At 42.3% G+C, this 112269-nt stretch overlaps 1 protein-coding gene across 6 annotated transcripts; it reads right to left on the bottom strand.

The window, feature by feature from the left end:
• Window positions 1-22032: 22032 nt before the first annotated feature.
• tns1a (tensin 1a) lies at window positions 22033-100086 on the bottom strand. 6 transcript variants are annotated; one of them, XM_034098228.2, is made up of 35 exons: window positions 99248-100086; window positions 80390-80504; window positions 77847-77884; window positions 62985-63023; window positions 60392-60433; window positions 55868-55917; window positions 55113-55284; window positions 54890-54940; window positions 54343-54465; window positions 53430-53494; window positions 52876-52959; window positions 50171-50283; window positions 50016-50076; window positions 49841-49916; window positions 49614-49758; window positions 49252-49317; window positions 48917-49042; window positions 35406-37088; window positions 34527-34607; window positions 34066-34235; window positions 33460-33604; window positions 30006-30080; window positions 29205-29231; window positions 28966-29041; window positions 28036-28592; window positions 27870-27956; window positions 27614-27742; window positions 27091-27186; window positions 26935-27012; window positions 26774-26845; window positions 26053-26079; window positions 25657-25825; window positions 25172-25240; window positions 25009-25038; window positions 22033-24898 (listed from the first exon to the last, which is right to left on the bottom strand). In XM_034098228.2, exons 1-35 carry the CDS (start codon window positions 99341-99343, stop codon window positions 24769-24771), a joined length of 5163 nt encoding a protein of 1720 aa, XP_033954119.1. In that variant the 5' UTR covers window positions 99344-100086; the 3' UTR covers window positions 22033-24768. The 6 variants fall into 6 exon arrangements, with proteins under 6 accessions (XP_033954119.1, XP_033954126.1, XP_033954154.1 ...); XM_034098235.2 differs by lacking the exon at window positions 34527-34607; XM_034098263.2 differs by lacking the exons at window positions 34527-34607; window positions 35406-37088.
• Window positions 100087-112269: the final 12183 nt, after the last annotated feature.

The following is a 112269-nucleotide window of genomic DNA, read 5'->3' as shown; positions in this document are numbered from 1 at the left end:
ATTCTAATATATTTACACTTGGAAATGGAGGAACGGTGGTCCAAGTGCTTCTAAGGTTCGTAAACCCTGTCACAGCGTCCGTAAAGGTTGGGTTTCCTGTAGTTTGGGTTTTAGTCACTTGGTGTATATGGGCCATATAATGCACAGATGGTGGATATAGCAGCTCCGGATAGAGATGAATGCTTTGGGATTTTCCTCGAAATTAGGCCAGGACTAAATGTGCTGAGGTCTGTGAAAGGGTTTAATGCTTTGCCATCTCTGTCAGCGACGTCCATAGGCAAGGCAAGGCAAGGCAAGTTTATTTATATAGCACCTTTCAGCACCAGGGAATTCAAGGTGCTTTACAAAAATGAAAGACATTCAGACAAAGGCATTTAAAAACAGTAAAAGATAATAAAAGAAACATTAAAAGAAAAACAAAAAATGAAAGACATTAAGAAAATGGCATTTAAAATCAGTCATTAAAAAGAAAAGCTAATAAAATAAACATTAAAAGATAAAAGTTACAGGGCAGTCTAAGATATGAATAGTTCAATTATTTCGGTTCTTGATTTTTTATTTATTCTCAGAACCTCCCTTTGGAAATCCAAACATTTCCGTCCCGATTGTTAATTTAGACTGATTGTTTTCACCATGTTATGCTCGCATGACATCCACAATCGGACCCTCAGGAGGGTGTACTAGCCCCCTACTCTGCTTTGCGTTCCATGACAAAGTCTTTAAGGGTTACCTGAACACCCCGTGTTACCAACACACTATTTTTCACCCGTCGGTGATGTGATGCTTGTTCCTCAGTACAAATCACCCAAAAACTGATCGTAAACCCTGGCTACGACGGATATCCCAAATATCCTACTCTCGAGCAGTCCCTCTCATAAATGTCATGGAGTTTAATTACGTTTAAATTTAAAACATTAAAAGAAAAAATACATGGATAAAAGTTACAGTGCAGTTTAAGATATGAATAGTTCAATTAAAAGCAGCGACAAAGAGAAAAGTCTTTTTGCTGGATTTAAAAGTAGTCAGAGTTGCAGCGGACCTGCAGGTTTCTGGGAGTTTGTTCCAGATATTTGGAGCATAACAACTGAACGCTGCTTCTCCAGGTTTAGTTCTGACTCTGGGGACAGAAAGCTGACACGTCCCTGAAGACCTGAGAGATCTGGATGGTTCATCATTTAGCAGGAGGTCAGAAATGTAATTTAGGCCTAAACCATTCAGTGCTTTATAAACCAGCAGCAGTATTTTTGAAATCTATGACACACAGGAAGCCAGTGTAAAGACTTCAGAACAGGAGTGATGTGAGTTAGAGACATAGAGTTCCTTTAGCAGAGAAATCGCCTTTTAAGGCGGTAATACACAAAATCAACAATTTACGCACAGTTTGCATCGGTTCCACAACTCTTAGCGCAATTTTGCAGTAACTTACTAGAAAAACACCAAAAAGTATTTTCCAATTCTACTTTCTCCTTATTGCACTACTGTGTGAAGTGTCTTTCGTCGCCATTTATCTGCTTGGCTTTGGCTTGGCTTGACTTTATTTTTTATATATTTAACACTTGAGGAGTAAATGACCTCTTTGGGTCTATATGTTTGTATTATGGTGCGGTAGGTCATAGTTCTTACTAGGGATCGACCGATATGGCTTTTTCAAGGCCGATACCGATTATTAGTAATCAAGGAGACCGATAACCGATATTTGGAACCGATATACATTTGCAGTAAAATCAGAAAATCTTGCTGTCAAAATGTAGAATAACACAAACTCCAACACAACTCAACACAACTTCTTTGAAATGCATTTAAGCATATATTATGTTTAATTAACTTTTAAACATCTTACAACTGGTTTCCTCTCTGTGCCCTTTTCTTTAGTGCAGCCATCTGCTATGAGTTAGAGAGAGACAAGAAGTGGGGCTGCAGGCTGACATGCTTAACTAACAATAATGCTTAATTTATTATATCAAACCAATGCCTGTCTATCTAGCATAAAATCCCAATAAGCTGCTAGCAACTGCAAAACACTAGTGCTAGCTAATGTTTTGCAAACTATTAAAAGTGAGGCTATTACAGTATACCTAACGTTAGACTAGTAGCCTCACTTCTAATATTTTGCTAAACATTTGCTAAATACATTAGCTAATGAGCTTCACATATCAACCTGAAAAACTGCGAGGCTTCACTCGCAGCCCCCCCTCCGCACCACTCTGCTGCGAGACGCTGCACGCTGACTGACTTCCCGCGTCCCTGTGTAACTGGGAAGCTGATAGAATTGGATCAATAGATCGTGCTGTTTTTGCAACTTCAGCATAGGGGATTGGGATGTTTATTGAACTTCGGCTTTCAACTGATTTACCTTCAAAACACATGTATGGCTCTGCCGCTCAGCGCTGCTGCTTGTCTGCGTTCTTCACACCTGCCTGTAATCTGAGAAGGTCCCGCCTCTATGGCCGGCTCCCGCCCGGAAAATCTTCAGTGTTGATTGACACTTCAGTAATAGCCTATCAGATAGCGCTGTGGGCGGGACATTGCTCGTGTACAGAGAGTGGTGACTGCAGACAGAGAAACGGCCGCATCAGAGCCAAAGTGTTATCGGCAATTTTATAAAAAAAAAGGCCGATACCGATAATCGGTCAAATGATGAATATCGGCCCCGATAATCGGCCTGGCCGATAATCGGCCTGGCCGATAATCGGTCGACCCCTAGTTCTTACATGTTGTGTTCTTTGAGGGACCCAGCCTGTGATTTAGGACATAGCTACTGAAAGCACAGCAGCTCCATATTGCTGACCTTTGACCTCTCTGTGAAAGCAAGCCAATACAACAGCCCTTTCTCTTCCCTGGATTATTAAACCTTGCCTGTCTTTGCTTCTATTAGAGGTGTTGTTGGCCAGTCTTCAAACTGTGTACGAACCAGAATTCATATACAGAAGCTTTCAATTCATCTATCTTTTCCCCTTTTCCTCCACAACGTCCTTCTTTTCCTCTGCCATTGTTCTTCAGCTTTTCTTTCATATCCTGACCTACTTTGTATGTTCAAAGACACTGAAGCTGCTGCTGCACTTGTTCTGGAAGAGATAATGGGGATCGAGTCAAGTCGAGCAATGTCTTAACAGAAAATGATCAAAAGCGGAGAAAAAGAAGCAAATTCAGCACAAAATGGTTCGGAGTGGCGATAAAATCTATGGGATACAGCGCTCCAGTGTCGGATTTCTCTTTAGCCCCAGGACCTCTGGCTAATGTGCTGCACACAGGAAAGTTGGGAGAGAAGAAGTATGCCAGACAATGAAGTAATCCTTTCTGAAGTGCTAGCCTGAAAGCCTTTGCTGCAAGACGCTTCATATTTGTTGTTCTTTTACCTTCCAGCATATAGAGCAGGTGTAAAATCACCATTGTTCTCCCACTAACCCACAGTGCACTTTGACAGTGTGTTGGCAGGCAGTCGCTGCTAGTTATCACTCCAACTGGTGGACATCAGCAGGCTTTGTGTGACTGATGTTCGCCACATGCTACAGTCAGAGCTTACTGTAAGCGACAAAGCCAGGAAAACCGCTGGAAATGTGCTGAGGCAGCATGCATTTCCCTCCCCCATACACACTCACGCAGAGATAGAGTCGGTTCCCAGAATACGATGTGCTTTTCAGAAACAATTAGAGGAGTCCACGCTTGATGAACTTGGGCTGAAACCACAAGCAACGCAAGTGCAGTCGTGTGAAGTACAGGTGTTGACCTCTTTGTTATTCTCACTAGGCATTTTAGGAAGAAAATTACGTGAAATGTAGTTCTTAAGCGTCTCTTATGGCTCTTTCAGAATGAAAAACTAATATTTAATATGAATAATTGTCCAATTCTGCGCAGGAAGCAATGTGTTTCATGTTTCTGGCATTGTCGGTTGTGTTTTTTTAGTGAAAATGTGGAATTGGGTAAAGACCATGAGCAGCCGCCTACAGAGAGTTTAATCAAGGGAAAGTCCCAGGAACGTGTGCCGACTACAGTGCCAGGTTCTTATTTAAATGCAGTGCATCAATAACAGCAGCGATGACTGTATCTGAACCACAATGGGAACAACAACAAAATGTGTTTACTTCAGTACAGATAGTAATCTTTTGCCAATCAATATTCTTTCAGCCAAAAATGACTTTTTACTGTAATCCGCCTGGCTGTGGTTGCTCTGATTCACTAACTTGTTAAGATGACAGTGCACTTTTGCAGTCTCCGTCCCCACATTACACTTTGGGAAACGCATGTTTGGGAAATGAAAACCGCAAATTAGCATAGTGTTGTTGTGATCTGCATGCATAAGTACAGCGCAATGTAAGAGGAGGGGAAGGAGGGAGAAGCAGGGTCTGGTTAAGGAGGGATTATAGAGAGCAGTACGTGAGATGGCAGATTGGCAAAACCTTGTCAGCACATCTGTGTGGCCCTGGCAACTGTGCATTGGACAAAGACAGATCATTGGATCCAGATGTTGGAAAAGCTTTGGTGTGTCTCTGCCACGGCGATTCTATTCAGAGAGCTATGAATCCGTGGAACGTGAATATTCAAATCTGTCAGCAAATCATCCGTCTTTCGTAAAGCGAGCTGCTTTTAAATAGCTTGCCGTGAAGATGAATTGTGTCAGGTGATCTTTCTCTCAGGGGTGGTTCGGATTTGATCCATAAAAACCATTTACTCTCTTTGGGAATAGCTCTGTATCCAATATCCAACATTTTTATTTAGCACCTGCAAATCGGAGTCGGAAACCAGCAAAACATTTCCTGGAAAAAAGGGATTTGGCATCGCTCTGGTCGTCATCAGTCATAAAAAAAATGCTTTCTCAGAATTTGCGGTTTCCAGTCGCCTGCAGTGTGGCATGCAGAACATCTCCCAAATAACAAATGAATTCGGCAAGAGGACGCCCTCCGAGGAATCGTTTTGATTTACGGCGAGGCTTCAGCCCTTGTTGTGGGCCTGAACAGTTGAACTTGTGGTCGAGCTGTCCACCGCTTTGTTGCTTTCCCACTGGCGTCTGTGCACAACGCTATGACTGATGGTTAGGCTTTTTTTGTGAAGGGTCTTTCCCAGAATAAGTCCCACTGTGGTTTTTGGGGTCAATGTGATTTGGAGAGGCCAAGACCTCCTGGCCTCGCTTGTGCATCTTTTAAGACTGTGTGTCTATGAAGTGCCAGACAAGTGCTTCCTCTAGTTAACATACTAAGTTGATGGCACTGAAACAAACATATGCACACGCACACACATAGTCACTGACAGAGCAGGCAGGTGAATGGGTGACTACGGCATGTAACAGACTTTTAACCCTGATTTATGTGAATGTGGGAGGCAACCTCATGATGCAAGTGGCCAAGATACTTGGCTCATTCATTTAAAATTGGCAGATTTCTAAATGGATTTTTGGCTCTGTGAAATATCTGTGTTCCTGTTTCTTAAGATCCTCGGTGAGCAAACCTTCGCCAAAGCAGCTCGATTGATTTGTGACGATCTGATTTTCCAGATTCCAGGTGATCAGGAACCTTGCAAACTACTTAAAGATAAGAAGTATGTACTGAGAGAAAAAAATCTCACGGGAAAAAGGTTGGTTTTTTTACATTAAAGAAATCCAAAAAGGGGCTAAAAGCCAAAGGCTGACAAAGTCTGGTCAAATGAGATGTGGATGAAGGATCTGAGTGCCCGAGTGTGTGTTTCTCTTCCTCTCTTAAAGGGATAGTGGAAATTGAACCCCAAATAGTTTAACTTATATACAAGCATAATTACGTACCAAAACAATCACACCTGATTAAAAAAATATAATAATTTCGTTTTTAGAAACGAAATGATCGATTCAGCCAAACCGGAAGTGACGAAAACTCAGGAAGACGAAACGATAACAAACAATGGCGTCTATGCAGAATGAACGTGGCAGGGCAAATATACCAGACAAAGAAGAAGGATTGTACGAGGTATCTAGTGATGATAGCGAGTCAGAAACATCCTCTCGGCTTTCCTACGAAAATGTAGTTTTAGGAACTGAATCTGAATCCGGTTCAGTAAGCGACGATGGTGAGAATATTGAGCCAGACGATGGACCATTACGTCCTTATTTGTTCGAGCCCGAGGTGATGGAGTTAGTTCACGGCATGGGCAATGGCGAGGATGACCAGGACCAGGCGCCAGATGATGCACCCCTACGCACAAATAATCTTGACTGGTAGGTCCCTAAGCATAGCTCACGCTAGGCGCTATATTATATATTGCAAAAGTTGGCATGCATGTACTGTAGGCCTATGGCTATGCCCGAGGATGACTGCATGTAGGGTACATTTCATAACATACCAGGGTCAGGTTCACATAAATTATCTTGTTACATTTATTATTGTATATGTAACAGCCTTATGGGCATTAATTACATGAATAAATTGAAATGAATTGTATACTAGCATGATATACAGCTAGAGCCAATCGGTCTTTTGACGTAGTATGGTCCTAATCCTAGGCTAGCCAGGCTGCCTGTCAAGTGTAGGCTGTACTCACAGTACTGTTAGTCTATCATGTTTATATGATGACTGTAGTGTACACATTCGACACTCTGTACCGGATTATCGGATGACGAGGCCTCCGGGCGCCTAATCGACAGGCAATAAATGGCGTTGTACACAATGGTACAGGCTAATGATGCATTAAATCAGCCAGAAAACATAATAAAATACTCACTGCTTATGTATTCCACTTTCAATTTGAGCTAGAGACAGAGGAATCTCGAAACAATCGTCAGTAAAATGACGGGAGCACACGACTGCCGAAGTACTCGTCAGCTTCCGCTCCGTGAAGTTTGCCCGTGTTATCTGAACAAATTTCACCCACTGACGACGAATGGCTGGGTTTCTTGGAAACGCATGCGTCGAAACGCCATTCTCTGCATTTGCTGTCGCACTACAGCCATACAAAACACATCTATTCACCATAATAAAGTTCGGCTATTCACATGAAAATTCTATTGAATGTCCGCCATTGTTTGTGCCCGTCTTCCTTTGTTTTCGTCATCACCCGAAGATTCCCGACGATTCCCAAAGTATTTCGTTTCATTGAGAGGGCGTGGTCGGGAGCAGTAAAATTGAAAATAAAATGAAACTAGGCGCATTAAATTAAAAAAAATTGTTTATTATGCTTATTTTTAATAAAAATACATAAATTAAATCCAAAATTCGCAGATTTCCACTATCCCTTTAAGCCCTGAAGGAAGGGCCTCCTCACATCTGATTGGCTGAGAGGGGAAACCCAGCTGCTATCAGTGTTAATTAGGAGCAGGTGATCTTAATGATCTCCAATCACAGGAGAAACATGGCATTCAGCTAAAATGAATTGAAAATGGAAAATTAATGATTCCATCTTTAAAATGTTGCAACTTTAGTTTGACCTGTTTAACAATTGAAAGGGGACCTATCATGCAAAATGCACTTTTAGATGTCTTTTATACATAAATATGTGTCCCTGGTGAGCGTCAGAAAATAAAACCCTTTGTCTTTTCCTCCGTACCCAAATATTTTAAAAACAGGGGAACAACGAGCGGATACAGATTTGCTGCCGATATGATCAAATCGGCGGCGGACCCACAGAGTTGCTATCAGAAACAATGCCTGACGTATTTTGGACGTAATCTCGTCTTTGTTTACATTAGCAAGCCTCGCTAACACTCAGAGCTAACCTGTACTGAAGAGCACATGTGTTTAGAAAGCAGGAAATAAAAAAGGAACTCACCTTGTGATAAATCCGCAAGAGAAAAAGCATTTGAGCTCCATACTGTTTCAGAAATAATCCTTCATGTGGTTTAGAACAGGATGGCGTTTTATCACAGCAGAATTTAACATTATCTCCGGTAGAATTCTGATCAGGCATTAGCTCCGCCTCCTCTTTTTTTTTTTTTCAAGCTAAGGACCCAAAATCCGCATTTGTCTAACAGGGCTGCAAAAGAGGGGTATGAGTATGAAACTTCACAGACATGTTTTGTATAGGTATGGCCCTACACTATATGTTTCCAATATAGCATATAGGTCCACTTTTTAGCTGTTCCAATTGTGAACTTATTCTATATTATGCACTTTTATTATTAAATGCTTTGTTGATGGTGCAACAGTATAGAGTAGACAACTAATAGTCTTTGTTAAATCATTTAAATGTGTAATAAAAATACTTTGTGAAGGGTAATTCATTTATATATAATTTTTCTAATTATATAAACTTTAGTTAATTTTCTTTTAGGTATCTTTTATATGAGGATAACATTATCAGAGCATTGTTGTTGTTCTTGATCTGTTATATTTATGATCTCGATTAAAATGCAATAAAATGTACAAACGTTGGTTTCGTGGAATATGATAGGGTAGTGATCGCCAAGGCAGCATATAATGGGGATGCCAATGAACAATAACACCTCCTTCTGTGAACGCATTCCAACAGATAACCAGAGGCTGGGTTTTCTTCACAATGCAGGACTTTATGCCTTCCACTCAGCACAATAAAGCGACTGTGTAATCAGGTTAATCAGGTTGGCTCCTGTCTCCATTAAATCATCAGTGATTTGCTTCGAAATAGTTGAATCATTCATTGAAATTTGCTGATGAGGGAACGATCAATAGCACACCTCTCTGCAACCTTCAATCAAGCAGTAAACATGTCAAGTCTGAATGCTCATAAAGCAGCACCCCTAATTTAGTGTCGTTTGACTATAATATGGCATTATGCATATCTCTCGGCTTGACTCAAACAAAAGAATGTGCCTATGGGGCGGATACAAAATGAGGCCTTTTGTCCTGACATACCCTGGTCCAAACTTATATTTTCCTCCTTTACAAATATACAAATTCAGCTTCTCAAAAATGATTGTTCTTGCCCAAAGCCAAATCTGTAAAGTGTTGCACTTTACAGTTGACATATTTTCCATATTTTGGCCGTTTATTCTTCTGTGTTACCAGATCAAGATCTTAAAAGAAGTTGAAGTATTGTTAGCTAGTTTAACAGTTTTTAGAGAGAAGTGACTCGTTAGGATTGAAAGTTTTTTGCAGTGCTCAAAACTCATAAATGTTACGACACTCTGCTATGGGTGTGGGCTTGTATAAACAGCGGTAGGCATATACACTGTGGTTTTACACCGTCAGAAGTTAATTATCTTGAACAATTTCGCCTTGTGTATAATGATCAGTGTGACTATGTGGAGAATCTGCGGTGAGCTCAAACCGGGGGGTTGGCACAGCTTGCGTCATGAAAGTCATCTCAAGAATTCACGAAAGCCTTCCTCTGTGCGTGTCCTTGGCGATCGTGTGTATGTCAATGGAGATGTGAAAGGCCAAGGAGACCCGCATGACGAGGGGAGAGACAAAAAACACAGGTTTCCGTGAGTGTTGCAGATTCCTATCGGAGATGCTGAGCTTGTCAGTTCCACATTTTTGGATGCAGAGATACAGAGATTGATGGGAATCTTGGAAACGTGCGTAATGGACACTGTCTCCTGCAAGACAAAATACATTAAAAAAAACCTGTCTCTTCTTCTGAGTTATCATCTGCCTCGCCTCTCCAAATCTGTCAAGTATCAGAAACTCGCAGGGCTTCCAAGAGTCAGCTGGATTGAAGCCCTTGCTCCTATGTTTGGTGATCTGTGAGCCTCTGCCAGAGACGTGCCCCTTTGAAAGTCATGCGATACCTCAACAGGAGGGCATTGTCAGGCCGAGTCACAGGGTGTTGTGTTTGGTAGACGGAAACTTTCAAACAGCCAGTGAGTGCACGTATTCGGGAGACACACTGTCGTCTTGTGTTTCAAGAGCTGGGGAGATCTCGGGATCATTTCTAAGGGCTGATTGCATTAACACGTGAAATATATGCGCATTTGTAAGCTCAACTTTCTACACTTTGGTTTCTGTACGGATGAAACAAACTGGATATTCTGTCAGAGCAGGTTATTCTCTTTCTTGCAGAGTTAGATGAGAAGATCCATGTAGTACATATAATATAGATAGCTCAGTTTATAAAACAAATGGAAAGTGAGCTATCCTGGCCTGGCTTTGGTACACAATCGGATAACAAGCATGAGCTTGAGCTTAATCATTTATTTTGATCTACTGTACTTGGCTTAGTTTTCAGGCTAAGCTAACTGGCTTGTACACTAGTTTGCTGGGAGATTGTGAGCTTAGTTTAGCATGAAAAAAGTGAAAACTGGGTTAGCCTTGGAGAAAAAGGTCAACCTTCCAGTTGAAATCGTAATTTGGGACACACATGCTAAGCTAAGCTAACTGGCTATCTTCATATTTACCATACAGACATGAAAGTTGTATTGGTCTTCTTATCAACTCTCAGCAATAAAGTACATATTTCCCAACATTTTGAATTATTTTTGTCAAAACGGAGCCACACAAAGCAAATAGATGTTCTTCTCAATTGTGGGAGTTTTACTAAAACAATTCCAACCAAAACACCAAATAGGATCCACATCTTTTACTTTAAGTCTTATTCCGTCCGTTTTTCTTCCTCCGAGTGTCAAGAATTGAACTCGGCACACGTCTGAAAAGAAAAACAACGCTAAACAAACCTTTCACTACGCTGTCACTGACACGTCTTAATACCCACTACAGTCTTGATTTAATGACATGTCATAAGTGCGGCCTGACTCACTCTTCTTGGCGGAGACGGCTTTTTTACAATCACACTGGGGAGTTGATGGAAATCTGTCACAGGGATGCGCCTCTTTCCTCACCACACACACTGAGGTGCTCTTGTTATTGGCCGGATGTGAGTCGTATTGGGTTTATTCTTTACATAAGGTTTAAAGAGGTTAAAGTTTATATCTTGAACTAAATACATGCCGAGATAAATCAAAGCCATTCGTGACATCTTCCCGAGGATCCTCCGAACGTGCGTGCTATGTCTGCATCCAGAGGTCTAAACTAATATCTTAAGAGAGCTTTTTTTTTAAGTGTGTTTGCAAAGAGAGAGTCGTAAAGCCTTCCAGCATTACGGCTTTAGACAGTGGCATTTCTCGGGGATTATGCTGCGTGCACTGCTTGTACTTGTCTTGATGCCAATTCATGTAGAGCTCCAGCCAAGTTAATGAACCTGATGACATAAGATAAGGCAGGAGATGTGAACGCAAAATGACGAGGAACCTCGCACCTCTCAAGCTCTGCTAGGTCAAGACTTTTGAGTCTAGCAGCTAGTTGGTTTTCAAAAGATTCCCAAAGACGGAGGAGGAAGTTCTTCTTTCCTTTGCACTCGGGCACCTCAGCAGGACAGATACCGGCCGTCATGGGGGCCTGAACCGGAGTTTTCTCGGCTGAGGGGCGTTCTCCACGCTGCCTCCATCCAGCTGATCCAACTCAACCACCACAGGCAAGGAAGCAAAGTTTCCGTCTCTTGTGTTTGCAAACCAGCTTCCTTCCCCAGCCAAGAAGACAGAACAGGCGGCTATTAATTACAAAGAAATATTATCCTGTTGCGGGAGGTTCGCAGCAACACCAGTATCCAAAGCAAACAGATACGGTGTGCTTGGAAGCTTGGTGCCTTGTACAGCCGCCATGCCAAATCCAAGCCCCACAGATCCTCTTACAGCACATCAGAGAGTAAGCAAGGGGGGGGGGTTGTTATCATGCACTCTGCAGCTTCACGATTCCCATTTCATCTTCACTTCCTGACTCCAAAACTGATAGGAAAGCAGCATGCATTAGTGGTTTTGTTGTATTCCCTTCTGTGGTTTTTCCAATCTGCAGCAAGAGAAAGTAATGCGAGCAAAGTTCTGCAGATGATTGCATGATAGATAGTTTCCAACACGCGAGCAGATGGTTGTGTGGGAGTTTTTAAACATGCATAACACGGTGCTAAACAGCCCAGGAGGAAGAGGGACGATTGCATTCATTACATCCAAGGTGTTACATTTTCTCGTAGGGAGCGTTATGAAGGTCAAGAACCAGCGAGATGCGGCGATAAAACTCGACTTTTGCCAGCAGGTGGTTCCTCGCTAACGCTATTTGACTTTAACCACGATGCATTCATGGCACTTAAACAATATTTGGACAGTGCAAAGCTTCTCTGAAGGGAGACACCATCAAAAGAAGTCAAGCAAGTCGCCCCTTATTTAGATAAAAAGGGATTTAGTCACTCTTTCAAAGTGTTAATTTACAGCTTGAAGCTAGGGGCCCCCTGACAAGGCCCCGCAGTACTGTGCATAAACACATCGTAAATAGCCATTATACCTTTGACTTTACCTGCAAACTGCGAGGAGAGGACATCCTGTGCAGTCAAGGGAGAACACTGAGTGTCAGAGTGATGGATGAGGCTCGACGGTGTTGTTTTGATGGGAAGATGTGGAGGGCCGTACGCCTGGTGCGACACGGCTGCTGCTCTTACAGTGTGTGGCCCCTCGCTGGAGAAAAGGTGCTCAACATGTCGGCTAGGATTACAGTTTCACTTCGCTCCACGCGTGATGTACTTTAAGGCATTGGCTGCAGGAAGTTTACTTTGCTATTACGCAGGACATTTCAAACTGTTAACACCACATGCACACTTTACTTTACAGGCCTTCTTTTGTTCTAATGATTTCCTAATAAAGAACCTGGAGAGAGAGTTTCCTGGAAAGCACACTGTAATCTGGGAGTAATTATAGTTTAATTGTGTCCAATTAATAACTTCAAATTACACTCGACTGAACATGCAAAGATCCCAGCATGGGATTTAAAGTGTAACTCTGGAGCTTAAGCTATATTTCTGAGTGTAAAGTACTAAATTGGTCCAATATTGAGCTTGAATTCTGCACCCGTCTCGCTTTTGGGGCCATTTTTCACAGTCAATTAACATCCACTAAAAGTGCTTGTGTTGGCTCACCATGTTATTCCAAGAGTCTGACCACTATTGAAAGGACCCCACAGAGACATAAAACATTTTCCTTTCACTTGAGACATGTTTGTTATTGTGTCTAGCAAAGTCTGACATCTCGTATCCACATTGTCCGAATCAGATAAAGATTCAGCCAGGATATTAAAAAGCGTTTAGATAACACTTGTCTCACTCACTGCCTGGCCTTCCCTTCTTCCAACATAGCCAGAAGCCACATTGATTGACAACAAATATTTCATCACTCCGAGACTTACGTGGCTTTGTTACCGTCCTGGCTAAAAGAAGGGCCTCCCAAGGTTGTGTGTGTGTGTGTGTGTGTGTGTGTGTGTGTGTGTGTGTGTGTGTGTGTGTGTGTGTGTGTGTGTGTGTGTGTGTGTGTGTGTGTGTGTGTGTGTGTGTGGACAGCAACACTGTCATCAAAGACTCCATCATCAGTTTCTTTCTACACTAGGATCAGGGGAAGACAAAACAGCATGCTCCTATCGTCGGGGAGTTTTTGAGTCCTGGCCTGTGATTTTCTGAACCACCTCACACGATGCTACTGCTTATTCAATTTGAGTCTTTGCAGACCATTTACATGCACACAAAAAATTATATATACATCACACTACAGGAAAGGGGAAACATTGATTGTTGGCACCGGAAGCCAATTGCAATCTGCTTCCATTATATTGGACATCTCTAACACTGAGCACAAAACAATCGAGATGGATAAATACCGCAAGATGTCAAATTAAATATATCTATTTTTGGATGTAGGGCTTATCTGCTCCTTTGACCATTAACTTAAAGAACATCTTCCACATAAAGTCAAGCGGTGAACCTGCTCAACTTCACACATGGTCATGTTGCTGCTTTTATTCACACCAGAACTTCACCTCAGGGATTTCAAACAGCCGCTGATGGACACGTTGTCTGTTGTTAGGGTTGAACCTGTGACCTTTAGTTCACGGACGGAGAACAGAGATGCCGTCAGCCCTGATCTCCAGACAGGTGTGTGTGAGGTGAGGATCCTCTTGTTGCACCTCAGGAGACATTCCCCGGTGACTCACGTGTTTCCTTTTCTCACCTTCAGAGTCTTGCTGAGCAGGCGCACTCCTCTCTGAATCAAGACAAATGAATGGTTCATTGTTTATTCACATTTGATAAATAAAATGCCACCACGCCTCCCATCATCACACTTAGGGCTCGCTCAGTTCCACCGCTGCTGTTGACCGCCGAGTGCATTGCGAGGGATGAGGATATTGCTCAAGGGTACTACTAACAGTCAGTGTTGAGAGAAGGATGAATTATGCTTCTTCGCTTCCTCTACCTCAGGCGGACTAGCAGACACATGCCTCTGTGTGTTTCCAGGCGTAGGAGTCTGTGATGACGACCAACGTTAATGATTCATCGATTACTTTTCCAGCTGCCGAGATGAATGATTATGAAACTGATCTGTATGTTTATTTTTGTATAGCGTTCGGCTGTACGGTGAAACACGGCTTTCCATTCAGATCCCTGTATATGGAACCGTTTTGTAAGTTTGGGGCGCTACCAATTCTCCACATTTGGAAAGAAGAATGAGAACCATTTCCCAACCATATGAAAATGAAGAAATACTAACAATTTCACCAATTAAATGTACAGGGAGAAACACATGTCTTTACAATGGAAATACAGCGTCTGTAATATGACAACAAATTATAATAAAATGCCTCATAGTATACAATTGCCCAATTGATAATTAGGACATATGTATGAAGGGATTTTGATACAAATTAACTAATAAAACAACGGTTAAGTATAGTTGTCAAACATAAACTCTTAGTGAATATAATTTCAGATAGTTTCAGGATGCTCAAATGAAAAAAATAAGTCTCAAAAGGGTCCAAATACTTGAGTTTCTGGCTGTCGAAATGCAGTTTGCATTGTATTGAGGATGCATCAGAAGGATCTGGTTGTGCAACAGCACCATTAGGATCCACCAACCGCATGACCTCCAATCAACTCCGGGGGAGTGTGACACTCGAATCTGAAATCAATTCGTAAAAGGAAAAGACAACAAGTACCAAAGAATGAGGGACTGTTTAGTTTACAAAAGCAACTGAGTTAAAGGTGGGGTAGGTAAGTTTGAGAAACCGGCTCGAGATCGCTAGAATTTGAAAATACACAACCGGAGAAAATCTGCCACTTCCTTATAGAGCCCCTCCTCCAACACACACGAACGCGCACATGACCAATGAGGGCACGAGACAAGTTTGTGCCCCGATGGAAGGCTGACAGGCAGGTAGGCCATCCAATCCGATAGGTTGTACTTTTTACAGTAACACGGCTTCTACAGATGACATTTTTTTATGGATTTTTTGTCAAAGCACTTAAGATATTCATTGCTATCGGGATGTTAAGAGTATTCCATGGAATATAACAAAAAGTGTATCTCGAGCCGGTTTCTGAAACTTACCTACCCCACCTTTAAAACATAACGTAATAAACTACTACAGTCGAACATTGATGAATTTAAAGGGCTGTTTGGTGTCGCACAGATAAAAAAACGGAAGCAGACGGGCACAGATAATCTGACTGTGAGGCCATCCTGCATTTCACATAATAGAACTCAACAGCATCTTCATCATGACACCGTCAGGATTATTTTTCAGATTTAGGACAGCCCTCTCCGGAGTCACATCAAACATTATGTAACATTATCACACATAAGGTATCACAGGCTAAGTAGTGTTCCTCATTACAAGTAAACTGAATGGATTATGCCAGTCTTGATCCAATAATCTCTGCTTGTCATGCAAGATGAGTCATGGAAGTATCTTATATGATGATTCAATATAAGTTTACCTTTGAATGCAGAACATTATGAATTTAAAGCATTACTGTAGAAGGAAAGGAAAAGCACAGAGCAGATCACAGTGAAAAAGAAGGTATTATGAATGAGAGAAAGAGCACATACCGTACTGAAGATAGAGTATCGTATATATGATATCCTGTTAATATTAAACTCCTACTTTCCTGAAAGCATTCCTGCTATTTTGGATGTGCAGTTTACAGATGAAGGAATTTACAGCATATACAATATGCGGGGTGTTTGAATGTGCATACTTCTCTGTCTGTTTCTTCAAACAAAAGGATTTCAAATGGAGGGGAAAAAGCAGAATAGGAATCCAAGTTTTGGATCAAATATGATGTTTTAAGAGGAGATAAAAAGGCGGGTTACGATGGATACTTTTTTTGCAGTTTTCTGCCAGCTCCGTCTCTGAATGAATGTGTCGAGGGGTGTGGGTTCCATCGTGGAGGAGATCGTCTCGATTTGTATTGCCATTGGCAGAAATCATAGACTAAATAATGGTTGTGTAATGGAATCGGTGCTGCCTGAAACACGGGGAATAAATGTTGGTTCATTCATGCTGGTAATAATCACTGCCTATTCACGAAAGAAACTCTATTCAAAGCAAAGCAATTATGAACTTTGGACAGATACTGATGGTGTTGCATCGATCCAAGACTTAAAACCACTTGTGTCTGGTACACTCAAAGTTACGATACGAGGCAACTATTGAGGAGAAATCGCTCCAGCTCTGGGAGCATGTTCACCTCAAAAGGCACTCCGAAGCCAGATGAATCTTCAAGTCAAAGCATTCTTTTCCTTCTTTCTGCTTTGGAAAACATTCCAGGAATAAGATCTCAGATGTGGAGACAAAAAGGCGCCTTGTAGATACATGTCACATGAATAATATCACCTTTGAAATGTTTTAATAAAAGCATCTGAAAGAAATTATGCAGGTAACTCCACACATTGTGGCGCTTTAAAGCTGGCCCGAGGACAGAGCCCTGAGGCTCCTCAAGGGCCATGTCGTAAAAGAGAAACACTTACGCCCCGACATGACTCAAGTTTGGGAGTTTTCACATTTATGACAGTTGGTGTTTTCTCTCATGTCTGTATGCTAAATATGAAGCTCTAGCCAGGAGACAGTTAGCGTAGCTTAGCATAAGACTGGAAACAGGGAGGAGTAACTCAATTATGTCCGAAAAATCAAATCCAGCTACCGGCATCTCTAAAGTTCACTAGTTAACATATGTATCTTGTTAATTCTGTATAAAAGTGGGAAAGAAGTGTAGTTTTGAGGGCGCTTCACGTGGCTTTGTCTTTATGCTGACTATCTTCTGTCAAAATGTGAACTCTTCCCTCAAAATTCGAATCACTTGGCCACTTTACAAAATACAGTCACTTTTTTAAAAAACTCTACCGTCTCTGAAACCACAAAGTAAGTACAACGTCTGCATATATTCTTGTGGCAGAGACAAGAGGAAACATCCTTATCCTGACCCTCGCTGGATGAAATCTGTTCCTTCCAAATCTAAGTCAATGCTTGACTGAGATGCCTCATAGTCTCCACTCAGTCTCATAAAACTTGAAAGCTGAGTTGGATTTGAATACTCCCACGACTCGAACATGTACGTCGGTGCGGCAGATATGAGCGCTGATTGTCTGATGCAGGATCGTTGTTCCGGAGAGATTTCACACGAGCGTGAAGCTAAAAGGGAGTCAGTGAGCTGTTGCGGGGACACTGCGAGATTCTAACAGGGCCTGTTCTGCGGCTTTGGCGCGGGAACAGCTGGCTCGTCTCAGAGCTCTCTCCGGCCTCTTTCCGACCAACATGTGGATGTGAAGAGAAGCCCAGCGTAGCATTTCCACCCCTAATAAGCCTGCACTGTTATCTTAAGGAAATCCTCAGGAGCTGACAATCACTCAAACTGTTGATATGTCAGGGGTTACGAGTGTAGTCCGTAGCAAATGGGCTAAATCAAAACTTCTCTTGAGAAGATTACCACTGGCAGGAGCAGCACTTGAGCGAAAGAAAAACAATGATGAGCTTTTAATAATTTCCTCCAAGATGTTTCTTCATTATACGCCTGAAAATGTCATCATGTCATGGACGATTGGTAGGAAGCAAGAAGCCTGTAATAAGCCCTCTTTGGGAGGTGAAAAGATACATAGAGGAGGCGCAGTGCAAACCAAAACAAGCAGGTTGATTTTTCCATTTGATAAGGACAGAGTGGGAACTTTCCAGTGGCATCTGCGTGTGTAGGGGTCAAGTGTTTCCCAATCGGGCCTGTTTGTAGGAAGCTCATACCTAAGTGAGAGGCCTCTCACAGACGGTACACATTTCCACTGCGTACTTCGCTTCATGTTCTGTACATGTGCTGCACGGCACTTCAACACGGAATTCACTTCTGAGAGAAAGACAATCTGAAATTACTTTCGATCTCACTCAAAATCATCAAGCAGTTGATCTTTGGTGTCAGCACAGCCGGTAATGAAATGTATTTTCTCTTGAAGTGAAATATCTCCACAACTGTTGGAGGAATTTCCAGTACATTCAGGGGTACTGATTTGCTACATGGTTGTGGTATGTCATTGACCTTCATTGGTCAAGGTTAGTATCAGTCAAAGGCTAGGTTGAAAGGTTTGATGGTTCAGGTAAGGCATTGACCTTGAGTGGTCATTGTTAGCATTGGTCGGTTTCTCACAAGAGTTCACGCGAATCTACCCCCATCTAGATACTACAGTGAACAAAAATATAAATGCAACACTTTTGTTTTTGCTCCCATTTTTCATGAGATGACCTCAAAGATCTAAAACATTTTCTATTTACACAAAATAACCATTTCTCTCAAATATTGTTCACAAATCTGAAGAAATCTGTGATAGTGAGCACTTCTCCTTTGCCGAGATAATCCATCCCACCTCACAGGTGTGGCATATCAAGATGCTGATTAGACAGCATGATTATTGCACAGGTGCCTTAGGCTGGCCACAATAAAAGGCCACTCTGAAAGGTGCAGTGTTGCTTTATTGGGGGGGTCTGGGGGGGTCCGAATACCAGTCAGTATCTGGTGTGACCACCATTTGCCTCACGCAGTGCAACACATCTCCTTCGCATAGAGTTGATCAGGTTGTTGATTGTGGCCTGTGGAATGTCCACTCCTCTTCAATGGCTGTGCCAAGTTGCTGGATATTGGCAGGAACTGGAACACGCTGTCGTATACGCCGATCCAGAGCATCCCAAACATGCTCAATGGGTGACATGTCCGGTGAGTATGCTGGCCATGCAAGAACTGGGATGTTTTCAGCCTCCAGGAATTGTGTACAGATCCTTGCAACATGGGGCCGTGCATTATCATGCTGCAACATGAGGTGATGGTCGTGGATGAATGGCACAACAATGGGCCTCAGGATCTCGTCACGGTATCTCTGTGCATTCACAATGCCATCAATAAAATGCACCTGTGTTCGTCGTCCATAACATACGCCTGCCCATACCATAACCCACCACCTCCATGGGCCACTCGATTCACAACATTGACATCAGAAAACCGCTCACCCACACGACGCCACACACGCTGTCTGCCATCTGCCCTGAACAGTGAAAACCGGGATTCATCCGTGAAGAGAACACCTCTCCAACGTGCCAGACGCCATCGAATGTGAGCATTTGCCCACTCAAGTCGGTTACGACGACGAACCGGAGTCAGGTCGAGACCCGATGAGGACGACGAGCATGCAGATGCGCTTCCCTGAGACGGTTTCTGACAGTTTGTGCAGAAATTCTTTGGTTATGCAAACCGATTGTTGCAGCAGCTGTCCGAGTGGCTGGTCTCAGACCATCTTGGAGGTGAACATGCTGGATGTGGAGGTCCTGGGCTGGTGTGGTTACACGTGGTCTGCGGTTGTGAGGCCGGTTGGATGTACTGCCAAATTCTCTGAAACGCCTTTGGAGACGGCTTATGGTAGAGAAATGAACATTAAATTCACGGGCAACAGCTCTGGTGGACATGTTTGCTGTCAGCATGCCAATTGCATGCTTCCTCAAAACTTGCGACATCTGTGGCATTGTGCTGTGTGATAAAACTGAACAATTTAGAGTGGCCTTTTATTGTGGCCAGCCTAAGGCACACCTGTGCAATAATCATGCTGTCTAATCAGCATCTTGATATGCCACACCTATGAGGTGGGATGGATTATCTCGGCAAAGGAGAAGTGCTGACTATCACAGATTTTTTCAGATTTGTGAACAATATTTGAGAGAAATGGTTATTTTGTGTACATAGAAAATGTTTTAGATCTTTGAGTTCATCTCATGAAAAATGGGAGCAAAAACAAAAGTGTTGCATTTATATTTTTGTTCAGTGTAACTATGGAGAAGGATAGAACCCTTGTGAACTGGCTGAAGCTACATTAACTTCAAACGAACCTGGCCTTTGCTATAAACTGAAGCTTTTATCTTCCAGATCTGACGGAACTGAGGACTGGTGTTTTGTTTGACGAGTAGAAATGCTTGGTCAGGACTTTCTGAACCTTGGTTGATCGCAGGTCGTGAACCTTTAATACTTCTTTCTCTTGCTTCTTTGACGTAGAACACCTTTAGCGGACTGTAGACTGGACCATCACGGTGGCTTTCATCCAAGCGCTCCCCCTTCAAAGACGATTTCAAAGCAGAGAGGCATCTGTTCCTGATTTTTAATTCTACGAATTGTCCGTTGATTGAACCCCCGAGGCTCGAGCCACACGGTATCGGGGCGTCACGCCTCTGATCCGACGCTTGAACTCTCACTGTTGTTTTTACAGCCAAGACATATGCTCGGTGTTGAGTGTGCTTCTTACTTATGCTGCGCACAGGGGATCTCTTGTAAAAGAAAACTTTGCTATCAGTTGGATTACCTTGTTCAAATAAAGGTGTCAAATCAAATCACATCACATTTGCTGCAGACAGGACCAGGAACATGGCTTCCACCCACCGCATGGGACTATTACACGAGTCTGTGTGGTGTGGATGAATGAATCTAGGCCTATATGTAGTAGTGTCTATGAACTGAGCCAGGACCCATGATGCGTACCTCCCTTACAGCTCATAATGTGCCGCGGCGAGGCAAAAGGAGCGACAGTGCGTATGTAATATGTCAGGGGGGAAGTGTGTCATGCATATTTGGGAGTTTGAACACTGTCTGCAGCCGTGAGAACCTCACAGAGTTCTGATTATATTTCTTCATTGGCTGTCTCTCATGCGTCTGACTCTCGTCGGTCTCAGGCGTGGTGGGGTTCCAGCAGCCGTCAAATAAACAGGCGGGCTACTGCTTGGAGAGATGCCTGGTTCTCTCTGGATTTCCCCCGAGTGGCTCAGCGTCTCGGTCACAAACACACCTGTTATCAATCCGTTTGTGTTTGTGTGGTAGTGATGGAGGATTTCGTTTTCTGGCTTCGTTTAAAACTGATCTAGTCAGGAATAACAACTGAGAACCACATGAAAAACAGAACCAAATTGTAAAAGAATATCAAAATAAAAGAAATGGTAGAGATATCACTCTAAAACTAAAAATAACAAATATGTAATTTAGAGCACTGCTAAACTACATTTTAAATAACGTATCAACGACTATTTTATATTTACCAATTAAGATATGTGGCATAGTCTGATTTCATTCAGGTTTTAGGAACCTTTTTGGACAACAGCACACGGGTTGCTGTGGTATTGGGGATCTTGTCACAGTTGCACACCACCTCTTGCCAGATTTGTCTCTGCTAGCAAGGCTTGGAAAGAAATGCATGTTGAAGAGAAATCTGGACTCAAGGAGAAACACACCAACTTTGACACAGTATGAAAGACTTGGATATCAACACGTTTCTGGATGTGCACAAACATCGCAACGCCAAACTTTTCAAGAATGTGGTTGAAGGAATGAATACGCAATGCTGTGGTTACATGGTGTTATTTGTCCACCACTGATGGAATACTTTAAGAATGATCCCATTTGGACAGCTGCACGCAAACAGGACCTTTCGTGTACTATCGATATTCATTAGTCATGTAAACAGCTTTTCCAGGAATATTTGTTCTTGGAATAAGGGCCAAAGACGGATCATTTTATGGCTGTAGTCAATGATATCATCATTTGTTTCCATAGCTTCATACAAACATGCACGAAGAGCATTTGAGAAAAGGCGAGAAACATTTGCCGTTCAGTTTAAAATGAACAAAAAAGTAGAAAGGTGAGGAATTTCGTGAATCTCGGAACATGTGTTCCAGATGAACCCTGACGAGGTGAATTCAGCGGACAGTGCTGCTAGTGATTAAGGTTGAGGAAGGACCATGCCGTCTACTAACACACTCAAATCTAAAAGAACACCCAAATGTCTTGAATGTAACTGATTTGTATTGCTTTAATGTTTTTTTTTTCTCCTTAGGAACAGGTAAGCCATGACAATATAATGTAAATGATAAGCGCAAACAAAATCGGAGACCCTTTTGTACATTCATAGTAGCACATTCATTCGACAAGTCCTATCTGTACACCGGGTCACTGAAATCACTTCTTTTCCACTGAAACATGGCAACGCTCGACTCAAAGCCAACAGGTCAAATGCTTTTTTCAATTAGGAGATTATTGATTTTTTATTTATCCAAAAAATTGCTTTGTTAGTAGTCAATCATTTGCACTGAACCTCTTTGCTTTAAACAAAGCGCCGCCACACATTCCTCCATTCTTTAACACTGAACTGCGATAATGACAATGAAACCGATATTTTTTTAAAAACAAAGAATAAATAAGAATAAATAAATCAGTGACTTTTCGAGAGGGCCGGAGCAGACACCTTTTGGCAGTCTGACAGAGACACGTCCAACTTCATTTACCTCCAATTTGGATTCTTCTTTTGGCATTGTGAATGTAAGTGCTTCGTTTACACACTTCTAACCGGGACACAGCGGACCGGGCGATGGAGGTCTGCACAAAAAAAAGGTCTTCAAGGTGGATGTGTAAATGAAATGACTAAAAACACACATTTCTGCACGTACTGAGCTGAGCGAAACGTGTGCGGAACAGAAGAATTGAGTAAAAGCGACATGCACCATAGTGTTTGAATCTTTGGCAAAATCATAATTGTAACTGTCATGGGTGCTGTTTTCATATTGCATTAGAGGGTTTGCTCCTGAAATTTTAGCGTGCTTCCCTTTTTCAAAAAATCATCTACCATCTACGACGCGTTAGCTTCTGTGAGCTGTCGAAAAAGCGCGTCCATGCAATTCAGACGCTTCTATTTCACTCATGCCCTACCTCGTTCTGAGAGAACGCAAAAACTTAAAATGAAAAACATGACAAGCCGAAAAAAACAAAACATATACATGTACAAAGTAATGTACACCATATATTCAAACACATTTCAAAATCGTCAGACTTTGAAATCATTAGCCAAAATAAGTATATCTTTTTTTCTCAACCCCGTTAGGTAATCTTCTTTATCTAGACTGTACAATATATGTATATATGAGTAATCATGAGGGACCAAAGCAACAAAAATAAATACTTTTTCGCTATGTCACCTTTCAAAGTAGTATATCTATGTACATTTATATCAATATCAATTTTCCTTAGCTTATTGTGAGTGGTTGAGCGTGTGTTCAACAAGCAGGCATTGGCGCACAGTGTGGAAACTCCTTATGTTTTTTTATCTTTTTGCCCTAAAAGGTATCTAAATGTAAATTTTGACGACACTGTGGAAGGAAAAAACAAAGACGGGACTGTCCTCGATACAGTGAAAGGTAACCCTGGCTCAAATGGACCAAAAACAAAAGAAAAAGAAAGGAAAAAGAAAGCATCTCACCATCATGTGACTACTTCAACAATGGGTTGTTCTACTTCTTTTTCAGGACTCTTTTTTTTTTTCAGAGTACAAAAAGTTTTCATGCAGTCTTTGACAAGTCATACAACCTCAGTGTCTGGAGGTTTTAAAGTCATTTTTAGCACACAGCATAGAATGTTTTCAGTGATGTTGAATGTAGCTATGAGGGGGAGGGGGGGGGGGGGGAGGGGGGGGGTGCAATTTGGGACAACAACATGCATAAAGAACAGTGCATAGGTCCAGGTCATTGGGGCCAGTCCCTGGTGATCTCCAGTGTGTTTCAGTGTCTATCAACAGATCCACTACTGCAAGCAGTTGGTGAAGGGGGAAGGGGGAAGGGGGAAGGGGGGGAGGGGGGTCCAAGCCTGGATGAGTGGCGCCATCTTGTGGTCTCTCTCCGTCTGCCATGCGATCAGGAGTTGCTGATTTCCAGGACAGTAATCCCATAAAAGCGAGAGGGGGGGTGGTCAGGCTTGGACCGGAGGCCGAGGTGATGCATCTGTGCACTTTTTTTTCCTTCTTTTTTTTTTCAAAGTCTGGTTTGCAGTTCCCATTGGTCACTGCAGAGCCCTTTCTGACACACATCAGACCTGGAAGCGACCACTCTAAAGGATTTCAGGATGAGTTTGGTGGAAGGTAGAAGAACCAAGCTTAAAGATCAAGCTAACATGCATAAGGTCTTCAGACTCTGTTTTGCTAAAAGCCATCAAGGCCAACATTTTTTTCCTGAAGACGAGTTCAAGAAGAAATCTCTTTTTTTTTTTTTTCTTCATCTTTTGAAAAGAGGAAATAATAATGGCTTAATAGCTACATCATTCTTGCACTTGTATTGCAACTACCTTTGGTAAATCAATCAACAAAAAACGACAACAGAAAACCCCTGAAACATACGAGTCTTCACGCGTTCCTCGACTGAACTTAGCATTGTTCCTTTCGTCTTTAGCCAGCATTTTTCTTCTAGTACAGGTTTCTCCCCGTTAGTAGATTTCCTCCCTTCAATGGCCTTCGTGTTTGTCACGTTCTCAGCTCCACACCGCACTTCCTCTACAACCCGCTCTGGATCCACGCCAAAATCCTTCACCTCTTCCAAAAAAGTCAAGACAAACCAGCAAGGCAGAGAGAAAAAGAGAGAGAAGGGAAAAAGAAACAAACCGACAGGAAACAGAGAAGAAAAAGGACACCATCGAGTCCCGGCGACTCCAATGACGGAGGAAGATTTCAAAATGGCCGCTGCCATTCGGACGCCAAAGGTTTCACCGCTTCATCATCTTGGAGGCGAAGCTGACGATGGCGGAGGCGGGCTGATCTGGGTCCAGCTCCGCGAACAGGTGGCTCACATTGTCTGTTGTGCTTCCTTGTTTCCTCGCCACAAATCCAAAAAGCCTGTTGGCAATGAAGAGAACAGCATTTTTGATACTCGAGCAACATTATAGCCTAAACAATTATTTAAAAAATGCACAAATACAAATTTATCCTAAAGCATTTCAACTTACTTCACTGAGCCACCTCCTTCTTTGACCCACCTATTAGAAGAAAACAGGTTTTTAAATGGCCCCCTCCAACGTTCCATAATGATTTGTTTCAACTTACAACAGCCATAATGTGCGACTGGATTTATTTTTGTTTATGATATTTGTACGAAACAAGTTAGCTTACTTTCTGTCCTGGGGATCAATGTCACAGAAGGTCACCGTGTTGATGGGATAGTGTCGCCTGAAGAAAAGCCTGCAGCAAGAGAGAGGAAGATTATTCACAGCAGTAAACACACATACCTTCTACAAAGCATACATTTCTATATTTGTAAAGTTCCCATGTGATATTTAATAATAAATAATGCACTCTGCCACAGTTTCGTCTTCAGAATCAACACACGAGGGCGCCAAAGCACCACTGTTTCTCTGCTTATTTATTGCCTCTTGTTTATCTATTTATTTTAATTATTACAAGACATCGTTAAGAAAAATAAACACACATATTTTATTGTTATATTTTTCCAAATTATTTTATTTTTTCTTATTTATTTTTAGCTATTGTTTTTAAGATATGTCTGAGGCTTCTTGACCTCTCCTGTCACATTTCAAATTGTATTCACTGGTCGTGTGGGTGTGTGCGAATAAAATGAATTAAACGCGTTGACTCACTTCCTCTGACTGTCGGTGAGGGTGATGCCCTGCGTGGACACTTTGAAGTGCACGCTGGTGGCTGCGGGCAGAGGGTTGCTCTCCAGCATCTGACTGATGGCCTTGGCGATGGCCTGAGGCCCCGTCAGGGACTCCATGTCCACAGAGTTGATGTAGAGAACATTGCACGCTAGAAATAAACAACACCGATGCATTGTTAGATAAATAAAGACACAGGAAGTGCATGCAGGTAAATGTAAGGGGAGGGGTTGTATCATGCACAGCACAGTGACTGGATTATCTTCAATACATGCATTTCACTAAAGGTTGTTTTGGCTAGCAAATAATAATATTTCTGTGAGAGCAGGCATCCTCACAGAGTGCACGATGGCGCAGAGCAAAGCAGTCTTTATTTACCATGAGCCTCCTCAGGAACCTTCTGAACTGTAAGGCAAGAAGTGAGCAAATTAAGGATAAATGTAAAAACCATGGAAATACTGCAAACAGGCCATGCCCCATGCCGAAGTCGGATTTTACCAAGGTGGGACGATATATTTATCAAATATTTTAATTTTAAAATGTGATCTACTATATGGCTCAGTTGTTAAATTTAACAAACATATTGGGGTTCTTTAGTTTTACTGCTTTATGTACATACAGTGGGTTTGTAAAGGTAAATGTGTTTTTCTTTGTCATCAGAATTTTTGATAATTACTGGCTAACCAATAACATATTTTGTCTTTTTCCCCTTGTTTTTGTTTATTCTGTCATATATCTGTTTATATATCATATGTGTATTTTTTTCTTCTGAACTTTATGCATAAGTTCAGTTTCTCTTAACGTATGTTATACTTGACTCTAAATGTATACTTCAAGAGGAACTATCTGGACATTTGTGTGAAAATCCAGTACAATGTGGTATTGTTTAAGCCACCTTAATAGCCAAAGCTTTTTTAAGTTAGATGGAACAATATCTAAAAAGTGTCCCATTAACTACTATGTTCTTCTGCTTATGACTTCATTCATAAAGTGCCTCCATGCTTCCATTCCAAAACATATTCATGTTGCTTTCTGCCATGATGATGGAAGCAGAGGTGCAGTGGTAAAACCTTTGTAAGAACATCTGTCCACAGCTTACCTGCTCCCTGCTTCAGGAGTTCAACCATCGGATCAGTGGGGGTGGCGAGTTCCAGCGCCTCTTCATTTGGGTCTGTGAATGCCAAGATAGAGAACAACTTGGATCAATGCTGTCAGAACATATTCATAAATGCAATCTGAAAATAAAAGGGGGATGCTGACCTTTGGTGGGGATCATGAGCTTACAGGGCAGAGCCAGCGGAGTCATGGAGTGTTGGTACACCAGAGCAGAGAGACAGCCTGAAACACAGAGGTCTCTGATGAGCTGACTCACTCGGATTTGAGATGATAACAAACAGGACTGGATGGTGAGCTCACCAAAGTAGGGCTCGTTGGGACAGCCCTTCAGACGCACTCCTTTAGGGCTCGTCTCGATCAGGAAGTGCCTCACCAGCTCATTGGCCAAGTCACCAACTGGAACACAAATTAAGACAGCAACAATGAAATTAAGACGAGTACTTGTTCAAAAAGACAGATATTCTTTCTTTCTTTAAAAAATGGACAAACATATTATATTTTGTGAGCACTAGATTTTTTATTTTGCCTTATAAGTCAAAAAAACGTTGCCCTTATTACCCTTTTTAATGTCCTGAAGCAAGGACATTGAAACAGTATCAGTAAAACATTTCCCTTAACACATAAACAGGTATCCTCGCCCATCCCAATCTCTGCTATACTACCCAAACCTTTTAGCTTATTCTTATTTAACTTATATGAAATTAGAAATATGTGCCTTGGACTTAAAAATGTACATGGAAGCGGGATTAAAAACGTTTGAATAAAGCATTTTTAAACGGACAGATATTCTGATTCAAAATGAAACTTCCACGCTGATCTCTACCTTTCTTGTTCTGCTGGATGGTGGGTGGGGGGCAGGCCACCTTCATGGCCAGGCCGTAGGCTCCTCTGAAGGAATGGCTGTCCCTGATGACGAAGGCCCCCGGCTCCCTGTCCTTCAACACGTTGATGGCTGGAAGGAGGAGAGAGGAGACGAACAAGGAGGCAAAACAAGGACATGATGACTATTGTTATTTCCTCTCTTTCACTTGGAGACTGATGACTGATAGTGAGTGCAGTCTGTACTCTGGAGCCCTCACCTTGCTCTCTGGTGATGTCCGGCTTGTACCAGTACTTGGACGTGTCCTGAACAAACTTGACGTTCATCTTAATGTCCGGATAGCCATCTGTTTGGAGACAGGGGAATGATAAGTGGAGAGGACACAAACATCCTGAGAGGCAGTAAACGTCTCGCTCATGTCTCACCGTATATGGACTTGGGGCCGTCGGGCAGAGTGTGTGTGCCGGTCAGAGTGTGTGTGCCGGTCAGGTTTGGCGTGCTGCCCCCGCTGGCTGGGGTCAGGTTCTTGTTGTCCGTCCTCTCCGCGTCCCCGCTGGACATGTGCCTCTTCTCCGGCAGCTGGGGGGAGACGGGGAAGGCGGGGGTGGAGGAGGGCTGGGTGCTCCCCTGGCGGGAGGCAGCACCCAGCTCGTCGGGCGTGCTGTGCCCACTCCCCGCCATGCGCCGCCCCATCAGGGGGCTGGGGGGCACACCGCCTACTGTTTTAGGGCTCCGGCCAATCAGAGGGCTGGAGGGGACGGCGGCTGGGTGTCGGCCCAGCGAGGGGCTGCCCTGGCCCAGGCGTCTCTGCAGGGCGGGGCTGGGCGGCGTGTTGGTGGCCACGGTGCGGTGCAGCGTGTTGGGGCTCCCGGGGACCGTGTGGACCCCCATGACGCTGACCTGGGACCCCTCAGGGGACCCGGGTCTGTTGGAGTAGGAGGGAGAGGGATGAGGGGCGCCATCGGAAGAACCAACCCTCCTTCTACAGACGAAAAAAAATACATAGTTATTATTTTTGAGACAGCATTTTATATATATACATTATATTCGCTGATACTCTTGTCCAAAGTGACCTACAAGAGCAAGAATCAAGAGGATACAAATTCAAGCTGCAAGAGTCCTGCAAGTAGCTTCATAAAGAGGTGACACAAAGTATTAGGGCTGCGCAAGTATTTGCATTATTAATAAATATCTTGATCATTTCCTAGAATAACTAGAAATGTGGGCAACATGTCAGTTCAACAAGATCCCAGGTGGTTTCACATTCCACATCAAAAATGGCAAAAAGATGGTGTTCAGTTGCACGATGAAACTCGCATACATGACGTAGTGATACACAGAGGAACTGCACTCACCCATCGGCGCTGTGGATGGGACTGCTGGAGGAGAGAGGAACGTTGAACCCTCTGGACTCCCCGAAATTGCGATTATCTGAAGAATACAGAGCATCAAAAGCACACAGTTAGTCTCAACTTAGTGTGTCATTCAACACGTTGTCCTGAAAAGAGAATCTGGGGTGCAGCAAATATTTAGCTTGCAGTGTAAAAGTTAAAAAACAAAGGAAATGTGTGGGGGTCAGCAGCAGTGCCCTTACCTTGATCTCCATCATTAGAATCAGAGTCTGACAGCGAGAAAAGGCAAGAGAGGAAGAGATGTGCGGGAGAGGAGGAGACAAGGAGGACACATGTGAGCGCAAAGCCAGAACTGCAGTGTTAGCTGTTAGAATTTAGTGGAAGCAGCTCCAGGTGTAGTACCAGTTTGAAGCAGCAGGAAGCAGCAGAAGCTAAACATCACTGCAGCTAATCACTGCAGAGCTACAGGATGACATAATGCAGACCCTGCTGCACTGAGCACACCATCACAATGTATAATGTTTCAGAAATGTGAATTTTCATTAGGTTTTTAAGTCTGCTACATCATTTTAAGTTTGATTTTCTTTGGTTTTGAGAGTGTGTTTTGGTTAGTTTTTATTTGAAGGTTAAGGCTTAGATTGTAAATATCAAGTTTGGTTTGATTTAAAAATGTAGATTTGGGAAGTTGTGTTCTCTTTCACTTCCAAACTACTGAAAAAAACGTGTCACCTGCAATTTCACCGAGACCACAGTTCGTTTGCATTCGATCTACAAACGATTTTAGATAATGCTCATTACGTAAATCCACAACCGTGATTTATTGTGAAATGTCGAAAGGTAATATTGTTTAATTTTTGTTGTCTTTTTTATTTAATTTTGGTTTAGGACAACATATTAGCTTCCCACATTTTTTTTTTTGTATCTTTGGATATTCCACAAGTGATTAATAAGGAGTTTAAACAAAGAGCTAACACTGTAAACAAGTGGAAATATAGTTGCAAGATGAGAGACAGAACATGAATAAATAATATTTGATAACTGACCTGATCCAGCGTGGTGATGAGGCTTCAGGCCCAGCGCTGACAGAGGAGTCTTCATCAGACCTGGAGGAGAGCGAGCTGCAGGCAACGAGAGGACAAATAAACATTACAACAAAGCATAAACACTAAGGATGGCAGTGGCATGAGAACTGTACACTGAAGCCATGCAAGGATGAAACACAACCACTTTAAGGAATGAAAAAACAGTTCTTCACTTTAGCATCAAAACAATGATACATATATATATATATATTAAAAAAAAAAAAAGTCGAGATATAAAGCTGAAATTGTGCATGTTTTCAAATGCCAGATCATGGACAAATTCAAACAAAATATGTTATAGTAATGTAAAATACCGTAGGTGCTTTACAAAGGAGAAAATTGTCAAAGTAAAAGTATATACTATTTCGCACTCTTTTAAATATCATAATTATTTGACATGAAAAATGTCAGATATCAGTGTCACCAATAAATCCGAAATCTTTTTCAGTGGTCTTTTTCCGAAAAGGTGTGAAACTAGATAAATGAATTGGCAATTTGTCCCCCAAACAAATAATGGCGCTGTAGCTGAACATAATCAGCCATCCACAACACAGGTATGTAGTCATGAAAAGGTTGGCAGTTTAAAAGCATGCTGCTACTAAAACCATGATTGGGTCCAGGTTAGATCGAGTCAACAACTCTGGATTAATGTTGCCATAAAGAAAACTGAAGAGTTACTTCCAAAACAAGATGTCAGAGAATGTCTGTCTCGGGAGCCAGAGAGGAATCTGAACAGTCGTAACAAGGCAAAGTGATCCTTTGTATTCCAGCTAATAGACATCCATCGTTTGGGAATTTAACTCTTTTTTTTTTCATTAAGCATGACATGTATTCTGTATATTTGCTCACTTAAAGGGATAGTTCAGATGTTATTTAGTGGGGATGTACGAGGTACTATCTATAGCCAGTGTGTTATCTACAGTAAAGCTGTATTTTGCTAGAGTTTGCTTAGCATCTTGGCAATCATTTGTGTCTAGTTCTCCAAACTTGTGGCGAGTAAACGTTCATCTACAGTCGGTAAGACACTAACTTGTTTTAAGTACCTCATACTGACCCACTTAAACAGCCGCACTATCCCTTTAAGGTGGCATGGAGAGCGCTAGATAGGAACCACAGAGCAGATTCTTACTGCAGCAGCTGTGTGTGTTCAGGACTGACTGCAGGAGGGGGGGGGGGGCAGGGCTGGTTAACAAGAGTATCCTGACAATCTGTCACACAAACATGCTGAACAGGGGGGTCGGTGTCTAATGGTTTGTAAATAACTTAGTCAAAGTTTGTTTCAGTGTGTATGGCTCTTTTAACTTCAGAAAAGGACATGTACATGTAAAACCATGAACAATGACATCAGTGCATCGTCAATATTTCTAGATACCTGAAGTGTAAACATTTGAAATGCGCAGAAGACGATGCAAAGGAGAACTAAAAGAACAACAGGTCCAGTTTTCTTTACATATGTACTCTAAATTTGCTTCCTGAGGAAAAACAAAAAGACAAACGCCATACTGTGTCCTCCATAAACATGATTTGCACACACCTGCTATGTGCTGCTGTTCTCTGTCAAGTCATGCGGGGCTTCATGTTTGCTGAAGCAAATTCAACATTTGTTTCACAGCGTTGCGAAAGGTGCGATGTAATGTAAAGGTGGGCTCTATCTCTGTATGTTTAGGACAAGGGGTGATCATAACCAGAGTATCACAAATAATAATATCATGTTCCTAATAATACACCTAATATTGTGTACAAAATGCACAAAAACAAAGTTAGATTTGACTGTTGTTGTTATTATTATTTCCATGTCAATCAGCATTTATACGGTCATTGTGGATTATTGTGACTATAATGGTGAGGTATTGTCATGTCAATGGCACACACATTCAAGTCAATATAAATACTTTAAAACATACAATAATCGTTATTTCATTATGTGATACGTTTCTCTATGCTCCTCAAATTTGAAAATATATTTTTTTGTATTCTTATATATAAATAAGAGGAGGTTTGATGGTATATCGCTTCCTGCATGATGCCTCATAACTAGAAGTAAGCAGCTGTGTGTGCTCATTAAAACACGTGAAGACAGAAGGAGGGGGCCCGCCTTATGCAAAACAAAAAGTGTCACATCTTCAGCATATACATTTAAAGCTCTCTGCCCCTCAGTGTGCTGCAGGACTGTCTCTCCTTCTCTAGCACGAGACAGTGATGGATCAAATCTCCACCTTGGTTTTGCTCCTTCTGAGCTTGGATGCAACTCTCGGCAAGTACGTCTACATCGAACAGAGAAAGTCGTGGTTTGAAGCTCTCGCCTATTGCCAGCGGTATCACACAGACCTGGCTCCTGTCAGATACAAATCAGAGATCAATCACCTTATGGAGCTTGCGAATTACTCCACTGAATACAAGTGGATTGGACTGATAAGGAATCTCACAGACGCTGACAAATGGAAGTGGTCCGGAGGCGTCAACATTTTTCTGGGAAACCGGTCAGCCAAATAAACATTCAAGTGAAGACCACGGCTTAATTAAGAACTACTCTTGGCACGATGCAGCACCACACTATGAAGTGAACTTCTTCTGCTACACAGTGGTGGTGGTGCGGGAGAGAAAGACTTGGCAGGAGGCTTTGGAATACTGCAGGGAGCATCACAGAGACCTGGCCAGCGTTACTTCGGACACAGAGATGTTGCTGATCCAGAGGGAGCTACAGGAGAGGGAGACGACGGAACGAGTGTGGACCGGATTGCGTTTCTTCCCCGGAGGTCGGCTGTGGGTCGACGGTAGGGGGTTAAGTTACGAGGCCTGGGGTCAAGAGGGCAAACCCGAGTGTCCTGAAGTGAAGCGGCACTGTGCGGCTCTACAGGCCCCTTTGAACTTCACCTCGATACTTCACCTCAATGCCTCGGCTGGGACAGTGCACACTAACAATACAGGGAGTTATGGGGTAAATACTGCAGGAGAACAAGGGAATCGTTTTATTCCAGAAATTGACGAGGCTGCAGATGTGAACGAAGGGGTGTGGGAGGCTCATGATTGTGAGGAGAGACTTCATTTCCTTTGCTACTGAGCATTTATGTTGGGAAATGTATATATGTTAGTCATATTTATTGGTTTATTAGTTGATTTTTTTTGCCTAAACTTCATTTTTATGTCTGTTTATGTTAGGAAGTTTACAAGGTGTCCATTTTGTGTGTGTGTGTGTGTTTTAGTGCATTTTTTGTGTTTCATTTTGAATTGTGCAACTCGACTAAAATTAAATAAAACATCATTAAGTAGTGAGTTCGATTAAAAAATAAAAAAAACGTGTCCTTTCCTGTTTTTTTTAAACATTTTCTCACCATTACAACTTAAAGGAACAAGGCAAAGGTAATTGTTTAGAGGATTTGAGAGAGCCCTCAGTCTGCAGGCAGGGTGAACCTACACAAGTTGAAGTAAGGAGTCTGTGGCGACACGGGGAAGCTGGGGGTCTGGGGGGAATTCTCACCACCGCCTCTGAAGGTGGGACTGTTGGGAAACCCTTCCGCATCGTCGTCTCCAAACGCCTCCCGGTAGCTGTGCATGTGCCCCTGGAAGAGATGCAGAGGGGACGGACACACAGATATCAGAAAAGTGATTTGACAAGCAAAATGTGTATGCAAAAATATTAAAATGTATAATATAAATTATTCTAAAATAAATCATTCTGCATAATGACTACTTTTACTTTTTGTATATTTTGATCCTAATACTTCTGTGCTTTTACTTAAGTAACAACTTGACTGCAGGACTTGTAACAGAGCATGTGTACAGGATCTGAGTACTTCTTCCACCTCTGTCCAAACCATAACATAGGCTGAAAATAAAGAAAATCCTACTATGCTTACTGAACCAAACCGAAGTGATTTACAACTATTACAAGAAAAAAAAATGCTTAACCTTAAACTAGAGGTGTCTTTTAAACAGCAGTGAGAGCATTTTATTCTTTGTTACGATATGGAAATGGCACTTTGTCTAATTTCCTTTCTCATCATCACTATTAAATGCTGACCTCTCTGGGTCTTCCTCCCGGGTTGAGGGCCAGATTGTGGGTGAAGTCCGGTGAATCCACCACCGACGTGTTGTCATGGCTGCTCTGGTACTGTCCCTCACTGGTGGTCCGACGCCGACCCCGACCCTTCTCCTGAGTCACTTCTGGGGTCATTCCTCTGGAGCGTACCCCTAAAACACCACAACATATTCACCATGTGGAACTTTCCTAGGTACATTTGAAAAACAGCTTTTTTTATGTTGCTTGTGCCCCACCCTGGGGTTGTTTTCGAGAAGATTAACTATCATAAGTAACCTGCTTTTATCAAGAGAGCCAGACAGAGAAAAGTAATATGGGAAGTCAAGAAGTGAAGGGAATACAAAAAGCAGAGGATAAGTAGAAAAAGAGCAGAAATAATAATAAATTAAAAGTCAAGAAAGATTCCACAAATGCAAAGAAAAGGCGAGGGAAAGTGGACAAACCAGAGAAGGAAAAGGAGCGAAGGCGGTCAGATTCTTGCGGTGTCATGCTAGCACTGATGCCCCGAATACGAGCGTTGTACTCTGTTCCCAGAGAGGGAGGGAGGTCAGGGTCGAGGATGGAGGGCAGGAGGTGGAGGAAAAAGGCGGAGGAGGAAGGTGAGAGAGGTGCAGAGGTGGCAAATGGTGGGAAGGGTTGTCCATACGGCAGAGAGATGGATTAAACAGAAAAGGGGGAAAAACATCAGAACAGAAATGGATCTAATGAAAGTGAGAAGAAAATCAAACGATATGTCAAATGAGATGACAACCTGTTTATAATCCAATTAAGCTTTATTGCTGCTATAAAATGGTTTATATTATTATATATCTATATGGTTGATGATTATCATGTTTATAAATGGTTAGAAATAGGATGAATTTACAACTTTCTTCCACTGGGAGGCGCTTGAGAGCATCCGCATGGTTTCAAATAAATGTAAATATGGACGTAGACAATGCATGGAAGCTGGATCCTCTCTGAACTCCTAGCTATTCTTACTCTCATCCCATCTCCACTCTTACCAGCTCTGCTGCTTAAAGCTGCACTGCTAATGCACTGCATGGTGCTGGACACAAAAGATGCCTCAAGTTGAAGATGAAACAAGTTGCCGGCAGCAGACTACAGATTGATAAAGGCCTTTTTTTTCACTACTCTCCATCACTTTGCAATCATATTGGCAGAAAAATGTAACCTAAACCTAAACCCAGCTAAGATATGCAGCGTAACTCACCAAAATGAATTTCATTTCTGCTTTTGTTATTGTAAAACAATCATTATTGTTGCATTAAAAACCTCATTAGTTCATCCTCCTCATTTGAGACAATAGCTCTAAGCCTTACCGGCGATGCGTTGAGCCACCAGGCCCCCCAGGTTGAGCGTCTCCTCCTCGGCCTCTTGTTCTCTGGGCAAGGATGAAGAAGACGTTTCCTTGGGCTGGGGGGTGATTGTTGGGAGAGGAGAGGAAGAGGCACTGTAGCCTGGATAAGGAGACGAGCCCTGCAGGTCTGGGGAGTGGGAAACCCCGCCTCCTGGGTGGGAGTTCACAGGCTTAACTGGAACCTGCTGTTTATTAGGGGATAGATCTGAAGGGTATTGGTGGGCTGCTTGGCGTGTGTGGAGGTAGGGCTCTGGGGTGTGTGTTGGGGTGATATTTTGGTGTTGGTAGCCAGTGTTGGACCTCTGGGGAGAGTAGACTGGCGATTCCGTCACTGGGCTCTGGTTGGGCAACGCTGAGACTCTCCCAGGTGACCGCTGGGGCTGATGGAAGTTGCTGTTGACAGACCCTGAGTTGTTGTAACCATGGATAGCAGAGTCTGCCTGGTATGAGGGTCTTGCGAGGGTCTGTGAAAACGGCGCCTGGGATGAATTGAGGCTGTTCTCCCCAGGAGGAGCACTATGGGACTTGGACATGTGGGAGTTGATTGGGTCCAGGTCGAGCATGAGCATGTTGAGCGCCTCGATGGACTGCTCGATGTCCCGCTGCGAGGTGGAGGTGGGGAAGTGGGGCAGGCTGTGGGTTGACTGAAGAGGGGGGCCAAACGGATCATCTGGGAGGCTATACTGGTGCCAGGTGTTGAGACCTCTTTGAACAGCCTCACGGCTGCTGGTGCTCCTCTCCGGGGCCCTGGGCATCAGTTTGGGGTTGGTCTCAGGGCTACTGGCTGGCTGATTCCCAAATGACTGTGATCGGTACATCCCTTCTCCATTCTGGTAGTTGTTGTATCCCCCCTGTGGCGATGCAGAGTCTACAGACATCTCTTGCAACGCCGTGGGCGTTCGTACTCCATGCACGGGCATTTCGCTCAACTTTTCCCCAATAACAACTCTCTCAAGGTAGGGTCCGTCGTTTGGCCTACTGCTGGGTGTCTGTGATTGGTAGTAGAGGTCAGCCGGTGTGGCGTGGCCCTCTAAAGACGAGAGCGTGCCCAAGCTGTCCACGCTGTTTCCCTCTTGACTATTGGGCGGCTCGTCGTCTAGAATATCCGTCTCACGCTCCTCCGTTGAAGGGGCGCCAACTAGCCTGGTGTGGCCCCCGTTCACATGCACCTGCGCTGGGACCAAGTGTCGGACACCACCTCCTGGACTGTTGGATGTGGACAGGTAGGCTTGTCTCTGCTGAGTTGTTGCTTCAAGACCGCTCAGAAGCTGGTCGAGCTCTCTTTTTTCCTGCGGACTGAGCGGCGGCTGGGTCGCTGTTGGGTTGGTGGGGTTTACGGCGCCCTGTAAGGACTGGCTGTGCTCATCAGTACGATCGGTCTTGATGGAGGCGGTAGAGTTGCCTGAGTCGCTGCTCACAGAGAGGGTGTGATCAACAGCGGGAAGGGAGGCGTGGCCTGTCACAGGTATGGTTTGGTCAGTGGTTTGGAGAGGATGGCTGGGGTTTTGTAATGGGTTCTCAACATTGGTCAAGGGGTTTTCATGGACTGGGAGGCCATTGATGGTGACAACTCCCTCCAGGGAGTCTTTCTTGCGGACCCGGGCATATAGACTTCCATCAAGTGGACCTTGGGTGTGAACAACATCTGAAAAAGACGTATACTAAAGTCATTAAAGAAGTTCCATGTTTTTATGCAGGTCCAACCATACACATCATTGAAAAGTAGAAAAAAGGGATACCGTTTGTCTTTTTTGAACTGCAAGATGATTCTGGTGAAAACAAAACCTGCTTGAGGTGATTTCAATCATCTTGTCTTCCCACACAAATAGGTTTCATTGGATCACATTAGCATGGACCTGTATAACTCACACCAGAAGCACAGTGACCCCCCTCTTCACCCATCTTTTCTGCCTCTCAGGTTCAGCATGTAGCCCGACCACCAGCATCACAGCCCCTCCGGCTCTATTAATAGCACATTTGCAGGGCCCAAGCGACTGTCACGTTGCGTCAGTGCAGGCCCGCATGGTCTGACGTGAACCGGGGCGACTCCTGTCCAACACACTCAAACAGCTGGTCTTTGCGAGCCAAACAGAAGAACAGCAATGCCAGTTTGAAAGCCCAGAGCTGTACTGAAGGAGGATGAGCTGTCTTCAAGTTGATTTCTGGCTGCTGAATCATGTTGGCAATTTAATGCTTATTGCTTACACGTTGCACAATCAAAGTAACAACTAAAATACTTTTGGAAAGTTATCGCTCCTTCCTGGCAACAGTAAAACAAATATATTGAGGAAAATCACCATCTTTTTAGAGTATCTGACATGTGTAGAAACTCATTTGTAATTTCTTCTCACACATGTTATGTAAAGGGCTGTGTTGAAAAGTTAGGTAGGAAAAGCTTTGAAAAAAAGTTTAAATATAAGCCTCATTTGTGACACAAATAGAGGTAAGGTAGAATACTGTAATTCACACACAATGTGTACTTTAATTATAGGCCAGGGAACTTTTAGAAAATATTAAACACTATACTTGCTCCAATAAAACGCAACAATCATACATGCAACAGCTCATTCTGTGGTAACACGTATGCTTACAAAGGAAAGTAATACACCAATCCTCGCTTTCCAAATCTAGTTTACATTTGCAAAGTGAAACAAGACATATACATGACCGCAGATGGCTCATATGTGGGGTATTCCAATTTCAGCGACCCCCGCAAGCAGATGGTTAATCGCTTGGGACGCAGCTATTTCAAAACCCATGTCAACAACAACTTATAGGCAGAGTAGCAACAAGAACCAAAGTGCAGGCGAGGAAGTTGTAAACACAGTTTGTTCCTGTGGTTGTTCTTAATGATGACATAATAATTAACATTATGAGAGGAAATGGCAGGATGTACATTTTATTTGGAGCCGTGTTTCATCTAGTGTAACCAGAATGTAATACAAAGTCTTATGGACAACATTTGGAGACGAAAATATATAGTTTGAATACAAATATTTAAATTTGTATTTTGAAGAGCGACAAAATGTTTTTTCTTGCCAGGAAAAATTTATTAAATTCTGGATCTCAATTATAAAAAAAATAATATATATATATATATATATTAAGGGACTTAATTACATCACATCAAAGTATGGAAACCTCCTTCTTACCTGAGCTTTAGGTCAACCCTCGGAACTCTCAAGAAAGGATGAAATATTTCCAGATTTTCTGGCAATTACATTACGGAAAAAAATACACTTTTTAGTCCATACTGTCCTGTCCGGTAGCCTCTCAGTGACTGAACGTTCTCCTTTTGAGCTTCTTCTCTTACTCTCCCTGTCCTCTCTGATTCATGTCCTCTCATCACCCAACATGTGCTTTACTGGAGTGAGGCGGGGCCGTACCACTGAAGCTGCCGAAAGGAGTGAGCTGGCACTCCGGGATGATGTGTGGCTGTTCCCGGCAGCAGGGGAGGGACCCCACCACCACCACCACCACCTCCCAACTGCCTGTGAAGCAACATCACTTTAAATAAACTACATCTACCACTCTAATTTGTTTGACTGCAGCACCCCTGCCTGGTGAGATCATTAGAGGGGATCCCCTCACTCACAGTCACCCTGTCACTGCATGGTTTACATCCTCAATAACTAGATTGTTTTACCTTTCAAGTACTTTGATTCAGATTATTAACAGCATTTCAAGAGTTTTCAGAGAACTTGGTTAACATTTTACACCATCTGATTATGTCTGTCTTCGACACTTTTTTTTCTCGGCCAAAGAAATAGGGAATTCCTTTTTCCTAGCTCATAAAAGATTATCTTTGAGTGCTCTGTGGCATTTTTTCCAGCTGCTGGTTAACCCCTCCCAAGGTCAAATCAGGGGAGACTGTTATATGACTTGTCACGGCTCATTGAGGTAAGAAAGGAGCAATCCAAAATTGTTTTCTTTTTGGTAAGAACCTTAAAATGTTGGTGCGGTATCGACGTTATTCTTGTATCACAAGAAAATATTTTTATTCATTTCTGATTCAATTTGATGCCTGTTGTTGGGGATGTTAACCAACTAACAGACCCAAAGGCATCGACTTCAGCTGCTCTTCCAAATCAACCAAAAACTACCAGTGTACACATTGAAGTGTACAAAAAAATATCCATAAACTATCTTTTAGAGCAATTATTTGCAAACAATTCTCTTTAACCAAGAAGAAAACTATAACATTGTTGACTGTTTTGATAAATGTGTTCCAACAGGATTTAGTGGAGACAAAAACTTCACAGGAGTGACTCACAGGTCAAGCAGAAGTGTTTCCAGAGTGAGTCTCACCTCCTTTAACACTTGCCTTGCTATTTTCTCTTGCTCACTAACAGGGGCAAACAGGCCTGAAAGTCTGATGTCCTCAGTAAAGAACGGAAGTGCCAACATTGGGCATGACAGGAAGTAACTAAAGAAGAATTTCAGGGTCACAACCTTTACATTTGCCCCACACTCGTGCCGGGTGTGTTGCCACATGTTTTGTATACGGCTGCAGGGGTGACTATAGTTAAATGAGTTTGCCCTTCAGTGTTCCACTCCACTGAATTATGACCACTGCGATCCAGGTATAAACCAAGTATGACGACATAACAAAAATATCTGATGACCCTGCATCGCTTGCTGTACAGAAGACGAAGAGTTCCAGATCTGAATAGCCTGGTATTAAATCCAAAGACTGGGCCAACATTACCTCTCCATCTGAATAGAACAAATACCTTTCTTCTGTTGTCAATACATAGCTGCAGCAGACCCCAAATTAGATAGGTTGAGTCACCAAGGCTTGGCCAACACAAATAGCTTAAAACTTGTTTCCTACTGTGGTAAACCATTCTCACCACTTCTCATTTACATATTTCACGATATTTAAATTAGGTTCATGGAGTATTTTCAAACGTACAGTTAAAACTAAATACTAATGTAGCATCTTAATTGGCCCTTTCATCAATTTGGCACTATATTGGCCACTCACAAACACAATCCCACACCTGTCCATTCTCCATATTGACTCATGTGACAGGTGCTTTCCTCTTTTGTGAAAGGGCCAGAGGCCTTTGCTCAAACAGTGCCACACACACGCACACGCACACCTCTCTTGGCTCTATTCTCTTAAGTGTTCGCTTGAGTGTCTCATTGCCACATGCCTTGGAGGCCATTAAAAAGCCATTAAAACATCTGTGGCCAATGGCTTATTATAAATAGACAATGTGCTACAACTACTGTTATTGCTGTATCAAATGCACCAGCTGGGATGTTGATAATACACATAGTTAGTACATTTGAGATTAACACGCCCATGGTGATTGAGGCAACCCATTTGTCAACGCACCTATAAAGCCATAAGAACATGACACTAAGCCATTTTGGTGCTAGCGGTGTAGCTAAATGTGATTCATGCACACATAGTACTTCCTAGTTTTTTTGTGTGTAAAGCTGTGCTAGTTTAGCACCAAACTCATTGGCTTGGGTCTGAACCTCTTGGGCAAGGGACAATATTTCTGGGGTTCCGGTGTAGCCAGCACATATCCGGACCAATGGTGTGGTGTGCTTCATATTGTTGACAGTCACATTACCCAACTAATACCAAAAAAGTAAGTTCAGAGACGACGCTTAAGACCGGATTGTTTCCCCAAGTAATTAGTTGACACGCTACATTTACCTCAGGTGATCATACTTGGCTTTTTAACATATCAATTTATTAATGTCTTTTATTCTGTTGGTTTTAATACCTAACGCTGAAGTCCAAACATCCTAAATAAGTCATGTTGATTCATTTTTCATTTCCAGTGAAGAAGGTCCTCAGGGCTCTGTTTTAGGACCACTTCTGTTTCCCCATATTTGACTATTTGTAATCATTTTATGTTTGTGGCATGTTGTACTGTATAGTAAAGTAACTTTTCAATTTGTGAAAAAAGGGAAATCTACCACCAACTATTTTAAAATGTGTTTGGGTGTATTCCTTCTTTAGGTTTTCCTTATTAGCTGCTCAAGACGTTTTTCGGGGATGATGGAAACTTAAATACAGGCTTTACACTCTTAAATGGGACACGATGACCTTATAAAAGGACCAACCCCATTTTTAAAAAACGCAGACACCTATAAATATAGAAGCACACCTAACATGCATTATTAAAAGGGGCCATGGTGGCTGTCTGACCCTCTAAGGAAAGAGGTCCACAATCTCAGTTTTATTGGCTGCGGTGTTAGATTTCATGTATATTTTAAATGCTAATGTTTACTCACATGAATGCAGACAACTACTGTAAGAGCTATTTATAGTGGGAAGTTGCCTTGTGAAAGAGAAAGGTCTCTTTGGATTGGGGAGAGGGTCTATGGGTGAGGAGGAAACTGGGAGTGCGTGTGGGCCAGTAAAACTGGGAAGTTAGGAAAAGTGAAGAAGCTTTAAGGGGACCAAGATGGCAAGCTCATTAAACTTCAAAAAGCAGAGAGTGTAAATGCAAAATAAATCCTAACCATTATTTGAAAAAGCCTTTAAAGGAAATGTATAGGATTCAAATACTTCTTGAATTATTAGTAACATTTTATTTTATTCTTTACACTCTAGACAAACTTATTTTTAGTCAGTGCCAGAAAATATTAAATAGCCTAAGATGGATTTTTTTTTCAGTCAGGCATGTACTTGCCCAAACACACACGGTGTTGTCATCGAGCCATCGGGTATCTATCAGCAGTACAACTTTCATATCAGCGTGACGACGGCAAGTCTGCATGCCAACAGTGGGTGACTGGGTGTGACTGCCAACTGAATGACATGTCCTAAAAGAAAGTATTTCCTTCAAGAATTCAATTACATTTATTGATTTTAAGGCCAGTTTGGTGATCGTTTTTTTACCAACTAAAGATGTTTACAATTACTTGCAAACCTTTTAACATAAAAAACGTTTAGGCTGCAAATTAAGGTTTTTTGCTTCAGAGCACAAGACAGAAAGAGCTCTATAGTATCGAGGTATGATTTGACAGTCCATCAGTGTAAAAGGTGTCATGGTTGGTGTATCAGTGACTGGCACAAGGAAAACTGTCGCAGATTTATATTTGCCATGTCTGCCATGTCATCTATCACCAAGTGTCCAGCTGTCACAATTTGAGGTAACGTGACGTGACGGAATCAGAGTCTGTCTCCACGATTGCTTTTCAGGGGTGATGTCATCCATCCGCCTGTCTGTCTATGAGTGACTGTCATAAAACACTCTCTGCCTGGCTGTCTTTATATCTGACAACCAGCTGCACTGCACATGTGATGCAAGCAGCAGCTCTTTGCAACAGAGGAAAGGCCAGATCCAGCTGCAGAGTGGGATTTGGAAGCCAAATTAACCCCAAACGCTAGTTCAAAATCAGTTACAATACTGTACAGATTGTGAAACGTTGCTAATGTCGCGTGAATGATTATCAATGAGGGGAAATACATCCATGTTTGCATTTTTTTAAGGAGTAGAAGTGAAATTGTAAAAAGAAAATGTAAGAATGGGATTATAAAGGGAAAAGAAAGTAGAATAACTAAAGAGATAGGCAGTACCGCTTTTATCACTTTATAACTTTTCCTCAACCAGACACCTTTTAACTGAAGCTTCTCAAAATGGGTCGAGTTAGCATCTTCACACAATAACTTAATAATATAGCCAGAGTAATGTTTCCTCAGACATAAAAAGAGGACCAAAAGGATGACGTCAGGGTTTTTTGCCGGCCTGCCTGTCTGCCTCTGTACGTCTGACTGTCGGGTTGGTTTCCTGTGCATCTGTCCGTCCATCTGTCTTTCACTCAGGAGGATCAGTAGCTGTCATAAAAGTGCATCTGCCTGCTGTCTACCTCCATGTAGGTCTGTCATCTCTGTCTGCTTGAGAGCTTTGGGATGCCGTGTTTATACATACTCTAAGCACGGCCCATAAGGGACACACTATTCATCTGTAGAATTTGGATTGATACACTCAGATTGATAACATTTCTGGATTACATTTAGGAAATAAAGTCAACAAAACCATGGCTTTCCAAAGCAGGCAAACTAATGTTGTCTTCTAATTTTTAGAGAAGAGAGGCTGACTAAATGTACAAATGATGCTCAGTTAGCTCAACTCGATGACATTCAAATATAAAAAGGACAAAAGCAGAGCAGGACGCAGATCCAAGGAGACATTTATGCAGACAGTAGGAGAAAGGAGGCATTAAAGGATGAGGAGTGGCTCAGCGGGGGTCCTTCAGCAGGGATTTGAACCTGCTGCTGCAGCTCACCGTGCTGTCAGCGAGAGGTTGAGTTCAAGCATTATGTGCTTATGCTAGACACACACAGAGGGCTTTAAAGAGCCTCACTTGGTGGCCACTTTTAGTGTGCGTGGGTTTGACACTAAGAGTAAAAGGTACAATAAACGTCTTTTTTTATGCATGTGGCTACATTTACAAACATGTCTTTATGGCAAGCCACAATTCTGATGTCTTTTTAAGGTGAAAAAGATAATAAAAATGATGGCTTTTAAAGCTAAAAACACATCTGTAGAATACATAGTTTTCAGAGATTAATTCAGCATTTGTCCCAGAAAATGCCCTTTTTCAACAGTGTTCTTACAGCCTAATGATAGTTAGTTTGAAAACTTTAAGCTACATTTTTAATGCCTGTCGGATTTTCCTGCAATCTGGAGCGGCATGACTTTCACACAAGAAGCATTTGTTAAACTGTTAAAAATCCTACGTCATATGTTTTAGCATGTTTAAAGACTTCTGAATGATTGATTTAAGACACTTTACAATCAATTAAGTTCTTGTATTTTAAATGAAATGCAATGCCTTTCAAAAACGTTTTAAATGTCCTGTTTTAGTCTCATAATTAGTGTTAGTTTGCTAACAAAACTACCAGCACCCAAAAAGAAGACATGTATACAACAGTATTTAAACTATATACATATGGCCAAATAAACAAAGTTATATTATTTTAAATAAACTAATTAACAACATCCATCCTACATGCATCTCATCCCACTCCAGTCTCTCTGCAGCTCACATGCCGTTACCAACCAAGCTGCCTAATAGTTTTGGTACACCCAAATTGCAGCTCTCTCATAAAATGTTCCACACACAAATTGCTCGCTCCATGACTCACTTTATACCATATAGGAGCCAAACACACAGGATGCAACTGTGTTGACATGGACACGCTATAAACAGACACACAGACTCTTATATCTGCAGACCGAAGGAACAAAAGTTGTATTCTTGTCATTTTGTCTCGGCAAATGAGTGAGAAGATGGTGTTTTCCTGGGTAAAAACCTGCCGGATTTCACACATTTTGCACATTTCATTTTTTTAAATTGTAAATAAAGTTGCGAGAAGTAAACACTAGTTTTCTACTCGATAACCTGGTCAGCTGCATCCTCTGCTCAATTTCACTTTATTCCTTATTCTCTGCTTCATTCAAACTCCAGCAATAAACACAATAACTTACTTGGCAAATCTGCAAAAGTCTGGTGTTCTCTGCTTCTCTCTGCGCCCGCCTCTCTATCTCCGTCTCTGACTCTGTCTCTATCCAGCTATTCCAGACATGTTTCAGGGCTCGGCCCCAGCCAAATATGGGACGGGGGCGGTAAACAAGGAAGACAGGCTGTGCTGTCACTGGGCCCTCTGCCCTACTGTACACCTCACACACACTGGAACACACACACGTGTATGCTCCTGTGGCAAGACATTATGTTTAGTGGTTATTTTCATATTTCAGAACTCAGGGTATCATTTTATTCCACATTTGAGCGGTCATTTGATGTGGCGCTGAGTACTCGAAACATCAAGCCGTTTCACTAAAGATGGAGCATGAAGCACCATTCCAATTAGGGAAGGGTAGACAAATCAATGAATGTATTTGTTCTATGACTTGAACAAAGTACAACATGAATAAATATTGTAATTTGGTTAATGATTAGGGTTGAGTTTGATCGGTTTGACTAGATCCAGAAATTAGTACTCCTATGTTCTGAATCCACAATCCATGTATTAATACTTTAATCCTGTAACCAAAAGATTCTCTAACTTAATTTCTATGTACCAAACAATGTTGTTAATTAAAACCAAACATGGCTGCCAATGGTTTCCTCCGTACACTCGATGTCTTGCTTTTACTGACATAAGATGTTCGGTGTATAGAAGTTCTTTAAATTATGCGACAGTGGCAATGTTATTCTGATGTTATAATGATGAATATGCCATTTACGTAAGAGCAGATTTTCCAGTAGCAGTGCATTCGCTCTATGGCCCAAAGGGTGGCCTTCTGACTGGTCTGACCCTCGGGTCGACAGCTGCCACCACACGGCGCTGCTATTAGTGGAGCAAAGGCAAGCCGACACACACAAGGTGCACTGCACACACTCTTAACATACCACAGAAAAAAATGCAGAACACCAAACAAACATTTAAAAGGCATACACAGACACCTATACAAGCCCATATACTGTAGCGCAAAAATACCATCACAAACAGCTGGACTAATACGGCACACACCCCCCCCCAACACTTGTCGCAAATACCTTCCGTCGAAGTACACTAAAGACGCCTCTCCTCGCGTTCCCCATGTGTATGAAATTCACATAACACTAAGCTACATAATCCCGCCGACCCTTTAAAGACACCCATCTTTCGTTGAGTCCTCTCTACTGGATTTCAAAGGTTGCAGGGTTTAAAAATGGCGTCGGGATGAGTGCAGAGCCCCAGATGCATTCAGACATCAACACCTGAGGATGAAACATTCGTTTAACGCCCGGACAAATAAGCAAGTCTGGATTCTCCAAATGATATCTGATGAGTGATGTGATAACTGTCCACTGTACCGCCCCATGTAAAAATAGGCCATTATGTCAAGTCAATGTTATTCGTGTGGCATCGTGTTGGGATTGTTTACTCAAATGTATATTAACATCCTCTAAGTGCTGTTTTCCCAATGGTGCAAGGACTTTTTTCAACAACACACCAGAAATGCGAGGTCTTATTTCTCAATGAGTTCATCTAAACACGTCCATTGCCTGAATTTAAAAGCCTCAAGCGGTCTACGATTGTGTAATCGTAGACCGCTTTGGATCTTAAATAAAGCTCTACCGTTGTGTCAACTGTAAATAACCAAAAGGGTCCTTAAAATGTATTTCCTTTTGGTTGTGGGTTGAGCAGAGCCACATTTGAAATAAAGGTTAGGAACCGTGATGAGAATTGGCAAGAGACGGCCAAAATATCTCGATGTCGTTTAGTGGCATTGGGTGTTTCAGCTAACTGTAACTCAAAGAGAACTTCTGCCAGCGTTTGGGTCTACACGTCGACAGTAAAAATCCAAGGCGCTCTGGACACCAGATCCACAAAGCCAACAATGATGAAGTAAGCTTTATATTGATTTGGGCATCGACAAAACTATAAAGTGCAGGGCGGACCAGCTGTGTAGCGATATATCAGACTTAACGTTCTCTATATTTCTCATAGTGGGACTGCCAAATACAAAAGAGTATTATTTGACGTCATTAAACAAACTGAACATTCTTACATTTAGCAGTGGATAATTTCATTGCTACATCTTCAAATACAAGCGTTTCCACCCCTTATAGAAACAGACACTGTGTTCCTGCATCAGCTCCCATTCTCACGTCTCCAAGGCTGCAATTAGATAAATGAATAAACTGGCCGAGAGGTTTTTTTCTGCTGAGTGCGGAGAACCCAGCCACCCATTCAATTAGGATCCAACCTACAGTGCTTGGCCATTCCCACTGACCTTCATGCAACACAGCAATTACCGCAACGGTTCTCTGGGGATGTTCATAAAAATGAAATGGGTCTTTGTGAAGCCGTAAAAAATCACATATATAAAAGTGGATGCAGCACTACAATGACTGCCAAGTACTGACTCAACTGAGTGCGAGTACACCCTCCTGTTTCTTAGATTAACAGCAATAATCATAAATCTCATCATCACTGACTGCCAGTTATGTTAAGGGAGAACCCTCAGGATAACGCTTCTTAAAAAACTCCAGTCGCATGCATTGAAATGCAGGTAATTCATTTAAATTGAAACAATGTTGGGTTTGCGTTTATGAGGGTGATTTGGATGAATGAACAAGAGAGGGAAATGAAACAAAGCCAAAATATCACAACGTTTAGAAAGTATGCAAATGGTGATTATCATAGGCTTTCTTGATTGCGTTGATTATGAATGATGTTTGTGAACAGAGTGGTAAACTGTGGGATGGACGCAGGGTTGATTTATTGATTGATGTATGAGTATATCATAGAAATATGAGTACACTAGGACACAACATGTTAATAAGCCCTGTCCCTAATGTTGCTTATTGAAAATGTATTGAATATGTTTATCGTTTTTTCATTTTTGAAATACGGCATTTTCTGATAATATTAATGTGTGAGTTTAATGAAGAGATTCACGCTTAAAGGTCCCCTATTATACTGTTTTTCATCAATATATTATAGCTCTCAGATATATACAGAACATGTCTCTGAAGTGTGCTCGAAATACCAAACAGATTGCATTACCCATAATCCCCTCTGTTTCAGCCCTGTTTCCAAAGTGCTGATTCTCTGTCTGTTACTTTAGATGAAAATAAGGAGCCCCTCCCCACGCCCCTCTGAGAGACATTTGGTTACAAAGAACTCAACGGTGCTCTAGGAGGAGATTCAGGTGATAAGGGGGGGGGGGGGTTACCTTGGTTGCTGATTGGCTAATGGTTGCACAAGACAAAACATCGTTATGACATCATAAAGTGGCCGAAATTTGATCAGCTCCTTTTCAGACAGGTTGTTATAGAAATGGATCAGGACAAAAAGAGAGAGAGAATCTTTGTTCCTGAAACTTTCAGAATCTCTTTACACAGAGGGGACACATGTTGATGTAGAAGAGACATGAAGAAGTGGATTTTGCATAATAGGTCCCCTTTAATGGTGGCCTACCCTTTACGTTATGCAATATTTGGGGTGTTTGGCATTTCTTGCACTGATACTCCACTGGATGAGTGACTGGTTAGGAGGGGGCACATGATACAGGCTGACCACATTTCAAATTCCTGCTGCAAAAGCTAGTGGATGGAGGTTTGGGCTCATGTGGGATTTGGGCTTGCCGCTGGGGTCTCAGGTTACACCCCCCCCTGGGAAGTGGGCAGCCACCGACAAGGCGACTGATGCCCCCCTATTTCTGCAGCAGCTATTTAAAGGACTAATTGACAGACCAGGGGGAGTGGGTGGGGGAGAGCTCAAAGAAGGGTTTGGAGGTGGAGAGGAGTAGAAAGGCACTTGTCTTAAGTAGAGTGCATCAAAGCCACATAAGTGTACCTGTGTGTGTGTGTGTGTGTGTGTGTGTATATATATATATATATATATATATATATGTATATGTGTGTGTGTGTGTGTGTGTGTGTGTGTGTGTGTGTGTGTGTGTGTGTGTGTGTGTGTGTGTGTGGGTGTGTGTGTGTACATACCGAGCTCTCCGTCCACAGTCTCCTCACAGCGCTGGCTGAAGCTCTCGTATGAGTCCCAGCGGATCAGAGGATCTTGGGTGTTGTAGTCCACAGAAACACTTGGCCCGTTCTCCAGGTGTCCTAGGCCTAAGGGACATATGGCATGATGGGTAATGGAGTACTCGCAAAATAAAAAATAAAAACCAAAAACTTTCTTTAAGTTGGCATACATCTGTTTTCAATGTTTTAAAAAGCTATCCAACATATCATGTTAGATAACTTTAGTTACAGTAAGTTGTACATTTTTTTTCAATGTTCTACAACATTTTCCCCTTCAGTCAGGTGAATTGGATTACCTCTGATTTTGTCTGGTCCATATGAGAAAACAAACTCCACCTTCCCATGCTCTGGGAACCTCTCATCTGCATAGAGACACAGTATAAAAATAATATTTTTAAAACAAAGGACACAAACACACAAAAAACTGCATGACGATAAAAGTAAAATACACAAAAAACAAAAAAAAACAGACACTCATAGATCAGATGGCAATATTTTAATTTAGAGCTCATAACTTTTAACTTCATTAAAACAATCCACAATAATATGTAGCACTAAATGTAAGAAGAAATATATGTGTTCATATTTAATGCATTGTTCTGTGATTGACAATCATCCCACACACACACAATGACAAATACTGAAAATTCACACCCACCCGAAGTGCCGTTACCTTTGAAGGTCTCGTCCAGCTCGTTCTTCCCGAACACCACCCCCAGGTCGTGGATGGCGCAGGTGTGGAACTGCACCCTGAACATCACGTCTCGGGTGGAGTTCCTGAACCTCTTGTGGTAACACTTCAGCTACGATAAGATAGAAAACATCAATACATGAATCAACTCAACAATCAGCATTAACATCGTATTTTAAATAATGGAATCTTACCAGGATGTCTCCCTTCAGAAGCAGCCCGGGTTCAATGGTGATGCAGATACTGGTGTTGCTGTCTCCTTGCACATTGCTGTAGAGAAAACATGAATAATGTCTTGTTAAATCCAATAAACGGGACAATAAAGTTCTTTATTCAAACTACACTGAAGTGGAATGAAGGTTTCCGTACTATATTCCTGACGTATAGACTGGTTGCATTGCCTGGTAGACCTTCAGGAACGGACGGCAGCCTGTAAATAGAAATAAAGAAAGTAATTGAAGACTTTCAGAGGAAACAAAAACAGTAGGTTCTTTCTGTGTGTGTTAGCAGGGTCAGATTCTCACCTCCTTTGGCCTCAAAGTTGGGTATGCCGTGCATGATGACGTGATGCAGGAACAGGGGCTTGTTGTTGATTTTGATGTGTCCGGAAAGAAGGCCGTTGAAGTATTGCACATATCTACAGAGAAAGGAAGACAAGCAACGTCTGTGTATAACTTCTACAATATATACTGATAATAATGACGACTGTTCTTAAACAAGTATCCCACCTCTAGCTAGAAAACAAACCAAATCCAATCAGATTAAACTCATCATGTGTGTCTCACCTTTACCTATTGCTGGGTATTGTACACAACTATTGCCAATATCAGTTCCCCTTGGTATCAAAGTCAAAATACTTAATTTCTCCAAGGGGGTAATGGGTTTCGTAACATTGGCAAAAGTTATAATGAGCAATAAAAAGCTAAAATAAAAATACATGTATATTACAATATATATACACAGTGTATTAGCACTAACGCAGGTATTATTTAAATCAGGTTTTGTGATATCACTTTGTTATTTTGGTCAATACCTGAGAGCCCTGCTGTTCACTCCCACTCTGACTATAAAAGCAGCTTTACACACTGCGGGAAATGTCAGAGTGACTGTGTGTGTACAGAGGCCGGTCGGGGTCTGCTGAGTTAGTGTGGTCTGGTTGTTAATGATGATAATGATGATGGTACCGAACGCGACCTTGACCGTGGGGTCGCCACATGCAGACACCCCCCACCCCCCCCTGTCAGTGGCCAGATGGTTTAGCCTCGTAGAAATTCAATTAAACAGAGCGGGGGAGAACAGCGCTGGGAATCAACAACGTGTGTGTGTTTTTATCAATGAATGATCCAAACAAGAAGTACGAGATATTAAAATGTTAGGGAAGTCCCAAATTGAGCTGAGCAGGACAACGGAATAATGGCAGATGGCCATTTCACTTTTTCTTGCACCTATTGTTTTAGCATTTAGTTAATAAAATACACCAACATGGACTTTCTTCCATTATATTACTTAATTCAATATCTCTTTCATCAGCTTAATAGTGCCCCTTTATGGCTTACATTCTTTCTCTCAAACCTCAATAAATACAGTATGTTACACTTCCATCTCTCCAGACTAAATGAATACCCTACAATGTCAGAATATGAGCTATAAGCTTCCCTTTGCTTCATGTCCTCCCCTGTCTCTCACCCTTTCCTGTCCATTTTTTAGCGGTTCTATCCAAAGGGAGAAGTCCTTGAAGTAACTGGTTCTCAATTACTCTCCTTTCATCAGCTATCTCACATCCTCCTTTCTTTGACCTTTTACCTCCTTTTTATTACATACTTTAATGGCAATCATCCAGACAACAAATTGGCACTATTTAAACTTGAATGTCGACACAAGCATCATGAAAGGATCTTGTTATGTTCCTCAAATCTCTGCAGTTCTCTTGTGGGCAATGAACATAACAAGTTAATGGTTTCGAGAAACTCCAAATGAATTCATCCCATTTCCAGTTGACTCGGAGGAGAGCCTGTCCCCTCGGCGTGGGCTCATCTGGTTCGCTGTCAAATACAACAGGTAACATCTTTAATCCAAACTTTGAAACGCTTTTATCGCAGCTGCAGCAGGTTAAGCTCATCTCCTACTCTTGATGTTAATGTTACACATTCCAGACCATAATACTTGAAGACTCCAGGGGCAGAGATAATTATATCCGAAGCAGGAAATAGCAGCGGGGCAGAGGGCAAGCGTATAGACCCGTTAGAGAATGGCTGAAATGAAGTGGTGCTAAGTCCCCTGCTGTTTCCTGTGTTTCCTCGTTTATCCCCGGCAACCTCTGTCCTGCTCATCTTTTCCCAAGAAGCAGAAGGAGGGGTCAAGCCTTTAAGCTGTTAACTGTCTAATAATGCTATTAATATGATAGCTGCAGATTTATGAGTTAAAGGAGGATGTGTGGGATGATACTCCCTTAGAGGGAGCTGCATTCAAAATGGTTTGAATACCTTTAAACCACTCTTGATTGGTTTGACCCGTTCTGGTTTGGAAGTTCCTGAAAAGGCCATTAGCTCGGAAGAATTAGAGGGAAATATGCTCTGATATGCTGGAATGAGCGGCCACCAAGCCTCCCCAGAGACACTAGAAGAATCCCTCAGACAGACAAGATAGACGGCTTCTCTCCAGGCTGTGACGTTTACTCACAATTATCCCAATTACAATTCAACTGGAGATAAACAGCGGAAAAACAGGAAGGAATGTACTCTGTCAAATGAAATGGGAGACATGGACAATGATCAGTCAGTCGGTCTTGTTATCGAGTGCTGTAGGGATTTTTTAGTAGGCCAACTCAGAAATTAGCGTCGTGGTGGTTTACCCGACAACAGCCAATTGGGATCTTTTTACAGATTTCATTTAGCGGTGAGATGTTGAGAAATAACCCTTTTATAAAAGCAATCGATAAACAAAAGCTAATGGTAAGTAAGTAAGATGACGTTGACTTCCCCTCAAACCTTGAAGAATGTATGTTTGAGGTATGTAATGACATATCTTTGTTGTAGAAGAGTAAGTAAGGATCCAGCACTTTCTCTATTGACTCTCTGCAAAGCTCCAGTGATTGTCCAATCATAACTCAGCAACCACGGTGCTGCCGTACAGTTGAAGCGATACACCTGCCATGCAGTGTTTGGTGGTTTCTCTTCACTGCAGCGAATATCAGACTCAGAAAGTCACAGGAAGTGAGGTAATGACTGACCTTATCTGTGACGGCTGGCCCACAGGAAGTGCTTTGTCTTCGTAGAAGCGTCTCATGGCGAACCTGTCCAACGCCTGGTCAGCACTGCACGGCACAACATTAGACTTGTTGTTATTATTTGCCATACTTGAGTACATTGTGCTGTATTTTGGAAGTCATGCATATTTTTTCAGAAGTTAGAGATTTATAAAATATCCCCTGGCCTTCATCAATTACAAAGCAGCATTAAATCCTCCAGGCTCCCTCCCACCTATTAACATCTGGTTGTGTTAAAGATTGATGACATTTTCTTCTTCTCAGAGCCAGAGAAATAAGCTGGAATGTTTTGCCATAATAATCATAATGGTGTTTAATAAGTCCCAGACCTCCAGGCCTGACTGTATTTGATTGCTTTTCCTGTCCTTATAAGACCTTCTGAGGAGGAGAGTCATTGCACCAATGCACTTACATAGGTTCTTTTATTGGTTATTTACCTCTGCTAATGAAGCTCTTCTCCACTCCATAATGATGTGATATTGAGTTTTAAGAAGGTGTTGTATGTTGGTGATTTGTACCTTGCGGAGATGTTGCTGTAGTGCATGTACGCAGCCACCACCACCCCCGTGCGTCCTCGGTTCCCCTGAGACACAACAACAGAGACAACAAGACTCAGTTACATGATTTCAAGCTTATTTGAAAAAGGAAAATATTTCATAATGGATAAAAAGGTATCTGTATTCATCATAAACAAACACAGGAACAAATAAATCCTCCGGTAAATAGCATTACATAGTTTGTAATCACTCTGTATTCAGTGATGTAATCTATTGTAAATGTGTACAATGGTATAACAATGTTGTGGTATTTTTATTATTGCTTTTAGGATGTCTATCACCATCTGGCAAAGGGACTATCGATGAAAACTAGCCTTTTGGCTAATTCGAGTACTTTTACATGTTTTTAATATGTTGATTAATGTACACTGTCCCTTGTTTTAAATAAATCAATTCAATTCAATTCAACTCTGCTTGTGTAAAGCGACGGATCGGACTCTAAAAGGCAACAATAGAGCAGGGAACAAAATGGGAATCTAGGTCGATTTTGGAAGGTCAGCAGCCATATATGCTTATTTATTATAGACATTATTTATAGTTGGAAATGTTTAAATTGCTGGTTTTCGTACACCTAGTGTGCTAAAAACGTTAGTAAGTGACCGCTGTGAAGAAAAAGTCAGGTCTGTCAAACACAAATTGTAGCTTTGCAATGAGTTTTTTGTACTGTAGATATTTAAGCAAGACTTTTTCCATGCACTGATCAATTTCAATTTGGTTACGGCTGTTTTGCTTCCAAAATGTTTTCCAAAATGCAGACTTCACCCACGATGTCATTCTCCTTAATCCACCAACAGTTACTATTCGATAATGCCTTACTGCACATTAAAACACACACAACTTGTAATACCACACACTCATTTCCTCCCAGCGTTACCTTGTTGTGTAGCACCACCACGTTGCGGGGGTCTCCATTGAGCCACGTGTCGATGGCCTTGCACATGCTGCAGATCTTATCCAGCGCCGGTGCATGGTGGTCCGGCCAGCCAAACTCCAGAACCTGAAGGGATTCAAAAAGGACCAAAAGTTATTTTAAGTTTACATTCCTCTCAAACAAAAGCCCACTTGATAGATCTGCATGTGTCTGAACTAGAGCTTCCACCAAGTATTGACCAATTTAGGATCAATGGAGAATAATTAAAAAAGAAACTATCGTGTCATTTTTTAATGAACATTTTATATTTCAGCCACTCACATATGGAGATTTACGCTGTTTTGTATCAAAATAAAGTTGATATATTTGGGTTCCGGATTTAAAATTAGGACATTTAAAGACATTGGACCGTAGGAAACTGGGATACACAATCTTCTGAGATTTTACAGACAATTTTAGACAGATTATCGGCAGATTAACTGATAACGAAAACAACCATTAGTTGCAGCCCTAGTCTTGATTCAAACAACACAGATGCTGAGGGGTGTACCTTTGGGTTTAACTTGGAAAGGTCACTCCTATACTCGCTCAGGTTGAGGATCTGAAACCAGAAAGAGACGGCTATAAACATTTCAAAGCACACATGGACACTAACATTTTTTTTTGTTGCCCCTTAAAGAGCCACATTTGTGCAGTAAAACAATGGCATTCAGTCCAAAATCAGAAGTGATACAGTCATGTCTCCTGGTTCCTCTTGGGGGGGGGTTCCTCACCAGATAGTGCTCCCCGTGTTTGGAGCGCAGCATGGTGGCCACCTCCTTCAGGTTGGTGGTGTAGCTGCGCTCCTCGGCGCCGGCGGGGAAGCACACGGAGATGATCCTCTCCGTGATGTAGACCAGGTCCACCTCATAGCTCTCCTCCATGGCCTGCACCGCAGTCTGTGCCCTGGAGGGAGGGGGGGAGATGGTACCAATGTTCAGCCTTGTTACCGCTGCTGTGAGAACATTTCTCTCCGTTTTCTCTCGCGGACTAGCGACAGATTCAAAGCGATCTGCCGCAGCTCACTCTTATGTTTCTTGGAGAGGAAAATATATACAATTCCTCACTGGCTGTTGACACGACCTCTGCTGATAAAATGCAATCTCTTTCACCGGCCAAACAGAGATGGGGATTATTGGCCGGTGAGCACGCAGTAAAGCCCTGCATGAACAATAACAGCGGTGGAATGATAATTTACATTCCAAGAAAAAAAGGGAAATATTCAGCACAAATAAGGGTTTTTTAATCATCAAATAGAGATGAATTTAAGATCAAAATGGATCAAACTCCACATACGATGCAGACTTTGTCTCCCTTTTTATCCAAACAATCACTTTAGATGCTTCCTATTTCTGCATTTGGGTAAAAGAAACTCTTCATTAAAGGAAATACAAACGTTGTTTCTAATTCTATTTTTTGTATGTATGTATTCTTTTTTTTTTTTTTTTTTAATGTATGCATCTAAAATACTGAGAATTATCTGTCTTACCCCGACTGCTTTCGCCTTATCTCCACACTCTTGCAGGACCTCGTTGATGCCTGCAGAAACACACACAGATATGCAGAGGGTGGGGGGTGGGGGGGAGAGAAAAACGATTCATAAGCAAACAGCGTCTGGTAACGATGAGGGTGTTATAGAATTACAATCTGACACAAGGTATTAAAGGAAAAGGCCGATCACAGAAGCAAAACTGAAACTGTTCCGGAGAAAGACAAATATGGGAAGAAATGAAGAGGAGGAGGAATAAAGATGGGAAAAGGGGAAACAACAGAAGAAGAAGATGTGATGAAGAGGAGGGAGATGATGGGAGAGAAGAGGAAAAAGATAGGTGAGGAGAAGAAGGAGAACATTCAAAAGTAGAGGACTGATTGCACATGGATGAAGAACAGGAGATAATGGGATTAGAGGGAAAGAATAAAACAACATCTGGATTCAGCTCCGTCAGGATTCAAGCACACACTCTCATGGTCCTCTCCTGTACTTAGTTATTTACTGGGGAACTAGCAGCAGGCTGTTTTACTGTGACAGTCCTGCAGAGGGACATGTTGCTAAATCCTCCGTACTGTCGAGGACCCGCTGCATGCTGGAGTTCCTCTGGCTGCCCAGAGGAGGAAGAGGAAGATGATGAAGCCGTCGTACGAGGAAGAACGACAGCTGAATTTATCTCCACCTTTCCCCACAGCTTCACAAACTGTGAGCTTTATGGTCAAGTGGTGATGTTCTCTAATCACGGAGCAAGGTTAAACACACAGCTCAAAGCTCTCTCCATATTGCTTCTCACACACGAAGCCCCCCGCAGCCCCCCCACCCAAGAGCCAACATGGGAAGCATAATTCTCCGTGATTTGACAGGAAGCAGATGCTAGGCGGACCACTGGTGTAAGCAAAATGAAACAGGCTGTTCACACGGGGCCGAGGGGGGGGGTTACGCCGGGACGTTTCACAGCGCAGGGACAATCTGTTGTCTTGTAGCGACACGGGTGCATGAACGCCTCGTGAAAGTTAATGCAGCATGTCATTTTAAAACGGATTTGGGGTTGTTCTGTCCATTGCATATCGTTATGTTTCCCTCCGTGAGCACATTTCTGCACAAATTCACAATTTCTAAACCCTGCACTGCTTTTTTCTTGTATTTACCTTTGTACATATTTATATTCAGTTTTTTATTTTTTTTTATTGTCTATACTTTTGTATTTTACTTCATTCTAAATTAATTTGCAATGTTTGCGTAATGCACCAATTCACCAAAGCAAATCAATTGTTTATAAAAACTACATTAAACTGGATTCTAAAACAGTGAAAGTTTGACAAGTAGTTGCTTAACTCCGTGGCGTATTTTATGTAACCCTAACCCACTAATTTGAAACTCCAAACCAAAATCTTTTCCTTAACTTAACCAAGTTCTCCTGTTACGTAAAACAGTTCTCCCCTTGCACAAACATTACTTTATCATAAGATACAATCAAGGAAAATATAAATTAGATTTTGATGCCTGTTTCAGCTAATGTATCATAAAAGAAAGTAGAGGTATGCCTATGGTTTGGTCGTGAGCTCCACAAAGGCTTCTAATTGACCTTAAGAATGCTTTTCGACACACAAAAAACACATTACACTTTCACTACCAGGGATAAAAAGGTACAAACTAAATGAATAATATTTAGCAGAATGTTTGACTTCCTGTGTGGGAGGGGCCTACCTTGCCGAACAGGAAGCCCGTGCTCCACCTCCAGGATGAACGCAGGTGGCCGAACGGTCTTCGCATTGAGCTACCCAGAGGCATGGCTAACAGCGCGGGAATCACTTCTCTATGTTTCACTATTTAGATCAGAGAATAAAAGTCCTCATGACAGAAGAAGATGCGAGACCTCATCAGCGATTCTATAACGCACCATCTTCTCCTCTTGCCTCTCGATTGTCTCCCTCTACTGCGTCCTCCCTCCCTCTCGCCCACTCTGTTGTCTGGAAGCACTCCTCCCTCGCTCTCATTATCTCTCATTATTTGGGACTCCCTCCCACCGCCTCTCTCGTCTTCTTCACTCCCTTTTTTCCCAAGCTGTGTGTTTGTGGACTCTCTGAGTATTCTGTATGCTTGTGTGTGTCTGCTGCACATGTGTTTGACCTTAATTACCCTTCAAGCCACCAAAGCGTGACAAAAGCATGGAATGAAAACAACTTTCCTATTCCATCTTTGTATTTCTTTTTGGATCAAGCAGTTACATTGAAACTAATAAGGTCAAGTATCATGCCATATTTATAATGGCTGGTCAGTCATTGACATTTGTATTGCATTCCCATAGTTTGTATACATTCTAATTATTTTATAATGATGCATTATAATCCCATATTTCATTGAAAAATAATCATTTAAAATAATTTTGTAATGCGTTATAGACCGGATCTTGCAAAAATAGATGTTAGTAAGTAAACAGAAGCTATGTATGTGTGCTTATAGCTATAACAGTACTGTTCGATAAGCGGATTTACAGTGTACACTTTCTCCTATCCTGAGCCACACACTGATTCCAATATTCCCCACAGTGCACTTGGTGCCCCCATCAGTCCCCCACACTGACCCAAATATGGTCACATTTAGGGCATTTCAACTCCAAACCACCATGGATGTGTCCGAAGAGGAAAAACGAACATTCCATCAGCACCCGGTCAGCTTTTACCAGCAGCCGGATTATCAACAGAGTCTCGTCGTCACATAAACAAACAGACCCGGTGATTAAAACGCAGAATGAAGGCTTTTCTGATGCAGTCTGGCTGCTCCTAACTTCAGATCCAGGTGCTCTGTGACTAAGATCCTTCATCTGGTTAAAGAGAGAGTTAAAAATAGCCAGAATACAAAAAAGGCCAAATGTAAAAGCATGGCTTAAACCTGGATACAAAGTCAATGTATGACAGCTTCTAGCAAAGAAGCACAACACAGATGACCCGAATGAAACCAACTGTTACCTTGATTATATCTTTTCAACACTTGAAAATGATTGGAAATATTTGGGATATTGTCAGATATTTTGAAGACAATTATCAGATGTCTTTCAGTTCCTGCTTTTCAGTCTGATATTTTCTCCCACTTCGACCCTTCTCTTCTCTTTTCTCTGTGTGAAGTCACAGGCTGTGAATGAATCTCAGCACAGACTGGTGTGCACACACTAATCTGTGTTTATAATCTCACTCTGAATCATCGCAGCAACTTCTGCTGCCGATCTAAACAATCTGACGCAAACACTGACTCACTTTCGTGACTCACACAAGAAGATGAAGAAGAGACAACACAGGGATGCTTGTATCTGAGAATAAATGCGGCTTCTGGTTTCATGAAAGGAAAATAAAGCGCCTTATAATCTTAACGCATCTTTGTGGCGCTTTCAAAGAATCTCTTTGCATTCCTAGTGGTTCTCAACTCTCTTATTTATCTGGAATCTTGCCTTCTCTGCAACCCACCGCCCGTGCCCACACCCTTCATGCTTTTAGAGACGTCAACGTGAGCATGCATGCCTTGGCAGCGGCTCCTGGCACAGAACACACTCCATTTGCAGTGAACCGGAAGCTTCTCTCCTTTTGTAAGCTATATGCTCAATATGACTTGACACTGGCACAGGCAGAGTCAAACCATTTACCTCAGGTCGGCTGGCTGGATTTAATCAAGGAAGTGCAGCTGGAATACTCATGGCTAGTTTCATTGTTCAGGTTATCTTTAGATGTTCTTCCTATTTCTCAGATTAAAAATATTTATTGGAATATTGATCGAGTTAATTCCTCTAAATGTGTCTTTAATTTAAAGTCATGAAGGTGTGGACATTTAGGTATTTTTACACATTTTATGCTTCTAATTAACTTAATTTTCAAAATAAATATTGTACCTTTTACTTATAATTAAATAACTCTTATACATTTTCAGATTTAGATTGTCAATGCAAAATGAAAATAAACAAACAAATATGATAAACTAATATAAAAAGTCAAGCTACTCAGCAGCAGTATATAAACTAATTACAATTAAATACCAGTTGCAACACATTAATGATATAATAATATAATATCATTCTTAAAAGGAGTTATTTTGGTACTAAGTATATTTTGATGGCAATACTATTACTTAAAGGTAGGTTGGTAAGAATGGAGAAACCAGCTCGAGTGCGCTAGAAATTGAAAGTACGCAGCCGAAAAAAATCTACCCCTTCCTTCAGACTTCCTTACAGAGCCCCTCCTCCAACACACACGAACGAGCACATGACCAATGAGGGCAGAGATAAGTTTGTGCCCCGATGGAAGGCTGACAGGCAGGTAGAAAATAATTGGTCGTGCTTTTTACAGCATTTTTGTATTCATACTGTAGATTGTACACCCAAATGTATGTGTCAAAGTGTGTCCACATACATTTGCCCTGACAGAGTACTGTGAGACCCTAACCCAGGCGCTTTTCTGAATGATAACAGGTATGAATGAAGAGCATCTAAAGCATGTCCCGTGGCATTAACACTGAGAAAGAAGAGGTGTTACTCACCGGCGTACCTACATGCTTTAATGCCAGCTGAGGAGTGGGAGGCTGGAGAGAAAAGTGAGACAGAGTCAGAGAGTTAGTCATTGTTTCTCTCGCAGCGAGGGAGGAAACAACATGGTGAGGAGAAGAGGATGAGGAGGAGAGAGAAGAGGAGAGAGTATATCTGGCTGTCTGATCAATTGTGTGTCAGTTTAATATATGCAGACTTTGCCGGACAGACAAACCTGTAGATCTGAAAAATTCCATATCATCGAACAAAAAAGATACAAGACACCGTTTGTTGACACTTTAACTAAATGTATAGTGAATAATCTGTTTCTAGAATGAAGCCATTTTTTTTTTTCCTTGCATTGTGATCATTATATTTTACATTTAACTATTATTTGGACCATTGATTCAGCTTAAGTAGCACCAAACATTTTGTTATTTTCTTAGAATGTAATAATGCCTACAATTGTCATAAAATGTGCAATGTAAGAAAAACCAATATTGTAGCCTGATAGCTAGATGTATTATCCTGATTAATATTGTCATGTATTTTTACCAATAATTCCATATTGCATTGTGAGGAATTTAATACATTTCTAGGCGGTCAGTCACATTTTATTGCAAAGGTTTATTTAAATCGAGGTTGACTTGCTAGATTTTGTTTAGCGCTTTCATAAAAATAAAAAGGCGAAAACCTCTGAATTTCATAGACGAATCATATAGGAGAGGCAGAGATGTAAAAGTGGACAGAAAGTATGAAACAGAGACAGAGAGAAAGTGTGTTTGCCTCTCCACACACACTCCCAGACACACACACACAGCTTGACAGTGATCCATGTGTTAAGGAAAATCTCCTAACTGAGTTAAGTACAGCGTCTTAGGCTCTATAAACAAACCCGGGGACTGTTTAACAAGCTGCTGCAGTGCTTTTAAACGGCCAGCGTCCAACGTAAATAAGTGAAAAGTAGTTACTGTGGCCCGGAATGTTCCTAATTTGGTCATATCGTCCGCAGTTAATCTTTAAAAACACAAGGGAAAATGCCACTTTTTGACTGAGAATGATCAAATCGCTTTCCCTGCTGCTTTTCTAATCATGTCCGACAATTTGCTGAGCATGCATTCTTCATGGAAAGGGCATGAGCGCTCCCGTTTCAAGCTCATTAAAGTGAGAATGACTCAAGCCTCTGTGTTGCAGTGCGTACACTTTGTCTTGTAAAGTAGCAGCCCCTAGAGGGAAGGGGAATAATCACTCTGACTGCTGCTCGGTATGTCCTTACCTCATCTGTCTTAAAATACCTTAAAACACTTCTTTTTCGTGGATGCAAACGGATGTTTTAGTATGCAATAAATACCTGCATTTAAATACACATTGTAGTGTTCATAATGATGCTTTAAAATCGAGCAGGGATCCTTTACAACTGTCCCAAAATCGAAAGATTGCGAGGACTAGAGTGAAAGCTACATATTTCTCCTCCAAAGAGAACCCTTAGTGGGGAAGACTTATGACCAATGTTTATCTGTTGTTTTACATTTGTTCCACTTATCATCAGTTAGCGATGAGGCATATAAGAAACGCTTCAAGATGCGTAATCAGCAGTGAAGTAGAACCTGCTCTGAAGTAAACATGGATGCTAACGATGCAGGATTTGACCTTTTAAGGAAAAGTTGGTTATTTGAGTATCGATAAATACTGTAAATAATATTAAATGTGTACAATACTACAGTATTTTGGAATGAGAACGCTGTACAGTTTGGTGAATACTGTGCAAAACTGTATCTTGGATCATGGACAAATGTGTTTGGATCATTCTGGTTGCCAAAACAAATCTTAAAAAAACAATATAATATAGTAAAACAATATATGGCCCTTTGTAACTCTCACAGGAACATTTGTGTTTGCCATTTTGTTCGTTTTCAAAATGTGACCACTGTCTGGTTGTGTTGTTAGATGGTTAATCATCCCTTCTTATAACATATATACATTATTTTTAATTCCAATAGCTGTGAGGCGAGAAGAATATATGTTTCTGATATTTGTCACCCTTTTCTGTACGCTCTAAGAAACAGCTGCCTCTGACATCATCACCATCAACTCCCGATCCCCTCCACAGCTGACATGTCGGGTTTGGTTTGCACTGACCGGATTTTTCTTGTGGGAAAAGGAGGAAGCTCTTATGGTTATAGCCTCTGACCTTTGACCTCACAGTGCTTGGTTCCGCCACAATCCCAGGGAGAACCATTTCATTATGAAGGGGGTCGACAAGGCCTTTAAATACCGTTTAATTACACACACACACACACACACACACACACACACACACACACACACACACACACACACACACACACACACACACACACACACACACACACACACACACACACACACACACACACACACACACACACACACACACACACACACACACACACACACACACACACACACACACACACACACACACACACACACACACACACACACACACACACACACACACACACACACACACACACACACACACACACACACACACACACACACACACACACACACACACACACACACACTCACACACACTCACTCACACCACACTCACACACTCACCGGTTCATTGTTGTTCGGTATCTGACATGATGTGGTGACCTGCAAAGGGAGAAACAGAAGTCATGAGTAACACAACTAACGGATCTCTGAAGTACTTACTACTGTAAGAAGTGCGTCTATTTGTGTAGCAACAGAAAGGAGGAGACGTCTCTGAGTGGTTCCTCCTGAATGCCTGAGTATTCCCTAAATCACCCCCTGCAGAACAGAAATAGCCCCTGCCTCATAAAGAAGCCTCTTTTTACTGTTCCTCAGTGTGGGAAACTGGTCCTGGAAAAATCACATTTGGCACTGATTCACATTGAGAGAGAACGCTTCCTGTTAAAGTAGGAGCAACTATGAAATGAGGCTGTCGGTTCACACATAGGTTGAAGCATTTAGCTATGTCTTTTGAATTCTTCTTGCATGTTTGGACGGTCTGAGAGAAGCCAGGCAAAACCACGAATGGCCTCATCAAGCATGTCAAAAGCAATTTGACTACACACATGTTCCCAATCCCAACACTTAAACGTGACATTTCATGTGTTTGTGACCATATTTTACCCACGCAATGCAGCCTTAAAACGATGGAGTAAGCACGGTACACTAGAAGCATCCACACATTGCCTATATGTGATCTCAACAAAGACCCATTAGCGATTTGACTCCATCGTCATCAGCCTGAAATTAGGATTTGTGGTGGTTTTGTCTATATTGGTCAATTTGTGTTTTTTCAGAGCAGTTTATTTCCCTAATTAATCGCTCGTTCTGTCAAAAATGACGACTTGTGCCAAAAAGACGTCATTAAGCATCCAGTTTTGTCTGATGAACAATCTAAAATCATGCACATTTAATTCAATACAATATAAGATGAAGAAAAGCAGCTAAATCTGCCATGTTAGAAGCTGGAAGCATTCATTTTGTTTTGCTTGAAAATGGACTCAAACGAATATTTGATGATCAGTAGTGGACTATTAATCAATTGATTGTTTAATCTTTGGGTTATCTAGCCAGCCTGGTGTTCGTGGAGATATTGCTCGTGATAGAACAGCTGAAGTTGAACATCAAACAACTGGGTGGCACTCCAGTACTATAACATGCAGAGTTAGGAGCAGTACCTGCTGCCCAGCTCTTAGCAACAGCATCACTTGTCCTCTAATAATACTATCAGCTCAGAATTAGAGCGGTATTGACTTCCTCATGTTCCGATGCCACATGAATCATCTTTAAATAGCAGGCTGCTTTGATACTCAACACATTTCGCTCATAGTATCCATGACAAGGCACGTTAGTGTGGCTCCTAATAGTCTGTACACAACAAATCGCTGATTAGGATGCACAAACAGGGCCGCTGCTGATAGACTTCCATTTGATTGTATTTACTTTACCGTGCACGATAAACATGCACGTGGGAGCGCACGGAGGCATACGTGTGCGGCGAGTGGACGGATGTTTACGAGCGGAGAGATGACAGCGCGCTATCGGAAGACTACAGGCTCGGGCGGGAAGGAAGCGGTTGTAATTAGTTTGCTCTGGGAAAACAAAAGACTCATTGACTTTGTAATCATGAACCGTATCAGAATACAGGAGTGGGATAGCATCGCTAGGATCCAGGGCACGCTGATATGTGATGGCATCAGTCCACAAGCTGATATGTGCCCTACTTCAAAAGGCTGACCAACAGTGTGAGTGGGATGTTTAAAGAGAGACCACAACGACACCACAATAAGAGCGGCAACAGGAAAGCAATCAACCATTTTATTTATAATTGTAATTTTTCAAAGCAAAAATGCCAGGAAATTGAGATTTTCTTTGGACTTTTATCATATTAAAATGAAAACATTAAGCTTAGACTGACTTGCAAGGCATTTAATCAGAAGCAGAATCGGGTTTATTGCCGAATAGGGACAAGGAATTTGTATAATGATGAACACAATGAGGACTTTAAAGAGACAAAGAAGAAATAAATCAAGATATATAAAAAAGTAATATCTGACATATACATAAAAGTAAGTAAGTACAAACATATAAAAGAGTATGACTAATTACTTTGGGAAACTGGGAGTTGTCTCACTATTTTCTGATATTTTATTTCGAAAAAAACAATTCATCATGTTGTGGACCAATCAGAGCAGACTTGGCTCTGGTTTGAGACAGAGGGTGAAAAGAGGTGCTGCAGCACAGGCAGTATGAGAAAAACAAATAGCTTTTTGAAAATTAAAGCATGGAGACATGTCCCAGCAGAGACACTACATACAGATATGAACCTGAACATGTGCAGTCGGGCCCCTTTAAAATCACTGCCATTCTTAAATCGTATAGATTTGACTTTAAAAGCCAATATTTGCAAGCCTTCAGTCAAGAATCCCCCTCAAGGTATGCAGAGAACATTGGGAACAGATTTGATGGACCAAATGTATGTGGGTGAAACCATCAGTAGTCTAAATGACTGATTAATATCCAGTTCACTTGGACTTTATTCTTGTTTGTGTATACGTGTGAGAAACACATCTAGGAGGTCCTCATTTGGAATGGCCTGGTTAATAAAGTGAATGAGTAACAACTGCTGCAGCTGTGGGCGCTACAGGGAAGTGGATAAAAAGAGAATGAACGATATGAACGTTCAGCTTTAGTTGGAAGCATATGAAAGTTGCTCGTACCAGAAAGCCAGGAGCGAGTCGGCTCCTGCTCGCTCTTTACAGTTCCTGCTACCTGGGGCTGCGGCTGACATTCATATATCAGTGTTGGCGGCCCCAGTGGCCCCGGGGCCTCGTAGCAAGAGCATCTGCCTTTTATTTACAGCTGACAGGGACTGTTCTGTGCGCTGTACTGTAGCATACGCTTGCAAATGTCCTGATGATGACTCCCTCCAGTATTGATGGAAAGGTCAGAGGGGTGTAGTGAGGACTCTGGGCTTCAGATGCTACTTGAGTGTTTGAGAAACAAGTGGCCAATTGCAACAAAACACCTTAACAATCTACTGTATGACACTTAAGGCTTACATTGTCTTAGGAGTGTCATAACAATCCCTTAATAGGTCTTGTTAGATAAGGTAAAACGATGTGACTGCCTCATTTACAGTCGTTTTAACCGGCAGCCACTGATTCATTTCTTTAGAAGCATTCTCACGGAATCATACACACTTCTTCTTGATATCACATCACATGTTAAGCTATGCAGTCATGACAGCCGGAGCAGCAGACAGAGAGAAATCACAGACTTCCTAATCTCACATTCCTTCAAACAACGTGTCTCTAAAATCTGCATCACCACGCAACCAAGTGAGAGAACAACAGCTACCCAGATTCATCCATATATGGTGGGTGCAGCTGGATGGTGGACTAACACAAGCTTCATGAGGTCTTTTCCAGCTCAGACGGATATAAGTGGAGGGATCTCAGAGAGGCCCTGCCACACGCTTCAGCATCGGGACATGTCTTGCAACTGAATATCCTAAATCACGATGATTGACCTTTTCTTTGGCCGCTAAATGAGTCCCCCCAAATCCCTTCCCACCAAATTAACCAGCAGACCACAAAGAAAGCTCTCCGACATCGAGGGAAAGACAATCAAAGTGGCTTTTGAAACAGGGAGCTTATAATCTCATGGAGTCACGAGGGGCGTCTGGGAAGCCACTGAACTAGAACAAGGAGTCAAGCGAGCCACCGGGGGGGCCCCTACTGCAATTTCAACCCAGCCAAGAGGCCTCGTTAGGGGGCAAGCAGAGGTCAGCTGAGGCGGGACGTTGTTGAATTACCCGCAGCAAAGGTCAAATGTCTCAGGTGAGTCTCGGCGCTCCCTCCTTTGTCTTGATCTCGTCCCCCTTCGCGATAAGAGCGTGGATCAGCGAGAGCTTTAATGATTTTGCAAAAGTGCCGCTCAGGTACTCACGAGGGTTTATATTGAAATGGAGAAGGAGAATATCAAAGTAGGACTCTGGAGCCACGTCCACTGAGATGAACCGTTGTATGATGAGTTAACATGATGCTGTATAAGAGTGATGCATTCTCGTCAAACAGGCTGGAACAAGCATCGCAGACAACCAAGCAAGAAGAGGACTGGCTTGCTCAGCAAAATAAAAAAAGCTCATGAAAAACCTTTTTGTGTTGTTTTTTTGTCACCTTTTTTGTTCTTTTCTAGAGCTCTCATATTGGGCTGCAGTTTTCTCGCAGATTTATGCCCATTTGACATAGCATTATCACTTTGGTCTTACTTCCATTTCAGCCCGATTGATGGGAGAAAGCATGTTTGCAACGGTGCATAAATCATCTCATTGGCTCTAATAAATAAGCCCGCCATTGGTCCCAACCACACTCAAAATTCCTCGAGCACTCCTCCTGCCCACACAAGAGCCACTGCCGCGCTGATGGCAGTTTGCCTGAGAAAGTAAATTCTTCACTTTCCAAACGGGGGCCAAATAAGGACTGAAGCTCAAACAGCCCCTTTGGAGGGATTTATACATCGGCTGGGTTTCTGTTTAACTTGGAAGGCTACTAAATCCGCAGAGCTCCGCGGTTCCTTTCTCGCTTTGACATTTTGACATAATGTCAAGTGTGTTCCGTGCCATGTTCGGCTGGGTGGCTGTGTGTTGCTGGCAAGAGCGCCCTGGCAGGTTCAAGTGATGTTGTCAGTGGCTGAATACTATCGGATGCGGAATTTAAAAGACATAAATCATGTTGTAGTAAAAATAATGGCAGAATTGATTAGTCATGCAGAATGCTGCCAAGTAACAATAATGCATGGGAAAGTTTTACCACTAACATTATTCATTATTCAATGTCATTTAAAACAGATAATCCACTCTGTAAAAACATAGCTATTTGTTGGATATCTACATTTGGAATTAATCACAAGCTTTTCAGGCTTGGCTTGGCCATGAAGGTCAAATTGCTGTTTCCGTTGCTTTTGCACGCAAACAGGATGGAGAAGGGCTGGTTTGTATACACATGAAGTCTAAATAATTGTTTTGGTGAAGTAGAAAACATTCCACGCCAGCTGTTTTTCCACTGGTGTCCACCGGTAGCGCAACACAAACAAAGTATTCGCCGCAGCATGAAAACCATCCTGTCGAACAAATGACAACACGGTGACAGGACGGACAAAAACTTTTGAAATCTACAAAGCAACAAGTTCCCAGTCCTCTCTCGAAGAACCCGGCATCTAAATCCTTTTTCATACGAGAACAAAATCACTACCACATGGTTAACGCGCCATAAATAAGCATAAATATCAGCCGAGAGGCACAAGCGTTTGCTTTGACCCTAAACGGTTCAGACCAAGCTCTGACTTGGGTCCAACAAAAGCTGATTTGACCTTCAAACCGACATGCCGATGCGAGGTTTGCAGCCCAAAGGAACTTTATGAAGTGGACGCGAAAGAGGCCAAAGACCATGGATCACTGAGATATTCGGTCATGGTCAAGCCACAGTCAGGGGTGGGAGCTCTGGCTTGGCTGCTTTAGCTCTTGTACGGTTACAACAAAATAACTGCGAGCTCCAGACGACAAAATACCCCATTAAATACGGGAAGGATGGATATCAGATGTGCAGTTGTGGCTCACTTTGGACACAGGTTGCAAACCTCTGAATGTAAAAGCTCGCCTTGGGGTTTTAAGTAAGAGGAGCAAATCATAAATGTAATTTTAAATCGTGGGAGAGTTGGGTAACATTTGGCACAGGTTTTAAACCAACACCTCAGCGGGTATTGAATCGTGGGAAACACTATGTGAGTAAAACGAGCAGTTCTTTAAAGGCGAGTCTTTTATGGAAGCTGAATAACAAGCATGTTTTCGTCATTACTGGATGCAGCCGATGTTGGACGGAGCTGATTGGTCAGTTCTGGAGAGCCTTCGCCTATCAGTTCCTGCTTAAGTAGGGGTGGCTGCAGGATGCTTTCTCTCATTCCACCACTAATAGCACGGTGAAGCCAAATTCAATGGTATACACAGGGAAACGCGCAATCAAATATACAGTACAGTAGGCTTTCTAGAACACAAGATGCTCAAAAGGATTTAGCTGCAACTACTTCTATGAAAGCCTCAATGTATGTGTCTTTCCTATATCTGAAAGCAGTTTGCGTTACCTTGCATTGAAATGTCCTTTTAATCGAGACTGGCTTTTTCGAGTTTCCTTGCCAGTCTGTCACTAATTGACAGAAATAAGTGAGAGGGTAGGCTGAGCCCTGGCCTCTTGTGTGGTTGCATTTTAAATGCCATCCTCCCTGGTCACCGCTGCTTTTATAACTCTTACCGGCACATACTTTGGAGCTCACACAGCTTGAGTTCTCACAGTTTGCCAGCCTCCCTTTTTGTTTGTGTGCACTTCTCTTGAAGCCTACAGAGGAATATCTTAACAGTCAATCTGCAAAACAAATGCGCCACATATCAAAACAAATATCTGCACAAACACGTGAGAGGAATTTCTATTTGGCAATCAAAGTTCAAAGGTGTCTTCTTTGTTCCCTTTCAAGATGATTTCCTGCGACTTATGGTAGGTTTTCCCCAAGATTTTTCTAAAGGCTGCCAAGGATTCACTTCTCTGATGTGTCAAAAAGATGAACTGCCTTGAGGTATTTTATTAAGGAATGGGAGAGACAGATGCAAGAGAGGAATAGCTCAAGAGGGAGAGATCTACAGTGTCGTTCAATGAGCATCGCTCTCAGAGAACATCTTTCGTGTTATGAGGCACGAGGGAGACATGAGTTAGGGCTTTCTGGGCAAGGTGGAGAAAATGGTAGCGCATTTTCCCTCAAGACTTATGACATATGAAAAACAGGAAGCCAGGGCAAGACAATCAGATTCAAGGTTGTGTAATGTCTTCAAATACAATGCGAGAGATAAATGTGCAGCTGTCACAAAAAAAGGATTTATTTCGGTGGCGTAATAAAAGCGCATTCCTTCCCGTTGTTTTGACTCTTGAGTGGGAGACAGCACATACAAGTCTGGTGACCTCTTGAACATTCATGTTTAACTGCCATCCGTGTGTGAGCTCAAGGTCAGAGGTGAGTGATTGCCATCATCAGTCGGCATCCTCTCTCAAAGGTGTCAGAAAGGAAAAGTGGGAGAAAGAAGCGAAGGATGGACGTCGAAGAAGCCTTTTCCGTGCAAACATTCTCCTTGACAGACTGCTCTACTTTATCTGCTGTAACGGCAGAGCAGGTGGGATTTACGCTGAGAGGCGAACCACGTGTTTGCCTGCTGTGTTGACCAGTTGCTCCGTGTCTCTCTGCTTGGCTCTTGCCGCCACAAATCACTTCTAGTCGGGTCATGAAAGGCTCCAGCAGCAACTGGAATGAACTCCCCGTTCCCATGGGAGAAAGTTTCCCATGGCAGACGACATGACATCCACAAGAATCCCTATTTGTGAGGCTACAGAACTCATGCGTCAGTATGCAATAAAACTACTCAAAATCCTGACTGAGGTACATTTTGTTAAAGCCAAAGAACATGCAAACAACAGATGGAAAACACTGCAAGGAAACTTGGGAAATCTACTCTCCCAGATGTCTTACCTGCGCAGCGGTGCCACTTTTTCTCACGCTCTCACCCCCTCTGCCTTGTTTCTACTTCTGTTTTTTACTCCCTCCTTCAGACCCCCCTCCAGGAGAGAAAGCGGGCAAGAGAGGGAGTACCAAATACAGACACTTTCCTCCTCCTTCTCCTCCTTCTCCTCCCCTCTCGCTCAAAACAACAGCAGTAATCCCATACGCGTGCCAGAGAGCTACTGAACTGGATTCTGTGTTTATGTGTGCGCGCATGTGGATGTCTGCGCAGCCTCTGGACTGGACCAGGATACTCTCCTTTGTACTGCTGGCTCTGGTTCCTCCCGCCAACTGCCAAGAAATGTTGAAACACGCTATATAAGGCCAAGAAGCGGCTCGGGGCTCCTTAAGATTCTGGTACCCAAACGAGAGCGCAAAAGCCGTCCGGGGGCAGACAGAAAGTGTAGCCCTCCCTCTGTCTGTCTGCAGTCCTCTCTCTCTCTGTGTCTCTCTCCTCCCTCCTTTCTCTCTCGGCCCTCTCTGTTGACGCATGCTTGACAGAGGGAGTTAGAGGGAGAATGCTACGTAGCTAAAAATACTTACTTTTCTTCTTGTTTATGCCAAAAACACACTTAATTCAAATTGATCAACTACTTTGTTGTTATATTTAGTTTGCTATGAGTATGTACATATTTCATGTAGGATTTACTATGGTAACATTTGCATGTTCACTCATTTTACTGTGAAATACAAACAAAATCTTGATATCCCACATAGCCGTTATTTGTTTTTGTATTTTATTTGTGCCTCTGCATTTATTAAATAATGTGCCCAGTACTAGCTTGCTTGCTTGTTAGCCTCTAACCAAAAGATGACATTTTAAAGGCCATATTAAAAGTGATAAACACATTGAAGTAGTAGTAGCAGAACGACGTTGCAACTCGGGAAGTCTATGGAGCTCTCAAAGGCAACACTGGCTTTGGTGGGGGTCTGCCATTGAAGTTTTCCAAAGCATTTCTGACTAAATATTTTGTGTAATTAAAACACCTAATCTAAGAGTTGAGAAGAAGAGTGGCAAAGTTGTGCTTGAGACTGTATCTATCATCAATAAGCACATCGACTCAGAAGTGGGACCCGAGATCCCTTTTTTCTAAAATACTTGGGAGGAAAATATTTGCCTCCTGTGGGTTTTTAGCACCCGAGGTGAACTTAGCTCTTGACCTCCAGACAAGAACCGAGTTAAATTAGGCCATCAGTCATCTGCTAGCACCCGGTCATTAGGCCTCCCGTACGGTTTGTCTGCCAGCTCTCTCTCCCGACTGCAGCGCTGCATCCATACCGCTGAAGGGCGTCGCTATGGAGACGTGCTGTGATGGCTCTTTGATGTGACGCGTTTGCGCCGGGGAAACAGACCTGCCTCTGTGAGGGCGGCTGAGGAATGAGGAGGCCTGGCTCCCGTGAATGTGTGTGTGTGTGTGCGCCCACGTGTGTGTCTCATCATTTTCTCTCCCCCTCACCCTCACCCACTCTCTGTCTTGTTCTACCTTTTTTCACTTTCATGCTTGGACAGTTACTCCCTTTTCCATGCCAACATTCTTGAACGCAGCTCATCCCTACTTCTGTGCACGTCTTACTGTGTTTTTGGTCTTGCTCACTGCACTTCTTGGAAGATAGTAGAGCAGATATAAAAAAGAAGAACCTTAGAAGGACAAAAGCCTGTAAAACACCACTGAAAAGTTGTCATGGAGACGAGTGTCCAGTGGTTAGAAAGTGAGTTTATGACATTTATTTTAGCATTTTGGTCGCTTAAAAATGTATTTGTCCGCATTTGGTAGTGCTTTTCTTTACAATCATGTGTTCCTTCTTAAAAACAACCAAGATGGCCAAAAACTAAGATTGGGACAGTCAAAAACCAAGCAGGCAAACGCATAAATGTTTTCTTTTAACTCTGATATTCTTGCCAGGTCACCCAACTTATATATATATATAATAATAATAATAATATATTTTATTTTTAGGCGTCTTTCATGACACCCAAGGACACCGTACAATTTAAAAATCAAAAAAATCAACAAAAAAAAAACTAAATTATATTATATTAAATAAAATAAAAGCTAATAGGCAACAGAACAAGATAAAAACACAAACAGGAAATCATGGAGGAGACAGTCAAGTGGACACAAATTAAACATACAATGTCCAGTCCCACCTCTCATGTCCTGCTTCACTAAATGAACAACAAATAAAAAAAACAATCTGAAGGCTTCAATCCGACAGTCCACAAACCAATGGGTGACTTCACTGCGACGACGTCTACTCCTTAATACAGTCTATGGTTTCTCGCAATCAATACAAATGTTTGATATCCACAAAAACACACATGCTTAGTACATAAATAGTCGCAAGTTATACAGTAAGTGGTAAACCGGGGTTATACACGTGCCTCCTGAAATATTAAAGAGCTCCTGGGTTGCACTTTATAGAGCATGTAATTTGCCTGAGCTCTAATTAAAGGCTTCTCCCAGTTTTCACACATGTTCGGATGTGGATTTAAATGTAAGGATGCTAGGATTAAACAGCCAGACCTCAAAACACTTGACCCTTTAAATTCTGCACTGGCTTAGCTGGAGTCAGGCTTAGCTGGAGTCAGGCTCAGTGGAGTTTGGAATGTGCATGATTTGACTGACATCGTGCCAGTGAACGTCTGCTGTTGCAGGTGAAGACTCTCCCTCTTCTAAAATGCTTAGCCGGTTCCAACACATCACTGCTTGTGTGATGTAAGCTGCGAGCGAGCTCAGCTTGACAGAGGGGGGTTTTGGGCTAGTCGAGATGAAAGGGGATGTCTGAGTCTCCTCGCTGCAATGATATCCTCTGGATTTACGTTTTGCATGACAAAGGAACTATTGAATCAACAACAAATTAGAAATTCAGCATGCGACTGGGAGGCCAAAGTGCATTTCTCACCTCAACAAAAAACAGTTAATTTAAGTATTAAGAACTTTCTTTTCCGATTATTTAACAGCACACCGTATTAGTTATTCATTGAAGAGATTTAATTACAAAAAAAGACACCTTTTTTATATTTAAAGATAATAATGACGTTAAAAAACCAACTTCCTTGCCTTTCCACTAACTAATGCCTTTTAAAGATTGCTGTGAACAATGCATAAGAGTTGAGATGTGAACCCCTCACAGAAGAAACGGCTCTCCACCTGACAGACTGAAGTATAGCCAGGTCAACAGGAACACGCTCCTTTGGTCTCATGCCCTCTGTCATTTTATTCTTGGTCTGCGTCCGTGACTCACTTCCTGGTCCGACTGTTTCACCCCTAGCGCTGCTCCAAGATCTGTAAACATCTACAACCACAGGAAGTGGAAAAGCCTGATTACGAGGGCACTTTGTTCGGCTCCAGCTGACTGCAGCGATAAGTAAACAAGTCGTGAGATTTGTTGAATTGCCTGATGAACAGAAATGTGTTGAAAGCACTGAGTGCTGCGGGAGGATGGATGCAGATACAAAGGATCCCCAGGGCCTCGGGAGAACCTGGGCAAATGTCAGAAATGCATTGCCTGGTCTAAGTTTTCCCAGCTGACTTTGAATGTTTTTATTAGACTAGAAGTAAACTGTTGTTTCCATTGCCTCTTTCTGTTTTACCATTGCCTTTAATTGTACATTTACACATACTTTTCGCACCTTTTTCTAGTAGTTTTTGAGTTCTGGGTAGTCAGCAAGTCATCTTCTCATCTGTCTTTTCACAACCCATCTAGCCTCCGATGTTTTTCAATACTTTAATCCAAAACACCTGAACCTAGTGCAAGACAAAGCTAGACAAAATAGAAAAACCCAAACAGCATTGTCAAATTTCCACGCATCTATCAAGCGCAACACAACTACAGAGCGTTTTCCAAGCCAATTTGTCTTGCGGCTGAGGTAGAATTGCAGCATGAAAAGATATGGCATGTCAGACAGCACGACATTGTACTTAAGACACAAACGTGTAAACAGGATTCTCTAAAATGCAGCCAAGGACCGACAAAAGCACCTTCCAGCAGAGTTGTTTACAAGAGGAATATTCAAAACTCCTTCTCTCGCTTGTTTTGTCCAACCCCACCGTTCCTCTTCGGCCCTGCCTCGCCCTTGCCAAACCTCCCTGGTGTGTTCCAACCCGCCAGCCCCAAAGAACAGCAGAAACCACTGCAGCGGCATTCCAAGAGGCTCCTCCGAGACAAGGCAGGGATACATCACAAGGAATAAGGAAGACTTGTATCCAGTCAACACAAGTAAACATGATCACTTGCACACACGCAGATCTGTGTGCATATTGCCAAAAGTAAACCCTGAATCTAGTCAAGTATGCTGATCTGAAGTTCCAACAGTGATCCATACTGTCCACAACTGGATTCTGATTGGTTTCTGCCATTGAGGAAGTTCTCGGACAAGATGTTGTTCAGAAAAATCTAAAGTAAACACTAATTACAGCCTCAATTTTAAGGGATTACTTCCAAACAAAGACGTCTTTTAGCAGGAATTCACCACGACACACTGCATTTGAGTCCAGAAAAGCACTCCGTGGCAAACATTTTTTACATTTTTTGAAAGTCTTGAGCATCTGCCTCCAACCAGACAGATTTCCAGCCACAACCCCTCAAGTCCGTCTCAATACAATCTGGCGTGATAACCCATTTGTCACCAAGCGAGGTGACAAATGGGACTGGAACCTCAGGACTGGGGAAAACAGCGGTTCACTCAAAGACGTTTGTGGTACAGAAAGGAAAACAGAAACTGAATGGTAGCCAAAGACTATAGCCGTTCTTCATCAGGACACATCAGTGGACACATCTGTCTTTTGGATGTCCCGCAAAGACATTTTCATAAGCTTTAGAAATGAATGATCGAGCCCGCATGCGGTGACAGATTACCGGAGCAGAAGGGAAACATACTAATACCGATACACATCAGTAATCGTTCCACTGACAACAAGATTACAGGGACGAAGGGGAAATGTTTTATTGACTTGTAAAGGTGCAATAAGTCAGATTGTTTAGAGGAGTGAATGTCACAGTATATCTTCTCAACAATCTTACTTTCCATGATATCCCTTTGGAGCACAAAGCCGCAAGACAGTGATGTTTTTAAGTACTTGACCAAATGAAGAAGTAGTTATACTATTACAATATATAGCAGGGTGATATGCAGTGATTCTCATTATGGCAATTACAGAGATTTCTAATGAGATTTCTCTACTTTTAATTCAGGCATGTATGTTATTGCAATGTCTCTAGTCAGTAAATGCCACTAAGCGCTCCAAATAAATGTTATTCATGCCAAAAAATACTAACATTTTGTCATTATTTGTTTGCATTTCATACATTAATTGTATGAAATGTTGGTTTTCTACATGCTATTTAATACACTTGTATGAACTAAATGTCTTTTATTCGAGTTATTTTGTCAGAATTTAGTAACTTAAAGACATTGAGTGCAATAAAGTCATTAATAATAATAATAATAATACATTTTATTTTTAGGCGCCTTTCATGACACCCAAGGACACCGTACAATTAAAAAAATAAAAATAAAAAAAATAACTAAATTAAAAATAAAAGCTAATAGGCAACAGAACAAGATAAAAACACAAACAGGAAATCATGGAGAAGACAGTCAAGTGGACACAAATGAAACATATAATGTATACATTAAAGAATGTAATACTGAGGTAAACAAAGCAAAATCGATCGATCAGATGTTACAGTACATAATCATTAGAAAAACTATTCTTTTGTCCATTCCCAATAGCAATAATATAACAAATTGCAAGGAAAAACCGTATAGTGTAGACGCTTTGTATAAATAAATTACACACATGTGTATCTCATCATATGTTAAGAACATTTACGTTTATCACACACTCATTAAAGTTCGAGTAGGCCCCATTAAAATGCTGTAAAAACACAGAGATGCTGCATAAAAAGCGATAACACTACCGTTAAAGCTTTGGAACAACTGTCTTTTAATGTCCCGGTTGCTATAAAGCATAAAAAGGGAAGCAGCGGTTTCACGTCTACAGAACTGCGAACCACTGGCGACGACTTCATTGTGCTTCATGACAAATGTACGGTTCAAGGTCAGCGTGGAGCCGGCTGAAGAAAAGCATCTCGCTCTGCCTAAATCCACAGACTTTCATTTTCCTGAACTTTTACGGCCTGAAACAATGAGCCATACTGTTTCCTGTTTATCGAGGGTCATTCCACTCGAAAAGGCGCCAACACAAATGTTGAAACCAATTTAGGGATTAGCACGTTAGCAAATAAGGATTAGGGAAATGGTGCCAAAGCTGTAACTTTTTAACCAAATTAAACACAATTTCAATCCTCATAATTTCTTCTCTTCCCAGACACAAAGGATCCAATGTCTGTCACCACCAGAATGAATGACTCATGACTCTGGTTATCCTGATTATCCCCCCAATTGCCACCACAAATGGCTTTGCCTGGTTTTAGAGGTATTTGGGGTTTTTCTTCTACGCAGCTTTTGTTCCAACAGTAATATTTGGGTAGAGGGATGGTTTTTGGTGATGTTTTTGGGAAGGAGGTAAGAATCAGGGCAGGCTAGGGAGGAGGGGGAAACGAGTAGAGAGAAGTGTGTGACGTTTCGCCACACAAGTCACAACTAAAACCACTAAGAATAACCTTGTTACGCTCTGACCCCCCGCCCTTTCCCTGCCTCCTCTCCATCATTCCTCCCTTCCTTTCCTCTCCTCATGCATTCTTCCCCTTCCACTGAAGATTGGGATCAAATGTTGGTCTTGTGCAGTGAAGACATTTTTTTTCTTTAAATATACTGCAGTTTAGAATAACAAAAATGTTCCTTTGCAAACAAATGTTAGATTGCAAATTTCAAATGTTAGATTGCCGCAAATGCATGGGTTGGAGTTACTGGTAGAAAACAAGACCATGTTGTAAATATATGTTTTAATTTAGCTAAATAAAGCTGTATTCTTTTGGTTGGAATCCTCTGTATCTGCAATCTGGCCTCATTGGTGGATATTGTCATGAAAAAAGTATTCTTTAGAATAAAACTAATAAAAGAATACCCCTTGTTGTTCACTAGCAGTGCCTCACGTCTCATGTTTAGGCACTTTTTTTTAATGGACTATGTAGGTGTGCTTGGAAGCAGATGCTGATAGACGTGTCAAATTAAAGGCGCAACGTGAAGATCATAATCTGTTACAAGTCATAGCTTGTTGTCGATTGTTTCAAGAGAGAAATATTAACGTTAAGAACTATAGATTGAGCTGCTTTAAACTATCTTTTAACATTATAAACACAAACTAAAAAGGAAAAACAATGACCAAGTAAGTAAGTATATACTCAGTCATAATAAGGAGTAAAAGATTATTGTCTTACCTTAGATTCACATTTTCTATGAAGGGACAACTTGCACACTGGAAGAGAAGAGACAAAGTTGGGTTAGCAGAGAAGAGCACACCTGGATGAAAAGACAAAGAAACACAGTCTCTACCTGAGAGTCCATTTAAGAGTCACTTTTCAGAAGTGACTGATTGTCAATTGCAGTTGAGAATTGAACGTATTCTGTCTTTTGACTCAGCTGTGTGCCGAATGTGCTGCAAAGGAAACAAGGTCAGCTCCATCCTGTCTAACATGCTGTGGTGCTGCCCCCAAGTGGCCACAGAAAGCAAACATACATCCATACATTTGTTTGTTTCATCTTATTATGACCCTTTAGAAAGAAGTGTAACATGGTCAAATAATATGAAACGACTGCATTATTCCCAATTAAAGTAGGAGTTTTAATACATATTGAGAAACAGTGAAAGGATGGACCTCCAGGTGTGAAAAGACCATGTTTCTGAGTGTGTACAGGTAGGACGGTTGACCCCCCACACCTGCTCTGTAGGTGGTCCCCAGGTGGTGTGGGTGTTTTTACATGTGTGAGCAGAAGTGACGACGGTGTTGGTGCAGGAATGTTCCGGGTGGTCTCACGGAGAAGCTAGAAAAACACTCTGGTTCATTTATGCAAGCCATGTGTAATGGTGATAAATGGAGCACTTAGTCATTGTGTGCGTGTGTGCAGCTGATTGGTAATTATTTGGAGAGTTAAGTGAATATTTGTCCATCTAATTATCTACTTATTACTGACTCATATTTCATTGAGTTGTCGTCGCTGGTCATGCAGGTGAAATCCTAGCTTAGTAATGATTCTGGAGCATGTTTTAATAAAGCAAAAGGCTGAGAAATGATTAAATCTGTATAAAAACACTAGTTTTAAAACAAACGTATCTTCCCCTTACTTGCCTATATATGGTTGCCTGGCAACTGGTCGCAGGTTATAACAGTATGCAAAGAGCGTGCAGGTGACAAAACAACCTCAGTCACTTAAGACTCTGTACATCCGCAACACATCTGGATGTCAATGACACATTTGATCTCTTTGTCCACAAGCCCTCTAGCAATGTGGCCTTTTCACTGGGGCGCCTAGCAACACTTCCTGGTATCTGTAAAGGGCAGGGAGGATGTCCAATGTCTAGTGAACATACAGTGCTGTAAAACGCTCACATTTAATAGCACTTCTTCGCTGATTAAACCGCGTTTGCGCACATGAAGCTGCTCCTGGGGGCCGTTTTGAGCTTTCAGCTGGATGACTTTAAGCTTTAGCATTTGGCAAGGGAAGCTTACTGTATTTTAACATAGGGGATGATTGAACAAAAGGGGGATGAAAGGGGGAGTAATTCTCCCGTGCTCCCCTTTGCTCTCTTTTCCCTTTGTTTTGCATGCCTATCTCCCAATCCCCCTATACCCCTAATTTCTCTGTCTTTATCCTGCTTCGCTCTACCCCCCCCCACCCCTTACCCCTCTTTCCCTTTTTTCCCTCTTATCTAGGCTAATGCAGCAGCAGCAGCCATGCTAATTTTAACAGCAAATCCTCAGCCAAAGCCCTATACAGGCGCGCTCTGCTACCACCGGGCTTCCACTCGGCTCCTGCTAAAGACGCAGTGTTTGTACTTCAAAAGGGAAAGAGGGAGAGTGTGTGAGAGAGATGGATGGATGGAAGGAGGGAGACAAGAAAGAACATTTGAGGCTGTCCGGGAGTCCTTTCACGTTAATTTCCCCTGGACTTTTTCTTGGAGGGACAATAAAACCTTCAGTTCTTCTAAAACTAGAACCAAAATCGTGCGAGTGGATAGTGGAGGAAGACGGGGCTTAAAGGGCAGGGAGGAAGATGGGAGAGACACCGAGGGTAAAAACAGCAGACACATGCAAACATGCATACTGTGTGCACACGTTGGAATAGAAAGGCAAAACAAAGGAGATGGAGACTGAGAGACAGATGTAGAATACGGCTGCCAAACACATTTTACATCACTGAGGACTGAACGTATTTAGACTTTGGGACTTTGAATAAAACTAGCTTTTCAGTTTCAAGAAATATGATGCATTTTCTGACCTTTTATATTCTAATATGATCAAATCAGTTCATACAAATGTGTAAAATAAGTTTAAAGGGGCCCTATTCTGCATATTTTCAGGTTCATATGTATTTTGTGTCCCTACTGTTTGCTTTAATGTTCAAAAAGCTCTTTATTTTTCTCACACTGTCTGTGCTGCAACACCTCTTTTCACCCTCTGTCTGAAACCAGAGTCCAGTGTGCTCTGATTGGTCAGCTGGCCGGCTCTGTTTTGACTGGTCAACCTCTTAGAGATGAGACTAATTTGCACATGTCTTATGGTTATATAGAATTAAATGTTTATTAATGGCCAATGCCGATATTTAATGTTACTACCTTATCTGCCAATATGTGTCCATACCCTTATGCATCCCTACTTTATTGTATCCCCATTGGTTTGGAATGTTTGTGTTTTTCCCCAATGCATGCTGGGACAACACCCAAGCCCTCCTCAACAGGAATCAGAGTCTGAGTGAAACTCACCTTTGCAGATGAAGCCCTCCTTGGTGATGGCCTGCTTGCATATATCACAACTCACGACCTTCTTGAACGGCTTCAGCTTGAAGGTGTGTGTGTGGACGCCCTCCAGCTCGTCAGGCTGTGGGAGGAAGAGGAAGGAAGAGAGATCAGGAGGGAGTCGGTTGAACGGCTGCCAGCAGGTCCTTGGCCAATAGCAACACATTTGAGATTCAGCTATGATATATTGGTCGACGGCTACTGCATGTTGGGGGTTAGATCTCAGGCTTTGATGGCGTTGGTGAACTGGTTTTACTTGTGCCTTTACATTTGTATATATTTCTTTATATGTGAGACAAATGCTTAATTTTCAAGTTGGATTCATTGATAATAATATTGATAAAGTACTTTCTCCAGGGTAAAATACTGATACATACTGAGAATTTACAAATATTACAGTACAACAGTTAGAGATCTGAGCAACTTATTTTTGTAAATGTTTCAATATTTTCTCACATTTTAAATAACAAATGATGAATAGACTGATCAAATAGGTGATACTTGTTTATTTAAATCATGTTGAAATGTCTAAATAAATCTTTCTGGCCTTTTTTAAACCAAAAATGCAACATTATACAGTAAAGGTCACATTTTAAAATAATAATAGGTTTTTCTACCAATACAGTTTTGTTGTTTATTTGATCAAAAAAGACACACTTTCATAGCTGAGATGATTTTGTGTCACAATGTTGCATGGACCTGCACACACACGACACACACTGACATAGCCCGCCCACCAGCAGAGGATGCTTTCACTTTGAAGTTTTTAATTAAATGACTAATTAATGATGAAGAGGAGCGAGGGGGGAAGAAAGAAGCCTCACAGCAGCCAACAACCTCAAAAAACTCTAGGAATGATGTACGCCTGGGTGTGTGTGTTCATACTGTACTGTATGCATGCGTGCGTGTGCGTGTGCGTGTGTGTGTGTGTGTGTGTTGGAATATTTCCTGCCTGAGGACACAGAAGCTCTAGAAACTGCACCAAAAACTGAGCAGAGCAGAGAGGAATAAAAAGTGCTCAGCATTTTCTGTATACCTAAAAGCAATGATATTCAGATGACCGTGATGAAGGTGGGGTTGATGTGTTCATGTGAGGTGGGGCTAACAGAACATTTAAAAAGGAGCCCTAGAGACCTCTGCAAAATGAATTCCAGGACTTGTTTACGATGTATTTGTGACATTCCCAACACTTTCAAAGCATCATTAAAACAAAACTGTCCTTCCAAACAGCTGCGCATTACTCAATGCTGAATCGGGAGGATAACTCAGCCAAGAAGACTGTAACTGGGTCACTAGAATTTCCCTTTGATGGTGCTTTAACTTTTAAGCAGCTCAACCTGACACAGAGCTTAACATTTTTTTGACAAAAAGAGAGTTTTTTTAGGACCTTTTCAGTCATTTTTTCACAGTTTGGGGCCCAAGTGACGCAATGCAGATTACGCATGTTTTAAGTAATATATATTATTTTAATCAAAGCTAGTTTGACACTATTTCAGAAAAAGTATGCAGCTATTGAAAGCTTCTTATTTCGCTCACCCCTTGTTTCTCACCTTCCACCACTTTACTACTGATCTCTTTTCGCACAATCCCTCTGTTTGAACAACCCCCTTGGTGTGTCATAATGATGATGTCATTTCCTCTGTGTATTTGGGCAGCTGGGCCAGTCCAGGCTGGGCTCTGCTGGACTGTAAACTTTATTGAAAGCAGTATTTTAAAAGACACCTTGTTCCAACTATCACCTTGAAAGAGTCTCTTCATGAACTCACGTGTAAACAATCCCGTGAATCATCTGAGAGGGATTGGTCGTTTTTTGTGTTATCCGTGGCTACATTTTCAAATAATTCTTGTAAATCGATTCCCAAATAATCGATTCCCAAATAAACCAAAGTAAATAGGATCTACTTTAATATTAAATAAATCAAACCCCAATGTCAACAAGACCATTTTCTTCCAACTACGCCAATTTTCAGCAATGAAAGTTGGACCAACCAATCAGCTTCTAGCACAATCTTCCCCAAAGCTTTCTAAAATTGGGCAAACCCATCCCATAATCAGTGGAACAGTTGTCAGCATTGCATTCCACCAATCGGTCATTCATGATGTGTTGAGTTTTTGTGCACACGAGCTACTCTTCCTTGTAGATTTGGAGGAATATCATGTGTATCTTTTTTGAATGTTAATTCCAGGTACACTAAATTAAAACCATCTCTGCTAGCATAACTCATTCCAACCACTACTACCACTACTGCTACAACCAGTACTACTCCAAGTACAAAGGACTGCAGGTGATATGAGGCCCACTGATGAAAGCAGGACAGAGGATTGTAATCCTTTGCTTCTTTGTCTTTGAGCTCATTTTCTCTCCGATGCTCTCCGGCCTTTTTCTTTTTTTTCTCTCCATCTGCCGCAGTCAATTTGGCTCAAAGCTATTACAAAAGTGTATTTCTCAGCGTTTTCGCCTCCCTATCTCCCTACATCTTAATGGCTTTTGTCACACTGTGACCCACTCGCTAGAAGCTCCACAGAGGAGTCATGGCTGACCTTGGTTGCACAGAGCCGGACGCAGCGTGTTTCAACAGGTAGCGTTTAACAAACAATACGCTGATTAAAAAAAACGTGGAACCAGTATGTAATCCAACTCATTAAAGACATTCTTATTTCACAAGTTGGTAGATACAGTGGGGCAAAAAAGTTTAGTCAGCCACCAATTGTGCAAGTTCTCCCAATTAAAAAGATTAGAGAGGCCTGTAATTTTCATCCTAGGTATACCTCAACTATGAGAGACAAAATGAGGAAAAAAAATCACATTGTCTGATTTTTAAAGAATTTATTTGCAAATGATGGTGGAAAATAAGTATTTGGTCAATAACAAAAGTTCATCTCAATACTTTGTTATATACCCTTTGTTGGCAATGACAGAGGTCAAACGTTTTCTGCAAGTCTTCACAAGGTTTTCACACACGGTTGCTGGTATTTTGGCCCATTCCTCCATGCAGATCTCCTCTAGAGCAGTGATGTTTTGGGGCTGTCACTGGGCAACACGGACTTTCAACTCCCTCCAAAGATTTTCTATGGGGTTGAGATCTGGAGACTGGCTAGGCCACTCCAGGACCTTGAAATGCTTCTTACGAAGCCACTCCTTCGTTGCCCGGGCGGTGTGTTTGGGATCATTGTCATGCTGAAAGACCCAGCCACGTTTCATCTTCAATGCCCTTGCTGATGGAAGGAGGTTGTCACTCAAAATCTCACGAGACATGGCCCCATTCATTATTTCCTTTACACGGATCAGTCGTCCTGGTCCCTTTGCAGACAAACAGCCCCAAAGCATGATGTTTCCACCCCCATGTTTCACAGTAGGTATGGTGTTCTTTGGATGCAACTCAGCATTCTTTCTCCTCCAAACACGTCTAGTTGAGTTTTTACCAAAAAGTTCTATTTTGGTTTCATCTGACCATATGACATTCTCCCAATCCTCTTCTGGATCATCTAAATGCTCTCTAGCAAACTTCAGACGGGCCTGGACATGTTCTGGCTTAAGCAGGGGGACACGTCTGGCACTGCAGGATTTGAGTCCCTGGCGGTGTAGTGTGTTACTGATGGTAGCCTTTGTTACTTTGGTCCCAGCTCTCTGCAGGTCATTGACTAGGTCCCCCCGTGTGGTTCTGGGATTTGTGCTCACCGTTCTTGTGATCATTTTGACCCCACGGGGTGAGATCTTGCGTGGAGCCCCAGATCGAGGGAGATTATCAGTGGTCTTGGATGTCTTCCATTTTCTAATAATTGCTCCCACGGTTGATTTCTTCACACCAAGCTGCTTACCTATTGCAGATTCAGTCTTCCCAGCCTGGTGCAGGTCTTCAATTTTGTTTCTGGTGTCCTTTGACAGCTCTTTGGTCTTGGCCATAGTGGAGTTTGGAGTGTGACTGTTTGAGGTTGTGGACAGGTGTCTTTTATACTGATAACGAGTTCAAACAGGTGCCATTAAGTTAACGAGTGGAGGACAGAGGAGGCTCTTAAAGAAGAAGTTACAGGTCTGTGAGTGCCAGAAATCTTGTTTGTTTGTAGGTGACCAAATACTTATTTTACTGAGGAATTTACCAATTAATTCATTAAAAATCCTACAATGTGATTTCCTGGATTCTTTCCCCCCATTCTGTCTCTCATAGTTGAAGTGTACCTAGGATGAACATTACAGGCCTCGCTCATCTTTTTAAGTGGGAGAACTTGCACAATTGGTGGCTGACTAAATACTTTTTTGCCCCACTGTATACTGAACAGCAGCTCAGGTTAAAATAAAGACGGACCGCAGACACTTTCATTAGAGGTAAGGGAAGTAATCTGAGCCGAGTGATACCCATCGTGATTATTGAAGAACTGCTGAGATGGACCAACTAAAGAAGACGATGCGAGAAAGGAAAACAAAGGGTAGTATAACAATGCCAATGAAAATAAACAGATACATGTCATGTTGTGAAACTGTAACCCACTCACATGACCTGACAATACACTGCTTTGAATGAAACCTCATCGGTCGGGAGTCTTGATACAAGAAATGTTAGTCAATGACAGTTCCATTCAGATTCCACGATTCTATTTACTGTAACAATTTAAACTTCCTGCTGTGGGTCAAATAAAGACTTCTGATAAACCCAATCAAAAACGACTAAGATGGGCATATTTTGCAGTGTGCTCGTCTAGGTTTATAAATAGCAGTTGAAGCACCTTGGTGCCACTCTCCAGCCCTGATGTTAAAGATGACCTGGCAGAAAGCCGCTGGCTAAACCAATCAGACACCGCCAGCTGTGTCACAGGCAGGAGCCATGGTTACCTGGCTGCCACGGCAACTGGGGTCAATGTGTCCTGTCAAACTATGATGGATGAGGTAGGAGTTTTTCAAAAAAGGACAGAAAAACATAAGTTTGCACACACATGCCAACGTTGAGTCTCGCCACTGCACATGGTTGCTGGATGGCTGCCATGTAGCATCTGGGATTCAGACAGAGAGGGAAAAGGGCCCCAGCAGGTTAAATGGCGAGTAATCAAATACGAGTATAACAAGGATCATACTTAGTTTGAGTAGAAACGACCCTCAGAGTTTCACAGGCTCACACACACCGGGTCCCACTTCTTAAAACTTTTAGTAAAATATGTTACGAAAGCTCATAATTAGGCCTGTAATCAGAAATCCACTTCCCTAATGGATGCCATGAGTTTCTTAACCATCCATGACAGATTTTATTATCCGGTATGAAACAACTTGCTTCCTGATGATCATATCAAAGAAAAGACAACGTTTTGCCAGGAAAGGAACATTCAGGAACTAGTATCTTTTTAACTTTCCCAAAAAGTTGAGATCACTTACAAAATAGCAAGGTATACATATTTTAGATGTTTCTTGATGCTCCTAACATGTACATGTGTTCCAAAGACAATCTAATGCCATTGTGAGATTTTCTTGAATGGTATGTAGAAGTTCAAACTCCAACGCCATGGCCATTTGTCACCAAGGGTGTCGCCAAAAATCAAGAAAACCAAGAGACTCAGGACGGTCATGAAGAAAACCAAATTTACATGCTGAAATATTTGTAAAACGATCACTAATTTATAATTTAAAGTTCCAATTTTGGTCAATTCACAATGATGGAGTCATTTTTGAGAGTGTAAATCTTAAATGGCAGCTGTGTTTTCGACTAGAGAGCCATCCTAAAGACGTCCAACACCAAAAACTGAAAAAACACAAGCCCTGTCCTCTGTGTCGTGTTAGGAGGACAATCCCAGGAGACGCCGCGGAGAGAAAATGGAAACGGAAAGACAGAGATGGGATGGAAAATGGATGTAGATGGAGAGAAAAAGGGGGGATAAAGGGAAAGAGTGAGTGGTCTAAGAGCAGAGGACGGAGGAAGAGGAGAGTAGGTGTTTTTGTGAGAGTGTGTTTGTGTGTGTGTCCGGGCTTATAGACAGCAGGCACAGTAAATCAAGGCCCTGTGCTCCTCTCCCCCAGTTGCACTTAGCTAATGAAAAGCATCACTACGCTACCTCCACCGCGACCCCACTTAGAGCCAAGATCTGGGAGCAGGAGGGAGTGGGGAGGGGGGTTGACTCTTTCAAAGGCATGCTCTTTACCTCTGTAACCGGGACAGGGCATGGACACAAATTAGTCCTGGCACGTACAACCAATCACAAAACATGCATGTATTCAGTCATGCGTGTACACCTTAAGACATAAACCCCACTTATTTGTTATTTATCATCAATGACTAGCTAGTATCTAACACACTCTAGCAACTGATTAATGAAATTGTCTGTTAGCTAGATCTCTTATTAAATAAAGTGCATGCAGTCTGTCAAAAATGTGCTGCAAAAAAAAGTTAAAAAATGTAAGCGTACTGAAGGCAAATTGGAGATAACGACATGTCAGACCTAAAATCAGTTGGAAACGAACACGATTACCAATGAATTCTAATATTTCCCCCTAACTTATCAGTACAATGTGTCTGTAAGTGTTGCTAATATGTTTTCTGTTTAAGGTGATTATATGTCAATATTGTGTTAAGTGCTTGTTTATGCTGCCTCCAAGTGGCAAGAAAAAATCTGTTAATGCTTGTTTATGCTGCCTCCAAGTGGCAAGAAAAAATCTGTTAAATACAAGAATGTGTTGCAGTTGTTCTTTGAGGTATTGATGTCACAATGGCGGTTACCACAACTCCTCCATGGACACAAATCTACACTGCTCACCACAGCTGATCACATTTCATGTTCTGTATCAGACCCATATAATACAGAAGTCATCCGAACCGTACCCACCACGAGCAGTCAAAGCTAAAGTCTCAATATAATAGTAATTGTTGATGTCTGGAACTTCCTGTTTACAGTATGTCAGGTGCATTTTGAGGCACTGAAACCCAAACTAACACTCTCTGCCACACAGATTCATCAACACAAAACCCTGTAGTCTTATAATCGCCCAGTCAGATATCCATTTGTGTACAACAACCATCTAAAAGGAACGATGTTTAAATAAATAGAGGACTCTTTCTGTATAATTAGCTGAAAGATTAGATGTTCTTATCGGGGGCACAAAAAAGGTATTTCTTTAATAAAACATACATGTTCAAATCGGAGCAATTTATTCCTCTCCTATTCCTCCTGGAAATAATTTGTTTGCCAAGGAATGCCAGAGGCTGCAGCAAACACTCTTTCCTTCCTAAGGCTGTCCGTTGTAAGATAAATACTATGTGACAGAGAAAGTGAGTGATTGAGGTGAATTGTTTTCTGAGTTAGTGACTACTTGGTTGATGGACGAGGTGAGCAGAGGGAGCGAATGAGTCACCCGGACAAAAATAAAAAAGGCAAGGAGCTCCAAACCCAGCTAAAAACCTTGGATGACATGGCTCGATGAAGTCAAGCATGAGGAACAGGCCCCACAGACACTAACAGGCCGGGGGAAAAGAGAAGCCAGGGATGAAAAAGCAGAGCCACACCTGCTTTCAATTTCCACCAAATTGAAATTCTGTAAGGCACAATGGGCGCCTTTGTGAGACAGAGAGAGTGAGAGAAAACGAGAAGGAGAAACAACAAGAGGGAAAATGGAAACCAGGATGATATTTGTCATATTTGTGTGTGTGAGCATGTCAGCATTTACATGTTTGTTTCATAAGCATATACAAATGAAAACTATGGTGGACTTATTCGCAGGGAAAAAACGTAGAAGGTATCCTTCGTATTTGATCAGAATACTACGGTGAAAGGGGACAACATTTGGTAAAATATAATCTATGCATCTTACCTAACCCTCATAAAATAACTTTTCACATTTAGAACATAGGGTTTTAAATGTGTGAATTGCTGAAACACATGAGTTACTAAAGTCCAGATGTTTACAAATGAATGTATGTAGCATCCTGAATTATTGTAGCATTATAATGAACCACATATATATGTTTTATTTAAGCCAACATTCTATTAAATCACAAACCTATTTGGGTGTTCTACTGCTCCATAACAAATGTAATAGAAAAAGCTGTTTAAAAGTGGAAAATATCCATATGTTATGTGACATTTGAAGATTGTAATGCAAAGTGATCTTTCATTAATGCAAGCAGCATTTATGGATTAAATGTATAATAAAAAAAATTGAAAATGGCATTTGACATTTAATTAAAAAATACCTGCTGCACAGTGGACTATAGAAATGTGGAATTAATTAATGAATTAAATTAATATATACATTGTGAACTGGCTTTCCATTTTTACAACAAACATATAAAGTCCAAAAATATGTAAGATATGAATCATATCTTTACAAATCTAAGGCGCTGATACATTGCGTTTCTTACCCTGTCTACCTCCATACTTCATTGGAGTATGGATCAGAGTACAAGCACATACATGTGAGCGCAGCATGATTTATTTATGGCGCTGAATACAGCCGATCCCACTGGACTGACACTGTAGGCCGGTTGCCAGGTTGGAGCAGATCCTTGAAGACCAGAAACGGTCTACCACCTGCTTTAATGTGGGTGTGATGTTTTATGGATGCAACAAATAATCCACATGCATTTGTGTGTGCACGTGAGGGGGTATCTGTTATACTGTTCGCGCGATATGATCAATACCAGGTGCAGACGGAGGGACACAAAGATCAATGAGCTGTGATCATGAAGTCTAGGCCGCTTATGATCATTAGCCAGCTGCTAATGAACTTAGAATGCTGTGTTTGCAAATTAGCTCCACTCTCTTGAGTCCATCTCGGGGAAATGAACCCACCCACACAGGACAAGAGCAAAACAGAAGCCCTTTCCATTTTTCCTACATGTTGATACACGTCACAAGTTCATATGCACAGGTGTGTGTGGCTAAGTCGCCATTTGTTTGTATCTATGTAAGCTCTTAAACAATACTTATCAATTTGTTGAGAGTGCCTATGGTTTCCTGCCAATAAATAAACACTTCTACATCTTATGGCTGTCATAACTTCAAGCTTTTTGTGATGTTTGATGGTGCACAGATAGAACTTGGGCAGGGATCCAGACTTGGGTATGAGATGCGGGGGCAGAGCGGTGCACAGTGCCCCGGGGAAGTGAGCTGAAGCTAGGTCGCGGCATGGCTGGTGTTGGCCCGGGGGCCTGGAGGGAGGCGTCCGGTCACATCGCATATAAATCACCTGGTCACGGATACACAGAGCGTTGTTTAGCCAGAGTGACGGCTCACACTCTCTGAGGATAGTCTGACTCTCAAAGATACAGTACCACACGCAAGGCATGTATATAGTAGACACATGCATAAAGAAAAAGAAAGGAGGAAGCTCCGGAGAGAGTTGGAGGGATCTCTGTCTGTGTGGCAGCTGAGCAGCACATTGGGTCCCTTCGGAGGCTGTTGACCAAAAGAAGGTCTAAGTGCAGTTCCATGTCTTTTGGAGGTGGGAATCATCATCAAAACTATATCACCATTGTTATTATTACATCTAGGAAAAAAGTCACTTTTTCCACATATTTTTAACAAAGACTAACTGTTTAAATAAATAGACCAATCCAATTTTGACAGAGGGTCAAACCCACAATAAAACCCAGTTGTTGATGAAGCCACATGAGGGTACTTGACCATTTATGTCAGCCAATATCGCTAATTATTGGGATTTTTACTAATATTTGTAGAATTTCAAATCACTCCATTGACTGCAAAATTAAACAATTAAGAAAGTGTGTTGGGAAAAAGCTTCCTGGCCCGCACGCAGGCGTAGAGAAATCTTCATTATTAAAGAATGCCCTCACCCAACGCAAGCTAATCACCAAGCATGGCTAGCAGATACGCTCTTATTAGCAAAGGAAAGCGGTGGTGGTGGCGAAGTCGATAGGGACTTAGCTTGGCAACTGGAAGGTCACCAGTTCAAGTCCCGGCAAGACCAAGTGCTACCGAGGTGTCCCTGAGCAAGGCACCGTTCCCCACACTGCTCCCCGGGCGCTGTTCAAAATGGCAGCACACTGCTCCTAACACTAGGATGGGTCAAATGCAGAGAAACAATTTCCCCACGAGGGATTTTTTTTAATTTTTTTTAAAAAGAGACATTCCTAATACTCGCCAGGCCACACACAGAGACATACAGAGGTGACACATACAGAGGCATGGCAGGCGGTCCAATCAAAGGATTGATTTTCAGAGCTCTCCAGGGGTTCTGTTCAGTCAATGAGGAACTCTGTTAGACAACTGAAGACATGATGAATCGACCATACATTGTTGCTTACAGTTTTTCAGCTGCCGAGTACTGGACTGCAGCATAAAAGGAAATATAACTTGTTTGTTGAGCAGATTCATAAAGGTTTACTGATTATTATGCAATCTGTAATGTCCAACAGTGTCACATCAACTACAATAAGGCAAATAAATCACAAAGCAAAGAACCACCAATATGAAAACAAGTTGTAATTTTCCATATACATTATCGTTCAACCTTATCTGCCATAGTAAGGTATTTTGCTTTATCAAAATGGATGCATCAGAAACCAGAATAACATGACTTGTATGGTACTATGGAGGGTTTCTAGTGTATTATGTCACACACTGTGATCATAATCTAAACTAAGAGGGTAGCCAAAGTTAAAAACTAACAAAAAATATCCCAAGGAAAACGTTGTTACATTTAGTTTAATATTGTTCGTTTGGTGGTGATTGGCTTTGTTTTCATCATTAAGTCACAGTTGTGTTATAGTCAAATATATAAATGCAAATAAATATATGTAATTTCTTGTCCAACATTGACAGATTTTGCCCAAGCGGCGACCTCTGGGAAGAGTAGAGCCAATGGAGAATATCCAACAGAGGGTGACTCCTGTGGTTGCAAAAATGTGTCAAATTGTATAGAAGTCTATGAGAAAATTAACCACTTCTGTTTCCAAAAAACCCTACAAGATTGGCCAAAACCAACATGGCGATGAGCAAAACGCTAGACCAAGGCATTCAAACTTCAAACCAATGGGTCATGGTGTTAACCGCCCTTTTATATACAATCTATGTGTTTCAGTGATCTTTTTTAAATGTTCAAAGAAAAGGGCTAAGTGCAACATGCATGAACTGACTTGATTGCACAAAACCAGATACTTGCCCTATTTTATGTTTGCCTTGCAATTTTACAAAATCCAAGTAGTTAGCATAAGAAAACATCTGAGGTCTGTACTCAAACGTGTGACTCTGCATAATCCCAGGTCTGGCTGCACTCGGGTAAACACCTACAGGAAATTCTTTAGTGAATATGCAAAAGAATCATATCGCTGGTGCCGTGTCAAATAATGATTGTTGTTATTCAAGGCTGCTTAGCATATTGTAGAGTAGTAATTAGCACACAGAAGTATTTGGCCAGTGCTGTACAAACTAGCCTTCATTTGTGGCTATTTCTGTCAGCACGTCAAATCTAATATTCTCTCTCTGTGTGGGGGTGATAAATAATGAATAGCGTGTATTTGAGGAGCTTTCTTAGAACCCGCGTTTTGCACGTCACTCAGCTTCTCCTTGATACACTCCTTCGTCTCTCTGCTGATGTCACACCTCACAACACTCATGTCCTTCCCCTCTCTATTCCCCTTCATCATCATTTTTGTTGTCGACCTGAAGGGGCGATAATGTTGGATCGGAAGCCTTGCATCTGGACAACTCGATGTCTCGATTTGCATATGAAGTGCGTGGGAGCTTTCCCTCCACCCTGCCTCTCTCCCCTTGCATCTAAATGGCCCTCTCCCCCACTGCAAGCTACAGAAAAGTAGGGCAGATGCCTCATTTAACACTTGGGTAGGATCATTATACGCTGTGTATACATTATAGCAGAAAAAAAGCGATACATACACCTACTTCTTCATTAAAGGTGGTGTTGCATTGCAACTATGAGCATAAAAAGGTAGGTAATGTTGGAAGAGGCAGTTTACATACAAATGCTCATTGTCTTTTTATGGTTGTGTGTGGACAGCATCTTAAAAGGCAGATTCCACATGTAAAGGAAAAGGCTTAAATCCTCAATCTATGTGGCTTTGTCAGAAAAACATGTCCCTATTCACCCTTAATCCAAACACATCATCACACATGTCAAGTGGTGTGTTGGCGTGCTTGACTTTTTCTTTCTTTTTTTTCAAACCAAGATGCTGCGTGTAAATACCTCGGTTCCTGACACACTCAGTCAGTCCCAGATAGCAGGAGAAGCGAACAGCAGCAGATTAAATTATACAGGAGAAACCAGAAATAGCTCGAGGGCGCGTGGACCCGACGCAAGAACGCGCCGATGCGAGTCGCCACGGAGCAGTCAACTAGATTAGTCCAGCAAAGATCACGCAACAGAGTCAACCACTGTAGATCCGCCTGCCATCTTGTCATGTGTGACAAATCTGAACTTCACCTCTAGTGACCAGAAGATGAAGGATGTTAGTGGTGGGATCTAAGTTTGAATTGCATTAGACCTTGGGATACTTCCACGGGAAAAAAGTCAAATGTTAACCAAAAATAATAATGAACAAGAATCAGAAGCAACAGGGGTGCTGCTGTGTTGTCAATTCAAAGGAACCATTGACCATGAACTCCTCACTTCCTCAACACATCAGACGTAAACATAACCGCCCACGTGACAACACTATGGAAGGTCCATTGGAGCAATTGACAAAACATGGGTAGAAAAGAAGCATTCAGAAATATCTCATGCCTCTTTTGGGAAATCTAACTACATCTGAATCCCTAGCAACCTATTGCTGGATCGAATGCATCTCTGTCTTACCCAAAACATGCAGGAGAGGCAAACCCAGGTGCTGGCCCTCCCTGCCAGAGCAGAGGGCAGAGACAGAGACACGGAGGGCATCCTGGGAAAAAAGAAGGGATCTCCAGGCTCACGGAAGAGATCCATGGTATTCCAAGGCATGCCCAATGTTTCCATGCACGTTTTGGCGATGTCGATCCATGATGGAGGTGCACAGAGGGGAGGGAAGGGAAGGCTCTCGTGTTCTCTCTCTGACGGCCTCAGTCAGTCTCCCGCATCTGCGCTCCCTCCCTCTCTTGCTTCCACTCCTGGTCCTTCCCTCTCTCTCAGTCACTCTATTGTTCGCTGCCTCCCTCTCTTGTCCCTCTTGAAGTGTGGTAACTTTATTCCATGTGGCAAAAGGGGGGATGTGAGTCTTGGCCTTTATTTCTTTCTCCCTCCCCTCTCCTCTCCTCAAATGATCCCTCCTTTTCCCCTTTCTTTTTCTTTAACCCTAACACACACACCCTATTCATTGACCACCGTCCACCCCCTTGCGCCGCATACCTCACCTCTATTTCCCTCCACCTCTCCGCCCAGAGCATGCTCGCTCTTGTCTGCGCTAATGTCACTTCAATTTTTCATCGGCAAACCCCCTTCCTGTTTCCAGATCTCCACTCTCCCTTCAGAATATCTGCAGGGCTCGACAGATGCTGTGACGCAGCTGAGAGGCCGGACAAACAGTGGGAAGCTAACAGGTAAAGGCTGCACAAGTTGGCGTGGGACCAGTAGAAAATATAGCTGAGATCATCACTGCGGTGTACAGACATTGTATATGCACATGCAGTCTCGTGCACACACTCAAAGAAAGGCCATGTTCACATATGCACACAATAAGGACCATATGGCCGTGCAGTACTCTCCTGCGGTGACATACTGTATGCAAGGGAACTGACATAACGGTAAGAAACACTTTATGGGGTATTCCAAGAAATCAGTGTTACACTTTCACAAACGCTTGCTCGAGATTGAAGCGGTAAAGCAGCCAATACTGCTTTAAAGGATTGTTCTTGGAAGCTTTACTGATGATTTCTTTGTCTTTTTTCCTTTTATTTTCTGAAATAAAGGGGCTAGAAATGTCAGATATATCCTCGTTTATCTTGTCACCTGACTTCCATCCTTGCTTCTGTCATGATAACTATGCTTGCTAGAGGTCTGTGCTGCCCCCTTTTGTTTTCAATTATCTGATTGGACGATAAAACATTGTAGTTTGTGTAGCAGGCCGCTTCTGACGCACATATTCGAGGGTACAAAACATTCAAACTAAGCCTTCAGACTTCAGGGACCGGTGCTTATCTTCAAATTTCTTTAAAAAATGTGTAGTTTCGAAGCTTAGGAAGACAAAAACTGATGACATAATTTGTCCTGGACCTTATCTGATAACTCAATAAAGTGTGCCTTTAAATGCACTGCATGCTGTTATAAATATGACTACACCAACATGTTGATAACCCTGCATAGATGCATACCAGTGGGTTTTTCATCCTCCAAGGTCCCATGTGTGCATAAACAAAATATTCCACATGCATGTATGCGTACATTTCCCGAGCACATGTGTGAGGTATATCGCTCCATGCATGTGTACATCTACATCAAGTACAGCACTGAATCAACATTATATCAGCGGTGCGGGCACATTACATCACTCCACAGTCAGATCCATAAAGGGCTAAGAGCCAATTCATTTTGAGAAAACACCCTCTATTGATCCCTGCTGCACTCCATCACTTCCACTGTAACAGTTACCACAATCCATAGGCTAACCTGACACCAAATCTGTGTGTGTGTGTGTGTGTGTGTGTGTGTGTGTGTGTGTGTGTGTGTGTGTGTGTGTGTGTGTGTGTGTGTGTGTGTGTGTGTGTGTGTGTGTGTGTGTGTGTGTGTGTGTGTGTGTGTGTGTGTGTGTGTGTGTGTGTGTGTGTGTGTGTGTGTGTGTGTGTGTGTGTGTGTGTGTGTGTCTCCCACTGTGTGCATTAACATAATGTCAGCACAGTTGGGGGAATGCTTGTCATGTTAACTCCTGAACAGTTTTTAGTTTTGTTCGAAACATATGACTTACTCCCTGCAGCCAACTGGTGTAAACTGGGTTGCTATAGCAGCCTCTAGTGGCCTCCAACCAATCCTCTGCAGACAGGTACGCTTTTATAAAACGTGCATGCATCTAATGTTTTTTTTGGGTGCAGCCAGAAGAGACATTAAGGTGATACTTTACCACCTGCAAAAAGCATTGATTTTGGGTGTGCTTTTGGGAGTGGTGTATTTTCACAGTACAACATTTTTGTACAGTGAGGTCAGGTTCTTATTCCCCTATTCCCAATGCAACATGTCGGAACTCACTGAAAACAGCCAGCAGGCAGGCACAAGCACACATACTCTTTATTTCCCAGAGAAATGCACTTGTGGAAAAGGCTATTTAGGCCAGCGTGGGACAGTACATCTCATTAAATCTAATGATGTTAGCAGCCTTTACCAATATAACATTTGATATACATACACTGACAAATGCAAGATCTCCACCAACACACCAAAGAAGTTCAAATATTTTGGTTGTACTAGATATACTGTTTGGACAAGATGGAAGAGAAGAGAATTCCACATCTGCAGGCCCCTCTTCTGTCGCTGGAGAATCCATCACATTAAAGCTTTAATGCTAAAATAACAGAGCATCCATCAAACTGAACGCCAGCGAGTACTCTGCAGATCCCTGGGCGGGGTACATGCCCACCGTAGCCACAGTTGGACGATATCGCTCAAGGTGGAAGGTGAGCATGTGATACATACAATGAGCAACGAATGGGGTTTTCCATGCATATGCTGAGAGAAGCAATCTGCAGGGTGAGAATAGGGAGCCATTCAGCGGACAGTTTTCCCATCACCCTCTTCTCTTTTGGCTGTCTGCAGTACTGCCTGATGTGAATTTACTGCCCTGGGGGACATTAGGTAAATGAATAGCGAGGCAAGTAAACAGTAAATGTACAGGAGAGGAGAGGAAGGGTAAGGAGACAGGGAGAAGCAGACTAAAAGCAAGGACATTATATGAAATATAATTAAAAGAAACGGAGAGGAAAGAGACGAGAGGAAATCCAGTTAAACGAGAGGAAAGTGCAGGGGAACCACGGAGAGCAGAAGAAAAGAGACAAGGGGATAGGAAACTACATTTTGATGGGAAAAGAGATGAAAGGAAACAAGAGGAAATTCAAAGAAATAGAAGGAAAAAGAGGAAAGGACACACTGGGAGACACAGGGAAAGGAGAAGGAATAAGAAATAGAAGGGGAAAGGGAATACAGGAGAGCAGAGAAGCAGAGGGTTACCCTTCCATGGTAGCACCGTAGTGTCACCATAGTAACACACATGGAGAAAAACCTTTACCCATCATTCCCTCCACCTCCCTCTTTGTTTCCCCATCTCTTTCTTAAAAAAAAAACCGCTGCACAATCGCAGTCAAAAGACACACAATATTCCCATCTCCAGTTGTAACCCGGCCCTATCATGTGGGGACCGTGTGAGCCGGGTTGCCATGGAAACTGAACACCTCACAGCGGTCCTTGGAGGGAAGACACAGAGCCTTACCTCTCCACTTTCACCTCCCAGTCGGTCACGTGACCAGCTGTGATGCTGCAGCTGGAGCAGCCGACTCAATGGTCGTCATGCACACTGCAAGAACTTCTGTTGTGAGGCAAAATCCCCTTTTTTTGATTGTTAAATTAAACAACATGGGTCAGAGAGGGGAAACGCTTATTGCTAGGTAATTTTTTTCGACACTGTATACTTATGAGGAATTGGTCATCAGCCAACTGTTGCAAAATCAGATAAACAAGTGGTTGCAACCTTCAGTGATAATCAAACCAAGTTGATTGTAGGGTAATAAAGAAAGAAGAGGGGCTTTTTCCAATAACAACTGTATACTTTCCTAAGTGAGAAGAAAAGTTTAACATTTGTGCTAGATTTTTGGAGCAAGAACTCTTTATCAAGTAATATCCGTCCGTCCGTTAAGTTGTAAAACCCCTATTTCTTAGAACATATGAAAAAGAATTGGTGCCACTGCAACCACCACCCTTTTCTTTTCCAATAGTACAACCTCTTTTCAAGAATAGTCTAGAAATTAGTCCGTATTGTAATTCAACTAAGATTTAGAAAGGTGGCCATACTGGAATCAAGGACTTGATTTTGGAAAATAGCCAAAACAAGTTGAGTTTTACTGAAAACAGGTTGAAATATTCAAAATATAGACGGAAAAAGGATATCTTAATAGTTGTCATAATACATTTGACGGTGTAGGTAGAACAGTTAAAGATGTGCCTTATCTTCCTGCATTTCTAAAAATGATAAAACTGGGGTCAAATCCGGAAAAATGGTGCGAAAACCTTCTTCACTATCGATGTAATGACAGTATATGTATGAGAGTGTTCCTAAGAGGGAGAAAATGTCAAACAAAAGGAAATCTTTTCTCTAGATTGAAGAAAAAAAGCCAATGCTGAGAGGACATGCTGAGCTAAAGCTGTGACTGAACGAACATAATGGGTTGGGGATTCATTGCATAGGGTCGAGGAGATATATAATGAGTGTGTGTCTGCAAAGACAGTTACACACACATTTACGCACACATACAAGAGAGTGCGACAAGGGGAGTGTGGTAGGAATGAGCGCGGGTGTAGAGATAAGGAGCTGCGGCAATGGGGCGGGGGGGTTGCTGCTGGTGTTGTGGGAGGGTGTCGGGGCTTGGAGAGACGGGCGGCTGCAGCACTATATGTTACGGCGTCACCGCCAGCAAAATCCCATCATCACCACCAGACTTTAAAAAACCACCGCTGCCTGAGCGGTTCTCATACGCAACAGCAGAGGGAGAGTTACAGCACTGCAACACTCAAGTTTCAAACCTTTCCACCAATATCTAGAATCCAAGCTTTCATGATTCCAACGATGAGGATCAAATTGAAAGATATGAGGGGGCATGAAAGTGTCTTTACTTTAGGATAATATTCTCACAAGGGGACATCATTTTTGAAAAACTGCTGAGGGTGCAGTGCATTAGGCTGATTTGGTCAGTCCTGCCTGAGGATAAGTGCTATTAAAAAAAGCTCTCTCTTTGCTCAAGAGATGCTCATGGCGTTGGGAAAAGGGAAAAAAAATACCCTCCAAAAAGTATCACCATTTATCAGAGGATCACCTCGGGCACTGTTTCTGGTGCCCTCACATGTGTGTAAGTGTGTGTCAGAGGAAACAGTGCCATTTAGTTATATACATGATTGATTATCAGCTAGAGAGGAGCATAAAGAAAGCAAAGCATTGTGCTCCAGGTTTGGCTAATAACACTGCCTCCGGGGAAACAGACAAAGAAACAGGAGTGTGCGTTCGGCTGATACCATTCAATGAACTCCAATTGGCCTTTGTTGCTCATACACATGTGCCATGCCAACGGGATATGGTGCAGGGATGAAACCCTCGTCGAAAGCGAAAAAATACAGCATGACGTGCAATGGCTGGAGATGAATGGTTCCCTTTTACGGGAGTACGCAAACCCCCAATAATGGTGCATTACAGTTCTGCAGTTCCGAAAGCAAGGTGACCCTATGTATCAAGAGCAACTACCATTTGTTCCAGGTGGTTGCTGCAAGTGCCTTGCTCTAGGGGCAGGTCCAAAAACCCATGGTTCCACACCACCTCTATCTGGAGCAGCTGCCTGGAGACAATTTGGAGATTTTACACTGACCTTGAATCGGCACTTAGAGGGACACCAACCAGTCTTCCAGATCCCATGGTCCATGACCAGTTGCCAAGCTCTTTTTCACAGCTACGTCATTTGGTGGTGGAGGTAGAAGCGACTGAGTGCATGTAATGGATGAGTGGTATGATTGAGGCCCATTCCGATGTGTATTTCATGCAGGATGAGAATTCCAGATACATTTGTTGGCATTCATTGCAGAAGAAAGTCACCTGCGTGGGCTGAAGTGAGACATGAAAGACGACATGTGCAGAGCTCGTCATTTAAGTCCGTTGGATCCAGGCTCAATCTCCCATTCCACGCAAACCCCTTCCCCCCCTTTCCGCGAAGTCTTACCTTGTCTCGCTTGGCCCCCCGCAGAGGGAAGAAGCAGGCGAAGAGGAACTTGCCCCAGCTGACGACGGCAGCCAGGCACCAGTTGAGGCGAGCCATGCCTGCGTCTGTCCCGTCTCGTCTGCCAGCCTCTTATCTCTCCCCTTGGTGCCGGGATAGGATCCTGCAACCCCCCCCGGTAAAAAGAACGATGTCAAGCGGAAAAAGACCCCGCAGAGAAAGGAGACCCTCTTGTCCTACTCCGTGGAGCACACTTGAAAAGCGTCAGACGACAACAGGGGTTTTGTTTTCCTTTCAGGTTTTTTTTTGGGCAATTTTGGCAACCTGTCTGGCTATGTGTCTGCAATTCCAATTTGAGGGGGGGCTGGTGTGAAGCTACTGGCGTCCCACAAATGGACTAGACCTTTGGACAGTCTTGAGGGACCCGAAGCGTCAAGAGCCTAAAACTGTCTTCCTGTCTTGCCATCCATCTGTCTTTCTGTCTTCTTTCGTCTCTTCGGTCTCCACAGCCCGGTGTAGATGAGTCAGTCCTCAAAGTGTGATGAGCACCGTCGGCTGCATAATGCGAAGAGCCCGCTGCTGATCGACGACACTGTTACACACACACGCACGCTGGCATGCCCCACACTCCCAGTCTCTCACACACATTCACGCACATGTACGCTCGCCTGCAGAAGAAAAACAAAAAACGCTGTCCTGGCACATACATCCACAGGCAGAAGAGCCCCCCTCTCGTCACACGGTTCCCCTCCAGGCTCAGGATCCCCGGTGCTTGGCGCTTACACACTCCGCTTACACACACTCATCTCTCTCTCTCGCTCGCTCTCTCTCTCTCTCTCTCCTGCTCTCTCACACATACACACATGCACTGATGCTGCAGCACTTACTCAGCCAGCGCGGGAGGAGGGGAGCAGAAAGAGTGAGGGGGGGGGGGGGGGGAGAGAAAGGACTGGGAACATAACGGTTGAAGGAAAAAGATGGAAAACAGAAGGGGTTTTTTTCTGCTGAGAATGACAGATTGAGTGTATTCATTGAGTGTTTGTGTTTCAGAGTTGAAGTCAGTGTCGGCGAAGGAGAAGATGTGCGTATGAGCGAAAGTGCGCATCAAGTAGTGTGTTCACCGGGAGAGGTGGAGGAGCAACAGAATGGGCTGAAAAGAGTGAATGGAGGAGTCAAGATGGATGGATGACAGACATCAGGAGAGAGGGAGAATTACAAAAAGGGAAAGTCGCAGGGGGAGAGGCGGGAGGGGGGGGAATGTGTTTGAGAACACTGATGAACACACACACAGCAGCATGCGCAACATACGCACACAAGCGGACACGCAGCAGCCGTCACGGTGCAAGGCGGATACAAGGCAGGCAAGGGGTGAGATGATTGTAGTGTGTGTGGAGAATTGGGTCGAAGGGAGAGAAGGAGGGAGGAGAGAAAGGAAGGATGGAGGATGACAGAAGAGGAGAGGAGCGGGGTGTTGAATCATTGTGTCTTGGGTGATTATTTCCCTCGCACACACACACACACACACACACACGCGACTGCAGGTGGTGCACAGGCTCGTTCGCTGTGCTGCAGTCTCTCTACGCTTCAGTGGGAGCACATTTTCACTGCAGAACGCTTTTCTCTGCTATACCCCCCCCCCCCCACCACCATCTCATCCCCCCCCCAACCCCTCCCGCCCGGCACACCATCGCCACACCAACGCAATCACAACACATCAAAGCAATGAGCGAGGGAGATAAAGTGTAGAGAGGATGCTGTTCTGTCAACCCCGAGCTAGCTAAGCCTAGGGGGTGGGGGTGGGGGAGGGAGGGTGTTGAGGGGGGGAACATAACGCAAAATTGTTTGGCCGTATGGAAATGCGATGGCAGTAAAAAAGAAAGCAAAAATTACAAATCTTTCCATTGACAGAGAGCTGCTCCCATTAGAGTTGCTCTTCATATTTTCATACGTTCTGAAATCAGCATTCAGTGCACATGTCAGATATAAACACAGTGCATCATCTATCCATGTGTGCCTGTATGAGATGGAATCATGCGACAACAGTCTACGTTTCTCGAAAACGATGCATTTCAGATATGGAGATAGATTAATAAAGTGTCATTTATTTATATGTGTTAATACATGGTCATCAATAGCTCCTATGCTGCGTTGTTGTTTACATGCGTCAAGTTCTCGCGAGAATTGATATATCTTATATACAAAATCAGCGCCACAGTATTGCCCTCATACTATATTTTCCCCTGATGTTGTTCACACACACTGGTCGGAGCAGCTTTTCATGTCCCGAGTGGACTTGATTTATTTGTCCCGCAACTTAAGTGATGTCACTTCAATATTTCATTCTATCCGAACGACAATCTTTTTCTAAACCTAACCCAGTTCTTCCCTGTGATTTTGAAAGACTGTATGCATGTAAGGATTGGTAACTACCAAAGAGGAATCTAGACCTTTAGGACACGTCTTTCATGAATATAAAAAGGTATGAAATATAAAAGTAGAGGGCCAAGAGGTCATTACGTACCACAACCAATCAACAGCTGGACATTCCTGTTGGTACAGTACAACCCAAAGTCAGGATCCCATTGGAAAGGACGGCTGGGTTGTTGTATCACATCACTTGCAACAACTGTGATGACATTGGTCAAACGGCCAGGACCCGAGGGAAAAGCCTGACCGAGCGACGGAAACAGAATCCACAGTTTGCAAACAAACACCACGACTGGTCACAGCACGTCCGCAGAAAGATCAAGGAAGACATTGGACACCAGAAACTCTCTTTCAAGGAATTCACGACCACCAGTTAACACGTGACCAAAATCCTGAATGAGGTCTTATAATTACACCTACACAAGTTCCAATCCAGTCAGAAAGCCATGGGGTAACGTCTTCAGGACTACTTAATCAAGTCAAGTGAGTCAGTCAGTTTAACCCTCCTATTGTCTTTGTTTCCCCCCCCCCCTTACTTTGGTGTTTGCGGACCGGTCCTGTTTTAACTGCTATTACATTAACGCAAAAACCATTAATCATCACCAAATTTCATTTAACACCCTTTCAAACTGTAAATATTATATCAGACTACTGGTATACATGAACAACTGCAGTAAATATACAAAGAACAGACACTGAACATGTATTGCGTGTGCCAGGTGTGATCCATGTGGGGGGATGGGCACATAAGAGCGGGAAAGGGGTCAAATTGTTCTGTGTGTGTTTGTGTGTGTTTGTGAGTGCCAGGTGTGATTCACATGGGGGGATTTGGCACATAAGGGGGAGGATACATCTAGAGCAGGGATGGGCAAATAGCGGCCCCCACCTCCTCTTTTTGCGGCCCTCAGATTAATTTATAAACAACGTAATTAATTTTTTTTTTTTTTTAATTAAAAAAAATATTATTTTTTTTTCATTTGTTTTATTTGTAGTACTGATACCGTCCACTAGACTCCTAGTTACGTCGCGAGCTGCGTACATGATTTCAAATACCGCAAAACAATCTGTGACGCGTTTGTGTGTATTGTGTTTGTTTCCCGGGGAAACCCTCACAAGAAACACCGGCTGTTGTTATGCCTGCTGTGACGTTAAGTTGCCTCTTGTAATTATGTCTTTACAAGTTTACAAGTTGTATTTATCATCTGAATTTGGCGAAACAAGTTTAATATTCTTAAAAAGACTTTGTTTATTTGAAATCAGATGAAAACAAACTGTCACGGACCCTGCCGTGTTATCTATGATTATTACTACGCTTTTCATTCATAATTTCAGCGGGAGGGAGGGGGGAACAGCAAAGTGTGGGCGTGTTGACATTCCCCTTATTGTGGAATAAGGGGAATGCAGAGACTGGCTACAAGTGTTTTAGGTTCAAGTCAGACAACTAATGTCTGGGTTAGTGTTCATGACTTCATGTTTATGTCATCTTAATGGTTAATCTCAATACACACACATTTTTCGTGCTTTCCAATAGCTTAAAATAACTTTATTCCACTGTTTAATAACCTGTTCAATACAAACATGCCACTTGTAAAAATGAAATAACATTTCTGTGAACTGATATTTGTTTAGTGAGCTTATTAGAGGATGTTCCCATTTTTTGGGGATGTTCCCTTTGATTGTAAAATGTCAATGAAGATGTCAGACTTAGTATATTTGTTAATAATTACATACAACACATGGAATTTTTGTGTGTTTGTTCCAAGTGAATCTGCGGCCCCCTGGTGGCCAGTACATCAATTATGTGGCCCCCATGTGTGTGTGTGTGTGTGTGTGTGTGTGTGTGTGTGTGTGTGTGTGTGTGTGTGTGTGTGTGTGTGTGTGTGTGTGTGTGTGTGTGTGTGTGTGTGTGTGTGTGTGTGTGTGTGTGTGTGTGTGTGTGTGTGTGTGTGTGTGCGTGCGTGCGTGCGTGCGTGCGTGTGTGTGTGTGTGTGTTTTATCTGATCCGGATGGTTACTAATTCCTTTTCTTTCTTTCTTTGACCGGGAACACCATGGGTGTTACAAAGTTGACTAAATCATCCAAAATTCAATGAAAGTGGTGATCAGCAATTTATATGTTCAATTGTCTACTGTGAAGGATATCATAAAGCCTTAATGCAATCAAATATAAAACAAAAAAGTTATGATTGATGAAAGTAGTAAATCGGTCAGATTTGACCCAAAGACAACAGGAGGGTTAATCTAAAATATCACCAATTTCACTCAATGGGCTTTAGAAAAGGAATAAATAATCTTCAATGGTAAAAACTGAAAAATAAACGTCACAAATAAGAAGAATCCTTCTCCCAGAGACTGAGATTTACGCAATTAATGTTGAAGAATTTGTAGACTTGGAGAAGGCATATGACCGAGTTCCCAGGGAGTTACTGTGGGAGGTGCTGCGGGAGTATGGGGTGAGGGGGTCTCTACTCAAGGCCATCCAATCTCTGTACTCCCAAAGCGAGAGCTGTGTCCGGGTCCTCGGCAGTAAGTCGGACCCATTTCCGGTGAGGGTTGGCCTCCGCCAGGGCTGCGCTTTGTCACCAATCCTGTTTGTAATATACATGGATCGGATTTTGAGGCGTAGTCGTGGGGGAGGGGGTCTGCAGTTCGGTGGACGAAGGATTGCACCACTGCTTTTTGCAGATGATGTGGTTCTGATGGCTTCATCGGTCTGCGACCTTCAGCACTCACTGGATCGGTTCGCAACCGAGTGTGAAGCGGCTGGGATGAGGATCAGCACCTCCAGATCTGAGGCCATGGTTCTCAGCAGGAAACCGATGGACTGTCCACTCCAAGTAGGGAATGAGTCCTTACCCCAAGTGAAGGAGTTCAAGTATCTCGGGGTCTTGTTCTCGAGTGAGGGATCAATGGAGCGTGAGATGGGCAGGAGCGGTACTGCAGTCGCTTTACCGCACCGTTGTGACGAAAAGGGAGCTGAGCCAGAAGGCAAAGCTCTCTGTCTACCGGGCCATTTTCGTTCCTACCCTCACCTATGGTCATGAAGGATGGGTCATGACCGAAAGAACGAGATCGCGGATACAAGCGGCCGAGATGGGTTTTCTCTGCAGGGTGGCTGGCGTCACCCCCTCCCTAGGTAGGTGTTCCAGGCACATCCAGCTGGGAAGAGACCGAGGGGTAGACCGAGGACCAGGTGGAGGGATTATATCTCTTCGCTGGCCTGGGAGCGCCTTGGGATCCCCCAGTCAGAGCTGGTTGATGTCGCCAGGGAAAAGAAAGTGTGGGGCTCTCTGCTGGAACTGCTACCCCCGCGACCCAACCACGGATAAGCGGGAGAAGATGGATGGATGGATGTTGAAGAATAGATAAGCGTAAAATCAAAGTATGACAAGGAATGCCTATATCCCATATAGAATGTTTACCACAGATGGGATCATAGAGTTAAAACAATTCCTACAATTACTAAATCCCTTTTAATGTACTCAAAAATGATTTTCTAGCAAAGGTATGTGATTAGCACTTCGAGATTTGTCTTGGCAGATGAGAAGCGCTATATAAATTAAATATATTATTATTATTACTGTTTAATGATTAGCAATGCATGCCGGCTGGTGTACAGAGGCTACTGTTTACTACAAAGGTTGACGGATGATGTCAGTGTGATGTTGATGCAAAATGGCAGCTCTATAGAAAGAATCTCTCGCTGTCTGAGTCTGATGGTCCAACACCATAACCTGACGTTTTAGATATGGCTGCAATAGGAAAAAATAAATAATCTAAGTCACCTCACATATCCATGCTTGGGTAGGGATGAGAAAAAGGCAAATGGGCCCAGAAATGCAAAGCAGACAGTGTGTTTTACCTTTATGTCAACATTATTAATGATATCCTGTAGACTCCTTTTACACTGAACCGCCTCCCTGTTTTATTTTACAACACATACAGTATATAGCATATGATCGTGGGAAGGTATTTCGTCAGCAAGAGGACATTTGTGTTTCGCAGTGGAACGAGGAATATGGTTTTGTCCTGCACAGTTTCCTGCAGCAGTGTGTGCTGTACATCTCAGTGTGAGACTGGGCTTGTGTCCCACTCTCTTGGCAATGCGCTGACCTTTCTCATTAGGCATAAGCAACTTGCATAATCACTGCTGACTTCTATTGACTGGCCTGTCACACTGCCTATCCGTTTGACTGGAAACCCCGTGAAAAAGTGCCGGCTGCCAAAATAACTTCTCCCTCAATGACTTTCCCCTGTCATCTGCAGCCGGATCAGAATCTATCATTTTTCATCGAGTGCACAAAAACAGGGGATTTACAACGTTAGCTACTTATCCTCTGCACCAATTGTCTACCAATATTTATCCAATGTCAGCTCTTTTCCCTTCTGTCCAAATATATGCACTGTTTGAAATATTCACAACCTTATTCAGAGATTAAATATTGCCCGTTAATGTTGTAATGTAACCCTTCTGCAAGTTCTAAAGCACTTGCACACAAGGTGATCTACATTTTTCATCACATGCAAACAAAATCTGAGTACATCTCAAGTTAATGCTTTTCACAACAATGACGGTTATTCATTTACATACTATTAAACTTCTTGTTGATTCACTGTAGGGAACAACAGATTAGTTGGCAGTTATGTAAAGTTATGTTGCAATATCTTTCTATATGTTTATAGTCTATTGTGAGTATATATTTACCTTTTTCCGTTACTGGATATAGGTTCTTTAAATGAATGTCCACCCTGGGAATAATAAACAGCCACTACTACTATAGTAGTGTTGCCACATCAGCAGGGCTGAGTGGAAAACATTTAATGAGCTAATGTTGTCCCAACTGTATTTAAAGGGGTGGTTTGTCATTTGGGGAAATACGCGCTTATTGGCTTCCTTGCATAGAGTGATATCATATGATAGATACCACTTTAACACCTATTTTAAGGCCTAATATGTAGACATTTTGGCATTGATTTTTAACATGAAACTGCTTAATTCAATGTTTTTTTCCCTCTGTGGATGAATCGGCTACTTCTAAAATTATGAACAATGAAGGGATTCCTACCAGGCGGCAATGCTGTTGAGAGCTGTTACGACTCCCTCCACTCCCCTAGGGGTTTCTGCCTCTGTGTTCTGCTCGCTGGCTCTTGTTTGTGTTTCAGGTGATCAACCTGATGAGCCACACCTGGGCCGTCAACATAAAAGGCCAACACCAACCCATACTGTTGGACACGGCCGCGTCTTTGTTTCTGCACATTTTCACACTCCCATACACGCAATCATTACTGATGACTGACTTCCACATTTGCTTAGGTTTCTTTGAAGTCCTTTGGTTTTTGTTATAGTAAATAAATACGCTTCTTGTTACACTTAACTTGTCTGGTCTCCCATCTTTGTTGCAGTTTATGAGCCAGGCCGTAACAAGAGACAACACCTCCCATGATCCAACGCTACTTCACAACACCACGAAACTTCGTTTTTAGTTATATATTTGTTTGAGAGACCTCTGGTGGCAGAATATTACATGTTGTGCACCAAAAAGGCCCTTGAGCAAGGAATAACTGCGGGGGATGATGCCAGAAGAGACACATTTAATATGTGACCTTCCAGGTGTAAAAAAGAAAATAATAATAATAAGGAGGAAATACTCACCACCATAGTTTTTGCAGGCGTGCAGTGATGTCACACGAGCTGCCGATAGACACAGTGTTGTCATGTTTGTGATTGACAGCTGGAAAGCGTGGTATACAAGCTGCAAGAGAAACAGAAGGAGGTGCAGAGTTGAGTTTTGCTGCACCGGCATCCCATTCACATTCAGAGCACAGAGTGTGCACTGTACTGAGCAGACAGCAGATTAGGTCCCATCACACACCTCATCATTCACTAACACGCGCACTCATCTGCCTTACACCTCTCGTCCACTCGCCCTTATGTATTCTTTTCTTTTTCACTTGCTCCTCTCCTCCATTTGGTTTATTCCTCTCCTTTTTGCCCTTTTCTATTAGTATTAGCCTCAGAAATATACCCTCTGTACTATTATTCCCAATGCCAAACCCTTCCATAACACATTGTCAAATAACAACGTACTATTCCAAGACCGATGATTTTGTATCAATACATTCAGGATTAAAATAACTGCTGTATGCTGAAGTGGAAGTGTAGAGCTTGATCACATCATCACACACCCTCCCATGCCCGAGCACTGCAGGCATGCCAGCCCTGACTCCTGGGTGCAAGGTGCCATACATAAAACATAATACTACATAATAATGACGACACCTGGTTGTTTCAGGAATGTCCCTCTTCATCATGTCTAATCCAAGGGAGAGCACTGCAGAGGCAGAGGTGACCCTTATGGCCTGTGATCAATGATTCAGTCTATTAAGTGAAGGTGCTTTGATCAGTAATTCTCAATGACACTGGATCATGTACTTCAGTGATCTCCCAATGATTGAGTATTCTGACCAACTGTCTGAAGCTTAATTTGATCATATTAACAAGCATAATGGTTTCTAAGGCTGTCCAGTATACAATGTTTTGGGGCTTCGAAGCCAACAATTAGTGTCCCCTGGTTTAAATAACCATTATGTAACCATTTTTTAAATCAACACTTAAAACTCACTTTTTCTCTCTGGCTTTTGTTTAATTATCTATCTATTTATTCATTTATTTAGTTATTTATTTATTCATTTAGTTATTTATTTTAATATTTATATTATAACATAACATAGGATTTCATAAAGTATTTTTTAAATAGATTATACATTATTCAAATATAGGAATAGTAGATAGGATTACTTAAAATATAGTACCTTATATTTCATCTTTTTCCCCTTTAGACCCTTGCGGTTTATTCTTAAAAATCCTTACCCTTACCCACCCCCCATTTTCCCTCTGCTGGTCTATGGCCTTGTAGAGGGTAACGGGGTACAGAGTCGCTTAGATAAGCGGGGGAGTGCATCTGACGAAGAGATGGGTTGTTGTGCTCCCTCTCTCTGTTTCTTATCCTATATCTAATAGAACTGCTCGGGTCTTGATAGATTGAGTGGGGAAGTTCATGAGATCTTTCTAGAGGGTTATCAAGAATAACTTTTATCCAATGACCTTCTCCCTCTCTGTCTGTGTCTGTGTATTCTCTTGTTCCGATTAACCCAGCCAAATCTGTTTTCTTGTTTTGTATCTATATCTACGCCGGGATCCGGAGTCGAGGCTGATCCTCTTGCTGTAGTCCTGTGTCTTGGATCCTCTATCCTGAGTTCTGGATTAAGTCGTGGACTTCGGGTCGTGGCTGAAGGCTCTGCGGTCCTGCCTTGGGTCTCGTCATGCTGCTTCCCTGATGGCTTCCACAGGATTGTAGCTGACATCCTCGTGGATTCATCTTCTTATTACAGACACATGCATTTCCTAACATTCGATCTATATACTGTAAAATGTATTATCTCTTCGATTTACACACGGCATCTATTGCACGTCTGTCCGTCCTGGGAGAGGGATCCCTCCTCTGTTGCTCTCCCTGAGGTTTCTCCCATTTGTTCCCCTTAAACTGTGGGTTTTCTCTGGAAGTGTTTCCTTGTACGATGTGAGGGTCTAAGTATAGAGGGTGTCGTTTTCCTCATACTGATATTCTGAACAATCTGTGTTGTTGTATTTGCTGTAAGATGTCTCTACTGTAGGCTATTTTTATTATATGTACAGCACTTTGGCTCGACCAAAAATCGTTTATAAATGTGCTATATAAATAAAACTTGATTTGATTTGAAATAAAGGTTTAAAGGGGACCTATCAAGCAAAATGCACTTTTTCCATGTCTTTTATACATAAATATCTGTGTAAAGAGATTCTGAAAGTTTCAGGAAAAAAAATTCTCTCTTTTTGTTCTGATCCATTTCTATAAAAACCTGTCTGAAAATGAGCTGATCAGATTTTGGCCACTTTATGATGTCATAACGATTTTTTTTGGCTTGTGTAACCATTAGCTAATAACCAACCAAGGTAACCCCCCTCCTAGAGTACTTTTCCCAGCATAGTTCCAATATAGTTCTGAAAATGTGCGTTCACACCAACAAAATCCAGAACTAGAACTTAGTTCATGAGAACATTTTCACCCCCTTTTCAGTCCCTGCTAGAGAGCAGGTACTTTCATGGGAGAAAAAGGTTCCCATTTCTGATTGGCTGGGAGTCCCAACAGCTTCTACTGAAGTCAGTCCCCAACTCCGGGGACTTCCGGCCGGGGACTTCGGGTGGCAGTACACGCCGTGAAGTGGTTTGCGGCCTGCCAGTAAACCCAAAGCAGAAGAAGAAGAAGTGACGTCAGCGGCTTCATTTGCCTAATCCTCCCTCAGGGACTTATTCCGGTGTGAACGCGATCTGCTCTTTAGTTCTGATTAACTAAGTACGGCAAAGTACTAAAGAACAGAGAGGATTATGGGATGCTGCAATGATCTGTTTGGTGTTTGGAGCCAAACACTTCAGAGACATGTTTGTATATAACTGAGACCTATAATATATTGATGAAAAACAGTATAATAGGGGACCTTTAAGGTAGATTCTTAAGGTGTTTTATTGCAACCAGTCGCTTTCGTTGCTGTTATTATTGACGATAAAAGCTTTAACCAAAAGGTTTGACGTGTTTTTTTAGCAAGGAACAAATAAATAAATGGTCATATTTGTGGGTCCGACCTTTAGTATTTCTTCAAAACAAATGGTTCACAGAAAAAGCTTCGATAAAGACTCTTCGGTATGATGCTCATATGGAGTCAAGCTGCTTGGGGAAACCTCCAGGTGACAGGTTCATCTTTAGCGGGAGCAAATGATGTGCAGGGACAGGGAGGCGCTTAGTGTGGACGTCTATGAGCGGTGACACTTCCGGGGCCTGCTGCCAAGGTAAACTCAGTTATCCACCGATGTCTGTTTCCCTCCCCCATTTCACACACACTAACACACACACAGCGACTTTCAACCTTTCCCTCCGACCCCATGGGACAAGGAGAGACAGGAGGTATAGGGTAATGATGAGGCTATTGACAGAAAAGTGGATCTACACTCTCTCAGTACTTTAGCAACAACACCATCAATTTGTACTTGCTATTTCTTTGCAAAATGTAAACTGGACAATTGGATGTGATGTTAAAGGAATCCCAGATTTAACATATACCATGTTGTTTAGGTGTTTTTGAGAGTTCGAGTAAAATCTAAGGTGTGGGAACTGTGCTTAAAATATATAGGCACATTATAAAACAAATGATTAGCCATGTTGGCCTATTGAGAAAGTTGGTCCTTAAGCTGTGATGGAGTCACCATAGTTTTTCCTTTACAAGTACTTTTTTTTGCAAAGCGAGAGCAATGTTTATTTTTTTCATTTTCTATTAAATGTCCAAATTGCACATCTTGACACTAAACCAGTGTTCTTGTTTATTACATTTCTTTTTTTGGGAACATTTATTGGTAAAAAGCGCAAATGACGCCTATGATTTTTAGTAATTCCAATGAAGTAGTTTACCTGGCAAAGTCTAGTGTCTGAAATGCAGTTATTCAGTAGCAAGGGAATTTCCATTTTTATTTTTCATTTACACTTTTTTTTGTGAAATCCCTAAAGATGACCTTTATCATGTATACTTTGACATAGTTGTCACTATCAATAATCCATTGTGGTCTTTTGTCAGTTTTACTGTTTGGATACGGACAGCTGATCTGGGTTCAGCGGCAGCAGGCAGAAGGTAATCAGTGATGTAAATGGAAATGGACCTGATAAGCTGCAATCAGGTATCAGCCAGACGACAGCAGCGTAATGCAACTCAACAGACACGTTATCGTCGCAATCAGCTGTGGTCCGAGGCCGAATTAGAATCGACCTCTGACTCTCTCCTATGTTCCTTTAAATCATCCGCGCTACGCTGCTTTCGTCTTCTCGAGGCATATACAAATGGGGAAGGTCGAATTTTGTTTGGCTTTTTTATAACGGACGAAAACTGAAATGTAGACGGCAGAGTGAGATGATAATTGTAACGGATGGAATTACAGTTATTAGAATTGATGGCACACTTTGATTCAGATAAAAGGAGGCCTATAAATGAGCTTTTTAAAATGTTAAAGAGAAAAACACTGCTTTGTAGATCACAAATGGGACACATATTTGTCTTGCTTCTTCACAAATAAGAACAAAAATGTTAACTCTAAGAATTGGTTGGTAAAAAGCTGCCAATGGTTACCTCGCTGCCCTTCTAGCAAAGCAGCAAACGACAGAGCAATACAATTAACATACAATTGCAATAAAGTGGGACAAATTAAAGAATCAATCAGTCATTTTCAATGTCGTCTTGACATTGAAAATGCTTTTGATGCGTGAAATAAAGGACATTTATTCAATCTTAATTTGTTGTCCTCCTTCTAGTCATCACAGGATATGTGCCTGGTACACGGGAGCAGGATTGTGGCTATTTTCATTTGGAACAAGCTCAGAAAGAGCCTGGGGGTACCCATCCACCCCCCCTTCTGTCCGAACATCCAGCTCATAGCTCATATCCCGCTGCTGACTTGGCTGTTTTCCAGTAGGGTTTGTGGCGTTCTTTTAGCCCCGCTAATGTAGCTACCTATGTAGG

Source organism: Pseudochaenichthys georgianus, chromosome 2 (genome assembly GCF_902827115.2).
Source record: "Pseudochaenichthys georgianus chromosome 2, fPseGeo1.2, whole genome shotgun sequence".
Lineage (NCBI taxonomy): Eukaryota > Metazoa > Chordata > Actinopteri > Perciformes > Channichthyidae > Pseudochaenichthys > Pseudochaenichthys georgianus.
Note: the sequence above shows the minus strand (reverse complement) of the source record. Positions and strands in the feature narration are given on the sequence as shown.

Coding starts and splice junctions, on each gene's coding strand:
- tns1a (XM_034098228.2), bottom strand. CDS start 99,343: ATGGCTCGCCTCAACTGGTGCCTGGCTGCCGTCGTCAGCTGGGGCAAG. Junction 49,043..49,251: donor TGGACCAGACAAAATCAGAG/GTAATCCAATTC, acceptor TATGTCCCTTAG/GCCTAGGACACCTGGAGAAC. Junction 26,846..26,934: donor GCTCATGATCCCCACCAAAG/GTCAGCATCCCC, acceptor TGGCATTCACAG/ACCCAAATGAAGAGGCGCTG.